The sequence below is a fragment of the Diadema antillarum genome, unplaced genomic scaffold, assembly GCF_040938485.1.
Source record: "Diadema antillarum isolate AM-2024a unplaced genomic scaffold, OU_Dant_1.0 seq00000980_RagTag, whole genome shotgun sequence".
Classification (NCBI taxonomy): domain Eukaryota; kingdom Metazoa; phylum Echinodermata; class Echinoidea; order Diadematoida; family Diadematidae; genus Diadema; species Diadema antillarum.
The window spans coordinates 238,625-382,803 of NW_027271820.1; the positions used below are offsets into that span (position 1 = coordinate 238,625).

A 144,179-nucleotide genomic window follows, 5' to 3' on the forward strand; every position below is an offset into this window, starting at 1 on the left:
CCGGACTACACCGTCTACAGTTATGGTTTAATGAGAGAAATACTTATATCTCCTTAAATCTTAAGCTTTATTGCAAAAAAAAAAAAAAAAATTATATGGTAGGATGTTTTGTGACACAACAGACCTACACATATGCATCAAATGTGATATCTTGAACATTTTTAAATCACTGCTCCCCAAAGTTAACCGGACCTTTAAGTCAGTCAGTTCATTTGTTTCATTGTCAAGATTAGCTCCCAATCGACGTGCTTTCTTTTCTTGTTGTCAATCTGTTAAAAGCACATTGTAAGCGTAAATTTCAATTATGTTATAGAAATGCCTATTTTGTAATAGAAATTCAATGCAACTACACTGAAATAAAGTAATTCGTTTACACATGTTTAAGTATGATTTGCAGATATTCTTTGAAAAAGAACATTGATATTCATCTTTATCACACATGCATTTGATTATTTCAAAAGTAAATTTCAAATAGGGTATATACAATATAATATGAATATTTCACAATATACAGATACACATAAAATGACTATACATGAGAATACATGCACGGAATATGGTCACTTTCTGGAAAAAGAAAAATCTAATACTTTAAAATGATATAAAACTCGAGATTGGACGATCTTAACACATCAAAATGAATGATACACAAACATAGTAGGAACGGTACCAGTGCAAAATGGGACTCTGATGTTAAGGTTATTCAAGTGCGTTGAGTCCTTCTGAGTTTATGATAGTGGAACAAACAAGGGGGTGAGAGGCTTTTTTTCTGCACTCTCGTACCGGATTACAGGTATAATCATTGTATTGTTGATTATATTTCTCTTATAGAACATTGAATTACATTGTGGATGAACGGAAATGTTAATTACTCAAACACTGATGCAAAGCTTTTCTGCTCGCTCGGTTATTAAGAGCAAAGTTTCACTTGACAATCGCATTATAAGTGTTAGATTGCTTTTATATTGCACGCATTTGATAGCTGACTACAATATCATTCATTCCCCTAGCGATCATCGTTATCAGCGAATTATTGATCGCAATTTTAAAATTAGATTTTACTTTTTGTCTTGATCAATATGTCTATGTATATGTTTCGATAAAATGATGATAAAATGTTCTATGCCTTTTGTGTTTGCAACATTATCATTGTGTAGTTTTGATAATGTTTACGTTCAGTGGACAAAGACTCTTATCTTTATATCTTATGATTAAAATGTTATCACTCTGACGCCAAACTAGGGGAAGAGATAAAGAAGTCAATTTTACAAAGCACAAGTCATGTTATTACCAAGTTGTTGTGTGTTTTTTTTTTGAAATGTTAGAATTTTTCATGGGCAATAGCACATGAACATTTATCAGGAAATCGTATTTGATACTACTCATTACTACCTTTTAAAATTGCGTTAAATCGTGAGGCACCTTAAGTCTTATTATACTCTTTCCTCCTGACAGAGCAAATGAACCGAAATGAAAACAAGCTGTATTTAAGAATTACAATGCATCACGTCAACTATCAAGAAAAGACAACAATTGTGCATTTTCTAATTACGTCATAAACCGCGTTCAAAAGTATCTACTATTCTTAGTATTAAAAACAAGGGTTCATTATATTCAATTTCATTGATGTGAATTACAAAATGTTGAAGTGTATAAATTACAAACATTTCATACTCTTCAGGTGTTGATAATGAAATGAACAATATACAGTGTATGGACAATATACCTATATCATTTAGAAGAGAACATGTTTCCTCAAACTTCTGTCACATTGCACTCTGGCAAAAAAGTAAGTACCCGAAAGGTGAGGAAGTAATGATATTATACAAAGAAGATATTATTTCATACATCTGACATTGAATTCTCATTCTACTTCCTCTTTTTTTTTAAGTTCAATGACTGACAAGTTAAAATAACTTACAAAAAGAGGCAAGGTTAGAGCATGATCAGCATGACAAACAATTGTACTCTTTTTCAATGCCAAAGAAAAAGTAATATTCCTTTTGTAAACCGCTTGTATGTCAGCATCTTAAAGCAATAACCAACAATATGCATCCAATGATAATGAATAATGCATCCATGTGATAAATACATTCGACGTATACAGTGCAAATAAAACATTGCTAAATGAACCCTACGAACTAAATTTTACCTCCAAATTTCCTAAATTACACTTTTGGGGAGGAGTCTGGTTATATTTTGCGAAGTCTGGTTATCTTTGCAGACAGCAAGACAGCTTCAGTCACAATAACAAGAGCATAGTTCAAAATAGTGCATATCTACAATATAAAATCTAAGTAACATGTCTACTGTTTGTTTCGTGCAGATAAAGCCCAATGGAGTCAAAATAATAACTGGAATCAATAAATCACAATGAAGAATACTTCATAAATCATCTACAGGTATAAGTATTTAAGTATTAGAAAAATTGGTCGAATTACATTCTGATATTTTGTATTTAAGTATTTTTGTACGAACAAGTTCACAATAATTCCTAGCATCCTTTGACCGAGACTGAAGACATTAAACAAACGAGTTGTAATTCGAATGATATTTCTTACTTTGTTTGAAAGAAATGGAAAATTTATTGACATCTTATATGATAGACAATCAATTCGACATTAGCTGACCCAGACCTAAAATGAACAAAAAAGAGAGAAGATTTTATAAAAAAGTGTCTTTACATCTCATGGTCGAATTGCTTTTACATACCTCAGACGAAGAAATTGTATATCTTTTCTTCATCTAAGACCCTTAGATCACTGTGAGGATTTGTAATCACAAGACTTATGCAGTCCAGGTTCTGTTTGTGACAAAAGTTTGATTACAGTGCGTACAGATCGTATTGATTTAAAGGTCTAATTGGAATCTGTGACTGTGTTTAAACCAAGCTGCATCGCAAAAATATATACATTTTGCATTGTAAATCATTTTGATTAGACCTTCATTGAGAGCGCAAAGGTAATACAGCACTATAATTGAAGAGTTTGTTTGCAAAAACCGATAAGTCCATATTTGCCAAATGGAGATATTTGCGATTAAAGGTCAAGAAAAATAAAGAGAATAATACGAAAATTTTTGCTTCTTTTGACCATAACTTCAAAAATGTAGCTTTATGAGTGACCAATATATCATTTAAAAGGTATTATTTTGTACTTTATGGCAGAGACCGTACTTCAAAATCTTCAAAAATGGACTTATCGGTTTTTGCGAACAAACTCTTCAATTACTGTCTTTATCCCTGAGCTCTGATCATCCCATCTATCTGTGCAGAATCATGCCCTGTCGTGTCTAATCCAGGTTCTGAGGATGGGTTGGTGGTTCCTTTTTCACACCATGCCCCAGCTTGGATTTGGAAGAGAATGTCAAAGACCAAAGAACAGGATTAATAATCATGCATCGCGTGATAAGGGCTCCCACATATTAATCTAACCTCACAACCAAACCAGGTATTTACTCATGGCAATATTCATTAGACCCATTTGGAAAGGAGGATGGTGTCATTACATATTTCGTTGTATAAACCCGTCGACTGTGTTTCATTTTACACCGTATGAAGGGAAATTATCACAATAATTCTGCAATTACAATCCACATATAAACTGAACCTGAATTTCGAGGAACCAAAACAATGTAAGACACAGAAATATAAAGAGGTGTTATTTCATATCTTCACGTTCATTTAGCAAGATGCCTTTCATATGATAGGAAATACGGTAGACTGTGGAATCATTAACTGGCATTCGCCAGCTGCTCACATTCATTGTGAGATAAATTTTACTTATTTATTGATGTGTTAAGAATCAGGGGAATATAATAATGGGGCAGCGTGAAGTGGGGATTCTTAGCCCAGCTCACAAGGTGGGGAGGGGATGTACTAATTATCCCCACAGGTCAAAACACGTGTCTACGCCACTGTTCAGAATGAAAGAATGCGGGCGATAGATAAACACAAAAAATAATCATGATAGCAACAACAACATGGCGATGAAGGAACATTAAGGGTTATTCAAATGCAACATAGACGTGATAGAAGAAGTCGACATGAGAGTTAAATTTATGTAGAGATCTGATGCCTTATTGGAATAGTCAAGGCGCTAATTCCTGTAAGGGGCTTAATTAAGGAGTTCGTTCAACCCACCCCGCAGAAAAGGTTTGACCAGACAGGGTGGTAGATGGGACCTCCATCAACATCCCCAGGTAGTATGTGGTTCTAAATTGTGGTATCAGTAGAATTTTACAGGCCACTTTTCATCATTATTTGTTGGAACAAACGTAGAAGAGTCTGCGCACTCGAAGACTACTACACGCACCACTAGCACTGCTAGACGCCAGTGCCAGTGGTGCGTGTAGTAGTCTTAGCGCACGCAGACTTTTTCTTCGACAAACACAGGTTTTTGCCTGCAAACTAACTTTTCACGCGAAGCTGGGGTCGGTGTAGTGTAGTTTCTAGCCGTTTTTATTTCGTCTTTATTTCCATGAGTTGAAGCAAGCCGAGTGAGAGCGCATACCCAGTGATTGCGACGCCCGAACCGTTTTTTGTCGCAATCACTGGGTATGTGCCCTCACGCGGCTTAGCGCAATACAGCGGGCTTCCTCACAATACACAAACTGCAACTCAGAGAAATAAAGACGAAATAAAAACGGCTAGAAATTAGACTAGGGTCGGTGACGCTTGTCGCTAATGGGGCACTGAAAATGGCAAAATTATCACAGTTTTTGCATTTATTTCATGAAGAATTCATCAAAACTCCATAAAACTATATATGTACATGTTGCTAGAGATGTCAGCAATACAGTAGGATATATTGTAAGGTATAATATTGTGTATGGTTACCATGGTATGCCTACAGGTGATTGGTAACCCCCAAAATGCCTCCTACTGCTGCAAACTTTGATTTTTTTTTTATAGGTGCAATAAAAAGATTATTGATTATCGTAAAAAAAAAAGTTTTCTCCTGTTGGCATGGCAACCAGTATTATCCAATCAGGATTCAGCTCTCAATAACTTATAAACTAAAGCCCATAATTTCAAAAAGCTCAATAAGCATGTCCTTCCTTCTGCATAAGTGTACCACATACGTGAAGAATATATTGAACCATTCTCAAGTTACAGGAAAATTTGTAAACAATGGCATAATAAACGGCCATTGAAAGAAAGGTATCAGTTTCGAATAGTGAAATGCATGAAAAAGTTGCATCCGTCGTACTTTCAACACAAATTTGACTTCAAAGTATAGGCAAATGTAGTTTTTAGTAATGTATGGACACAAAGTAATTTCCCTTTAAAATATAGGTGAATACAGAGAGCAAAGCCAATTATATTCTAATGTTAGCCCTTTTGAGTATTTACAGAGCGATGGTTATTCGAAACAATCCTGGAAAAGAGCAGAGGAAAGCAATTGATTGTTCATGTTCTTAAAAGAAGTTTATTCAAGAATGCAGATAAATTCCTTTCTAAAGAAGGAATATACACGTATTATCCATCAAAGAATTAAGCGTACTTTTGTGTTCGTTAGCTATTGTAAAAAAAAAAAGATAATAGAATAAAATGAAAAATCATGATATGTAAATTTGTATCAAAACGTGCAGTAATGAATTAATGCTAAGGAGAGAATGAGGGAAAAATCTTGGGCGTTCTTTCCCTTTTATCCAGGCTAATTTTATAGTGTTGGGGTAGGTACTTTAAGATCCCATCTACAATGGATGGTGTGCACGAAAGGCAAAAGAAACAAACCTGTCTAGATTCCAGATATTTTTGGGGGGTTACCAATCACCTGTAGGCATCCGGTTACCATGGTAACCATGCACAATATTATACCTTACAATGTATCCATTGTATTGTCGACATCTCTAGCAACATGTATATAGTTTTATGGCGTTTTGATGAATTCTTCATGAAATAAATGCAAAAACTGTGATAATTTTGCCATTTTCAGTGCCCCAATAGCGACAAGCGTCACCGACCCTAGTCTAATTTCTCGCCGTTTTTATTTCGTCTTTATTTCTCTGAGTTGCAGCTTGTGCATTGTGCAGAAGCCCGCTGTATTGCGCTAAGCCCAGTGAGGGCCCATACCCAGTGATTGCGACAGAAAACGGTTCGGGCGTCGAAATCACTGGGTATGCGCTCTCACTCGGCTTGCTGCAACTCGGAGAAATAAAGACGAAATAAAAACGGCTAGAAACTACACTACACCGTCCCCAACTTGGCATGAAAAGTTAGTTTGCAGGCAAAAACCCTTGTTTGTCGAAGAAAAAGTCTGCGTGCGCTAAGACTACTACACGCACCACTGGCACTTGCGCCTGTCTCAGCGCTAGTGGTGCGTGTATTATTCTTAGCGCGCGCAGACTCTTTTTCGAAGAATGTCACAACTAAAGTGGCCTGTAAAATTTTATTGATACCACAATTTGGAATCACATACTACCTAAGGGGTGTTCCAGAGGATCCAACCGACCACCCCATGCAGTCAAACCTTTTCTGCGGGGTGGGTTGAACGAAGTCATTTTTTCTGGGTCCCTGCGCGTTGACTAGAAGATTTCATACACAATTTTATTTGTTATATCCTCGCAGGTGACATGACACTATGCTCCGCCGATAATTACTCCAAAAAATGCGACAAAATACAACTCCGTAGACAATATTACTCCTCCAAAATTTGTTCTGATGACTTTTGCTCAGATAATACACCATTTACTCCGCCAACATTTTCTTCGAAGATACGATATTTTCTCCGCGCTGACAAGTGCTCTCCCGATTCTGCTGACGATTGAATTCTCAAGTACATTTAAGATAATGTTCGCTTACGAAAGAAAGTGTTCGATATGAAAGTGATTGTCTGACGATATTCATTTATATTACAGAAATTATTTTACTCAATAGTTGTTCCTTACTTTAGTCGATGCTTTGAGAAATATAAAATTTGAAGTTGTATTCATCTTCACGACTCACCGGAGAATTGTTCCGCACGAGTGCCAGAGTTTGCTACGAACGCAGCACACAAATCACCAAAAACAGCACTCCAGTAATTACGAGACACACACACGTATAATGCCCCTACAGATCACTGATTATAGCACGTTCCTGGATTTCTGGTTCCGTTGGACGTCCTGCAGAGACCTTTCACAGCGGAACGAAATCCAGTGTTCATCCACGGTTCATCCACTGTTCGCCCCAGCGTCCTTTTCTGCGTACTTTTCATACCAACAATGGTCTAGGGTGAACAGTGGACGACTTCCGCAATATGAAAGGGATATTAGTAACAGCGTAAAAGCAAAACTTCCTCATGGATACTTCAACAAAACGGGAGAAGTGCTGATACAGGAACACAAATAAACACAATGCATCACTCAAAAGGACACCTTTATTTCAGAATGTAAAGGGAAAGGAAGAAGGATCAAATGAGGGAAATTGCACAAAAAAGATATACCCGGTATAAAAATGGATATACAAGCAGGGGGTAACATTGGCGTCAAACCGAGCCAACCAAACAATACTGTGGTCTTCCTTGTTCTTATGGACATTTTGTTCTTGTTAGTTACCGCCACCCTCGGAAAATCGGCCAATCCTAGATAAAGCTCTTAAAAATGTGTGTGTGTGTGTGGGGGGGGGGGGGGTTTAAACATGCTACCCAACCAGAGGTAGCTCGATCTCCCAGCTCAATTTACATGCAATAAAGAAATGATGATAATAATCATAATAATAATGATGATAGTAATAACAAAAACAATAACAATGATAATCACTATCTATAATACTACAGAACAATCGAAATCATTTTGGGACAAAACGGATTGCTTGGACCCCGCCATTTTTTTTTTGTTTTTTGTTTTTTGTTTTTTGTAACTCGGGATTGATTTTAACAGTGATGTGGTGATCGTGCCTTTGGCTTGATGATTGCTATCATTACAGCATTTTCGGATTCTACAACTAAAACAAATGAAGTGATGGTTTATCTTCGACTGTGTTCCAATTTCATCTCTTTCACAACCTTAAAGAAACAATAATTATGCAAATATTATCTGAATAACATTTTGACGTAGCAAGATTAATATAGTTTCACACAAATTCATGGGTAAAGGCGAACATCATTATATCACTTAAAAGCGCTTGAAATTCAATTCAGAATTTAATATTCGGCAGAATCAACGAACCACATGCCAATGGAGCAAATGTCGTATCTTCGAAGAAATGTTGGCTGAGTAACATCGGCGGATGAATTGTCAAATTGCAGTTTATAGCAAATTTTGTTGGAGCAGTAATTGTCACGGAAGCAATTTTCGGCGGAGTAAATCTCGTACCCCGGAGAAAATATCGGCGGAACTGATTGTCGGTGGAGCATGTCGGCGGGATAATTATCGGCGGAGCATTTGTCAGCGGGATAATTATCGGCGGAGCATTTGTAAGCGGAGCATTAGTCTGGTTTCCAGACACTATGCCAACTGGACTCCCCTACGACGATGAACCGAAAGAAAAATTGCATAATATTTGATCTATACTCATATGCTTGAAAACTTTTGAAAATCTGGACTTTTAAGGAGGTGATAAAAGTGTAACAAAATATAACACAGAATAAATTCAAACATGGCACTAATCCAAACCAATAAATAAATCATGGCACAGCAGACCTACTCAGAAAAGCGTGAGAGCGTTGTCTTTCTAAAGTGTGTGTTTGCTTTTAAATGTTTGAATAACTACTATACAATCTGACTTTTGTCATAAATGTGTTCATGTATTTAAAAACATCAGTGAGGATATATACCTGAAGTATATGAAGCGGAGAAGACAGCTGCAGACTCGCATACTACTCGAATCAGTTTGTCGCAAGAAACTCTCTGTAGTCTGTGATCATGGCCATTTTTCATTGATGGTAACTTCTTGAATGATAAACATTGATTTCCTGCATGAGTTTCTGGAAAAGAATTTTCGGAAAAGAAAAGCAAACAGTGAACTCATTATGACAGCAAGTGTAACCAGCAGTATTATAGAAAGTAGGAGAATCAGAAATAATCATCTTACCTGTGAGTAATGAATTCATACTTGTGGCATGAAAAAAAGACAGCCACGCGGACGTGTCCCACACCAGCCACAATGGCCGCACTAACTATAGCCCCTGTCAGAAGACAGTAAACTCTTTCTTTTGTAGATAACTATACCCTTGTCCAAAGCAAAAAGGGAGGAGAGTGGGTCCATACAGGCATTTATCACATGGGCAGTTCCATAAAGTATAGGACGTACAATTTGGACACTTTGAATGCCTGGATTTTTATTGTCAATGGGGGCATCTGTGTTTTTAAGTGTGCAAGATGTGTAAAGGTGCTAGTACTATAAACCCACTTATTATTACAGTGGCACCTTGTTTCGTTATGGAGTAATGTGTTAAAAACACTATGAGTGTCGGACGCACGGGCACAATATGATTTTTTCAACCTCGAAGATTCATGTTTCAAACTTTGTGATGTGTGAGGGTTTGTAGTAAAACTGATACTAGTTTTGATTGTATGAAGGATTGAGCTTTATAACATATACCAACATTATTTATAAATCTTTTCTGAAAGTTGTGTAAATCATCAAAGTTTGTCGGTGGCGGACTTACATTTTACGGTGTCGGAAGTACCCGTTTGAAATTTTCAGTGAGTACGTCCGACACCACTCCGGCACACTGTATTTTCTGAAGGACAAAGAATATTCAAGTAATGATTCATATTACAGGTACATGAGGTAATAATCTATATGCAGACATATATGTTTAATATTCACAGGAATCTACTATCTCAAATTGGAAATTTAACCAATGCACAAAACTGAGAAAATCAGAGGAGTACGTCCCACACCAAAATGTAATTTTTTATTTGTGAAAAAATTTAACGAGAAGCCTACTACAGCTTGGAATGTATATTACAGCTTGCAATATATAACGAGTAATTAAAAAGGAAAAATACAAAAAAAAAATAAACCTATTTTCACCATTCTTGCATGATAAAAAAGAACATTTGACTTGTCTTTTCCAGAAGGCAGGGGAATAATATCACTCTGAAAGAGGTGGCATAGTTTTGGTTGAGATGGGGTTTCAGGTTTTTATTTTTATTTTTTATTTTTTGGTGAGATGATGAGAAACCCTTTGAAATGCTACACAGCATACAAGTCTAAGAGGAATTAAAAGTTTATTTGATGAAAATTGGTTTTGAAATAAAAGGTGGGACCCAACTTTTATTAGGACCACTTTGTTTTGCTTCATTTTTTATATAAAATCTCAGCCATTTAAAAACTGACTTTAATCATATAATTTTCGAATTAATCTTTGATATGTATGCTCTTATTTCATAAGTGGTTTCTAATTACCTATCTGTCAAAAAGTTGAAATCTGACCTCACCATAACCACAACTATTATCCCTTTAACATGTGATCAGCGGCAAGTCATGGGAATGTGTACTGTTTATCCAAAATAAAAAAGAGAGAGAGATTTTGTGACATTCTCTGTGTACCTTCCTTGTTCAATGCATGTGACATTATAACCTGAAGTAGTCTTCTCATCCAGCTGTGACTGTGCAGAAACTTCAAAAATCATAACTTTTGATGGATTGTCTGATTTTCCTCACACTGTGCTGAACTAATCTCGCTGCTTTCACTCTATCTACATGTAAATGAAAGTAAACTTGTCCTTTAACCCTATAAAGCCCAAGGGGGCACATTGTGCCCCCTCCTACCAGATTTTCATTTCCCACTCCTTCGCCCTTAATCCGATTTCAACCAAATTTGGTGACTTTTCCTAAAATCTTATTGCGAACGTTTTGATATATAATTCAGCTATATTTAATGTTGCTTGTTGCCATGGCAGCTATAAACTGACAACCATGTCAGTCAGATTTTGCATCTTTTTTTCTATTCCCATTTCATTTAACAGCATTACAGTATATGAATTAATGGTTGTTTGTTGGCTGAAATTAGTTGAAGGAGCAAAATTTGAAGTAATTATGGTCCTGGAAAGTTTTTCTTATTATTTCCTTTGTTTTTATATGACAAAGGCATAAAACAATAGATATAATAGAGATAATTGAAAACAATATTTTCTAAAGATTGCCCTTCTATGTTGAGGTATTTTGATTCCTTCATCCAAGTTATGCCTCTTATATCATAAGTTTATCATATTATCAATTTGCTATCTCAAAATTCCACTATTATGCAAATATGAAATGTCATAACTATACATGTACCCATCCCAAACATTTCATCTCAGGTCTCATAATGTACCACTATGTTGATATGAATAGCGCCCCCATGTGGTGACCTTGAGAAATTTCAACCATAACAAACAATAAGATTCTACTTGCTTATCATTTGTGGCAAATATAAAAATGATTGGTCAATAATAAGACATATATAATGGGGATAAAGAAATTATACAGAAAAATCATGGTTTTAGCATATTTCCTATGTATTTCTTTATATTTTGGTGAATAGCACCATCCATGGGTAATCTTGAGAAAATTCAAATGTACGGTCATGTAGAGTACGAGTTACTCTACCTATGTGCCAAATATGACGATGATACATCAAATAATAAAAAAAATTATATTGGGGGGCACAATGTGCCGCCCTTGGGCCTGCGAGGGGTCAAAATAGCTTGAGCTTAATATAGGGTTAAAGAACTGGGCACTGCAATCAATAATTTTCAAATCTCCATCAAACATAGGAAAGAATGATAAACTAGATTTAATGGTAACAGTAACAATATTCGTGTATCATTTATCCACAAAATAATTTTCTTCAGCAATTCAAGCTTCTCTGCAAATAAGGTGTTGTATTCTGCTTCCTGTTGAATTTTGGTGCCCTTAATAAAGGTATTACAATTAAAAAAAATCGAAGTAACCTAGTTCAGCTTGATCTGTTTCTAGCAGCACAGACCCTTGTCGCCATGCATGCTGTAATGTATAGAATTGCATGCTCCAGTATGTTTTATACTTTGATTGTTCTTAAAATCACTAGTGATCATTTGATTTGATTTCATAATGAATTTATTGGTAGAATACTCCATAATTTAAAAGAGTTAAAACTTACCTGTGACAATATGTCTGATTAATTAAAATTGTTGTAGTTACTGGAGAGACATAGATTATGGTGTCGGACGTACTGTATCGGACGTGCATTCAAAGTGTACGTCCAACACCATAATATCTAAGTTTTTATAAACCACATAAGTGACCTTTAATGATGGTAACATTGCCTATGACAACTGCACTTTGCATCATAAGTGGTATGTTTTATCTCGCTTTAGATTAATGAATATTAAAAAAATGTAGGTACATTGTACATCAACAATATGGTCGAACCTGGCAGGGAAAACTGTCATTAAGAATAAAAAGCCTGCATCGGAGTTCTCTTTGATTGATAATTGAAAAGCATACCTGTCAAGCTTCTTGGAAAGATATAAAAGTTGTGTAGTTTTGAATTCTTTAGGAGATAAATCAAAAGTATATTTTGGCAAATTTGTAACTTAAACTGAGAGGAAAATAGCCTCTGCATGATCCTCAATATTCATAATTCTCAGAATACGCAGAACAAATTGAAACCAACAAAATTCCATGAAAATAATTTTATAATCTTTAACGATTGCTATGGTATGTTACTTGTTCAGTGATTTGACGATTTTGAAATTTTGATGTTGAGGTTTACTATTTTATGGAATTGCCCACATATACATAAGATGATCATTTCTGATCGTCCTAATCTACCCTATGATAAACTCTTACCTGCGGGCTGTGGCTATTAAAGTGCAAACTAGCGACCCTACCGCGAGACGTCCCGCCTATCGGCATAACTTCCGCCCTTTCCGCAAACGCTCCTGAAAAAAAAAAAGGTGTGGGCAGCTTTGCTAATGAAAGCAGAAAATACCCGAAACGTTTTAGAACAGCTTGGTGCCGATGCGGATCTCAAAATGCAAGTGCGCAAAACCGCTGCGGACAATCGTGGTCAAGACACGAAAGAGTCAAAAGGTTAAAACGAGCGAAAGGGTTTTGAATGTCAAAAATTAATGCAGCATTGTGATTACGAAGCACAAAAAGACAACGAAGGTAAATAGGGAGGAGGTGCCTATCCTAGCCCCGCAGCCAAGCTTCTCCTCCTCTGACGAGGAACAAGTAATGGTCATCACGCGAAACAGAAGGCAGTGAATACTTTGTCAACAGTAACTTGGAAGAAGAGGAAGCAGTCCCCTCAGCTCCTTTTTTTTCTGTTGCCGCTCGTTTCATTGATTTGAGGGATCTTTATGGTTGTCAGTACATAGTACAGCCTTTTGTTCGTTGCAAACGTGACTTCCAAGCTCAAAACCCACACAAGCAGAACTAGGTCAAAATAGATTTTGCATTTTCATGCTTAACTGGTTATTTCAAAGTAATAAAAAAAAGAGAGAAAGGCGACTTAGAATATTTTGATCACTTAGGCATACTTTGAGAAGCACCAATAGAAATATGTTGTATTTCACGATTAAAGAAGCGCACGTCCAAAAACAATATGGTTTAGAAATTCTGCGAATGTTTCAATTTCGTTGTTTTTTTTTTTCATTGTAACAGGATGTAGAGAAAATGCATTACTCTCCCGGGTAAGACAAATAAAAAAAAATAGTCTTCACCAGAAATTACACGTTTTGGTTCATTGATGAGGGCCAGTGCCAGTGCTACTCCTGGTGTGATCCTAGATGTGCTGTTTTGGCTCCAGTGGACAGAAATTATAAAACATTTCCATCGATACCTGCCGCTAACGCAAACTTTATGCTAACCAATGTTAAGTTGAGCAGAATCAAAGAAATCCCATTTCCACCATAATGGTAGAGCACTTTTTGGCTCATATATTTTCAGAAGGAAGGGTGAATGGCATTACCCTGATCATACCTTATGTTAGTAACAAGTGGAAGGACTGTGAACTTTTAATCAAAAGGTAAGAACTATATGTTGAATCCTTTTATACATTGTCCTCATAATTATGGTTGGCTTGATGACAATTTGAATTGCTGTACAACACTGAAGTATTCGTGTTTGAAGGGATGGTGGTACCGAAATGATAAAATTGATTACTCTTGAACGAATTTCCTAAAATTTTGCTGATGTATTTAAGTATTATTTCAGCATTCACTTAATCCACATCGGTCACGTTTACCGCTTATTAAAAAATTTCCCGTGCATTTTTTGGCTTGCTTCTTGCACCACTTCTCTTTTTTTTTTTTATTTCATTGATTTTCCAAAGGAAACGAAAACAATGAGAGGAGGGGGGGGGGGGGTAGGGGGCGCCCGGTTCACCCAATCCCCTGTTATTGATGCCTGCACACAATTTTTACGCATGACACTAACCATGTTTTTTTTTTTTCAAAGTATTGGTTAAACGAGACGCCTTGATCACTCCAAGTAGTACAGATTTAATACAGAGGCTTTGCCTTGCTTTATACCTTCGTGTATTTGCCCTGGAGGTACAGTGCATGTCCATCCTTGTGCTTGACATTGGAGACTGTTGGTCCCTTCAAAATGACAGCCGAGCCAGTACTCACTTCCAGCATTGATGTCCAGAGTTGTTCGGAACGTAAGGGTTTCGACGTAAACCTTGCTGAAAGGCAAGGGCAGCATTTGTCCGATCCCACAGAACGACCGTGCTCTTTCAAAGTTCATTGTGATCTCCCCCGAAGACATTCTGGTGGTCTCTGCAGCAATTGATACACACACACAAACACACACAGAAAGAAGTGAGCCGAGGAATGAGTTTTTCAGTAAACAGAAAATCATTTTTAAAGCTTACATCAATGAAAAAAAGAAAGAAATATCTTTTCAACTTCTCAATCTTGAAGAATTGTGGTCGCCGTCTCTTACTTGTCTCAAATCTTAAAAGGAAAGTTTATTTTCAGCCAGAAAGGTTTAATCCAGGGAAGCAACTGACGCATGAACGACACCCCCCCCCCCCCCAATCCACAGACAATCCAACAAATTGAGATAACGTATGATTTACTGCCTGTTTTCTAGGCGAAAACGGCATTCGTTACCATTTCCTTTTACAAGATTCATAACTTGACCATTGCAACTTTGTGAATTACTTTCTGAATTACTCTATGACTTACTACAGCTACGGAAGTAAGGATATTAATATCACAAGTCTCCCACTCAACTGCACACAGATTTTTATACATATTCACCTCAACTTATATTATTGTGCAGTAGTTCACTTTTGCATCGAAGACTTTCAATGTTGGGGAGGTACCGAGGTTTCAGAATTAACATTGATAGCTGGGAACACGATTTTTTTTTTTGGGGGGGGGGCGATGGTTGGTGGGGGAGGGGATATTCATTATTGAAAGTTCTGAGGCCTTAACATTATCCACTCATTTAATAAATGGTAACCACCGTTTTTTGTTTTGGTTTTTGTTAAGACAGTTTCAGAAAACATGTTTAATCTTTATCAGGATATTTCTTGATTTTATAAAATTTGCGCTGGTCTTTAACTTTCAGTTTGATCTGTCAAACCGAATTTAGCTAGATTTTTTGTGCTTCTCGTGATTCCGCCACTGTGATTTTGATACCATGTATTCTTGTTTGTTTTCTATTGGAAACGTTGTAAACCCAATGATGAAAGTGGAAATGAATGAAATGGAATGAAATAAAACAAAATGAAGTCAGTATAGATATGGAATGGGTTTTCACATTCCGCTTGCCGTTTATGCACAAAGAATACTGTATATAGAAAATGTTTCGTTACTGCATGTTGCCATGACCGTGAAAAAGAAGGTAATAATGAACTTCACACAAAAAAAAAAATGATGGCTCACATTAGGCTGACACAACAAGTTAAAATTCTTTATTTCAACTAGAACTAGTACAGTCATTATAAGGCAAGTGTGCATAATTTCGTTGCTGGATGTTTGGTAGCTATACCAGACACAGGTACGGTGTGCGTAGGGGAAACGGTATCCCTAGTGTCGGGTGCCGTGGGGGGATCTGAATCTACAGTTTGGTCGACATTGATGGAGGTGGTATCACTTTTGCCGGAATCGAGGGTAGTCGGGTGATTGTGACCGGAAGGAGGCGTGGTCCCTTCTGTTTCGGCGAGATCACTCTGGGTAGTTTCTGTTCTATGCACTGTTTTCTCGCCATCAGATTCTTTGTTACGAGTCGTCAGTGGGGAAGAAACAGTTTGAGCAGCGATGGGTGTGGCTGGGATGAGCCCTGTCGGTACGATCAATCCGGTCGTTGTTGGTTGGATGCTAGCGTCAGTGCTAGTCTCTGTTGGTTGGATACTGGCGTTAGAGCTGGTCTCTGTTGGTTGGATGCTAGAGTCAGTGCTGGTCTCTATTGGTTGCATGCTAGCGGCAGAGCTAGTCTCTGCTGGTTGGATGCTAGCGTCAGAGCTGGTCTCTGCTCGTTGGATGTTAGCGTCAGTGCTGGTCTCTGCTGGTTGGATGCTAGCGTCAGTGCTGGTCTCCGCTGGTTGGATACTAGCATCAGTGCTGGTGTCTGTTGGTTGGATGCTAGCGTCAGAGCTGGTCTCTGCTGGTTGGATGCTAGCGTCAGTGCTGGTCTCTGCTGGTTGCATGCTAGAGTCAGTGCTGGTATGGTGCTGCAAGTCTGTGATATGTCGAAGAAACCACATAGTGTATAGTATGGAAATTATTCAAAATAAGGGTTTACGTCAATTTACTTAAAGAAATCAAAACCCAAAGAGGGAGCAATGTGTATTAAGTGAAAGCAGCAACATCATTAGAACACATCATTAGAAGTTTGATATATATCGGACAATCATTGCAAAAGTTATGATTTTTTTTTTTAAAGTTTTGGTGTTGTAATGATCGACTGGATAAGGAGACTACTTCAGTTTATGACATCTATTGTGTGGACAACAATATGAAGAAAATATAAAGAAATTTCATTATACTTTCACTTTTCTAGCTTTAATGAAAGAGCAGGGGGAACGATACAACAGGTTGATGGAATGTGTAATTTTCATGAAAATAAGATTTTTTTTTATTCTTCTTTTATTTTGTTTCTATTGTTGTCCACACATGATGTCATAAAATCTAGTCATGTCCTTATCCATTCATTACAACACAGAAACTTTATGAATTCATAACTTTTGCATCAATTTTTGTCCAATTTTCTTCGAGGCTTTCCTGATGTATTCCACTAATGTTGTTGCTTTCACTAAATCCACATTGTTCTTTGGGTTTTGGTTTCCTTTAAAGCGACCGGGTTGTTACTCAGTTTGCTAACCAAATACTATACGTCGTTACTATGATACAAACTGTCAATATATACTTATATTTGTTATAGCCCAGTAGTTCAAACTGATGAAATGCTTGCTTCGAGTTGTTTAAATACGTCGATGTAGGGCAATTTTTCATTCAGTTACAATAGCTCTACACTTATTTTATTTGTGATAAATGTTCGATTTATAATTTCATGGCTGAAACTGTATAATGTTCTCCTAAGAAGCAGTGACAGCGACACTTCTTTGTATTTTTCTTACCATTACGTTTTTAAACAAATTTATTCCACAACTTCTAACATTTTTATGAAGGCAATGAAACATCTGTTTTTGTTTCCTGTTTTGTAACATGAGCATAACATTTATAAAACAAGGTGAATATCGCGTAGAGTCTGTCCATGAAAAAAATACAAATTTTCAATCGGTACTAAGATTACAGCACTTCACACAAAGACAGATCGGGGAAGTCCCCACGACACCGTGTATAATCCTGTTTAATTTTTTTTTGTTTGTTTTTTATTGTTCCATATTCCACATTTCAACAAATACATAAAACATAAACATCACAATACAAAAGCCTGGATGAATTGTCACGTACAGCTTGTAAGACAATAAAACATGTGAAATATGAGGAATCTACATAGAAGCATTGCTTGTAGGGTGTAGATTCCCAGATGCGGATGTGAGATTATTTCTTACTTGGGTATGTAATTAAAGGAATGACAATTTCTGAATTGGAGAAATATAAACGCCAAAAAGTAAAAAGAAAAAGAGAAAAGAAAACAATGAAAACAATGTCCGCGGCACAGACTTCTTGAGTGTTGCGTGATCACCCGAGCGAGGTACAAGTCAGATGCAGTGTACAATAGCAGAGATACCAAATGTGTACAAAGGAAGTTCAGGAGATAATACAGAAATCACGAGCGAGGCACATGTTACATAATCGATAATGTCAGTAATGTGAAGTATGAACAGAGAATATCGAGGAGGATTGAAGAATAGCTATAGATATGAATTCAGAAAAACTAATTTCAGTTTATGTTTAAATGAATAAAGAGACTGAGATTGGATTATTTCTCTATCCAACTCATTCCAAAATTTAGGTCCTGTAGTGGTTATTGTTTTTAAAGCAGATACGGTTCGTACAGGAGAAAGATGAAAAGAATCTTTTTGTCTAGTAGGGTAAGAATGAACTTCAGTATTTTTGACAAACATCGAAGAAAACACATCAGGGAGACCACCTGAGTTTAATTGATACATAAATGACCCTATATTAAAATGATATAAATCCTGGATCTTAAGTGTTCTACTGGAAAAGAATAAGACATTAGTGTGTTCGAAAAATGTGGCGAAGTTAATTATCCGTATAGCTCTTTTCTGTATCAATGATAAAGAATTAAGTCTAGTTGTACAGCAGTTTCCCCATGCCAGGATTCCATAACCTATATAAGGCAAAAATAGAGTAGAATACAATGAATGCAGAACATGTTTAGGAAAAAACTGTTTTAACTTATACATAACACCTACATTTTTTGATAATAATTTACGCAAAGAATCAACATGAACTTTCCATGTCAACTTACAATCAATATAAAGACCAAGGAATTTTATATATTCCACCTGGTTCAATTCTACGTCGTTTACAACCAACTTACCCGGTAAAATATTGATTATATTGCTAAAAACCATAAATTTTGTCTTGGTCAAATTCAATGACAATTTGTTAGCCTGAATCCACTTAGATACTGATTTTAATTCAGTATTTACGGTATTCCGTAAAACATGAGGGTTTCGATTTGAATAAAAAATACTGGTGTCATCGGCAAAAAGTAGAAAATAGAGCAGAGAGGACGAACTGCGAAAGTCATTCATATAAAGAATAAACAATAAAGGACCTAAAAGGGATCCTTGCGGTACCCCACAAGTTATAGGCTGTGAACTGGACACATGGCCATTCAAACTAACAAATTGAGTTCTTCCAGTAAGGTAACCTCTAAACCACTCCAAGGCCCTCCCACGAATCCCATAGTGTTGTAATTTGTATAATAATATTTCATGGTTGATTGTGTCAAAGGCCTTGGAGTAGTCAAGAAAGATACCTACTGTATGACACTTGACATCGATCGCTTTGATAATTTTCTCTATCATGAGTAAAATAGCATGAATTGTGGAATGCTTTTTACGAAATCCAAATTGATTTTCATCTATTACATTACAGTCCTTTAAGAATCGGAATACACGTGTGTACACAATCTTTTCAAGTAATTTAGAAAAAGAGGTTAATAACGATATTGGTCGATAATTTCCCAGTTCGTCCTCTCGGCCCTTTTTATATATCGGGATAACTTTAGTGATTTTCATCCTAGTAGGCACTATGCCGTTCAGCAATGACAAATTAAATATATGGGCGAGAGGTACAACAATCTCATGTATAACATATTTCAGAAGATAATTAGAAATTCCATCATAGCCAGTACTTTTTTTGGCTTTAAGATTATTTACAATGTCAACAATTTCGGATTCTAATACGGGCATAAAAAACAAAGATTGATTATTGCGATGACTTAAATACGTAGAAAAAGGTATATCCGTTTCCGGAATAACATCAGCTAAATTAGATCCAACCTTCACAAAATATGAATTAAACGCTTCAGAGATTTCATTATCATCTCTTAACTCGATGTCATTTACACAAATCTTATGGATATCCGATTTATTTCGTTTCTTCTGAAGAACATTATTAATAACTTTCCACGTGGATTTAATGTCCTTCTCATGGAGAAGAAACAGTGAAGAAAAATATTTCTTTTTTGCCTCACGCAACACAGAAGTAAGAACATTACGATAACTAGTATATTTGCTTTTTGCAGCATCAGTTTTTTGAGACTTGAATATATAAAAGAGCTTATTTTTCCTATTGATAGACCTCAACAAAGATTTCGATATCCAGGGGGATCGTGGTATCTTTTTATAATTTGATCTAAATTGTGATCTTATCGGAAAATGAAAAGAGAAAAGAGGAGCGATCAGATCAACAAACTTATCATATGCATCATTAGGCTCATTCGCATTGAGAACCACTGACCAATCAATATTTAACAAGCTTTCCTTAAATCTTATAATATTTTGTTCAGACATAACACGAGCTGTAGAATTCATTTCCCAAGTTGCAGGCTTAAAGCGATTTAGTATAAATGGACTGGAAGCAAACACTGGGAAATGATCAGACATATCCGAAACTATTATACCTTGATCAGTTGGATAATGAATATTAGTGAATATATTATCAATAATTGTATACGCTGAATCAAATATTCTGGTAGGTTTAGTTATATAGTTCTGGTAGGTTTAGTTATACACGGCGTGTATGACATGTGCTCCTGAGAGAATTGCTCCCATGAAATATCTGCACGTTATTAACAAAACATAAAATTCACCCACATATATAACCCTTAGTCCCTTACCCTAATCCTAATTCTCACATCAACCATAACCTGAAGAGTTCTTGGAGAAAATAAGAGCGGAGCAATTGTCACAAGGGCAAATGTCGTGTCAACGGATGTGCATCTGGTGCCGTAGATCTTGGGTTTGAATCCCGCCTCTTGGTGTATAAGAATTTTTAGGACCTCGTGGACGAAAGCATTAACGCTGGGGAAAGTACCCTTGGTGGAAGACGAAATTACGATTATGATAACCATGATTTCCTTTTTGTTGACTTGATCGTCATTAACATTAATCTAATATTATCGAAAACATGTACATCATTATCATTGCTGTTTCTATAGGTTGAGAAGAGAGATGCGCGGTGAGGTTACGACCACGAGTCATTGCCGAGTCTGGCCGATTTGTAACCCGATCAATCGCCGCTGGAATTTTCTATAAGTCGAGCGCACTATAAATCCCCCCGCGATGCTCGAACGATGCCTTGTCGATTACCGGTCGGTTTTAAGTGAAAACTTATAGAAATTGGGGGCTCTTTTCCGCGCGGAGTTCCAGCAGTAAGCGAATGATCGATCTCTTACGGACCATTTTAAGAAATCGCGCAGCAGCCGGTCGGTAATCGGTTGGATATCTGCCAGTGTCACGTAGGCTTACAGACGGTAGCCCGCCAGTCTGTCCCTGATTTTGGGAGTGGTGACCTTAGCCTAAAGTAGACCACATGCGCACTGCGTTTACATCGCTAAGACATACCTGCAATCCAAATGTTTGTTAACCTCTATCGATGCCCTTTGGTCTATACGTAACCAAATCATTAATACTTTATGAAAATATGCATCTTATATTTTCAAAAAGTTTTTTTTTTTCGTCTTACACTCTGCACCCTGTTAAGCCCCAGCCCATCCACCGCCCTAAAAAATAGTATACAAATACACATATTCTGGAGGAGTTTTTTTTTCTTTTTGGTTCATAGTTGAGATTTAAAGACATGACCAAAGGGAATCAATAGAGGTCAACATAACAATCGGATTGCAACGTGCCTGTGAGATCTCCAGTTCTATGTTTTTTTTTGTGTGTGTGTTTTTTTTTTTGCCACTGGAAAAATAAATCTCTGAACGAGACCCATTGTCAGCAACAGATCAGTGCATCAAAGTTTGGAGATTGCTACATGTATACGAAGATAAATGTGAATGTGACTAGACTTGCATAACTCACGACATGTGTGCGCTGTAAAGTAACAGCCTGACTGGGATGCATGTTTGATTCTTCAGAAGGGATATAAGGTCCAGAATCGTTGCTATGATGATTATAGTTCATCTTGTGACCTTGCTACTTATATATAGGAGAAAGACAACTCACGAACTTCGCAGCGGTGTCCGGTGAACTCCGGGGGACAGTGACAGATGGAGCCCCTAATAGTCTCTTCACAGCGTCCATGTATACAAGGATACTTCAGGCAGTCTACATGGTGTCAAACAAAACCAGACAATTCAAATTCATGAAATTCTTCCGTCGAGATGTTTTTATTGCAACTGATTGATAAATTGCCCTACATCGACGTAAATAAGCACTGAATTGATCAGTGGTTTAGTAGTAGGCATGATAAAAATTATGGGCGTACAAACTTGAGCAGGATTCGAACCTACGACCTCCTGATCAACGGACAGGCGTCATCCCACTAGACCACCGAGCTTTTGCCCGACAGCAAGTGTTAGTTCTAATCCTTATAGCATGCAGCGGGTACTGCGTAATTATTCAAAACAGACAGGATGATCGTAATTGTGTCACAAAAAAAAAGATTGATATCATATGTCCCTCTCTGTACCAATCTACTGATGTATGTTTCAACGCATCACCTCTATTTAACATAACAATGTCGAATTTGAGAACCTGGGTGTATATTCCAAGTTCACCGTGTCACTGCAAGCAATAACATTGAACAAGCGATAGCATTGTCGTAGTGTCGCTGCCCTAATAGCAGTAGATGGCAGGTTCGATTCCCATTTCCATAGCAGATAATTGAATTGATAAGAATCTTTCTTAACACATTCTTTTTCGTTGTTGTTGTTGGGTGTTTTGTTTTGTTTTGTTTTGTTTTGTTTTGTTTTGTTTGTGTTTTTTTTTTTTTGGGGGGGGGGGGCAGTTATCTCAAACCTTTCTAACCCATAACTTGTAGACTTTTCATCATAATAATTACCATAATCATCCTCATCACAATAATGATTGCTATCAATATTACCATGATTGAACCAAGAATTGGATCTCCTGGAAACAACTACATGAAAACGTGACGAGCAGGTTCATGTAAATCTATGAACTAAGATTGATGCAATAATAGTCGTGATTTCAAAAAGGCTGTTGCTGGCAGTATTGCAACAGTCTAGCTACCGAATAGTAATGGACAATCATTGCATTTTTCATCATTACTATTGTTTTTACTACTGTTATTATCTGCAACATTACTGACTTTTTTTCGACAGCTGTCATCAGTAAAAAGAGATGTTAATAAGTTTTCACAGTAGTGACGTTGCACTTGGCAACTGTATTACCAGGAAGGCGGCAGATGCGATGGGAGGATCTCTGTCGACCTGCTGCACTGATGCTAATCCTGGTGATCACTTTCGGAAGGAGCTGCACCTCCGAGCCCTTATACTCCTCCACTGGGCATCGCTTGATCAACGACGGCAAGGTGTAGCTCAGATTATGACCAACACCACATCGACCTTGGTCTGGGTTTGAGAAGGACACAGCATGCAAGAGCGATGGAGACGCCCACCAAGCACGTATAAACACAATCATGTATACATATATATATATATATATATATATATATATATATATATACCTATATGATATATATTCAGGTGTGAGTTTCTTCAGTTTGTCTCCCTCTACAAATTAAATTCGTTAAGATCGCTACTGCTGATCTGTAAATTAGAGTCCCACTGGTTCCTTTTCCGACATGTTTGTTAAATTTACAGATCAGCAGTTGCGATCTTCACAAATTTAATTTTTAGATGGAGACAAACTGAAAAAACTCACACCTGAATCTTCACCCCTCTGAATAACATTCTTCTTATTATTCTTCTGAATTCTTCTGAATATTATTCTTCTGAATAATATTCTTCTCTGATATATGTTATAATAGGCCTACATCATATCTCGTTTATCTATGTGAAATGTGTTTATACATATTATAGTCATACAGAATTTATAAAATGTGAAGAGCCAATTGGTCTACCTTTTATTGTCAAGCAGAAAGTTTAAGGCACTATAGCAACCACAATAAATGCACAAAATTTGCACACCTAATACTTCGTTGTATTCATGACTAATCTTAAATTCAAGTTCAGTAGCATCGTCCTTCCAAAAGTTAGAGCCGAAACTGAACATTGTGTAACGGGTTTTGATAAATGAAAAGGGGCCTTTAAACCATGTCAAAGACCCGGGTTTGATTCACGGCGGAGACCGATTTTTCAACTTGTGCATTTTTCAGAAAAAAAAAAGGAGAAAATAAGAGAAATAGTAATTCCTTTGTCATATCTCATGTATACAAAATCATTATACACATGCAATATCATGACTGGAAGCCTCCTTTGGGGGCCTCATCGACGTCATGTAATATTCAAATCTGGTCTTAAATCACGATGGCAACACTGTTTCGTAATTATCCAGATATTGTGCAGAAATACGTAAAAATTAAAAACGGGTAAATAGGTTTATTACTGGAAATATATACTCTTGTTGTTGTTGTTCAACATTTTTATTATTTTAAAATAACAATGTGACATAAAGAGCCTAGGTTGGCTCCTGGATTAAACAGGAGACACAAGGCAAAGACAAAGGGCAATACCGATACCATGTAAATACATCCTACATAATAAAAGACACGCTCAGCAATTACAGTTACACAATTACTAACAAACTGACCAAAAAAAAAAAAATTTATACACAAACGAATAAAAATATGTAATATTTGATTCTAAAACATACATTTCTATCCTAATGATACGATTTTGTCTCATTCTTCTGATTTTTTTCTCTGTCCCTCTTACAAAGTCATTCTCTTTTTCCTCTCTCTCCCTCTCTCCCTCTCTCTTTCTCTGCCTTCCCCTCCTTATTCTTAAACACATCTCCTTCCTTTCTTATTACCTCTCCTTACTCCCAAACCCTTTAATTCATTTAACACCGATTAATTTCTTTACCGAAAACTCCGCTTGAACTTTCTCACTAAAAAATAACAACAATCCATTAACAATACCGAATCATATAACATCGGATATTATTTGATACCATTAACACCATTATATTCAAACACACACACACTTACATAATGAATATATAAATATATAAATATATATATATATATATGTATATATATATTATATAAATAATGTATATATGTATATAATACATATAATATATAAATTATATATAATGTATATCTGTATATAATATATATAAGTATACATACATATTTATATATATATACTATCATATGTATATATATATATAGCCTTATGTATACACGGACATGAAATGTCTCTTGATGATATAAGATACTTTTAAACTTCAATTCGCTGGAAATTTTCCTTCTGCCTCCTTTGAACCCACTCTGAATCATAATGTTTTTCTGTATTGTATATGAATGAATTTTATTAATCTGAAAATTCATATCATGATTTCACTCACATGCACGCCTCCTTCGTGCCTGAACGGAACCTGACGTCATTCCAAAAAAAGAAAGAAAGAAAGAAAGAGTAAAACAATGAAACAGGTCAGAAAAAATTGACAATAATAGTGAGGAGAATTTGGGCCAAGAATCCACAAAGATATTCAGATCAAATCTAGTAGATTATGCAAATTTTGACTGGAAAAATGCATCACCAGTATCAGCTCACAATAATGAGTGCCTGCTGTCCACTGTCTAAAGAAGAAAAATTTGGGTCGAGGAATTATTGTACTTCGGCGTCACTTCATGGGCGGTTCACATCGTGTCATACAAACATTAGTTTGTCTTCACTTGTTTAGAATATTTTGTAACTGTTGTTCATAATTATGTCTACTTAATGATATCTTAATCATCATAAGGTGTTCTCCCCTAGTCCACTTGATGAAAATATGAAACGATGAACATAAACATGAAAACACGAAATGAAAAATCGCTTTATAAACATGATAAAACATGTTTGAAAAAACTTGTACAGAGAAGAATGCTGTGAAAATGAAGAAAGCAAACACGAAAGTGAAAAAAAAAAGAATCCAAGAGTGTTTTGTGCCCCTTTCAATGAAACAAAGATTTTTTGCCCCCCCCCCCCTTCAATTTCAATTCAATTCAATTCAATTCAATTCAATCATAGTTTATTTCCAATCATCGAAAATCAAAAAACATAGTACAAAGTATGCATGTGATGAAATGATATTGTTCAAACGTTTGCAAAAGATTCATGTAATTTTAGATTATAGAACAACATATAACATGTACAATATTTAGGAAAAACACTGTATAAATACTTCGTGGGCGAGCGGAAAATAAATTCGATTATGGAAAATAGTGATCCACTAAAAAGCAAAGCTTGTCGGACGTGGATCGCTAGATAAATAATGAGTAAATGATATACTATTCTATAACAATATACATGTAATCATTTTGAGATACACCGGTTGGGAAAAAATATAGAATACCAATCCTAGTGCCCGGACACTGCTCACTGAACCACGTGTACCGGGAAAATATGACAAGGACAACACGTTCGTACACACATTCGATTACCCACACGTATATACACTGTAAGACGCGAGACAGTACCGAGAGGAGAGAAGACGGTAACAATACAAGTCTACGAAGAACAAAAGACAGGAAAGGAATAGGAGGGAAGAAAGAAGAGAAGTCTGCACACAGAACACTTCCTCGAAAGGGATATCATCGTCTAAGTTTGGTGAACATTCGTCATTAATGCTAGGGTTTGGAAGGAGAAGTTTTAAAAATGCATAAAAGTGCACATACGATGATACCATACGCCTATTTCTATAGTCCACTTTGCGCAAAAAGCGAGATAAGATCATTTCCAATAACAGGCATGATGGTTTGGAAATTCGTTTATACAAACATCTGTGAACAAATGATATTAGTGTAATCCTGGTTTTTTTATAGGGCTTGCCAGCACATCCACTTGCCAGCAACAAAGTGCAAATGAATTCATTAAGTTCAAAAGGTGTCTTCCAAAATTGATTTTTCTATCAAATACTTTTAATTGCTCCCTCTGAAATGAAGTCGCTCGGTTTTTGTTTTTGTTTTTTTTTTGTTGTTTTTTTTTTCGTTGTTTGTTGTTGTTCTTTTTTTTTTCATTCAAGTTTGAACGAGCAATAGACACGACAGGACTGGTATCGTTTAAATTGCATAAACATTTTACAAACTAGATGAGCAAAATTTTGTAACTGACAGAGAAACCCTTGTGTGTGGACGATGATTAAGTCAAAAACGTGTTTCTGCACGACAAGAGAATACATTGTTCATGCATGACTTGAAAACGATATTGCCAAGTAATACAAGGTTGCTAGTGGCAATAGATGTAATGACAGTCAGAGCGTAAAATATTCATACTGATGCGATACCACTGAGATCCTGGTAGCTAATTTGATTGCTTACCTACTATAAAAGTTGAGGCATCGTCAACTTTCCCCTCCTCATGAAATTTCGAGCGTTTGTCATGATAATGTATACTGAATATTTCTGCATCTGATGGGGATTAAAAGTACTTGAAGAAATCACTTTGATCTTTTTGGACGGTTGGCGCCGCAATATTCACGACCTTTAGCTGTCAATCAGCAAAATTAGTACTCTGCCACTTATGACCATTGTGTCTTTACATCTATTACAATCGTGGTCGTTTTCATTTTGGACTTGTATTTCTGTATTGTTGACTTCGTGTTTTACTTTTCATACCATCACATCTGCCATTGTGACTACTTAAAGATATTCCGTTCCAGCAATATCATTAACTTTTAGTCATACAACAAGAACAAGCACATGTTATCATTCTACTGTGTTGAAAAAAAAAATCATCGTGGATACATAGAACTGATGTCAGCCATACAGTGCTTTGGTTCTATTCGAACCAACGGTTTGACAAGGCTTGAGTGATAATAATAAAAAAAAAAGAAGTAGGTCTATTTAAAGCTCTTCACTGTGTGTGCCAATGTAACGATCGCTAAAGTTGTTAAACATTAAATTTGTATTTCTTTTTTTAGTCTACACTAGAGGACATATTCAGTATTGGCCTTTAAAGTACGCCATATTAGTAAAATGACACCACTATAAGGTGCGCATTCATAGATATTACGTCACCCGTTTCCATGCTTACCTGTCAGCACGCAGGCAAAGATTGTCACAACGAGAGTCATGTGATACACCTTTCTGGTCTCACCCTGGAGAGGAGAGGGAACAATGGACGCTTTATGAGGTCATGGGCAGGAGGGAGCTTGAAGAAAAGGTCATTATGCCGACTGGCAGATAAGCCATTGACACTTTTCCCAAAATATAAAAATGTAGCTTAAAATTCGTGATAAATACTCACTCACTTCGAAAAATATATCCTCTCTCCTGTTTTTCGATGTCTTAGCGAGATTGGCGTGCTCGTAGTACACCCACAATCAGCAAACATAATCACCTAATCACATCGTCAGTGTTCAAGGGCTTATCCAACTATTCACGTGAGGTATTATATAGAAATAGAACTCATCCTAAAAGCGCTATTTGCACTGGTCTTGATTTGTGGTAATAATATTGTTAAAAGGTTTGCACAGCTTGGGTTGAGTTGGGCTTCAGCTTCAGGTTTCATCGTTTGTTGTTGATGATTTTCTTTCTTTTTTTCGGGGGGGGGGGGCGAGTTGATGAGAAATCTTTTTCAATGATTTTTTGATAAATATTCAAGTTTCAAGTTTTATTTTCCACGTCTTATTGAAAGAAAGGAAACGAAAACAGCATGATTTCATGTATTAAAAACTGTACATACAGAAAAACGAAAAACGATCATTAACATGATAATGCACATTAAAATCAAAGTTTGTGACTCAGAATGAGTGGCGAGTGTGAAGGGGAAGAGCAATAGGCCATTGACCTTTCGAGACAAAGTGAAAATAGCGAGTCAATTAAAATAATATCACGGTAATAACCAGTTATTTATCAAAATGATAAAGAATAATTAACAACAAGCACAAAGAATAATAACAACGACTAAATGCACTTATAAGGGACAAAACAACACAATTACAAAGCGAAATAATCCTCAAAACGGGACATTATGTAGCACACAGTCGTCTAGGACTACATATTTACATACAATATTTTGAAATAAGCTAAATGTTATATATTCCATGTATTTCATATACAAATATAAGGAGACTTACACAAAAATTTATTTTCATGAAAATTACACATCCCATCCACTTAATGCTGACATAATTATGTTAAGGGTAGCAATAATTCCCTTGCTTTCTAAAAGCGAATAGTCAAGTGCTCTTTCTTTACGCAAGTTCTTTCTATTGTTGTCCTCACGTTACATCGTGAATTCTAGTAGTCTTCCGATCCAGAGGTTGCAGCACCAAAACTTTAAAAAATTCCTAACTTTAGCATCGATTGTCCAATTTTCCTGAAAATTTTCACTAATATGTCTTACTAATGCTTCTGCTATCACTCAATCCACATTGCTCTTGGGTTTTGGTTTCCTTTAAAGGCACTGTATACAATTAGGAGCAGTGGTTTATAAATGTCCAAGATATCTTGATGCATATGTGTAGGTCAGGTCTATCACAAAACATTCTACCATACAAAAATTTTGCATAAAAGCTTAAAATATAAGAAAATATCACTATTTTTCTCTCAATAAACCTTAACTGTAGACGGTTTAGTCGAGAATTTGTTTTTATTATAACTCTTGTTCAAATTTCATATACTTAACAACACTAAACAATGATTATACAGATTCAGATTTCTGCATTTGTTGTTTCTGTCCCTAATTGACATTTTAGATCCATTTTGAAACATCAAAGCTGAGTTTTTGTTTCATCTGCAAATGGTTAATAATGCCTTTAAATTGAAGTCATCTTTGTATGTTTTCGTATTTCTGATTGTTTGGTAGTCATCAAAGTCTATTTTTCATCAGCACACTTTGTTTGTTTGTTTGCTGTTTGAATTACATTTTCTTGGAGTGGGTATCGTTCAGTTTCTCATCATTTCAAACATTATCTCCTATCTTTGAAAACGACATGAGGAGCCATACTTTGTACACAATCAATTATAGTCATTAAGTTTTAACATTTCATGTGGAAAAGAGAATTCAAACCAAAGATCTAAATATTTGCAATAAAAATTGTCAATTTGTTACATCAGCCAAATATATTTTGAATACTGTTAAAGATTATCATAAATAATACTTCTTGTGACCATCCACAAGCAGAGCTTGAAAATTTCTGAACCAGATTATCTTGAATGAATTTGATTAGAACAAAAATTATGGTTTTTGATAATACAATATTTGTTTATAACAAAATATATATAAATTGTTTATAAACGAAGTGGAATTGAATCACGTTGAATAATATTATATAACATTCCTTGATCTTTGTATTGATTGTAAGTTAACATGGAAAGTTCACGTTGAATTTCTGCGTGAATAATTATCAAAAAATAAAGGTGTTGTGTATAAGCTAAAGCAGTATTTCATTCATTGTATTCTACTCTGTTATAGCCCTATATAGGTTATGGAATTCTGTCATAGGGAAACTGCTGTACAATAAGACTTAATCCTGTTTACTAATACAGAAAAGAGACATACGGATTATAGCAACATTAATTTTCTAGAACACACGAATGCCTTTTTTTTTTTTTGCAGTAGAACACTCAAGATCCAGGATTTATATTACATTAATATTGGATCACTAATGTATCAGTTAAACTCAGGTGGTGTCCACGACGTGTTTTCTTTGATGTTTGTTAAAAATATCGAAGTCCATTCTTTACCCTACGAAGCAAAAAGGTTATTTTCGTCTTTCTCCTTCACCGTATCTGCTCTAAAAACAATAACTACTACAGGACGTAAATTTTGGAATCACTTTGATAGAGAAATTGGAATTAATCCAATCTCAGTCTCTTAATTCATTTAACCATAAACTTATCATTTTTTTCTGAATTCATACTTCTAGCTATTTTTCAATCCTCCTCGATATTCTCTGTTCATGCTTCGCATTTCTGGCATTGTATCTAGCATCTCATATCAGCATCTGGGAATCTACACCCTAAATGCAATGCTTTCATGTAGATTCCTCATATTTCACATGTTTGATTGTTGTAAATTCTGTTTTTGACATTTCACCTATGCATGTTTCTTTGTTGGATGTTTATGGTTTATTTGTAGAAACGTGCGATATTGGACAATAAAAACAAGCAAACAAAACAAACGAAGGCCATCCTATTTATAGCTCATAAGAAATACAAGCTGAAAGAGATGAAAGCGTAGAAACTTTTCTAAACAAGTTGAAGGAGCATCATCTTCCTCCAAGAGGAAAAAGCAGAAAGAGAGCTTATTATCAACCAGACAAATAAAATATAATCCCATTTGATTATATCCCTTTATGAGATCATCAACGCGCATCAAGCACGCCGGTTAGTAATCATTTTGCAACATGAAACTCAAGCAAAAGATATTATGGCAAATGCACAATTTGTTCAGCAAAGCTTTCGAGAAATACATTGAGAGCTTAATGCAGTATTGCTGCCACAGATAGATAGCTCAAATCTATCTGGTTGACCTGACAATACCACTTGATTTGGCTTATCCAAAAAGTTGTGTGACTTTCATTTCAAAGTCATGCAATTGCAGCAAAATTCATTGCATCACGCGCCTGCATCACGCGCAGCATAGCCAAGCTGAACAGATGTACAAATGACCATGTACATGTCTAAAAGAGATAATACAATATACTACAGATGGTAGATTTTGTAATATTATTTACATCATGTCACCCATTATGAATGGATATGTGGCAAGTAAGTTGTGGTAGTTTACATCGCCGAACTCCATATAAATCTTATATCTTATGCAACATAATGTAAAAAGGCATATGACGAGCAAAGTTTAAAGGTCTTTGTTTTAAGTATAGTTAGAAGGATAGTATCGTTAATTGGCAACATTAACTTTCATGAAAACGTCATAAGGCATTATTTACTGCAACTCACCATTTTGCTCCTGACGAGATGCCTCAGGATTTGACTGTCACAAATTCAGCTTGTCGGATGTCCTTCTGCTAAATTCTTCACTGTAGCTCAGACCGAGGGAAACGAATGACTTACTTCTTCCTTTTTGGACGTGTGATCGGCATTCAGTGACTTGTCAAACAGGGGCCTTCCTAACAACTCAGATAAGCTGCCAAGTGGCAAATGTTTGTCTGAGCTCATCACAGACTTGATGTGTTGTCCAAGATGAGCATGTCCTAAGCATGCAGAAAAGAGGGAGAAAGCCTTCCCGCCACTACTGGCTGTCTCCAAAGAGGTATTGGCGCTTCGGATGTGATCCTGGGCAGCGTTTCATGAAACTTGTCGGTCACATGGCAAGTGTTCTTAGCTACTGCAATCCGTGAATCCAATTGGCTGAGCTGAGCTACGTCATTGGCAACGCGGCATCAGTTGCGCAGGAGCCGAAGTTGGTCATTCCAAAAGGCAAATGCAACTGAACTTTCTCCTGAGTAACCCAATCTTTACCTCTAATGCAACTTTCTCTCGTTTTTGTTTTTCTTTTTCATTTTCTGTTTTTGTCATCACGACTCCAGAATTTGAAAGACCATCAACAATAAGGGCACTGAATACCTACATTATTTGCACGCAGGCTATTTTTTATTCTGTTTTGGGGAGCGGGGTTGAGGGGAGCGGCATCGATGTAAGGGAAATTATTTGATGTTGACTATCATATAAGCCATTACATCGTCATGACAACAGTAGCACAGTGCCGTCATTGGTCAAAATTAAGGCAAAAATACAACGGGTTTTTTTTTTTTACAACGAGCACTCTGCACGCTTCATTGAAGTCCTCGAAAATTCAATTCGCCTGTGGATCATATTTCATTCATGATCTCTGATTTGACAGCTACTGCTTTTAGGTAGATTACCCTGTTCGTGCATGGATGATCACTCGGAAATGAACGGTCTGAGTTTGTCGATTTATGTATTCCATAATACATTATTCACCAATGAGTGATCATCATATAAAATGGAAATGAATAAGAACTTTTTAAAATCTTTTTAAGGGTGCTGGAAATGTCACATCAAAGGTGACTCATTGTATTATTGAACATCAATGCCTGCTCTGATATTATTAGCCCTATATTCAATTGTTACATTGCTTCAGGAGCTTAGAGAATACTTTCATAACTGTCACTCATACCAAGGCACGAAGTAGCCCCACGACTTGTCATCGATCACTAAGTCTACCAGGAAAAAAAATACCTTGGAAGTCCTTGCCCTCAAATAGGCGTTTGCCCAGTTGAACACTGCATTGTTTACGTAAAACCACAAGACGGGGGGGGGGGGGATGGTTGCTGGACGTATAGTCTCGTCGCTGGTATTTGAGAAACAATATTGAGGCCCCTGAGACCTTTAAATTATCATTGGTAGTGCGTGTGGGGTGCACGTCACGAGACCAACACTCACGAATCATACAGCTCACCAGTCATACAGCCCATTTGTTCGACACTATATAAGCTAACACGGCACATGAGACCGACATGTTAAACCATGTGTTGTATCTGTCGAACTCGTAGGCTGTTTTTACCTAGTGTGAAACTCATGGGCATTATTTACTTAGTGTCAAACTCATGGGCTGATTGGGCTGTGTGACTCGTGAGCTGTATGACTCATAGACCTGTTAGTTTCCAATGTGGAACTCGTGGCCTGTATGACTCGTGCGTGTCGGTCTAGTGGGATGACCCCGTGTGTGTGTATGTGTATTGTTGTTATTGTTGCATTTTTGTCCGTATTTTGGAATAATGATGTGATATGTTTTTAAAATAAGCACGAAACGGACAATTAAGACGATGAAGAATAATGAGACGATCGGATTACAACTGTAATTTTATCTGTTGACAGCATTTTACGAGAGACTGTAGCCTGACGACTACAACGCATTTTTTTTACTCCTTCCACGATTGTATCTTTTTGCCCTTGTCTTCATATTTTCATGTATTTTTCCTTCCGTCTATTTACAACTTTATCTCGTCTGTTTGCTTACTCGTTCATCTGCCGTTGCCATGAGGTATTTGCATATATTCTATGCATAATGTTCCTTTAAAAAAAATGACAAATTGAGCCAGCCTTTCAGAGAAATATGAATAAATTGTTCCTTCCCGATCGCAAGCGGACGGAACTTTATTTATTCATGTTACACACTATTTGCAGACCTCCAATCAGAGTCATTGGCAAAGTCGAAAGTGCTGAATGTGATCGCAGCAGATGCAGTTGTAGTAATAGTAGGACCTAGTAGCAGCAGTTATAATCTGTGCACTTGGAAGAAGTGGCAGGGCCCTATAGGCTCTGATTTAATACCGTCAACTCTGAAGAGGCTATATATTCTATCTACTGACGACCATCTCATTCGTAATGAAGTAATGATGGTGATGATGATGATGATAATAATAATAATAATAATACTGATGATGATAATATAACAATGATAAAGATGATAAGAAGAAAAGATGTAGACGGTAGTCGTAGTGCAGTAGTAGTAGTAGTGGTAGTAATAGTAGTAAAAGTTGCAAATTGTGAAGAAGGCCAATATTGTATCAAAGCTGGCCGCATAAAGATCAAATTAAGTGATATGCGGGTGCTTACTCTACCTCCCCCCCCCCCCATCCCTCATGTTTTTTTCTAATTGCTTCTTTCGTGTTCTAAAGTTTGGAGGTGGAAGTGAGAAGTAATGATTTTGCTTGCAGTGGTAGTAGTATCAGGAAAAGTAGCATACTAACTAGCTTTATTTCAAGTTGCGGTGGTTGCAGTTTTGTCAGTTTATTACACAAATCATCACACTCCTCGTGAATGGGTGAATCACTATAGATATTTATGTTTTGAATATCTAGTAGTCTGGATTTGTTAACATGAGGTTGCCTATGTATGAATTAAAGACCCTGATGAAATAGAAAGATTCATGAACCCGTTAACACAAGAACTTGATCACCTATCTGAATATTGCTATCCTCTTTATGTCCATATAAAATCATTGAATGCACAGACTTTTATTACGCCGGCCACTGGAAACATTATTTATAACCAGCACTGACAGTGCTCACTCTCCGTTCCCAGCGGAGCATTCCAGTCAGTCGCAGCCATTTTACAGACGCGCACTTGCTGATCAACCAACACAAACTTTCTCATCCTACTGGTTAGACATTTATACTCCTAGGTGGAGAGCAGCAATGTGGACAACGGGTTCCATGACATTTGCTCCTGCGACAATTGCTCCCATGAAATATCTGCACGCTAAGCCCAACATGAAACCTACTCAAACACGTAACCCTCACCCTAATCATAAGTCCCTAATCAAAATAAACCTGAAACCCTATCACAACCCTAACCCTAACCCTAAGTCCCTGGAGAAAATAAGACCGGAGCAATTGTCGCAGGAGCAAATGTCATTCAGAGACGAGCGCTCTTATCCACTCAGCTACGACACCTCCATAGCTATTGTAGAGCTGAACTAATGGTCCATGCAGCTAGAAAGTATTGTTCAACTCGAAAGGGATCGACTTTTTAAACTGATTGGACTGATGAATTTTATGATAAACAGCTTCAGTGCATTTTCAATAATACATTATTGTACACTCCGCACGCTGTCGAGCATTATTCTATTATATTCCATATTCATTATTCCATATTCTGGGCTGGCACCCAACGTGGACTTGCTAGCTCATTCATCATTGTGCATGGTACGTGGCGTTAATGATGACATGACATCCTAGCATAGTAAAAAATAGTGCTACGATAGAGTGCACATACATTACATGTGCACTTCTTACATCAATATGAGCTTCGTTACAGAGAATAAATATAAATCATTATTTCATTTTTTGTTTTATTCTATTTTCATAGAATCAAACCAACAAAATACCATGTAGTCTTATCAAAACGGGATAAAAGTAAGAAAGTTATAGGAGACCCTATAACACACGGTACGTTCACAAGAACAGTGATAGTAGCAGAACCAACCATTTTATTCAAGTTAGCTGAAAATTGAATGTCATCGCAATTTCAAATTTCCTCACAATCTGCTCTAAGACATCAATTAAATGACACACAAAAATTTGTATTTGTTCTCATCAGATTTTGCTGTTGCTACGTTTTAGTTGCCATTCAGCAATGACTTACAGTAGGATTTTTTTTTTCAGTCGCCTGAAACATGATTGCACAGCATTACTTTCAGTCCATCAATCTTGTCAACGTGTGCAAGCGCTGTGTATTGCTGACGTCATGACATGAGGCTGAGCTATTACATTCTACTGCTTGCTTGGTGACAACTTGAAAAACCTTGCGAAACTTTGCGAAATTTTTAACACTTCCTGCGTTATGATTCTTATACCATTTTTGTCAGCGATTACAATCTAAAACATAGTTAGAAACCCCTCTTTAAGGTTAATACTACCAGTAACTCTGCTGTGAGTTAGATGAATGTCGGGATATCGAGGTATGCAGTTTTATAGAATTCTACCTCCAGGTGTGTGAATCGAGCTCCGGAGGCATGGATTACAGTCGTGACAGGAATAAAGGAGAATGAGATGAAACTACCATAGTCACGTTGGCAAAAGCAAAATAATGAATGTACTATAACTCTATGGCAAACATATCAAATTAATTTACTGGGAGTTTATTTTAAGAAAAGAATTGCAATCATTGCAATTTGTTGGAGGAGATGTTTACAACAAATCATTGTGTCACATTGGTAGAGCGTTAAATGCAAGGTGCCCTTTACATCAAGAGTATTCCAAAAACTGTATTTCTAGTTGTTAAAGAAAATAATTTTAACTAATAAACGTGACGTCTGTACCCCTGTAGTCTAAAGGAGGTAAGTCTATTGCTTCTTCATTACATGCTTGGAAATGAAAACATATAAATCAATTTTTTTTTTTTCAGATTTCTTCATATCCTTCATTCTGGACATAAAGAATGTTGAAGCCTTGGCGGCGTTATCCAGTGATAGTGCCATGATTGAATCAAAATTTTTAAAATTCATAAATTTTTAACTGGTTGTCTGGTTGTTACTGACATATGTTTAAAGGGCAATATTATTCCCCTTCTTTCTGAAAGAGAGAAGTCGAGTGTTCTTCTGTTATGCGCGAAAATTGATAATGTGTTGAATTTTCTTGATTTTTTCTTTATATCGTTGTACACATGTGACGTCACAAGCTGTAGTAGTCTTCTCATCCAGACTTGACCGAGTTTACCAAAAATTCATAACAAATTCTCACTGTTATGTTCTACTGATATTACTGCATTCACAAAAGTCACATGTCTATGAAGGTGAACTTGTCCTGAGATGGTGGTATTTATTTGTATGTTGAGATGATACGCGTGACAGGTTGTTGTGCCACCAATATTGTCCTCCCTTCCGTAATTACCCAATAAAGTGTTATGCAAAGGTTAACTCAAATGGCGCAACATTGACATGAATGCTATACTGAAAAGGCAGACATTAAATAAGTCCGTATGATTTTTATGCTTACTGCTTTGCCTTTAAAAATGCGATTTTCGTCATGATCCTTATAGTGCTCAAGCGTGTAGTCTGCAGCAAGCCTTTTACCTTCAACCGTAGTATATAAGTAATACCAAAGCCCGTACGTAACGCCATATGGTAGCACCTAACTGTTTGTAGTGCTCGCCCAAATGTCATGACCGACCGCAAAATTAATAGCATGCGAAGTTGATCTTACTCGGTCGAGCACAAAAATATCCACTTTAACTGTAATTAGTCTCAGGTCTCAACCCGTTCCGTGCCATTGACTTCGGAAAGTGTGTACAACGTGATAGGGTCTTCTGTGCCGTTCGTGGCACTTACAGCGCACAACGGGTTAAAATTAGTGAAACATGTTTTGTACAGTTCTTGTTAGCGCTGTTATAATCGCCGCGTAGTGAAAATAGGAAACGGGCTTTTAAAAGAGGTCATTTTGCCAGGGAGGTGGACTCCTGATGTTACTAGCCGTGGTATATCTAGTGCAATGACAAGTTTGGTACAGGTACTTTACAAACACCCGTAAAGAGGCAGCTGACTTGAACATTAACGCCAAGCGTTCAGACACGTATCCTGCTTCCGCTCCGTTTCCTCTAACTGTCAACGTTGTCCTGGGATATTCTTCCAGTCGTCAAATGGACCAAGAGGTTTGATTGTGATTTGTGAATCGCATTTTATAACTGATATAACTATGCAGCTGTGGGAATTATCTTGAAGTTTATACACTGTATTCATACAGTTCTTTTACGCTTAGTCGAAGGATATTCATCACTGGCTGTAGCAGTCACTGGCAATAGGGACAGCCAGAAATCCAAGTAATATGTGCCTTGAGACTGTTTACACATGCTGTTGACATTTTCTGTTCAATGGAGGTGGAAGGCATTGCCTCACTTCTATAACGTGTGTTATCGTTTCTTGTCTATGGACTAGATCATTACACCTTTTTTGTGAAAAATCCTATAGTCACTTTCCTCAAAAGTACAGGCCGATATACATACGACTGTATCATATAGGCCGATATAAGACTTAGATATATCTCCTATGATTTGTATGAGATATCTCATCGTATATCTCATATGCTTATCATGATATATGAGATATATAATCATATTTCATTGTTGTTGGCTTATTACATTATTCACGTTTTCTCTGGCCGTAAAGCATTTTCAAACTTCAATATTCATATGGGAAAGGAAAGCTCAAAAATTAGAACTTGAACGTGTTGAACTTGGCGTTAAAGTGTCTCCTGTCTACTTTTCGTCTTTAGTTTATAAATATTGAGTTTTAATGCGTTGATTACAGGATATCATATCAAGATACCTGTCCAACTTTAACCTGGCAGTTAATTCACGATCATGGATGGGATGTCGACCGCCGACAAGAGAACGTATCGGTGCCACTGCCACGGGCTTGCCATCAAGGTTATCACCATAGCCACTTTCCTAGCATTGGGTTGCTTTTTCACAGTCTTTTACACCAACGCTCCAGTACGATCTTTTCCTTCTTTGTCAATCCCCGTGCCTTCACTAAGTCAACGCAGGTAATATATTAACAGGTTTGTCGGTGTGCTTGTATGAGTGTTTAAGTGTGTGTTGTATCATAGTTCGTACACGAATGTGTTAATTTGTCTTTGCTTTTTACTGTTATTAGTTGCTGTTTTTTAATTTCCTTCCAAAAAGGATAAAAATGAGAAAAAAAAAGGAGTGAGGAAACGCCAATTCCTCTGTAGAACAGGTTGAAAACTTAATAGTTCAAGGTCACTGGTATAGTTTTAAAAAATCTAGTTCTGAAAGCCCCCAAAGTTGTCACTGCATAGCGCTTATTTACAGTCATTTTGATGGTGTGCTTGATGTATTTCAGCACTCATTCTGACAACAGCAGAAAGAATTGAAATTTTGCAGTCTTTGAAACTGAATATCATATAAATAGTACATGAATTTGAACATACTGAACAACTTTGGGCCAAATGCTTATACGATATTTGTATTCTATTAACCCAAGAGCAGTTCTATTTCGTTTGGGTCGAGTGTCAAGGTGTAACGGATTTGCGCGAGGGCTATTTGTGGATTTGGAACTATATTGGCTAGAATAGTGCATGAAAGAGTAGGTATCATCTGCTATATAGTAAATCAAGAGTATTACGTTGATTTAATTGTGTAGGCTATTATGGCGTCTCCCTGTAGCGCCAAAAGAAAAGGTATGATTCACCACCGTGAACTATTGCGAAATCATTGACACGTGGTACCGATTCGACAAATCACAAATCTTTTTATATTTAATTTAATGGTTTATGAGATACCTAACAATACAACTTGAAGACATAATATACTCTTGAAAGAGGAAGTATGTAGACTTGGGTTATCGATGACACATGTACAGTTTCCACTAAATGAAAAAGACAGCGAACCTGGCGATATGTATTTGCATTCTTAAAAAAATGTATATTCGCTGATTTTTTTTTTCGCGTTTACATGGAGGGCATTGTATTGTGAAACTGATACGTGATATAATTTTGTGCATATACAACAGAAGATTCAGAACTTAGACGAATTCAACTCATATGAACAGTTCAATAGTCACCAACTCTATCTATAGTAATCTTGAACTTGAAATTTCATCGCATTATAACTAGTCTTTATGAGTCACAATGCTCATAATGGGGAGAATAAACAAAAATACATCAGCGCTGTTAGCTCAGCGCAAACTCATTCTTTCATGAGACTTATTTACATTCTTTTCTCGCAGGATCATCGAAGATCGATTACTTGGTTCGACGAGAAGTGAATTCAGACATTTTGACAGACTAAAGGATTGGTTACCGAACGCGACAAACAGTTTACCAAACTACTTTACTACCGCAGCCAAGTCGCCGGCGGAACAAGTCAAGTACAGAGACGGGGTCATCGTTTTTAATCATGTTAATAAGGCCGCGGGAACTTCGACAAAGTCATGTTTACACCAGCTCGTCTCGGAGTCGGGCCGAAGTCTGGGCCCCGTGTTGACGCAAAGAGGTAGGAAGCGTTTGGAAATCAAACTGGATAATGGGCGCCTTTTGCACGACACTCTGATGGGTGGCTACGCTTTTGGAATCTGTGATTCGTGTGCCCATCTGAGTTGTACATGCTCCTACTTCACATTCTTGCGAGATCCATACGAAAGGGTTATATCGTCTTTCACGTACTGCCAGAAGAGGTGGCGGGATCAAACGTGCTCCTCGCTTGGGCCACCAAAAGACACTTCCCTCAGAGAATGGGCCATCTTCCAGGGCAGTTATTTCTTCCGGCAGCTCCTCTTGAAACCCTGGTTTTGCCGAAAACAAGACGGGACAAATACAATTAATGTCAGGAACTTCAGCGAGCTGAGTGGTATTCCCGAATCAAGCAACCAGTCATTTGCCAACGCGTCCTGCTGGCTGAAGGAGAAATTCATCCTTAGGAGTTCGTTGACCTCAACGGACATGGATGACCTCTTGCAGTACTGCGTCGATCACTTGGAAGACTGGTTTGCTGTTATCGGACTCACGCAGGAGTACGACCTATCCCTTGCCATGCTGGAGCGCGTTTACGGCCTGCCGTTCGTAGATCGGTGCAAGGGAAGGACATCGAATCGCAGTCAAAAGCTCGACCTCTCGATTGACGGGCACACATGGACGAATGAAACATCCATGACCTCACACTGCAAGGCACAGTTGCAAAAGGACAAGGAAGTCCAAGAAGCTCTTAGAGCAGACCAAATGTTATACGAAAGGGCGCTAGATATATTCAAGAGACAAAAAGAAGTCTTTCTGCAGTATACGAGCGCCGAACATTGACTGAACATGTAATCCCCCGCCTCATCATCTTACTTTCTTATTTTTTTCTTATTGTATCCGTCTGTCCGTCCGTCTGTCTGTCTGTCTGTCTGTCTGTCTCTCTCTCCCTGTGTTTCTGGCATACCCATAATCTGTTAATATCCAGCTTTTCTTGCCGCTTTTTTTTTTTTGTTCAACGTGAGAACCTTGTGTGAACTTTCTTCGAATTTAGGTAATTATTATTCTTGTCGACGATGTTATCTCCCTGTTTACGTTGACTTCCGTGACGAGTTAAAAGTCAGTCCAAACAATGTATCATGCTTGTATGCATTCATGATGATGAAAGAAATTAAACATTTGAAATGAATTTGAATGAAATTATATTAAGTTAAATGAAATGACGTTAAATCAAATATATCCCATATTCGACTCCTTGAGACTATTCGAATGAAATCTAATCAATAACATTCTTCGGCATATGCATACATGTATATGTTCATACACTTACCTTGTTTGGATCTGGCGGTGGTATTGCATATTGTATAAGACTAAAGATTTGGCCGAAATGTATTTTGTAGGAGCTACATAATACCATCACACCATAGCTATTGGTAAAGACAAATAATATATATCTGTAAAGAATGTTCTGGTTGTTTGAAGCGGCACTGCATGAACATGATGAAAAAGCACTTCTTTGGAATAATCTTGTTCTGCTTGATTATGTTCTCATCTTCCTGTTCTGTGTGTGGAGTGTCTATCACAACATGGTTCTTAAATTGGACTCCAGATCTTTTCGTATAACTATACGCCTCGTTGAGATTATCAATTTCATTCTTTCCTCTTTTTTTCACCGTTTTCTACCATGAATACTGAGAAAAAGTCATACCGGTGCTGCCGCCGCAATGTCAACATATTGGCATAGTCGTGTTTTCTATGCAGTACATCATGTTTACCTCCATCAATTCAAACCGATACACACTATTGAGGTGTCAAAATTAATTCCCCCTATAACAGGTAGCACATGGTGTAAACTCTATAATTTCAGTTTGTTGTACTCACTGTGTCCACACATTAAAGGGACATTCCAGACGATTTTCATAATTCACATCATGTAGCATATAAATCGACAACTCCATATATAGATTTGTGGAATTTATTGTGGTTCTTGAGCAGAGAAACAATACTTTGAAAAACCTTAAACAAATTACACTGAACAAGGATGATGACATAGGAGGTTCACATATTTCAGAAACGTAGCAGTGTAATTTCATTACAATACCGCTTGCTTGCGAGTTTACCTGTGTCTAATCTATGCATTCCTTCTTCCTTTGTTTTGCTTCCATGAGCCCCAACTCATGCATTCTTATGGTGACTATGCCATGTCATCATCCTTGTTCATTGCAGTTTGTTCTAAATTTTGAAAATATAATCATTCTTCATCCCAATTATAACAAATTCTGAAACTCTGTCCTCAGTATAACTAATTTACAGTTATTCAAATGTAAAAATGTGAAAGTCATCCGGAGGTCTCCTTTAATAGATACACAATCTATTCCTCACACAAAAGCATACAGATTGCCATACACACACACACACGCACACGCACATAAGGAAACCTACATATTATGAAGAGTTCTATCGCAAAACAAGCTAACTCCATACTTTTTAAGTTGAGGTATTTCTTATTTAAGGTGTAAAAAAAAAAGTACAGAAATTTATAAGAAAATACGGGTTATTTTTAATCATAGCTTCTAGAATGTTCCGTGGTATGTTTTAATGAGGTATTACTGGAAAGGTTTATTTTACACTATCTGATGATGGACTTACTTTGAAATGTTTAAAAATGGCGCTTAGCCCATTTTACAATAAAACTGTTCACATATGCAAGAATACACCCAACATTCTTTTTTTCAGCCATTCGCACACATATAAATATATGTACGTAAAAACTGTACGTAAAAACTGCTTCATCACACTCTCTTTGAGATACACGCGCTCGCGCGCGCGCGCGCGCGCGCACACACACACACACACACATACACACATACCACACACGAACAAATCATTTTTCGTTCATTCTCTCTCTTCCCTGTTGTACTTTATCCGCCAATGTTTATAGTTGGTAGTTGTATGCAACAGGAGACTTCAAAATACTGTACATATTGTGTATATAACATGATATATTTCATATACGCACGGCTTTAGTTCTGTCATCAACGTGCGAAATAAAAACTGTTTGAAAGCAAAACGACTAGACAAGAATCAGGCAAGAAAGGGAACAAGATTAACGATCCAACACGCTTTAATCGAATGGAAGATTCGCTGGCTTTAGAGTGATATCAATAAATATCATTTCAGAAGACGGGTTCTCATTGGATTCGTTACAAATACATGTAATTTCAAACATCATCAATTAATGTTATCTAGGAAATCGATACGAGAGTGAAACAAACAAACAAACAATGATTTGTAGTTATTTACGCGAATCACTCATAGGCTTACATATAAACACGCCCTCATCAGACTCATCAAATGCAGATGGTTACAGTCAACTTCATTACGTCAATTCACTTGAGTTCGGATCCAATAATAACCGATCACTAGATATTTACATTTTTATTCTAGAACTATTCATATACATTATTGCTGTCCTGTCCTACTCATACTGAACATACATTCTAAAAACGAATTGATTTATTAATATTCCTGAGCTAGAATATCTATGCCTACAAGTGTCTACCACTAGATCAGATATTCTATTTGAAATATTAACAGTTTAATTTTATGAGAAAGAAATGTAATAAGTCACTAAATTTGAGTAGACATTATCTTATGGTGAACGTCTAAACTATGGTGTCCTTATATATCTGTATGGAAGTATGTATGAATGCATCCTCTGACTCGAACGGATAATTGATTTAAAATCGGCAAACTTCAACTATAGAAAACATTTCAGGACATCTACTTATTAAAAATGACATTTTCTTCAATGTGTGTAACTACGTGAAGCTGACATACAAAACAGATGTATATTATCTTGAACTTGATTGAACAGTAAGAGATAGCTGCAATATTCCACACCGTTACCGTAAAGCCGCATTACTTTAATTGAACAGTTGTCCCTAGACTTTGTGTGTACCAGTATAAACTCAAACATACTACGAAATAGTATAACATATATTGCTACATGTGAACAACATGTCAATTGTTTTCCATAATGTCTATTATATAATCCATGTATGCGCCTGTTCTCATGAAGATATTCGGTCTGTACGGACCTCCGCAGGACTCGCCGGCCGAAACCGACCCGATGGAGAACCACGAACCGTTGATCTGTGCGACAAGAGGCCCGCCACTGTCGCCCTGGGAAGACATGATCACATAATACTACGTATCAAAAAAAGTTGACCGATATATGTCATATTTTTATGATACATTTTTACGAAACATATTATGCACATGATAGATACTTCACAATGAATGTGATTACGAATTCATTAAAATACACCACCATATTTTTTAAGTTCTGATGTACACCACATGTAAGAGTAAGAAATGATTTCCATTTGCAGTATTTACCTTCTTTTCTTTTCTTTTCTTTTCTCTGATGACGCGTTTGGCACTGTAAAAGTTTTAAATTCGAAACTTTGGTGGCTCGGAAAAGATGCGTGGTGGCCCGAAATGTAATCAAACAATGTAACGATCCATTATGAATATTAGTAGCCCGTTTAAGCCACCAAAAATAGTCTTTTGTCATCTGTTGGTGTCTTTTGTCATCTGTTGGTGAATTTTGGTGACCCAAAATCGATTTTTAGCAACCTTGGGCCACCGGGCCACCGGGCTATCGATCTTCCGATAAATACATATATCACTAGATGTGATATAGTGTGTTCTGACATGTATTCTGTGATAAGACAGTATGGAAACACAGTAGATGGACAAGTATTTACATTTACACTTACATTTACAGATAGACTTATGATATGAACAGAAGGGGGAGGTGAGGGGGAATGATTTGGGCATCTCTGTCAAACCAGTGAGGCAATACTTACAAAGCACGTGCTGACGTAACCATTGGAGTAACCCGCACACACTACCGTGTCCAAGAGGTCCATGGAGTAGTGACTGTTGCAATATTCGTAGGGCACTTTGGGTAGCCGTGCCATCTGCAGATCTCGCGGACTGACACCTGCGTGGCATATCGATACCAGCACACACAGTGAATTTCAATTTTGTGACAAGTGAAGAATACATCTAACGTGTCTAAAAAATGTTGAAATAGGAGACGCCACAAGGTTACTGCAATCATCAACACCATCACCCTTGCTTATAAAAGGTACTCGTAACTTGAAATACTCGTTTCGGGGAGGGGGACAGAACGGAGAAATCTAGAGAGAAGAATGATTATTGCTTTATAACAAATCCATGATAAAGTAGAGGCAAGTTTAAGGCCATTAATGAAAGAGGTTGATGGAAATATTTTACAAAAGTCCAAAATTCTACAGAACTTACTGCTTTCCACGACGGACCCCCAACCGGTCGTGGTGAGGTAAGTGCCATCCTCGGGATCGAACCCTCGCGGCGGCAGACACGCCGGCTGCACGTAGTTGTCGAACTCGGCGGCAGTCTTGAGTTTCAGCAGGCCGAGGTCGTTCTGGTACGTCGGGTCGCCCGTGTAGTTGGGATGGTAGTGCACCTGCTCGACGGGAATGTTCTGGCCGCCTTCCGTGCCCGTCAACCAGTTCGTAATGCCCAGGTAGACTCGACCACCAGTCAGACCCACTCTGTCACGTTGAGTGAAAATGTTACAGCGATCAATGTTATCATTGGAGTGCTATCTCTCCATTTTCTATCATCATATATCCATGTCATAAACACACACGTGTATCATAGATGTTTGTACACCCTTCCACCAGGGTTTAACGTATTAGGGCTGCACGAGATCTGAAGTCATTAGGTGCCTACTTCAAAGTGGATGCAATGACTAGGAAAACACACGTCGCCTGCTCAATTATGATTCTTTTATCCAGCTGAAAGAAGGGGCGTGGCTATTTAAATGGCTGTCATCAGGATAACCAACGTTTACCTTTTGCAATAAGCAAAGAGAGGCATTGAGAAATTGCATTATTGACAACTTATCACCGGTAGTATAAATGTAGATCTCATCAAGCTTTAGACCTGTTCACCTGCTACTCGTCAAATACCAACATCATATCATTTTATTATTTGTTATCCATGTCATACGGTCTCCGAGGACAGAGAAAATCAGCAATTTCACCAGTTCCGACTGTCGATCGTTCTATCACCGATTAAGCAGAAAAACTAGTATATACGCTATCATTAAATTTGGCACGAATTCAGAGGCGTGGCTACTTAAGTGGCTTTCATCAGTCTAACCATCGGTTAACCTTCTTTTCAGGAAGTTTAAGTTATCAATGTGACCTAAAATCCTCACTGAATACATGTTACATGAACGATTATTATTATCAAATAAACAATCAACCAACACGCAATGTGCTGCAGTCAAGATCCATTTCCTGTTGATGAGGGTGCCGCCGCAATATGGCGTCTTCTTGGGAGGTCGGTAGATGCCCGCCTGCCAGGGCCAATGACCCCGTTTGGCGGCCACGCCCATGACAATGTTGGCATCCAGCATTGGTCTCGACCCGCATGCTGCCGGTAAGAATTAGAAAGTAAATCATTAATATGTGGTATTGGTATTGGCATCGGTTTTGCCTTCGCTATGGCTTTTGGTATTGGTATGATAGTATGTTCTTGCTTTTGCTGTTACTATTGATATTAACACTGGTGTGGGTATTGATTTTGCTATTGCTATTGCTTTTGGTATTGCTGCTGGTATTGTTTTTGCTGTTGCTATGGGTATACTGATGTATTGATGCTGGTATTTAACACTGATGTTACACTGTTATGGGCATCAATGCTACTGACACTGGTAATGACATTTTGATACAAACTGGTGTTTTATAGGTATACCAGCATTGGTACTTTAAATATGGGCAGGCCTTTGGTATATGCGCTGGCATTGACATTGGTATTGGTCAATTGTTGGTACTGGTATTGGTATTGGTATTGGTATTGATATTGATATTGATATTGATATTGATATTGATATTGATATTGATATTGATATTGATATTGATATTGATATTGATATTGATATTGATATTGATATTGATATTGGTATTGGTATTGGTATTGGTATTGATATTGATATTGATATTGATATTGATATTGGTATTGGTATTGGTATTGGTATTGGTATTGGTATTGGTATTGGTAATAATATTGGTACATGTGTTACGTACTATTACTATTGATTTTTATATTCTATATCCGTGTTAGAAAAAAACACAAACAGAGAGTACATAAAAATGAATAATAATATGCCTGATTGGGAAATTATACGGTGGATAACATCACCTAGCAACTCGGATTGAGCATTAATTTGTAATGTCGCGGATGTACAATGTAGCTGCGACAACACGAATCGTGAGAGACGGAGGCAGAGAGACAGGGAAGCCACCCCTTCTGTGAAACAGTGGTTATATACCACTTGATTCTAGTCTCAGAGGTAGGCCTACTTGGGTGATGCAGGCATATTCATTAAATGCCGAAACTGTAGATCATCCGATTCCTCTCTTCTTCTTCTTTTTAAGTGAGCGTTATCAGAAAACTCAGAACTAATCGTAAAGTCTTGATGGTAATGCTCTTCCGATGGAAATAGGGGCATTCATATTAATATCAAGCACGTACATAGGGCAAAATGGTGGAATATAAAATGTTCCGAAAATATCAAAGCTTACGACAATTGTCTTCATCCCAGCCGTCTGGACAGTCTTTCCGCCCGTCGCACACGAAACGGGCTGACGAGTCGACGGTTGCACAGCTATCTGTAATGGTAATAGTAATCATTGGTAATCATCGTCATCTGCTCTAATAAATTTCAAAAAGTATCCTGTGCCATCCTCTTCAAAAGAGTTGCATGGTCCAAAATTAAATAGCGAGGTGTGTTAACGAGTAAGCAGAATGAATGTACGTTACACCCGATGTCTGCGTAAAGTCACACTTGCACGAAGCAACCAAAGGTAGCTGACGGGAAAAAATGACTTCGGGGCAAAATTGCAGGTTATTCACAGAGTTGTGATGTTAAATTTCATGTATAGTGAATGTATAGAATTAAGTAAGTTAAAAATGATATAAGTCACTGCCTTTTACATCCCATGAGACCGACACTCCATACAGCCCATGAGTTCGACCTTTAAAAAAGATCAGGTCCATGAGTCATACAGCACGTAAGTTCGGCACTATAGGTAAATAAAGCTCATGAGTTCGACACTAGGTAGAAAAAACCCTCGAGCTCGACATTACACCACTGGGCCCATTGTGTCGATCTTGTGGGCCTTGTTTGCTAAGAAGTTGAACTCATGGGTTGTATGACTCGTGATCTGTATTAACAAGTCGTGCATGGGCTATATGACGCGTGGGTTGTATGATTCTTGGGTGTTGGTCTCTTGACGTGCATCCCTACGATGGGTTTGTTTTTTTCTTTTTTACCAAAGTCTTCAAAATTTCCGTTAGCTACACTGTATACAGTGACCTATATAGCCCCGAAAGGTGCACCAAGGGATTGACAACGTTTGTTTCTGTTTTGTTTGTTTGTTTTCAGCCATGTCGTCACGTGACATTGGCCCTATACCTGTGAACTTTGAGGGGTCACAGTTTTTCTCGTCCTCCCCCTTTTTGCAGTCCTTGATTCCGTCACACGCCAGCTCTGGCTGGATACAGGTGCCGTCCCTACAGCCGAATCCACCGTCCTTACAGATCACTGGATCGATGGTCAATATTGAACGTTAAACGTGCTAAACAGTGATAAGATTGAATATGGCACGAGAGAGCTACAAGAGGCTTCCAAATGAGTTCCAGATGTGAATTAACAACAATAACCAAAAAAAAAAAAATCCATCTGATACTCTTTAAGGGAGCCCCTTCAAGCTCCCCCATGACTTTGATATAAGTGATATCATCAACAACAACAACAACAACAACAATAACAACAACAACAACAAACAGGGAAGGTTTCATGAAATTTGAATTAACTCCCTTAGACCGGGGGCCCAGAAGATTTATTCAGCTGAAAAGGGTCACACTTTTTATTGGTCTCATCATATAGGGATGTGTCCAAGGGTCAATAAAATGCATTGCTGGCAAGTCACATCCTGTACCGTAAGCCCGGGGACCACAAAAAGGGACCCCGAAAAATGGATTTATTCAGCCGAAGGGGGTCACGGACAAAAGTTGGTGGATATTGTTCCTTTGGGTGTACTTATCATGAAAACAGCAATGCCAGCTATTTTATCCTGTACGGGGCCCCAGACAGTAGCCCCAAAGGGCCCCAGAAATATGGTGTTATTCAGCTGAAAAGGGTCACGGCTAATTTCTTTTGCAATGGAAGTAGTTCCCATCAGAGATATCCAAAACACCAATGCCAGCTATTTTATCCTGTACGGGGCCCTAGACAGTAGCCCCAAAGGGCCCCATCCCCCATAGGCCTACGTACAAACACACACAAACATTGATTTTATTCAGTTGAAAAGAGTCACGGCTAATTTCTTTTGCAATTGAAGTAGTTCCCATCAGAGATATTTAAAACACCAATACCAGCTATTTTATCCTGTACGGGGCCCCAGACAGTAGCCCCAAAGTGCCCCACCCCCCATAGGCCATACGTACAAACACACACAAACATTGATTTCATTCGTGCAGCTGAGAAGAGTCACGGCTAATTTCATTTGCATTGGAAGGAGTACCCATCAGAGATATCAAAAACACCAAAGTCAGCTATGTTATCCAGTACGGGGCCCCGGACAGTAGCCCCAAAGGAGCTCCCCCCCCCCCCCCCCAACACACACACCCACACTAGTTTCATTCAGCTGAAAAGAGTCACGGCTAATTTCTTTTGCAATGGAAGTAGTACCCATCAGAGATATCCAAAATACCAAAGCCAGCTATTTTATCCTGCACGGGGCCCCAGTCAGTAGCCCCAAATTGCTCCCTCCCCCCCCCCCCCACACACACACACATTGATTTTGTTCAGCTGAAAAGGGTCATGGCTACTTACTTTTACAATTGGTAGTAGGCATACTCATCAGAGATATCCAAAACACTAAACATTTACTAAAGCCAGTTATTTTATCCTGTACGGGGTCCCAGACAGTAGCCCCGAAGTGCACCCCCCAACACACACACACACACACACACACACACACACACACACACACACACACACACACACACACACACACACATTAGTTTCATTCAGCCAAAATGGGTCACGGCTAATTTCTTTTGCAATGGAAGTATACCCATCAGAGATATCCAAAGCACCAAAGCCAGTTATTTTATCCTGAACGGGGCCCCAGACAGTAGCCCCAAAGTGCCCCCCTCTACACACACACACACACACACACACACACACACACACACACACACACACACACACACACACACACACACACACACACACACACTAGTTTCATTCAGCTGAAAAGGGTCACGGCTAATTTCTTTTGCAATGGAAGTAGTACCCATCAGAGATATCCAAAATACCAAAGCCAGTTATTTTATCCTGTATGGTACCCCGCACAGTATAGCCCCAAACACGGGTAATTTCTTTTGCACTGGAAGAAGAACCTATCAGAGATATTCAACACACCAAGGCTAGTTATTTCATCCTGCACAGAGCCCTAGACAGTAGCTCCACAGTGTCCCATCCATTATACATGTACTGTGAATCAGCTGAAAATGGTCTTACAAATTCTTTTGTAACGTTAATATCAGGGCCTACTGAACAGAGATATCACAAACACTAAAGCAAGTCATCTTATCAGAGATATCACAAACACTAAAGCAAGTCATCTTATCCTGTATACGGGGTCCCATAGGTTACAGTAGCAAAACACTCAAGAAATTTGCAAGGGAAGCATACTTCTGTATAGCGCACAACCAAGATGACCATATTATACGAAAACCAGTCATTTCATCTTGCACTGGGCCCAGGTTACAGTAGCCATAAAGTGCCCCTCCCCCACACAATTATTATGACATCATTTAGCTGAAAAGAGTCATAGTTGTTTTTCTTTTACAATCGAAGTGGGCCGTAGTTTACATCATAGATACCCAAAACATCAAAGCCAGTTATGTTTTCCCAGCCAATTTTGCACTTTTGTTCGTTCATTAATTTTGATAGAAGGTTCGAATTCGTAAAATGGGTATTCAAATTGGCTGGTACCCTACGTTCATTCAAATTCGCCTTGACTTGCCGAAAAGTGTATTTCAGTCATTAAATTTCGCGAAAGACAGTCAAATTCCAAACGTGTTCATTCAAATTCAAATCATGCTATTTCTTTGTTTCAGACCTTTTTAACATGTGTTTCTATGTGTGTTTTCGTTTCATCTATAAATTACTGTTATAAAGCAGTAAAAGTGTCATATTTCTTATCTAGTATAACTGGATTTGGTTGTTCTGTAACCAGACTGGTAACGCTCCTTCTCTTTCATATACATGTCATTATAGGCATATACGTGTACCAGTAATGCAGCTTAACTTCATTTTTTATATAGTCATGACAGCACAATATATACAGACGTATATCTCTAGAAGACATAGAAAGAATTATTTTAAAAAAAAAAAAACATTTGAGGATCATAACCTTGACTTCTTGTAACTGGCCGACCGCTCGGAATAAAGCGCTCGTAGCGGCCAGATAATTTGTGGCTTCTTTACTTCTTTGGATTCAAAAGGCACGTTAAAAAATGGTGTCAAAGTCTCTTAAACGAATACGAAAACATGAAATGCTATGATGCTTACAAAACAATAACTACGACGAAAGAAAATAAGGAAAGAGGCCAAGCATGAACATATCTGTTTAATTGACTGCAGAACATGTTAAATTAGATGGCCAGAAATCAATTTGAATGAACGAGCGCAGCATGTAATCACGTGACTATATCATTATGAATTTATGAATGAACGGATAGTGGAATGGTACTTGTATTATATGGATTTCAGTTGAAAAAGTGTTATTTAGAATAAGGTTAGAGGTAATGTGAATGTTTCAAAATAAATTTGAATGAAGAGATTAATATGACATTGAACTACCATGTCATCTAGGCGAAGTTTTTGCTAAATTTAATTCAACATTAAAGAATTCGATTAAAAGAGGTGCGATATTGGCCCGGATGCAGGGCCCTTGACAGGTATAGCCCCAAGGTATTCCCACCCCATATGAATTAATTGTTTTTAGGTGAAAACAGTCATGTATGCCTATTTTCCTTGGCAGTGGAATTCACAGCTGAGATACGTAAAACACAAACCCATCCAGTTAAGGGGCCCCCAGCCAGTAGCTGGAAAGTGCTCCCGTATTATCATAATCTAAGTGAAAAGAATCATTGCTATAATTTCTTTTGCAATGGAAGTAGTACTCAAGGAGGTATCAAAAACACCGAAACCAGTAAATATAGCTGTACGGGGCCCCACGGAGTGTTTCTAAAGTGTCCCCACATGTAATTCCACTATCAAGATCTGCATCCCGATCTATTCAATCTGTCAGATCGGGAGAGCGCGGCAAAAGTGTACGGGGACCGGGAGCATCGTAGCAGCAGCGTTTGGGTGATGGGGTTGGGTCTGGCAATTTTACAGATCGGGAAGAAATTTTGAACTGGTTCAAAATTTCTTCCTCATCTCCCCATCAAGATTGACCTATTTTGAATCGTAGCTCAAACGGGGAGAGAGCAGTGACCTTGTAAATACCGCAGGATGAGCGTAACAATTCCAGGTTTTTCTGACCGTAGTAACAGCGGCACAAGAACGGGAAATATAGTCTAAACTAGACACCGACGACATGGTCCCGCTGCTACGCCACTTTCTTGATCAAAGCACGACCTTCCCGCTTTAACGACGCTCTCACTAAGTTCTCTACTCTCGTATAAAATCAAGGCCTGTTCCTACGACGCTTCATTCCTGCTTCGATAACGCTGTTGGCCGCTTTACGCTGTTCCTACGCTTTCCCAGACTCAATTATGCACGTCTTCCGCTCTCGCCGCTCTAAAATCGAACGTAGCCGATACGCTGGAAAATGTTTGCCAGAAAAGCAAAACTGATGTTGATGAGGAGGGCGCGTTGTCGTTGTCGCGAAAATGAAGACGAAGGAGCGCATATTTAAGAAGAAGAGATGCACACAATAAAGAGAATAAAGCAAAACACTTTGGAGCTACTGTCTGGGGCCCCGTGCAGGATAAAATATCTGACTTTGGTATTTTGGATATCCGATGGGTACTACTTCCATTGCAAAAGAAATTAGCCGTGACCCTTTTCGGCTGAATGAAACCAGTATTATGTGTGTGTGTGTGTGTGTGTGTGTGTGTGTGTGTGTGTGTGTAGGGGGCACTTTGGGGCTACTGTCTGGGGCCCCGTACAGGATAACATAACTGGCTTTAGTGCTTTGGATATCTCTGATGAGGACTACTTCCGATTGCAAAGAAAGTAGCCGTGACCCTTTTCAGCTGAATAAAAAATTAATGTGTGTGTGTGTGTGGGGGGGGAGGGGGGGGGGGAGGGGGAGGGGGTAACGGGACAATTTGGGGCTACTGTCTGGGGCTACTGTCTGGGGCCCCATGCAGGATGAAATAACTGGCTTTGGTATTTTGGATTTCTCTGATGGGTACTAACTCCATTGCAAAAGAAATTAGCCGTGACCCTTTTTCAGCTGAATGAAACTATTGTGTGAGTATGTGTGTTGGGGGGGGGGGCACTTTGGGGCTACTGTCTTGGGCCCCGTACAGGACAAAATAACTGGCTTTGGTGTTTTGTATGTCTCTGATGGGTACTACTTCCATTGCAAATGGAATTAGCCGTTACTCTTATCAGCTGAATAAAGTCAATGTGTGTGTACAAGAATCACTGCTATAATTTCTTTTGCAATGGAAGTAGTACTCAAGGAGGTATCAAAAACACCGAAACCAGTTATATAGCTGTACGGGGCCCCACGGAGTGTTTCTAAAGTGTCCCCACATGTAATTCCACTATCAAGATCTGCATCCCGATCTATTCAATCTGTCAGTTCGGGAGAGAGCGGCAAAAGTGTACGGGGACCGGGAGCATCGTAGCAGCAGCGTTTGGGTGATGGGGTTAGATCTGGCAATTTTACAGATCGGTAAGAAATTTTGAACTGGTTCAAAATTTCTTCCTCATCTCCCCATCAAGATTGACCTATTTTGAATCGTAGCTCAAACGGGGAGAGAAGCAGTGACAGTGTAAATACCGCGGGATGAGCGTAACAATTCCAGGTTTTTCTGACCGTAGTAACAGCGGCACAAGAACGGGAAATATAGTCTAAACTAGACACCGACGACATGGTCCCGCTGCTGCGCCGCTTTCTTGATCAAAGCACGACCTTCCCGCTTTAACGACGCTCTCACTAAGTTCTCTACTCTCGTATAAAATCAAGGCCTGTTCCTACGACGCTTCATTCCTGCTTCGATAACGCTGTTGGCCGCTTTAGCTACGCTGTTCCTACGCTTTCCCAGACTCAATTATGCACGTCTTCCGCTCTCGCCGCTCTAAAATCGAACGTAGCCGATACGCTGGAAATGTTTGCCAGAACAGCAAAACTGATGTGATGAGGAGGACGCGTTGTCGTTGTCGCGAAAATGAAGACGAAGGAGCGCATATTTAAGAAGAAGAGATGCAAACAATAAAGAGAATAAAGCAAAACACTTTGGAGCTACTGACGGGACCCTGTGCAGGATAAGATATCTGACTTTGGTATTTTGATATCCGATGGATACTACTTCCATTGCAAAAGAAATTAGCCGTGACCCTTTTCGGCTGAATGAAACCAGTATTATGTGTGTGTGTGTGTGTGTGTGTGTGTGTGTGTGTGTGTGTAGGGGGCACTTTGGGGCTACTGTCTGGGGCCCCGTACAGGATAACATAACTGGCTTTAGTGCTTTGGATATCTCTGATGAGTACTACTTCCGATTGCAAAAGCAAGTAGCCGTGACCCTTTTCAGCTGAATAAAATCAATGTGTGTGTGGGGGGGGGGGGGGAGGGGGAGGGGGTAAGGGGGCAATTTGGGGCTACTGTCTGGGGCTACTGTCCGGGGCCCCATGCAGGATAAAATAACTGGCTTTGGTATTTTTGATTTCTCTGATGGGTACTAATTCCATTGCAAAAGAAATTAGCCGTGACCCTTTTTCAGCTGAACGAAACTATTGTGTGAGTATGTGTGTTGGGGGGGGGGGGCACTTTGGGGCTACTGTCTTGGGCCCCGTACAGGACAAAATAACTGGCTTTGGTGTTTTTTATGTCTCTGATGGGTACTACTTCCATTGCAAAAGAAATTAGCCCTGAATCTTTTTTATTGAATAAACTCAATGTTTGTGTGTGTTTATACGTAGGCCTATGGGGGGTGGGGCACTTTGGGGCTACTGTCTAGGGCCCCGTACAGGATAAAATAGCTGGCATTGGTGTTTTGCATATCTCTGATGGGAACTACTTCCATTGCAAAAGAAATTAGCCGTGACCCTTTTCAGCTGAATAACATCATATTTCTGGGGCCCTTTGGGGCTACTGTCTGGGGCCCCGTACAGGATAAAATAGCTGGCATTGCTGTTTTCATGATAAGTACACCCAAAGGAACAATATCCACCAACTTTTGTCCGTGACCCCCTTCGGCTGAATAAATCCATTTTTCGGGGTCCCTTTTTGTGGTCCCTAGGCTTACGGTACAGGATGTGACTTGCCAGCAATTCATTTTATTGACCCTTGGCCACATCCTTACATGATGAGACCATCAAAAAGTGTGACCCTTTTCAGCTGAATAAATGCTCTGGGCCCCCGGTCTATTATTCGTCACACGGGTGACACCGATGGCCTTTCCCAAGGTACATTTTAAATAGTATTGCTCTGTGTAGAGATTCTAATCTACAGCCCCAGTACCACCCTTTCCTTTTTTGCATTTGAGTTGAGGTGAATTTAGTAACAACATACATATTTACTTTATTTTGTGCCTGACTGCTCAATCACACACTTGTCCAATATCAATATGTCCTTTTCATTTTGATAAAAAGGGGAAAAAATTCGCATGAAATGCAAAATTGGTCCCAAATGTCGTCAATAAGGAATATTTCATTCATTAATAGATATTGCACTTGACCTATGGTATCATTATATTCAGCAAGATGCTGGAAATATATCACATACCACTCATATATATCCAATGTGATACAGGGTGTCTCCCCCCCCCCCCCATACCAAAAAGAAAAAAGACCTCGCATACTCCTTAATGTTCCTACAATGTAAGTGGACAAAATTGTTATACTACTAGTATTGGAAAGAGTAACTTACCCAAAATAATGAAATGCAATTCAGAAGTAGTTTTTGTTTGATACTCGGTAATACTTTTTGCCTGGGCTTGCCAGCAATAAAATTAATTGCCTTTCAGAAGTTCCCATAGGCCACACTGTTGAAAATTCATTCAGCCAGGTCATGGTTAGCCCGTACAAGAATAGAAAATGTAATACATGGATGTTATATACTACATGAAATACCCAATTTAGGGTATATGTTTGCAAATGAAATGTTGCAGAATTTGGCCAGGCACTTTATTATGAACTCTACCTTGAACATTGGAGAGGTGTGGGCAATATATCTGTTCTGATGGACTTCATTATACCAATGCCTCAACCAAGCAACTTCTGCGTAGATTATTTCAAGATTTTAATCGAGATGTATATGCATGTTGCTTTTCCACTTCCATTTCATTTTACAGGAGGCCACAGACCTGGCTTTCTACATTGGACAAATTGACTGGAAGCAGAGACCACAGCCCTTCATCTTGCTGATGGGAGGATCCTGGAAGAAGCCACTGCAAACCTTTGTCATTAGGAAGTTTTCGCTACACAACGCGAGGACCGAGAATACGAGGAAGCGATCACTTGTGACAGTCCCCGTACTCTGACTCCCGTCCCCATATCTATGCAGTTTCGCTTTCCTGTACAGGACGGAGGCGTGGGGACAAGATCGCTGATTGGTTGGCTGACTGGCTGGCTCACTCCTGCCCAGCATCGGGACCGAACGCTATTTTGGCCAAGTACCGTACTCCTTTTCCCCTGGACGGGACGTTCCTCAGATTTGATCATGTGCAGAAGCAAATTTCGCACACGACACGCTTAACTCCCGGCCGCGTTGTGCTTGCAAAAACACCCTACAGTATTGTAGAGAGACAGGGATTCTTGTTTCCAACTTTGACAAAGGCTGTGGACTGTGCATTCAAAGTGCATTATGTCCTAGATGTAGAGTACCAGGCTCAATGTTTTGCTGCCTGGCAGTTCTTGGAGACAGTTGTGTACAAAATGCCTGGTAAAGTGACGTCCAATTCTGTGAGAGAGATCAGGACATACCTGAACTCTTCAAATCAGGAAGATTAGATGCGTAGAATGAGATTTTCATGGTCATCAGAAGTTTAATTGACAAAGTTGACTTTTAGGTCATTCATCAAAGCAAAGGTTTGGTATCTATGTTTTATTTGTTTATAACTCAATAAGTAATGGATACATGTCACATGGAAAGATCAAAGGTCATGAGAAGATTGTTCTACTAGTGGGTAATGTTGGCCCTTGAAAACTTGTGATAAAGATGGGCTAGAAATGAATTAAGGGTATTTTGCATAGTAGTGACTTAATGAAATATTGGGCAAGATCTTCACAGGTTTATACTGAAGCATGACAGTCAATTTTCAGAAATATAGCAATTGTGAAATTAAAACCTCATATCTGTTGAGCATAATGGAGGTGACACTCTGTACTGAATGTGGCCTTCATAAAATTCAAGATGAACTGTTTCGTAGAATGTATATTTCCATTATGAATTTATTTCACTGTATATAGAGTAATCTTCATTACTGCCATCTCTATCACAGGAGTGACAGAGATGATCTTTGCTGGACAGATGTGCTGTACTTGGCACATCCCAGTTATGAAAAAAAAAAACCCTGTATGTGTTGGTAGCAGGTATGACTTCTCAAATTACACCAGTAAACAGGAGTAAATTTCATTATAATTACAATGTACTGTATATGTTATTTGGTCTGTTCAGATATGCTGAATATAGGTATGGAGTAGAATTTTCACAAGAGATAAAACTTATTTCTTAATGTGAATGGTTTCTCCATCTGCAGTATATTTACAGTCATCATTGTACTGTCAAGGAAATATAATCTAATAACCCCTGACTTACTATTGCAGATGTTCCCCAAAAGCATTGCAACTGAAATGATTAAAAATGTTGTTACATCAAATTGAACATTGTTAAAAATGATCTAGTTAATAGAGAAGTTGTGTAGTGCAATACCTTCAGTAATATTTTCTTAGTGGGGCAACAAAGTACAGTATTGGGACAGAAAAGCAAATCCTTAGAGGGCCATTCCCTTATGCTTCGCTTATGAGATTTCCAAGCGCATGTAATGATGACAAACACTTCAAGAACAAAGTCAGTGGTTCTAAGAAAATCAGATAATTATTCCAGGAAATAAGACTCAAGATTTATCTTGTCTTGTCAGGGTATGATCACTATAAAACTGGATAATGTGTCTGTAAGGTGTGCATTGGACTGTAAAAGCATTCTGAAAAATTACATTCTCTGTGTACTGTTCATTCAGTTAGCCCTTTTGGACCCATCTGAGGGCAACTGATGGTCCCCATGCACCCACACAATATGAGAAATGAAGCAACAAAATATTCAATGTGGCACAGGTATAGATAATCTCAAGCTGAACACATCCATGTTATGCATAATAATTGATTCTTTAATTATTGCATGTTTCAAATTCAATTTGCCATTGCAGTTTAGTTGAAATATTGTGAAATGTGATTTTTTTACGGCGTTAAGCACCCCAATTTTATGTAAGTGGAATCAAAATGAACATTTGACAATACACTAAGCTTTAGATGAGTCGAGGTCAATTCAGCTGGGAAATCACTTAACTGAAGCATAACAAAAGCTCGTGATTTTTCCTCTGCAGTCAAACTGCATATTTTTACTAAATCCGCGCAAGTCGACACATTTTTCCCGGTTCTCGAGAACTTCGACTTATCAAAGGTTAACTGTATAAGAAGAATTGTTACTCTGTATATATTCTGAAAATGGATGAGACAATTCTTGATTGGCTCAATTTGTTATTTGTAATACGTTTGCACATCGATGGACATATTGACCGATTGAAGGTTTTCTAATGATACGATGTCAGTGATATAGACAGTGAAAATGTGCTGAAATATATAATTGGCCAAAAAAATAAACATTTGTGTTATTGTGCTTATATACAAGTGAGTTGTACAGTAATATGGGATTAAGAACTGTTTGAATTCTAAACATGAATATTTGATATTTGCTTTAAACAACCCAGTTGTATAAAATTACTTTTAAACAACCCGGTTGTATAAAATGACTTTTTAAACAACAGTTGTTTAGAGTTTTAAACAACTTTTTTTAAACAACTCAGTTGTATAAAATTACATTTAAACAACAGTTGTTTAGACTTTTAAACAACTTTTTTTAAACAACCCAGTTGTATAAAATGACTTTTAAACAACAGTTGTTTAAATTTTTAAACAACTTTTTTAAACAACCCAGTTGTTTAAATTTCTTTTAAACAACAGTTGTTTAGAATTTTTAAACAACAAAGGGTTAAAAGTTTAAACAACTACGTGTTGTTTAATTTTTAAACAACAGTTGAGCGATTCACCGGTTAACTTGTGGTTGTTTAAAATTTTAAACAACCTTGTTGATTTTTTTCTAACAGTGTAGGTGTTTAGAAACTAAACAAATTTTTTACAGTGTACTCCTAATCCTGAATCTAATCCTAATAACCCTATCCCAAACTCTTACTCCAAACATAAACCTAACTTTAATCTTTACTCTAAACTTTTCACTCAGCAGCGTTTTCTGAGCATATGAGTATTTGAGATATTTTGGCAGAATTTGAGGTGCAACACCGTAACGATCCTCCCTCAATTGAGGTCAGATTGTTTCAAATGCTGTTAGAATGCCGTAGGAATATTTAGAATGCAATCAGAGTCCAATTAGAATATCCGTCGAATGCAAATCGATATTTCTCCACTTCGAACGCTCCCTGAATGTTTTAAGCGTTGATAAAACATTCAAGCTGGCCACAAGAATGGGCCCGAATGCTTGGAACGCACTCAGGATGGCGTCAGAATTTTTAGAATGCACCTCGAATATGCAGAAATGCAGGAAGAATTGTCATTCCAATGCATTCCGGCTCATTCCACCTCTGGTGTGAAGGGGTCCGCCCTTGTGACACATTATGACATTTGCAGTAAATTTGGAAATATTGACATTATTGTCGACGTGTTGCGACATTAAATCCAATTTTGACATTTGTCGTCAACGTGTTATGACATCGTGGTCAATCCGATTTTGACATTTGTCGTCGGCGTGTTATAACATTAGTGGCCGATTTTGACATTAGTGAGCTCTACACCCCGCCCCTCCCTCGTTCCGATCCCTTGCTCAAACCTTCCAAGTTTTGCCCCTTTCCCTCCCTTCTGCCCCCCCCCCCCCAATTAGGGTTCGACGTCCCTGCTAAGATGATTAGTGGAATGCATTCAAGAAAATTAATCAATCCGATAGAAATAAGAAAATATATTAAATGCATAGTTTCTTATGGTGAATATTAAAAATATATAATATATATATAATATATATATATATATATATATATTTATATATATATATATAAATATATATATATATATATATATATATATATATATATGCAGGGCCCTGTTTTATCAAGATAAAGTTAGCGTTGATTGTGAAATCAACGCTAACTTTATCCAACTTGAAGTCTGCTATAACTTTAAATCAACTGCAAGTTTCCGTTTTACGAAGAGACTTAATGTCGATTATAGTTATAGCTCATCACCATGACTTAATCAGTGATTTAGTCAAAACTAAAAACACGGGACGAGGCTGGTTTCCGGTACTGTATGCTTGAAAACGAAACAATACATTAAGCAAAACAAACAACAAAAACATGATTGTTTGCCATGGCCACGGATTCGTAGTCTGCTAGTGCGACGCAGTATTATTAGCGCTATACAGCAGCTGAATTAGAAGTATTAAGTTTGCAACAAAACCGCAAAATACGCCGTTTTGCGTTTTCTTGAAAAAAGTAGGTCGATAGATCTGGCACATCCCGAGCTCAACGAAAATCTGCGTTCACGCGTGTACCGTGTAAAGTTTCCGCACATACATTGTACGTGGGATTACTTCAAGTCTTAATTCAATAGGCTGAAGTCCTTTGTGTTTACGTGGTGTAGGATTATGAAAACTTGTGAGAGTGTGGTGATTACAGTAGCTTGTTTTTACCTCTACGGCGCAGATCGGCTTTGTAAAGAATAGATCGCAAATCTACATCATCAACATGTCGAAATTCTAGAATGACTTAGACGCTCTAATCAGCAGTACGCCACTACGTGTTACGGTAAGCACAAACGACTCGCTGAACGTTATCTATAACCAGTTGGGCCTATCGTTAAGCTGGATCTATATAGAATTAAACTCTTTATTTTCTGCATATGCCTACTAAACTCTTAATTAGTATCTATTGCCGAACTAGCTCTACGTAGGCCTGCGCACGTCAGAAATCACTGGTTTCCTCGCATATGGGTTCTTTGGCAAGATATGCATTACACACAGACGCGGTTCCAGTTCCAGTACTGTACTCGGTTACTTGCTTGCTGGCGATAGCTTGACTGGCTGGCGGACGGCGTGCCGAGGCGCCGGGCGCGCAGGCTGGGATTGCGACTGCTGTCTAGGGTGTTTGCGTGGAGCAGTCGCGTAAGCAGTGCGTGCCGATCGTGAATTTCATGCAAGGAAAAGACCATACTTACATGAAAGAAACGCAACTAAATGTTAGAGAAAGTGAGCAGTTAACAGACAAACATTTGTGACAAGACCCCAGCTAGACTAGGAAAGCGTGACAGTCATCTTTCTTCTGTAAATTGCCTTACAATTGAGTCTACCTAGACTGTTTCTACTTAAAGTTGACATTTATTACCTGTTAAGTTAATCATAGATTTGGAGCGGTTGAGAAAACTTATGTGTTGATTTTTTAGGAAGTTGGAGTTGATGTCAACCCTGGGTGTCTTGATAAGACGGACTTCAAGTGGATTTGGAAGTTAATCATAGATTAAGTGGACTTAGAGTTGATTTGAGAGGTTAATCATAGATTATTTTGACTTTACGTTAAATTTATCTTTTGATAAAACAGGGCCCAGATATGTATATGTATTATACATACATATATACAAGTACATTACCATTTTCTTGATTTCACTTCATTTCATTTTTGAAGTGCATATCGCGCGCGTGTGCGTTTCGTGGGCTTGTACTCGGGCTTGTATGTGATGACTTTTGCCGATCCTCCCCCCCCCCCCCCCCTCCTCCATAGGGATTTAATGCGGTGGTGGCGATGGTGGTGGTGGTGTGTGTGTAAATAGAGAGGAGGGTTTTGTTGAGATGACTTGCATCCGCTGTGTCAATTACGATTGCTTTTATTTCTGTAACATATAACAATCATGCGCAATATTGACTTTGTAATACGCGGGGACTACTCTGTCCTACAAGAATCTCAATTTCGTTTTCTTTTATATCTTCATAATAACTAATATTATTAACACAGTCTAATTGACCTGCGTTATTTCATATCTTCCTTTTATGATTACGTTATGATTGAGTGAACTCGGCTGAGACTGGAGTAGAACCAAGATATAAATAATAATTATAAATTGTTTGTTTTTGTACTGGATGCGGAAAGAAAACGGTGCGGGTGATGGTAAGAGACAACGAATGAGCTAGATGTGGAAGAATATTGAGTAATCAATGACCTTAAAGTAGGCCTATACATTCGAAAAAGCAACGCAAACTACTGGAGAGAGCATCCATTTATCTTATTTGACCGCGTAGTTGCATGTGTCCCTTTTTTAATTAAACGTAAAACCATGGAGATAGCAGTCCTGTGAAAATGTAGCATTTACATGAAAAAAAATCATATATTATCTATGAAAACAAGCAATATTTGACAAATGGTATAAGTTCTGATTCATCAAGGTAGTGATCAATAAAAGTACAAAATCAAATCAGTTCATCTGGACTTATTGTTTTAATTACGAGAACAGTATCACGTCCGATCCCGGACGCTTCATCAGCTCGTTTGATTTCACTTACGGCCTAAGGCGTCGTTACCAATCGGCGCAGAGTGACGCACTACCGTCTTTACCGACGTTACTGTTTGAAATCAGTGGTTAAATATTTGACTGACAGAAGTCAGCCATACTTCCCTTACAATCTCCTCGTAGAAAACAATAAAGTATCACGCCGTACGTTCTAGTAATCCCTTTTTTACCTCTTTGATAATGGCGGCAGGTTGATGGATTAACCCCACGTTAATGTGCTCGCGCGTGTATAGTATACAACCTCGTTGGTTACGTATCGCACTGGGAATTCCTATCATGAATGCGCTATGTGGACTTTGTACTTTACCTTTGTACTTCATCCGTATCCTCTGCATAATTGAGTATGCTTGTCGTCGCATCAACACTGTACTTTCACTCTCCGATCAATGCATTGTGACTCGCTATTTTAATTGTGTTAATGCAATGTAATCATTCATTTATAATCACCGGTTCTTGCGGTCATGTAGTGTGCAAAATATGCACGTCCATGGATGAAAATCGCCGTTCCTTGCATCAATTCTGAGACTAGTATTCACAACTGGACTACGTGCCATCTATGTTTCGAAAGTATAACTGGTAAGTAGACAACCATCACTAGAAAAACAAAATGTACTTGATACCTATACTTTTACTTTTGTTCTACAGAAGACATGTGGACTCTTCACCAAGGGGTTATAGGGCTTGGCATGGCTTTATTTCCAGGGTTGTAGGAGAACTGTTAATCAAATGCAATATTATATGTTTTCATTGGTTGCATTGCATATGGGAGGGGAGTGGGCTGATAGACCCTTTTCAAAGACGAAAACTTTTCTCAAAATGGCTACTCTGTGTAACGAAATGGGAATCCCCGTTGTTTGTATGCCTCCACTCAGCATTACGACGCTGAAGTTTTGCATGGCTGCGCACGCATTACGGTAAACGCGACTGCAGCCTGATCTTTTTTGATAGGAATGACCCTGAAGTTTTGTTGTTGTTGTTTTTTCACTCAGGGGCAATCAAGACACTTTTCTTGTCTAAAAATTGTCACTTTCATAACTGATATAACTAGTTTTTTCACTTTATTAACAAGCTCTCTTCCTTTCTCTCTCTCTCTCCCTCATCCTGCTAATTGTTTTTTTAGTTTCATGTTCATAGTGCTGTAATTTTTTCAAAATGTCTATAATTCCCTAAATAATGGTTTGGCAATGCTCTTTAAACCCGACTTTATGGTACATGTTTTTACAAAATGTCCATAGAGTGTTATGCCTCTGGGGTATAACATCCTACCCCGCTCAGTCTCCTTGCTCTCTCGCCAAGGATCTCACAATATTCCCCGGCCAGATTTTGCTCGCCAAAAGCTAAAAGGAATTCTTTAATTCGCTATAAATGCGACTTTTATACTACATTTTCTTTATAGTCACCCCTCCCATACCCTCACTCCATTCGCTCTCTTCGCTCCCTCGCAGAGGATCTCACACTGTCACATAAATGTGCCCCGTCCAAATTTTGCTCCCCAAAAGGTAAAAGAAATGCTCTATATTGGCTAATTTCATACTGTACTAGTATATTAAATTATTGACAAAGAGTCCCTACCGTGGGAAGGAGGTATCCACCCTCCCAAAGCTCGGTAGCTTCACTCTCTCGCCGAGGATCCTACACTAGTACATAATGATGTGGCGCGCTAAATCTGGGATATTAATATCAGGGCTTCACAGTAGTTGAAATTTTGATCGAGACCAACTTTCAAATTTGAATGTCTGACGCCTGTTTGATAAAAATTGAGGATAAGTTGCGATCAATCGCAAGTTGCGTTTCATAAACAACTTTGCAGTTGATCGCAAGTTACGCTTTATCTATTGAAATTTATGCGTGATTTTTCATGTGGGTATGAAGTGTGTCTTTATGAAATATGACTTAGGCGCAATTGTGAACTTACACTGGATTCACCAAGTTACGCTCAATAAATCGAGCATAAGATCAATCGTTCTTCTCTATGGAAAAAATTCCACTGAGAGGATTATTTTCTATCTTAATTGGCAACATAATTTTAAGCAAAATACGTGTTTTTTAATATTAAAGTATCGCCTTTCCAAATTCTGTTAAATTTTGGTCGAAACCCACTCGAGAGATGGGATTGCATTGGGATTATTTTCGTAAAGAAATAATGCAATTCATATTATAGAATGAAAATACATGACGTTTATTCTATGCAGCCATATGAAGGGTTTCCTGGCAAAACGGTCTAATTCCACACCAACCGATTTGTGTAGGTTTTCCAGGTCAAATATCCGCAATATCAGATCAAGCGTCATATTAGCTAATTCGAATGTCAACAGGGAAATCAACTGTCCACTTAGCAAACCAATATCCTGTAAGGTAAGTAAGATGTCCATCATATCAAATATTCACAAAATGTAAATTTTCGCGTCACCTCAGGTCAATAAGAGCATTTCATGTCATTCATAGGTGATTCAGATGGCACGTAAGTAATTTAGATATCAGTTGACTCCAAAACACAGCAAAAAGAATTATCATTCTCAAGAATATGAAATATTGATGAACATTATCAGGCGCAGACAATTGCGTTTTCATTCACAGACAATCTGTCATGACTTTATTAAAACAAAGCGAGTCTCACTCATTTTTTTCCTTTTTCTGAAGAACACTGTTTTACTTTTTAACCAGGGATTTCAAAAGAGTGATGAAGCATATTTTAGAAATTGGAAACTTGAGACGCAATTTTGCATTTGTTTATTTTGCAGTAAAATGACAGGAAAACATTGATGAACTGCAAGAAAATGAACAAAAGAAGTATCACGTTATCATGGGGTGATGCAAAAGAGTGAAGAATCATTATCACGAAGAGTGACCTCCTGTATTTTTTTCTGACCAAAGGAAATTAATAGTCCGACCTTAGAAAGTTCTATTGTCAAAAACTATGTGATATTCGATGGAATTCCTATCATAAGATTCACATATATTTTTTTTTCGGTAATTCTGTGTAGGTGTGCAAAGATTTTCTTGCCACCGTAGTCTGGCATTTGATGTATGATGCTCTGCACGCATAACAATATAGGATTTATTTCTGAATCAAATTCTGTAGCGAAACAAGTATAATATAGTCATTCTAATGCCATTAAGGGAATCAAATGTCCATATAGGTACATAAGCAGTCCACAGTCAAGTCAAATGTCCACACAATAGAAATTCTTTCGTCATCTTAGGTCAATGAAAGTATCGTGTCGGTCATAAAGAATTCATGGTAATTCAAATATCCTTTGACTCGAAAATACGGTAATAAGTGTTGCGTATGGAGACTATGACAACATTATGCAACACGGTTTCAGAAATAACTTCGTTTCTCGTTGATTTTCTATTTCCTATCTGGAAAAAAAATCTAGAAATACAAAAGAAGGTCTTCCGAAGTGAATTGCAAGGTATCATTTATACCACTTTTTAGCCGAAAAAGAAAAGGGGAGGGAGAAATATTGGGAAGAGAAATGAGAGAATGGAGGGAGAAGAAAAGAGTTAGAAAACAAAAGAAAGAAGATAATTTGGATGGTGATAAAGGGTAAATGGTTATAGCCCCGACTGAAACCATCCCACTTTCAAATTCCGTCCGACAAGCCTGAGAGAGAACGCTCTTTAGAAAACTGAAACTAAAACTTGAGAATTTGACATCAAACGACAGGTTAACAGTTCTGGCCGTTCTGTATATACAAATATATAGTCAACTATTCTACTCTATGTATGAGATGATGCAAAATATCACAAAAGAACAGTCTGAACAAAATGACTTCCAGTATGTTTTAGATAATAAAAGTGAATAGTCTAATGCCAGAAATGTTCATTCTTTAAACAATGAATTGCACGTAAGGAAGTCACACCGCTATCATGAGATTCATGTCAGTTTAGCTCTATTGATTTTTTTTGTGTATGCATTAAAAAAAAAGTTTCAATAGAATATGTTTTTATCTTGACACCGTAAGGACCTGCGTTTGTGTATGTAGCAAGTACATGCAAGACTGATTACTGAGGAATGCGTTTCTGCATGTATTTAAAGATTATACGATTTATATGGTTTAAATAAACAGTTTTCAAGACTATAGACATTTGAAATCACAATGTCACATTTGATCTCCCTTATGGGATATTGCTCCAGTCATTTGGATACTTATTTGGCCATGCGATATTTAAACTGCCTAGTCTGATATTTGACATGTGATACACGGACAATTGAACTAGCTATTGCTAACCGCATTGTATTGGGGACATACATTCATCTCTCTTACAATTCACATGAACATTTGAACAATGTGTTTGAGCCAGTGGAAATTTCACTTGTAAAACATGTGCTAAACGATACAATTACCTATGTGAAATAATGATTTTTTTTTTAAATCAAGAAAGCACTGTATAGTAGGGAATGGACATTTGAAAACATTATTTTACATTGGTTTCTAGGAGCATTGTTCTCTGTAATATTTTGCTACGCAACATTTGAACTGCATTGTTTCTTGTCTGAGATTTGATATATGCTATGCGGACATTTCATACCTAAGTGGACATTTGAGTTGCCTAATTTGATACCATATTCAGTCGTGAACATTATTTAGCTGTATGGACATTTGAACTACCTATTTGGCAATGATGGTTTATATTTGTGGACATTTGACCTGGAAAACCTAGAGTACATCATGGTCTATAATTATCCAATCAAGAAGTTCTATTATGTTTAACAGGTAAATACTCTGTGAAGGATAACGCCAGAATTCCCTATACAGGATAAAACGGAAGCGAATCTGGCTCAGACCCAAGCGATTTGCTTTCACGTGTAAAGTCTATGGCAACCGATTAAACCGCTTCGACTTACATGCGTTTAAACACTTACTGTATTTCCGCAAAGTGTGCTCACTATCCTGAAGAGTAAGGACTATTAGTCTTCTCTTTTACAGACCTCTTTGCAGGATAATTTGCGGCGAGCTAAATTCACACGCTCTCTGTCATAGCACGACATGTTCGAAAATGTTGTACCCCCAGTGAAAAAGTGAAATTTTAACATGTTTACTTGACCTTTTGAACTTTGGCCTTTAAAGACATAATTTACCATTTGCAGATGAAACAAAAACCCAGCGTTAGTGCTTTAAAATAGTTCCAAAATGTGAGTTTTGAATAAAAACAACCACAGTAAAAATTTGAATCGGTAAAATCGATGTTAAGTATTGTTAAATATACAAAATGTGAACAATAGTTATAATAAAAATGTTTCCAGACTAAACCGTGTACAGTTACGTTCTATTGAGAAAAATACAGATATGTCCTTATGTTTTAGGCTGTATTGCGAAAATTTTATATGATAGGATGTTTTGTGGTACAACAGACCTACACATATGCATTAAATGTCATATCTGGAAAAAAAAATAAATCATTGTTCCCAAAGGTAAACTGGACCTTTAATCTAATCAGCTAAAAATCTTAATTTGAGACAGTACACGTGTACACTAAGTTCCAATAAAATATCTTCAAGCATTGCACAGATATGACATGGTCTGAAGGATGCTCTGCTGAGCAACAATCATTCAAGTTCTACGGGGAGTTATGCTGAGTAATCCCCACTCAGCGTCTGAAGGATGCATTGCTGAATAACTATCATCACTTTCTGGGGGGAAACTTACTGAGTAACTACCATGTCTGACAGTAACGCACTGAAGTTGAAACGACGAGGTGCTAAGACCAGGTTCACCAAGTTCGGTCAAGAGGTCAAAACGATAATGGACATGGAAAGACCACGTAAAGAATTGGAAGCAGCATTCAACAAATATGAGCAGGCTTATACTGACTAGCAACAAGCTTACAACATAACTGTCGAAGATGATAACGAGTTCGAGAAAGAAGAGCAGTTGATCATCGAATGTAGACAGATTTTCTTGAAGATCAAGCTTTCTGTCAACGATTACACCGTGACCGACTCGACTAGAAGCAGTGCTGACGAGATAGTAGAGTCCGCGCCAAAGGTGTCACCAACCCCTGCCACACCTGGTCCCTCAGCATGCGCCATACAGAAACCCAAGCTACCCAAGTTTTCGGGCAACGTGAGAAACTACAGAGTTTTAAGGCCAGACTTTGCCCACTTAGTCGAGTCAAGATACAGTGAGAGGGATGCCATCGCAATTCTTCGTACAACCCTACAGGGTCAGCCGTTAGACATCATTCGAGGGATTGGATCGGACTACGACGCTGCCTGGGAGCAGTTAGACGCAATCTACGGGGATCCAAGATTCATAACAGATGCTATCATAAATGACATCAATAGATTCAAACCGTTGAAAGAAAGTGAAGATGGCCACTTTTGTGAACTAGTCCATCTACTTAGAAGGAGCTACAACACATTAAAGGAGACTGGACAACAGTACGAAACGAACAATAATCACATATCATCCTTAGTCGAGAGCAAGATGTGGATTGATGACAGGAAAGTCTGGTTCCGGTATCAAGAAAGCCAAAAGGATCCTGCATCACTACAAATGCTACTTAATTGGATGAGTGTGGAAATGAAGACCAGGATCAGATGTACAGCCCCCTTCAAAGTGATCATCGCACGCAGTCAACAGTGGGTCATGTTGCACGCTCCCTAGACAAGAAATAGCCAGACCAAACATCAACTCAGATGAACAGTTGTCCACAGTCTCTCAAATGTTGGAGTTGCGAGATTTCAACTCACTGGGTTGACCAATTCAGGAAATTATCGGAGAAGACGCCACGAAATCGATGGAAGTACATGAAAGGGCAAGTAAAGACTACAATATGTCTACTTGTAAACGCAGAAAACAATGTCTTGAAGTCAAGAATGGGGAGAGATGCAAATTCTACCATCATCCGCTCCTGCACACAGAAGATGAGGCTACAGGTAATCAAGGCAATACCAATGACAACAGAGTTGGAGTAGCATCAGGGAGCCCAACTAGTGCTTTACTTCCGCTTGTGACAATTGAATTGCATGGACCCAGGGAACGATTTTCAGTGGGGTGCCAACTATACAATCACGATAACCAAGATTGGTGAAGAAGAGGAAAGTCTTCAGACACAAAAGTACACTAAATTGTACATAGTGCCCATCAGCATCCGAGAGATGAACAATAACAGTACACCTTTCCTGGTAACTGCAGTCGGAATACCATGCATCAGCGAAAATATTGCTGGAGTTAACATAGAAGATCTGGCCAGGAAGTGTGACATACAACCTGGGGATCTACACAAAGCTAATGGAGCCGTGGATTTACTGGTCGGGATAGATCATGCAAGGCTTCATACCAGAGAAGTACGAGAGGCTGGACGCTGTAGTGCTAGGAAATCTCCAGTTGGATGGGTCATCTTTGGAACACACCAAATGATGCTGTAGACAGTCATGCAGTACTACATGTAAAACTTGCAGGTCCTGTAGATCTGACGGAGTTTTGAACTGTTGAAACCGAGGGTATCCAAATCGAGGCTTGTTACTGCAAGGAAACAGGTATGATTCACAAGGAAGCTGTAGAGGAGCAGATCGTCTGCTCGCAAAGTCGGGAAGCAGTGGGAGATTGCTTACCCATGGAATAAGGACCCCAAACTACTGCCAGACAACAATATCCAAGCAGAGCAAGTTCTCCAGTCTACAGAAAAAAGGCTTGAAAGAAACTCAGAGTATGCAGAAGTTTATGATAAGCAGATAAGAGAGATGGAGCAGATGGGATTCTGTAAGAAACTTTTTGTTCAGAAAATTAAAGAGTATAAAGGACGGTTCACTACATCTCGACCATGGAGTAGTGAGACCAGAAAAGAAGAGCACGCCTATCAGGATAGTGTTTAACTCATCAGCTTCATACCACGGCCACTGTTTGAATAGCTACTGGATGAAAGGCCCAGATCTCCTAAATAGTTTGTTTGGGGTCCTACTGAGGTTCAGAGAAAACTAGGTTGCTGTCTGTGCAGACATCTCCAAAATGTATCATCGGGTGCTCATCCCAGAGAGAGACCAACTCGTACACAGGTTCCTGTGGAGAAACGTGGATTGTAAGAGAGAACCAGATGTCTACAAGATGCAATTATGGTGACATTCGGCGACAAACCTGCACCAGCAATGGCACAGTTTGCTTTGCGAAGTTATCTGCCGAACAAGCACAAGGTACTCATTCTGAGGTAACAGTTACATTGAAGAAAAAATGTGTATATGGATGACATTTGCGATTCTGTGGAGTTCGTGGCACAGGCAGAGATTAAAGCAAACGGCAGATGTAGATCAGGTACTGGCTGATGGAGGCTTCAAAAGAAAGGGCTGGTCATTAAATCGTCAACTTGGAGGAGAAGTCCAAAATGGAAAGGTGAAACTTTTGGAGGAAATAGCAGAGGAGAAAGTGCTTGGAGTGTTCTAGGACAAAAAACCGAGATACGTTTTCATACAAGATGTAGCTGTCGGGAGATGTGACATCAGCCGATAATGACCAAGAAACGCCAAAGTTGACAAAGAGAAAGGTATTTGGTCAAATTGCTCACATATTCGACCCAACTGGATATGCTGCACCAACCATAGTCCGAGCAAAAGTTGGTTTGCAGAAACTCTTGCATAGAGGCTATGATTGGGATGATCTTTTGTCTGGAGAAGACGAAGCGGAGTGGAGAAATCTGTTTGATGAAATGCAGAATCTAAACGAGGTCACTCTAGATCATTCGGTACCTGTGCTTATAGGAGATGGCGAATTAGAAGTGATGACGACTATGAAATGCGGTTTCTAGCATTGAAGTCAAAGGTTGCACCACTAAAACCATTGACGATTCCTCGTCTAGAGCTACAAGCAGCAGTCTAGCAGCCAGGATGTACAAGACTATGAGTAAAGAGTTGAGACTGCAAATGGAGAAGGTGGTTCTTTTCACTGATAGCATGATAGCACTACAGTGGATCAAATCTTTCGCATGGATTACCCGGAAAGGTGCGACGCGGCCTTTACAAACGTCCCGTGAGAAAACGAGTAGTTGCAAGCCCAAAATAGCGTTCGATCCCGATACTGGACAGGATTGAGCCAGCCAGCCAGCCAATCAGCGATCATGTCCGCACGCCTCCGTCCTAACAGGAAAGCGAAGCTGCTTAAGGCCATGTCACACCTTTCCGGGTAAGCTACTCAGGAGGGATTTTTCAGCACGCAGCTGAATTTCCCCAGAAGGACAAGAATGTTAGCGAGTTTCGCATGTTCGTACCTGCGTTGGAGTTGCCTGCGAGGTACTGCAGGAAAGGGTCTCCTCCTGGTGTTCTGCGTGTACCTTTGCGAGTGAACTCCCACGACTCATTCGGATCAAGTTTCGAGTAAGCTCAAGGCCTTGTCATACCGTATCTGGGGAAGTTTTGCGGCTTGATTTTCGGGAAACAAATTTGCTACCCGGAGCTCTCCGCATTTGCTCCGCGCTTGCTCCGCGCCTGACAGTACCTAGCGCGTATCTGACCTGAAGTTGCCCGGAAATGCTCACGCAAGTCCCATTTACCGCAGCCAAGTTTTGAGCATGGCTAAAACATTTTCCAGGTGAGTCGCGGAGTGCCCAGAGAGGTCCACGCAAAACGCCTGTACGATGCCGTTAGCGGCAGGCAACTCCTACGCAGGTAGTTCGCAGTCCCCGTATGCAGCCAAGATAATGACATTCTGTGGGACTTCTGCCATTCCTTCAGAAGACTTCCTTCATTGAGTTGTCAGCATCTATGCGACTGGTACAAAGGTCACACAGTATACTCGCAAGTACAATTTAAGTAGAGCGCGTCCAGCAAGTAAGACACATGCTTGTCTGCCCTCAGAAATTGTCCGGTATGCTGGAAAATCCGCACATAAAACAAGCCCGCGTAGCATGCCCATGTAGCGGTTTCCAATATTTCTGTATTTTTTACTGTCTGGCTGGCTGCCGTCAATTATGCTGTCTGACAGCAGCATTCTGTCAACATCCACGCGAACTTTCTTTGTGCGCCGGCACACGACAGGTGCGCACTACATTCTTCGCCTTTGTTACCGAGCCGAGGTACGCGAATTTCACATTCCAACAGTAGTCGGATTTTCATAAACACACCCCTTGTTTTGCTGTCACGGAAACAACCTACCAATTAGTGGCGAGCTGTACACCTTCACCAGCCAATTACCACTCTCAAAGCTCCTGTCCGTGACACGTTTTCTCCGATCACGCTGTTTCATTATACACGCTGCCTCACTTCACGATTAGCTTTCATCCTGAGAGCACGTTCTAATCGTTGGAGTCACTCACGTCCGTATATCACGTCCGTACATTACATTACCTTCCACGTCTTTCCTCGCGGACGATACCTCGCGCCGTGGACTGTCATTTCTTACGGATTTACATTTCATACGGAATATTGCACTTCCCGAAATAATATGGACTAACTCCGAATGCACTTTGGGTGTCCGAAGACGACAGTGTCCCATATAAATATGTACAAATGATCCAGCGACAGCGTGGAGTAGCCTCCGGGTGCCGCGGCTAGCACAAGCGAGGGTAGAATCCACCGCTGGAGCGCTGGGTCGAAGAACTGCGAGGTCCCTGATAGCGTCTGCACACCACCGACAGCACGCTAGCAGGACCGATGCAGCGATGTAACGACGCGACTCGCGTTGAATGCAGCTACGTAGAAAATATCCCCAGGTTGGAGTGTAGAGCCTGAAGAAAGGGCGAGTCGCGATACGAAAAGGAGCGAATATCGCGTGGTATAAGATCCGAGGAAGTGTAATATTCCGTATGAAATGTAAATCCGTAAGAAATGACAGTCCACGGCGCGAGGTATCGTCCGCGAGGAAAGACGTGGAAGGTAATGTAATGTACGGACGTGATATACGGACGTGAGTGACTCCAACGATTAGAACGTGCTCTCAGGATGAAAGCTAATCGTGAAGTGAGGCAGCGTGTAAAATGAAACAGCGTGATCGGAGAAAACGTGTCACGGACAGGAGCTTTGAGAGTGGTAATTGGCTGGTGAAGGTGTACAGCTCGCCACTAATTGGTAGGTTGTTTCCGTGACAGCAAAACAAGGGGTGTGTTTATGAAAATCCGACTACTGTTGGAATGTGAAATACGCGTACCTCGGCTCGGTAACAAAGGCGAAGAATGTAGTGCGCACCTGTCGTGTGCCGGCGCACAAAGAAAGTTCGCGTGGATGTTGACAGAATGCTGCTGTCAGACAGCATAATTGACGGCAGCCAGCCAGACAGTAAAAAATACAGAAATATTGGAAACCGCTACACCCAGAAAGGTGTGACAGGACCTTAACATGCTTGCGGGTAAAAAGATTTGCGTGCGTACCTCCCAGCGAATACGAGTGACATACGTGCTAAAAACTGTCATTTGCGGGTGATATGCGGGGAACTCCGGGTAGTAAAAAACTGTTCTGCACAAATCGCAGGCAATGCTTGCCCGAAAAAGTGTGACACGGCCTTTAGATATGGGGACGGGAATCCGAGTGCGGGGACAGTCACAGCTGATTGCTTCCGCGCACTCTCGGGTCTTCTCGTCGTGTACCGAAAACTCCCTAATGTACAGTGATACGGCATGTGCTTGTGAGGATTGCAGCTCTCACGTTTGGATGTGTATTGGTCGAAATCATAAAAGATGACTTTACTGTTCTAAATTATCTCAGGATTATATCCAAATTCTTGCTTCTTGACCTCTAGTCTCGTCTCTGGACTGCCATTTAAAGGAGATATTTTGTGTACAAAACAGCTGTTGTTATCTCTACATCACGTGTTTTTTCTTCACTGTCCCACTTACTGGAATGTGAACGGTTTGCATGTCGTATTGTGAACGAATTGAATGTGAACGGTTTGCAAAGTAGATTAGATATTGGAATTTTGGACTTACATTTGCTAGCATAAAACGTTAGAGACAAAAAAAAAAACCAAAAACAAACAGACACACCAGATCTGTCTCAATCTCATATTTGCGATTTTCAGTGTTATAGGATGGCAAAATATTACAATAAACATATAGTCTAGCAGCCAGAAAGGGTCCCCGTGCACCCCCCCCCCCCCCTAAAACAAAATTCTACGATATGTTCGAAGATCGTCAGAACCTGTATTTTCCGAATCCGGTTGTCGCCAGCGGAAAAAAAAGGTTGCGCGCGCGTCTTATTTGCATATTTCTAAGATGGCCGCCGCCCGTTGCTAGGAGACGGATTATTTTTGAATAACTTTAGTTAGGAATAACAAATTACCATAAAAATGGTATCATTTTGAAGAGAATTAAATTTCCTACAAGCTGATACCCCATTTGATGGGATAAATAGATGTTGTCATGAAATATTAAGGAAGGAATTATGTTTTTTAGCATTTTTCTAAAAAGATACGGAATTTGGTTATAATGTTCTTTTCCATACATTTAATATCCATTTACAAATAACATTTGAATTTTCCTATAATTATCCCCCAAACATAGCTATTATCATGTGAAAACGGCTTTCCAATACATCAATTCCTTTAAAAGTTACACGACATTAAAGGGGATATGGTTCAATAGGTTTTACAGCAATATCTAAGGGTTATAATGTCTCCGCGCGCAATTGCGTAGGTTCTGTATGTGGGGTTTGTTGTAGATCACTGCTATCTATTGATCAAATCTCATCGAAATCGGCGAAGAAAGAAAGAAAAATTACACTTTCTATTCCTTATATGAAATAAAAATGTTTTTTTTTTTCTATTCTGTGTTACCAAACTCAATCCATTCAGCTTCCCATATGAACAGTTTCTTGTCTTTTTGGATTCCCTCCAAGAACGTGAAATTAATCACAACTTATCTGATATTAAAAAGTTAAAGAAAAAACATTTACGTGACAGTTTCCTCTTATTGGAAGATTAAAGTTAAAAAAAAAGAAGAATCTTATGCTAAAAGCCCTAAGAAATAAAAAAACTTGTTAAATGGCCTTTCAGAGTTTAAAATGAAACATGGCTATCTTATTTTTTCATAACAAAATGAAGGGAAGTATCTGTGTAGTTCATGTCGGCCCATACTGGGTTACATCATAAATTCTTCAGAAATGGTCCCCGTGCACCCCCCCCCCCAAAAAAAAAAAAAAAAAATCTACGATAGGTCAAAGGTCAAAGATCAAGTGAAATACATGCTCTCCTATTCATCCAATTAAACCTAGGTCAAGGAAGGTGACCATTCAACACATTTGTGACAAACATGCCATTATAATATTTTGCCAGTTTTGTGAAAATGTAATCACACATTGTCCACATGTACTATAGACCTATTAGGAGAATCATGCATTATGGCGGAGGCATACCAGTCGTCATAGCGACATTTCTAGTTTAATATTACAACGAAGATTACGACTATTATTAGCAGTTGGTAATTAAGTGGTGTACGAAGACTAACTCAAACAATACATCATTATATGAGTGGCTATAATGTACAATTGATAAAAACCCAATAAATCTGTTTTTTTTTTTCAGGTTATACAGTGCGTATCAAAAAAAGGTAATCCAACTTTGGCGGGCTACTACTTTACAATTGTCAGCTATGGAGAGCTCAATGTTTTAATTCTAATGATATCACAAACCATCGAAAGCTATGCTGCCGGCTGAAAGCAATAACAAATTTACTTCTTGTATATTATAGAAAGAATGGCCACGCGAAAGTAACAAGATTAATGCTCTGTTACTGGGAATTTGAAAACAATAATGACATTGTTTCCATTCCTGTTGTGTCGTTGGTTGTTGGCGTGTTTCCTTTCAAAGAGTGAAAGTAGTAGTAGGTTAATAGATGTCGGCGTTAAAGCTTGTACAATATAACAATATTGGTCACAGTTTATTATTCCGAAGGTTTATTTTTTTTCCCCAAAGGTTCGTTATTCCGGAGGTTCGTCATGATATAGATAAACGGGCCCAAATTAGTTATTGCTGAAAGCAATAACAAATTTACTTCTTGTATATTATAGAAAGAAAGGCCACGCGAAAGTAACAAGATTAAATGCCCTGTTACTGGGAATTTGAAAACGATAATGACATTGTTTCCATTCCTGTTGTGTCGTTGGTTGTTGGCGTGTTTCCTTTCAAAGAGTGAAAGTAGTAATATAGTAGGTTAATAGATGTCGGCGTTAAAGCTTGTACAATATAACAATATTGGTTACAGTTTATTATTCCGAAGGTTCATTTTTTTTCCCCAAAGGTTCGTTATTCCGGAGGTTCGTCATGATATAGATAAACGGGCCCAAACTTGTTATTGCTGAAAGCAATAACAAATTTACTTCTTGTATATTATAGAAAGAAAGGCCACGCGAAAGCAACAAGATTAAATGCCCTGTTACTGGGAATTTGAAAACGATAATGACATTGTTTCCATTCAAAATTCAAAATGGTCACCTTCCTTGACCTAGGTCTAATTGGATGAATAGGAGAGCATGTATTTGGGGATTTTAGGACTTTAACTTGACTTTGGCCCTTTCATAAGTTTATGCATTAAGTAATTTTCAAGGTATGGAGAAAAAGTGCAATTTTTGTATTGTGTAGAAAATTGTTACCATTTTCATCTGGCCTTTGACCCTAAAATTCATAAGAGAATCACCGTCAGGCAGAACATGCATAAATATGTACTAAGTTTCAAGATGCCATGAGCCACTTCCGAGACATGGAGGAAGAAGCAAGTTCAGTACTTTCTCTTGATCTTTGATCTTTGACCTTTTTGGCAAAAAAAAAAAAGAAATTGCCAAAGAATCTCTATTTTGGGCTATACATGCATACACCAAGTTTTAAAAAAAGTCCTGCTGGCATTGCATAAATATGAGGGAAATAGTAAAATTTTGAAGTGTTGCCCTTGACCTTTGACCCCATGAACCCCAAATTCCCTAGATAATCACTTCCAGCCAGTACATGCATAATATATACTATGTTCCATGAAGATACCTTGAACAATATCCAAGATACAGAGAAAAAAGGTAAAATTTTAACATTTTCACTTGACCTTTTCACATCTTATATTTTGACCTTAACCTTATCACCCCAAACTTTTACCAGTGAATTTTAATTGGGTAATACCTGTATACACTAAGTTTCAAGAAAATATCTTTAAGCATTGCAGAGATATGAGGGAAATAGTGAAATTTTAAGCATTTGACCTCGACCTTTTGACTTTTGACCTTGAGCATGTGCACCCAAAAGTTGATAGGCAGAATTTCACCCCCAATACACATACATGCCAAATTTCAGGTTTTTTTTTTTTTTTTTTTTTTTTTTTTTTTTTTTTGTTACGCTGTCCGCAAAATTCATTACGGACGGAGAGAAGGACGGACGGAAGGACGGACAACCCGAAAACATAATGCCTCCGGCACCACTTCTTGGCGAAGGCATACAAAAGAATCTAGATTACATAGGTGAAGTAATCTTTGAAGATATGTAAATATTGATATGTACGGTATTGAAACTGTCGTGTTGATTATCCTTATGGTACGTTACCACTCTCGTGGAATTCACTAAGCTGGGTCCACTTTCTCGATTCGCCCGAAATCGTGGTCTTACTCGGGGACTAATCGTGCTGATCATCAGATAATCAAATCTTGATGTCAGTCAAAGACATTGTGTTGATCGTAGTAATTTTTCGAACAGTCCAATAATTCTTCTACGATCAACACGATTACCACCATCGACCTCAAGATGTGATAAGCCATGATAAGATCACCACGGTCACTCGTAGACTAAGAATCGATTTGTGGTAGATAGTATACATGTATTAGCATATCGAGACTCGCGACAATGGCAACCTATAGTGAAAGTGTTTAACGTGCAATGTCAATAATCTTTTGGGTATCGATAATGCACATTTATAGTTACTCTATCTAAAAAGGACCGGCGGACGAGTAGGGCATGGATATCTGAAAACATTGGATGGTGTATTTAATTCATGCATGAGTTAAAATGTTATTCCAGCGGAACTTACATGCGCTCTAAAAGTGGATTGCACGTCAGATGCGCCTATAGCAGATACACTTCAAATCATTTTAGCAACTAATTTCTGTGGAAAACATGAAAATATTGTATTCGTTGTGGTTAAACATTTACACTCTGAATATGTCTAATGTTTAACACATTAGTCATACACATACATCCTTGAACACAAACACACACAACACAAAAGTATACAAACCTGCATAAATATAAACGTGATATATATATATATATATATATATATATGTGACCGTGCACCTCAAAACGAACAAAAAGTCGCACACACTGATTTTGCGTGAGGACTGAAAATAAGTGAAATGGGTCAACCTAACTGAGCTTGACTTTTTCATATTTTCTGAAAGAGCAGGTCTTCTTTTACATTATGCTAAAACGTGGTTTCATAAAACGGGCAGGAAAGTGTGTTTTTTAGCAGTTTATCTCGAACATTTTTGGTAGAATATTGTGATTAGGTGCGTCTTTAGAATCCCTTTTTCATTTCTGAAAAACCTTGTCCCCACTCTTCACTTTCAACTCTAATAACTTTTGAAAGGATAGTGCTACTGCTTTGAAAGTTAATATTTATTATGGACAGAATGTGTTAATGAGGCATGCTTAATTTCATTTTAATTTGACAATCCCTTCATTGGTGTTACTCTGGTGGTTTACTTCCTGTTTTTTGTCCCATTCATCGCACAGTCAGCACGGTTTGGTAAAGATTGAGCGCTTGAATAGACACTGTACTTTAGAGCCTCTTTTCTCAGTTCACACCTTTCCTGAGTTTGTGCTTTCTTTCCAATATTTAGATAGGTTACGAGAGTCCATTTCATTTGAGTTATACATCATTTTAAAGCTTAAAGTCTGCTCTTTCAGAATATGGTCTTAACTAAAAATTAATGTCTGGCGACTTTTTGTTTGTTTTGAGGTGCAGTGTCACATATATATATATATTCATATATAGATATAGATATATTATATATACATAGTTATAGTATATACATGCACACATACATACATACACGCATGCATAGTTAATGTTCCCTCAGACATTTCCCTCATGTTTTATAGATCCATGCATTAAGGTCTACTTAACCATAACATTTTTTTTCTCTCTCTCTCATTTTTGTATAATATTGATTATTAGTCACTCCTAACGGATTTAACAACCAAGTTTACGTTGTATTGCATTTAAATCAACCCATGTAATAAAGTTAAGTGCATGAAATCATTTTTTATAAAAAAAACCCCACAGAATTTGAAAGCGACTGGATTTGACTTGCAACTATTCGTTTTTATCAATGCCATTCCTTGGTATTTGTAATCTATCTATTAGTTTCTTGGCAATAATAAACGTATGAGCAATATGTTTAAAAACCATCAGGCGAACCACCAAAGAATGAGAACACGTATGTGCGATCTTATCTTAAAAAAATAAATTGATTTCATGCTAGAGCATGGTGAGAAATATTTCGCTTGTGCGGTATACATGTAACTCTTATTTCGACATCTAAATAAAGCATTCGAGTTTGATGTTCCATGAATGCATTAATGGCGTATTGAATAAATTCACGAAATTCATGACTGAGCTCATTTCCCCTGCATGAATGCCTGTGTGCGATACTGGAGGTGTGAGTACATGTGTGTGAAGATGATCAGAAGAATGAGAGTTGATGAAGAGAAGTTTGATTAATATCGATATGTTGGAAACCCCTATCCAGGTAAGCCCGTTTCGGCCGTCATGAAATTACACCTCTCGTAAGGCCTTCATTCTATTTGATGAAAAAAGACGTAAACTAAAAGTGAAGCTGAGTAGATCAAAGGTGATAGCAAATAAAAATTTAATTTGTTTTCATATTCCACCAGATTTAATGATATTTAATCAATAATTTGGATGTAAGAAGTGATAGGGTCTCATACTTGCAATGATTATTATAGTATTACACGCGTTACGCAAGTGCGGCCGTCGACATTACCCTTAAATTTCTGTATAACCGTATTGAACCTTTTCCCTTTAATGTCGTGTAACTTTTTAAGAAATTGGTGTATTGAATAGCCGCTTTCACAGAATAATACTTATTTATGGGGTTTAACTAAAGGAAAATTCCGATGTTATTTGTAAACAGAAATTAAATGTATGGAAAAAACATTACTGAAATCTGTATTTCTTGGGAAAAATGTATTTAAAAAAATCCTTCCTTCCTTAGTATTTCATAACAACTATTTATTACATAAAACGGGGTATTAACTTGTAGGAAATCTAATTCTCTTTAATATGATACAATTTTTATGGTAATTTGATATTCTTAACTAAAGTTATTCAAAAATAATCCGTATCCTAGCAACGGGCGGCGGCCATCTTAGAAGTATGCAAATTAGACGCACACGCAACCCTTTTTTCCGCTGGCGACAAGCAGATTCGCAAAATACAGGTTCTGACGATCTTCGAACACATCGTAGATTTTTTTTTTTTTTTTGGGGGGGGGGGGTGCACGGGCACCATTTCTGAAGAATAGTAACCCAGTATGGGCCGACATGAACTACACAGATACTTCCCTTCAGTTTGTTATGAAAAAATAAGATAGCCACGTTTCATTTTAAGCTCTGAAAGGCCATTTAACAAGTTCTTTATTTCTTATGGCTTTTAGCATAAGATTCTTCTTTTTTTTCACTTTAATCTTCCAATAAGAGGAAACTGTCACGTCAAATTTTTTTCTTTAACTTTTTAATATCAGATAAGTTGTGATTTTGGAGGGAATCCAAAAAGACAAGAAACTGTTCATATGGGAAGCTGAATGGATTGAGTTTGGTAACACAGAATAGAAAAAAAAATTATTTCATATAAGGAATAGAAAGTGTAATTTTTCTTTCTTTCTTCGCCGATTTCGATGAGATTTGATCAATAGATAGCAGTGATCTACAACAAACCCCACATACAGAACCTACGCAATTGCGCGCGGAGACATTATAACCCTTAAATATTGCTGTAAAACCTATTGAACCTTATCCCCTTTAATGTCGTGTAACTTTTAAAGGAATTGGTGTATTGGAAAGCCGTTTTCACATGATAATAGCTATGTTTGGGGGATAATTTTAGGAAATTTCAAATGTTATTTGTAAATGCATATTAGATGTATGGAAAAGAATATTATAACCAAATTCCGTATCTTTTTAGAAAATGCTAAAAAACATAATTCCTTCCTTAATATTTCATGACAACAACTACTTATCCCATCAAATGGGGTATCAGCTTGTAGGAAATTTAATTCTCTTCAAAATGATACCATTTCTATGGTAATTTGTTATTCCTAAATAAAGCTATTCAAAAATAATCCGTCTCCTAGCAACGGGCGGCGGCCATCTTAGAAATATGCAAATAAGACGCGCGAGCAACCTTTTTTTCCGCTGGCGACAACCGGATTCGGAAAATACAGGTTCTGACGATCTTCGAACATATCGTAGAATTTTGTTTTAGGGGGGGGGGGTGCACGGGGACCCTTTCTGGCTGCTAGACTAATAAGATTGGTGGGTTTCTCAGTATGTGTATTTTGATGGAGAATCATATTTTTAATTTTTCTGAAAGAATTCATGCAACAGTTTCTAAATCAATTCTATGCGTCAAGGTAGATAGTAAAACATTAGGTTTTGAGAGTGCAATGTACGTGCCATGTGAAAGATCAATTCATCATTCTAATGATATTTCTGACAACCTAGTGCAGGATGTTATCGATATTAAAAGCAGATATGATGCGCCCTTTTGTTGGGGGATTTTAATGCCAGGACGGGTTTGCTTGATGACTTTTTATATGTAGAGGATGTGTTGACAGATCAGAATGATTTGATTAGGCATTTGTCATGATGTTTCTGATATGCATGTAACTACTGATGGCTTTGATATTCTAACTTCTCGTTATAATACTGATGTCAATGTAAATAATAATGGAAAGTCTGTTATTGATATAAGCCAAAGCTTTGATCTCAGGATTGTTTACATAGTGGAAGGAGAGGCGAAGATTAGTCTGTCGGAAAATACACATGCTTCAACAAAAATGGTGGGTAAAGCACTTTTGATTATGTTACTATATCTCGCCATTAACTTTCTAGCATAACAAATTTCAGTATAGTGTATTTGATAAATATTTGTCAAAACACTGCAGCAAAAAATGCCGATTTAGATACACAACCTAATGAAAGTCAACGTTATATATGTATATATATACGCTGTATATACATATATATATATACATGCATATGTATATATATATATATACATGCATATGTATATATATATGTATATATATATAATCCCAGTGGAAGAGTGACGACGATGCAATATTTAAACAGAAAATCAAAGACTCGGCTGAGCTAATGTGTGAAAATGTGGAATTTTTTAGATGGGAATGCAAATCAAGATATTATTGATATTTGTTACTCACAATTATGCGATATGTCCGTCCATATTGCAGAAGATGTTGGCATTTGTAAGGTGAGACAATCTCGTAATAATATAAACACAAATGAGACTGTTAATAAAGAAAAAAACATCAAACCTGGTTTGATGCAGAATAAAGAGTTGCCTGGTGGGAGTATTTGAATGATAAAAATCGATTAAAGAGGACGCTAAGATTTCTGGGCAATTCAGAAGCTAGTTGTCTATTGAATTATTATGAATCTACAGGAAAGCCTCATTTAAGACATAAAAGAAGGACATTTCATAGAGATTCAAATGAATCACTCTGTTCGTTGCGGGCATCCAATCCACAAGAATATTGACAATTACTCAACAGTAATAATGAACGCAAGGTGAAGAAAATAGGAACTGTTTCATCAGGAGATTTTGTTGATCATTTTAGTCTCTTAGTTTAAATATCAAAGATGACCAGTCCACGGGCCTGGAAGATATTACTTCAGTTTTTTTTCTTTCTTTTTTTTAGTCAGATGGTTCCTTGGATGCCCCCGTCACTTTGGAAAGGAGCACTAATTAAAAAAAAAAACAAAAACTTAAAAATTCTAAAGCCTGTGGAAAAGATATCATAAGAAATGAATTCCTTAAGCATGGATTGTCCCGTAGAGATGCTGCTTCATGTGTTGGTAAAATTCTTTAATGTGGTACTGGACAGTGGTATTGTTCCAACTGAATGGTACATAGGGATTATCATTCTCTTTTTAAGAATAAGGGTATAGACACAAATTGTGATAATAATAAAAGAATAACTTCTGAGTTGTCGTGAAAAAAATTTTATTTCCATTTTTAATCGTCGAATCTCAGAGTTTTTCGAAGCTGCTAATACGTAGGGTGAAGAACAGGCTAGCTTTCGTTCATATTCTACAATTGGTAATATTTTTGTTTTGAAGATGTTTATTTATGTTTATCTGCAAAATAAAAAAAAAACGCTTATACTGTGCATGAATTGATTACAAGGATGCATTTGATCTAATTGATATATCATCTTTATGGTATAAAAAATAATGTTGAAGATGGTACTTACGGGTAAACTGTTTACTGTCATTAAGAACATTTATGAAAGTTCTAAATCAAGTGTGGCGGTCAGGAGGGGGGATGTCGGGGGGGGGGTAATAGTAACAATGGTGAACGACAGGGCGAAAACTTATCCTCACTTTTATTTGCCATAAACTAAATGATTTTCAAGAGTACATTAGAAAATCATGTGGTGGACTGACATAGTATTGGAAAGTGAGATTTCTGACCACCTGGATTATGATGTCAAGAAAGCTTTAAATCTTTCTTGTTCAATACTTCATGAAGACGATACAATAATTTTAGCAGAAACTCCAAAGGTGTTGCAAAAAGCTCTTGATGCTGTGGATATTTATTGTCAGACATGGCGCTTGACTGTTAATGCTAGCAAGACTAAAATTGTTATTTTCTTCCGTGGGAAGGTTGAAGAATTCGTGAATGTGTTTATGCTGGTGATCCACTTGAGGTTGTAGATGACTTTGTGTACCTTGGAGTAAAATTTGGTTATAATGGTAGTTTTAAAAAGGCACTTTCAAAACAAGTCAAACGAGCTAGAAAATGACTTTGGTAAAGGCTATTAAAGAAGTTACAGCTCCCTGTGGACATACAGTGCCATTTACTTGATCATTTTGTTTTACCTGTTTTACTCTATGGTTGTGGAGTCTGGGGTTATGAGTGCATAGACCAAATTGAAGTTTTCCATAGACAATTCTTAAGAAAAGTTTTGCTTGTGAACAAATGTACTCCTGATTGTATGGTTTGTGGTGAAATTAAACGTGGGGTATTTTTTAAACCATATTATTAAAAGTCGAATGATTGGTTTCCGGTTGAGATTGTAAAGGGAAAAGAAACCAAACACCCATGTACAATTTTGAAATGTCTTCTGCATTTACAAGAAGACATACACTCCGTCAAAATCACAATGGTTATTGTTTACATCACAAATATTTCTGATTTTGCAGGGCTAGGGAATGTGTGGTAAGCACAAGGGGGTGGATTTAGTGATGCATGAATTTCACACACTCCATAAGTTAGACTCTTAGATATGTTTAGTCAACAGTGGAGAGCAGCCACATGGTCAAATAGAATCTGTATCACAAATTACAGAATGTTTAAGGATAATTGGTTTGATGTTTCAGAAGTATTTACAGGTCATGTGTAAGAAAGATTAGTAAATTCAGGTGTCGATCCAATGGATTACCTGCTAATAAGGGCAAGTTTGATGCAAGCCTGACAGATGAATTGCATTGTACTATATATTCTTTTGCTGATATAGGGGACGAATTTCATTATATTTTTGTTTGTTCCTTTTTCCACAAAGAGAGACTATTGTTTTTACCTAGTAGTTTGACGGCCAGTAGACCAGGTGCATTACATATGGCAAAAGTATTCAATTCAACTAATGCCTGCCATTTGAAAACTAGCCAAATTTGTCAGAATGATTATGCTTTAGTTTTCCTCACAACCAAAGAAAGACAGTAGTTTTGCAAAAAAATAAGAATAAAAATAAGTAGACGTGAATGTGTGTACACGTAATGGTAGAGTAGTTAAACGTCCTTTAAGCCTCGTTTTGTAAACATGTTTATTCATATCTCTTATTTTCACATGTACATGTACATTATCACTTACATTTTTGTATTCATATAATTGTAAATTGTAATTGTAAACATGTTTGTACTCTCATACCCTGAGAGGCTGGGGGTCAAGAGAGTCAATAAAATCTTACAAATCTTACAAAACTGGTGTTGTCAGATGAACAATGCATGCACGGCTCTCAAATTTCTGAAGATGCGCCGGTAACCACCGATGAAAAAAAAATCGACGAAATCATCACAGCTATGCCTCTTTCATCGAGATGACAATAACTATAGTAGCCACCCTGTTCTGCGAGGTGGTTCACCTAAATGAAGTCCACCAATAATGATTATGGTCTGAATTCACGAAGGTGGTACAATCTTGTCCATGGTTTAAACCGTAGACAACCGTACCACCTTCGTGAATTCGGGCGTATATATCTGAGTTACGTTGTCATGGTCATGGTCTGCTTTAAATAAGCCGCCATGTTCGTATCCAACCAACACTGCGCGCATACGCGCAACAACATACACGTTATTTCACACATATCATCTTGAATATTTTTCCTTCACGTTTATACCCTATGGATAAACTGTTAAACAATATGAAAGTGTGCGTGAAAGCCAATGAGAAACAGTAGAACCAATCAACAATTAGTAAAGAACGTTACTCATATCTATTATTTTTTTATAGCTATTGTATCAATTTCTTCAAAAATCAAATTTTTATTTGCTTCATTGCTTTGGTTTTTCTTATTCTTGTTACGATATCAAACCTGATGTTGAAAAAAAAAGAGGTTATGATCACTCAAGCACAAATCTGTTGCTATGCACACACCTATACACAAAGAAAAAACACACACCAGACACACAAGAGAAAAAAAAAAACAAAGAGCGTCGTGAATAAAGACAGTTAGCGAATCTCAAAAGAGGACTTATTCATCACCATTATTATTATTTTTTAATCTATGTTATTGGTACTAAAATGCAGATACAAAACAAATGCCTAATCATTTAATAAGAATATCTCCTCTTTGACACTGTGGAGACAGATACCCTGCACAAATATGAATTCAACTAGTCAATGGCAAATTAAACAGAGTTATGTCTTTTGTCTTTCCAGGTCATAGACTAAAAGCTTAGTGCGGTGTGGGAAGTAGTGTCCGGTAAGGTGTGATGATCAGTTCATCCATAAACCGGTCCTAGCCACGCCCTACTTCCGGTCTATTTTGGCTCACCACGTGGGACTGCCCATAACCCTGGACCTCCTCCATCTGTCTCGTCTTCATGCAATCTGGGCATCATTATCTGGGTGACCCATTTTGTCAGCACATAACAAGCAATCATGTCTGAAAAACGTGCGCTGACACCTGAGAGGAAAGAACAGCCGGCCGAGGATGCAAGGCATGTCGAGCCTCAACCCCAGTCTGATGAGAAGAGGTAAGTCATGCAATTGCCAAAGCGGGATATTTCATTCAGATAGGAACGTCTTATGGAAATCGTGACATGCATATGATGATAACTCTCAATGTTAATGCCTCGGGAGTGGATAAAAGTTTAGTGAAGTGTCCTTAAAGAATAACAAATGAGGAATAGCTAAAGTAACATCAAGTTAAGTTGGGTAGTAATAACTTCACTATTTCACTTCACTTAATCAATAAAAGTGGTTTTGAATAGAGTTTCACAATTTTCTTTTCTTTTTTTGGTGGGACTAATTCATTGCACAGCTAGCACGGCTTGGTAAAATAAAGCGCTCGAATAGACCCTTTACTTTGGGACCACTTTTCCAGAGTATGTGTTTTCTTTTATATAAATAGGTTATTAAAGTCCTTTTGAATCAAGTTATGCATCACTTTAAAGGTTAAAGAAGAAATCACCCAAAAATCAATAAAATTCTAAAGAAAAGAAATCCCTACAGAATGATACAGAAATAACACACACACACACACACACACACACACACACAAATGGGTAGGAAATAAGGAAGGTACGACTTTTTTCCCCATTTCCCATTTTTGGGGAAAATATTTCTTGACCAGTCCTTATGAATATTCAAATGAGCGAGCTGACGGTGAAGCACCCTACCAATTTTTTGGTATTTGTTTAATATGAAATTCGGAAAAATTTCTCATTTTTAGCTAATAGAAGCAAAAGCATGTTCTCGTACCAAGATACACATGTATATCAAAGTTAACATTTGTTCTTTTTTCTATTTTGGGTGGCTTGAAGAGAAGTTTTATAGTTATACAGCTGGAACGTGTAAAGGGTCTCTGAGAAATGAAACTGGGACACCAAAGGGTTGTCGGAAATAAAGTGTAATCAATTGCAAATAATTGCAAATTGCAATCGATTCCGTTGCGAGGAAGATGCAATCAACTGCAAATCAATTGCAGCACGCAACTGACTGCAAGCTTGTTCAAATTGCTCTGTCCGAGATAAAAAAGAATCAAAGGAAAAAAATAGGGTTCGCGATTTCGTGTTACTTTTGTGATGCACGGTCACACATTATTTTGTGCAGAGGGGGAAATGATTTATGAGAAGAAACAAGGCAAGTGCTAAATTGTGTCTCGCCCATTCGCGTACAAGAAATTAATATTTTTCTAACTCCAAGAAGTTCATTGACCAGCCTATGACCTTTGACCTTATGGTGACCGTCACGTCCCCAAGGGACATCTACCATCCAAGTTTGGTCACAAAGGGACAAAGGGATCAAAAGTTATGAGCCATAATCAAAACGCGCCACAAAAACTTAACGTTTGGCCCTAAAGGTATGTTGACCCCTGTCTGTGACAGTCTTGCAAGTAAACTTTCACGTATGACCTCAAATGACCTTTGACCTTATCATGTGGCCTCTTACGGCACCATAACATGAAGGTACCCACAGTGCATCCATCACCCAAGTTTGATTGCCATTGTAGCAACATGCGTCGAGTTACGTGTGATAAGAGACTCTTGCAAGTAAACTTTAACGTACGACTTCAAATGACCTTTGACCTTATCCTGAACCTCCAACAGCACCATATCATGAAGGTACCCCCGGTGCATCTGTGAATCAAGTTTGGTTGTAATCCAAGCATCGTATGTGAAGTTATTTGTCAAAAGAGAGTCTTGCAGGTAAACTTTAACATCGGAAAAGAGAGTCTTGCACGTACTTTTAATATATGACCTCAAAATGACCTTTGACATCATCACATGACCTCCGACAACACCATTTAACATAAAGATACCCCTAGTGCTTCTATCACCCAAGTGTGGCTGCCATGGCTTCAACAGTTGCCAAGTTATGCATCATAAGAGAGTCTTGCAGGTAAACTTTAACATTTGTGACGGACGACGGACGGACGACGGACGGATGACGGACGGACGCCATTTGGATCCCTTAGTCTGACTCTCGCCTTCACCTCTGGTGGGCGAGACAAAAAAAAAATCTGTCATAGCGCCGCACACCTTCACCCACCTGCATTAGTAGTATTGCTTTCGTTCGATAATCCTTTTATACCTCTGACCATTTATCCGAATGTCAGAGCCTTGATATTAATTTTGTTCCAAGTTAATCGTCGGCAACCAGGAATAACCTGATGGGAGAGTCGCTGCCGAAAAGTTAGCTGACAAGTTCTAATCCCAATCCCCCCCCCCATGTTTGCTAAAAATGTTGATCAGCAGTTGTGATGGTACAAAATGGATACATTGTCCAGTGTACAGAGAGCTTCAATTGATTAAAAAAAAAACACATAAATGTCATTGCACAATTTATTGCAGGAGGGCTGCGGAACAGTCAAGTGATATCGACTCTTATCTGAGAGCCGTTGCCGGTAATATCACTGACAATGAAGTCATCGAGGATCTTGGGAGAGAACTGCAGTTCTCAAGGGGCGATATTCAGAATTTCATACAAACTAATCACCGTTACCATGAAATAACAAGCTATGGTACTGTCTGCATGCTTCGAAAGTGGAGTGAGAGAGTGAGCCAGGCGTCACTTCGATCGGACCTGGAAGAAGCTTTAAAGAGAGCCGAGGAACGACGGACTGCCAGGGCACATCAGCAATCCGGTAAGTCATCACACTGTTTTACCCATTAAAAGACTAGAAAAGATAAAAGTATACATCTGCAGGATATCGTTAGGAAATGAGATGTCAGGTGATCTTTCTGGAAAGAGCGACTCAGAAGACAGGCATCATATCATCATGACAATAGTCCTCAGTATAGTTGCCTTTCGGATGTTGGAGAAGAAATGCGTCATTCAACCTTGTTAATAATAAGTCAGTTCGTAGTTTTACTTTGCTCATGAGCAGAAAAAGGTCATTGGTACCAAAACGCATGATGGTTTTTAAATTCAAGGAGATAAGCATGTTCTGTGATATAATGATTATTCATACAATCCTGAAACATGATACTTGCCATTACATCAACTGACTGAAAACTTGGTAATTGGCAATACGAATATAAACATGCCTTAATGCATTCAATACAAAACAAAGAGATGGATGCTTCCCCCGAGGGTTGTTTGACGGACCATTCTGGTCACCAGGGGTGTTTCACCAACGCTTGTCAGCGCCGACAACTGTTGGCGCTGACCAATTTCAGCAAAATTCTTGGTTTTGAATGGCTGAGATGCTCTGGTCACTGACTGTTACGATGGTGATTTAAGTTGTCAGCGCCGACAAACGTTGATGAAACACCCCCTGGTCTCGCTATGCATGATCATTTTTCGTTGAACACAAATTCCATAAATTGTTACGCCGGGCAAACTTCCCGGTACGCATTATGTTGCTTTAAATATGAGTATAGTGCCTAACCCAGTAAGAAAGTAGAAAGGTCATTTGTACGAACGTGCACATGAGCTAATTACGAAATGGCTTATTGGTTATGTGGCATCTTATCGTAATTAATTTTAAAAGTGAAACTAAAATCCAGCAGCTGATTGTGCACACTGTCGTAAGCCTTTGTTATTTTCACTTTGCTGACTAATTCGCCTTGTTAAAGAAAAAATAAATAGACTTCCGTTGTTTCACTTTGATTGCTTTAAAATATTAAAATAAAAACCTTCACGGAGATGTGTAATCGTGGATCATCAATATTATTCACATACGCAAATAAGAAGCTGCGATGATAATCCTATTTACAAATCACAAAATTATAGAGCTCAAATTTTATAGGTATGTTTGTCTGGATGATGCAGTTTCTGGTCTGTTACTATCGTAATCATAAGTGGGCAGTTTCACCTTTCTCCCCAATAATCCCCAAAGGAAATATAATGCAAATTTATGCGTTAATTGACAAAATGAGGATCTCCTCAGTGAACCTATAACAAGATAGCCGAGGATTCACCTCAAGTGTCAGTGACATGGTTGAACTTGTTACACACAATATCTCAGAAACATGACGTACGGAAACAGTGTAGATTCCGTCAATCCGCGAGCTTGCCTTGAAGTGAAATTATGTCAATTATCCAACAAACAACAGATGAAGGTTTGGCCAGGGAGCTGTTAGAAGAGGAGAGACAACTCCTGATCTCCTTTGAAGTCATGCGCGGCACCGCCGAGAAGTTATGCGCACAACTACGGGTGGAAATCAGGTGCTTTGACAAAAGAGAGCATCAATAATCGGGACTAACGCTCTCACATCTAGAAATACTTGCCCCTACTGCATTTCGCTTTCTCTCTCTTTCAATGTGATGGCAACAATGAATTTGTGTACCTTGAATTGGAGCAGCGAATCAAAATGCTGTGAAAACTGACAATTTTAATAGCAAATAGTTTAAAAGCACGCTGGTGCACGCTCTAGCGGAGTACTTTCTTTGAAAGATCAAAATATCCCAGATTAAAGTATAGAAAACTAACATGCGAGAATTTGCAGATTATAGAAAAATATTGTTTTCTTAAGATGGCATCATTTTCATTTCATTTCAATTTGCGCATTACGAAGAAACTAGAAATACATGTTTATAGAATTCTTTCCTAAACTACTCTTAATCAATTTTAGCATTTCATTTCAAATTTTACGGGGAAATAAAGCTTGTAATTCAACGAAAAGTGAAATGCGTTCTTCGTCTCCGAACTTCACCTTGCAACTAGAGCGGTGCAGAGCATGACTTCAAAGCGTATAGTGGAATGCTATAACTACATCCCATTGTAACGTTTTGAACCAAAACATATGTTTGCATGAATTACGAAGAGTTACTCTCCTTTTCTAACACCTCCCTGCTCATATCAAGGTTAGTGTTATCTGATGTATATTTCTTGAGCTAACTCAAAAGTGGGAAATGTTTTTTGTAACACTTAGTATAATGTATTAAGGCCTGTTGAGTGAGAAATATAAATGAAATTAAAAAAAAACTGTCGCTACAATACAGATTATTGTCAGTGTAATGTATTGATGATAGGAATTCAAAAGATAAAAAAGGATATTTACATGTGCAATTCATTGCAGATATGAAAGAAAGTTTGCATTGTGTGTGATTTGAATGATGCATTTCACCACCAGCTCCTTTCTCTATTTTTACATGTTACATTTAACATACATGACCATAAAATGTAAAATATTGATGGCACAAAATGTCAGAATTTTGTGTGTATGAGTGTGTGATTAACCATTTTCGATTTAACAGTAGTCATAGATAAAACCGATTGCAGCAGCACTAATGAACTAGAATACTTTCCAGCACGTAAAACAAAATTATGTAATACCTAATATAAAAATGTATCATATTGCGTTTAGCGTAAATCTTCATAGTTCGTGGAATTCAAGAACAGCACATCCATTGGACAAATTATAGAAGATAGTCAAATAACAAAAATAAAAGAAATATCAGCTCTCTACTCAGATATATGACACTCTGCCAGTCTTTAGAGTGTGACTGTATCAACATTCATGTCATTTTCTGTATCGGACTTGAACTTTTAGGCATTTGTCATTAGATATATACTATAACATTTTAATGCGGTAACAGGGTAAATTCACCAATATCCTACCTTCTGCAGCCAAAGTACATTTCTTTCGGCTTTCCTTTCCCTGCAGATCTGTTTCAGTTTCAATAGAGAACTCGCCACTAAAGAGAAGAGATGCAGGAATCATATTCTGTAATACCTAATTTCTTTACACTGTAAGCAGACTAGTCAGAATAAGCTAGTTCGTAGCTACACTTTGCGCATGAGCAGAAAAAGGTTCTTGGCACTAAAGCGCATGATGTTTTTTTTTAAATTCACGGAGATAAGCATCTGTCATATAATGATTATTCATGCAATCCTTGTACATGATACTTGCCATTACATCCACCTGACTGCAAAACTGGTATTTGGCATTACGTGTATTAACATGTTTTAATGCATTCAATACAAAAACAAAGAAATTGACGCTTCCCCCGAGGGTTGTTTGACGGACTATTCTGGTCACCTGGTCTCGCTGTGCAAGATCATTTTTTTTTTTTTTAAAGGGCAATTCCACGATAACACCGTGACACTTATGAGTATAATTTCACTCATCAAATGTAAATAATAATCAAAATGTAAGACTTGAGAAAAATCTTTTATTGTTTATCTATGCATATTGTCATAAGCAATTTTGAAAACAAAAGAAAGGAAGAAAAACTGCTGTGGTAAATGAGTTGTGCACGATTAATTAGCACTGTAACACCGTGACCCAAAATGGACATGGGTTTTTGTGCACTTTGTTTACAGATAAAACTCTGTGAAGTTAATGAACATTTTGATAAGTGGATCTGCTCATTGGATGTACTAGAGACTCAATGATAATAATGAAGCAAAATTTGATTAAAGAATCAATTGACATGAAAAGTATGACATAGATTTTAAATAAGTGCACCGTAACACCGTGACTGTAACACCGTGACCTCTGAAATGTGTGTAGAAAACCTATGGAGAATCCTGTTGTCTTACTTTCAGCTCATAGTGTTTCTCCATTAGGTAGAATGAAATGATGATTCATGATGAATGTTTGGCATCACAGTATAACACTTCCAGATAAAACAGAAAATTATTGAAATCATAACAGATTAACAAAAATAACAAAGTGAAGAAAAACTTTGCACTGTAAAGCCGTGACATGTACGTTTGTACACGTTACAGTCAGGAACACTGCTCTTTCAGTAAAATATACTTTATGTTTTGAGACATAATTCACTCTGTCATCATTGAAAGCGTGTTAAATATTTCTGAGTGAACTTTTAGGGTTTACAACTACTCTTTAAGAGTCCAATTTGTTTATTTAAAGATGACATACAAATTTGAAACTTTGATTTTAATACCTTTGGTCACAAAGCCAGGTGAACCCACTTAGCAATTTCAGTAGCAATAAAAAGAATCATTCAAGCAATTTGTGTGGTACAATATGTACCATAATCATTATTCTTGTTCAAAGATGTACTGGAAAATGAACATTAATTATGTACATAAAACTGATTACAATGCAAATTCTCATTTATACACATAAATCCTAGTGAGTCTGGCTCTCTTTATGGTGAAACTTGTAAGATTGTGCACAGCACCATGCACAGGAAAGAAGTATTCCAGTGAGATTAACTTTTGGTGGACACATCGATCTAGCTTCAGTATGCCCTAAGTAATTCTTTAGGATACCAGGGACGCTGCGGCAAGACTTCAGACTGTTTATCATGTTAGGAACACATTTGAGTCTCCAAAAGAAGAGTCAAACCATGTGATAAAATGGTCAATTATGATAAAGATATTAAACAAAGGGTAACTCAACTGAAACTGTTGCCTTTACCGTAATTAAAAGTTCAAAACCTTCAGAAATGTTTGCTCTGGATAGTTATGAATCTGGTAGGTGGCACACTGGGAGTAGATAACAACTTCTATTTTAACCTACCATGTGCTCTGAGTGTTGATTGTCATATCAAACCCCATTGCATTGTAAACACGTACATTTCTTGATTTTTGGCACAGAAAGGGTTAAAACTGCATTATGCTGGCAACAAGTACAAGTGATGGTCTTTGTGGATATAGCCTGACCCATCTGTTATGAACAATTCTTGAAAAATCTCTATCTTTTGAGTAAATGTGACAGACAAATCAGATGGTCACTTCAACAGTTAATTATCATGTGCAATCTGGTATGTGTCCTGTGTTATTGCAATGCAAGTCAGAGTGTTATAGTCACGGTGTTACAGTTACTGTAACACCGTGACACATTTTAATCAGCTTTAATTAATTAACAAAATGAGATACCATCATTTTAGTACTTGTATATGGTAGCTACATGTGGTCATGATTTGGGCTATCAAAATACACCCTTTTGTGTTTGTACTTTTCAAACAATACTAAAAACATCCGTTTTTACCGTAACACTGTGACATTATTGATGATCGTATTTGCGATGTTCGCTGAAGCTTAACACATAGAAAATCTTTCATTTTGATGATTTGGTAATGATGTTCAACCTTTAAACTCTGAAAACAAAGGCAAAGTTTTTACCTCCTTTTTCATTTTCCCATGCTTCATTCATTAAATACATTATATTTTTCAGATATTTATGTCAAATTTGATTATGCTGATTTTAAGCGCATATTTAGCAAATTTAATGATGTAATTTCTTAACAAGATGGTCAAATATGAAAAAAAAATCAGTCCTTAAGCTTTCATTTGATACCAAAGTGAATGAGATTTGACTATTTTGAAAATGTGATGGTCATGTCCACTTTATCGTGGAATTGCCCGTAACACGAATTCCATAAATTGTTACGCCGGGCAATCTTACCGGTATGCATTATGTTGCTTTGAATATGAGTGAAGTGCCTAACCAACTAAGAAAATTGAAAGGTCATTTGTACAAACGTGCACATGAGCTAACTACGAACTGGCTTATAGCAGAGATATCAGAACTCTGCCGATATAATTGGGACCTTTAATTGTTTTGCGTCTGAGGAGCACAAAATGAATACCATGGACAAATGATTCACACCAAGGCATGTGATTGACCTAGAATTTGGCATGTGTGACCATTATAATAGGCTGAGCAAGACACCTTTTTTATCAGTATCGAATAATACTCAAATTTATGATATTCATCCGTCGAGATGTTTTCATTGCAACTGATTGACAAATTGCCCTACATCGACGTAAATAAGCACTGAATTGATCAGTGTTTTAGGATTGATCAGGAGGTCGTAGGTTCAAATCCTGGTCGAGTATATACGCCCATAATCTTTTATCATATCATAGCTACTACTAAAACACTGATCAATTCAGTGCTTATCTACGTCGATGTAGGGCAATTTGTCAATCAGTTGCAATAGTCGTTTTCACATCAGCCCGATGTTTCCAAATAGCGCGCTATTTTCTGACTTGGGAAATTAACCCGAACACGAAATAGCGCGCTATTTGATAATGTGAACACAAATTAGCGCGCAAATTGTATCGCTCTGATCGAGAAAATTTCTCGAGTCCAACTCGGGAAATTTCTGAAATAGCGGGATAGTAGCGCGCTATTTGATAATGTAGGCTTTGTCACATTAGCCCGATGTTTCGAAATAGCGCGCTATTTTCTGACTTGGGAAATAGGAAAATATCTCGAGCTTGGATTTTTATCGGGCTGATGTGAAAACGACTCGAGAAATTAGCGCGATGCATCCCATCATGCCTAGCGTGTGTGACCCGATCGATCGATCGATCGAACTGCACACAAATCATGAGGAATTTTTGAGAGAGTACACACATTACTGATGCTGTTTGCACATACTCAGCTGTCGAATTAGCTCGAAAAAAATTCGGGCTAATTCTCTTCAGGCTGATGTGAATAAGAAATGAAGTAGCGCTCTAATTGGCAATCGCGCAAAATATCTCGATCTTGGATTTTTATCGGGCTGATGTGAAAACGCCTATACTAGGCGTTCTCACATCAGCCCGATATTTCACATCAGCCCGATAAAAATCCAAGCTCGTGATTACATCAGCCCGATAAAAATCCAAGCTCGAGATATTTTCCTATTTCCCACGTCAGAAAATAGCGCGCTATTTCGAAACATCGGGCTGATGTGAAAACGCCCAGTAAGCGTTTTCACATCAGCCCGATAAAAATCCAAGCTCGAGATATTTTTATTTTCCCAAGTCAGAAAATGGCGCGCTATTTCGAAACATCGGGCTGATGTGAAAACGCCTAGTGAAAACATCTCGACGGAAGAATTTCATGAATTTGAATAATTACGCAGTACCCACTGCTCGCTATAAGGATTAGAATCAACACTTGCTGTCGGGCGAACTAGTTGAGATGACGCCTGTCCGGTGATCAGAGGTTCGTAGGTTCAAATCCTGCTCGAGTATGTACGCCCATGATTCTTTATCATGGCTACTACTAAAGCACTGATCAATTCAGTGCTTATTTACTTAGATGTAGGGCAATTTGTCAATCAGTTGCAATCGAGTAGTACTGTTCTCACAATTTCAAAGCAATTCAATGTTCAATTCCATTGAATAATGTGTGACCATGATAGCAGCATTCTATTATGAAAATCATGCAAAAGTTTTATGGATTTAGCTAACTCTCTCATTTTATAAACATTTGACTTGAGATGGAGCACATTCAGTAATATGACTGTAATTGTGCAAAAGCACATCTTTTGTCAATGTTGAACAACACTTTTTCATGGCAAAAAGCATTTGTGACCGTGCACCACAAAACAAACAAAAAGTCACATCCCTTGATTTTAAGCGAGGACTCAAAAAAAAAAAAGTTAAATGATTCAACCAAGTCAATCTTGAGTTTCTCATATTTTCTGAGAGAGCTATCTTTCTTCTACATTACTCTTCAGTTTAGTATCTTAACATGAATGGGAAACTGTTTTGTTGGCAGTTTCTCTACAACCCTGTTTTGGGGAAGAGTAGAATGATCAGGTGTGACTTAGAAGCCGCTTTTCATGTCTTGAAGTCCTTTGCACACTCTTCACTTTCAAGTCTAATAACTTTTGAAGGGATAATGCTACTGCTTTGAAAGTTAGCATTAATCATGGGCAGAATGTGCTAATAGAATATGCTCAATTTCAACTTAATCTAATAATCCCTTCATTGTTGTTGCTACAGTGGTTTACATCCTGTGTTTTGTCCCTTTCATGGCACAGTTAGCACGGCTTGATAAAGATTAAGCTTTTGAATAGACAGTGTACTTCAGAGCCTCTTTTCTCAGTTCACACTTTTCCAGAGTGTGTGCTTTCTTTCCAGTATTTAGATAGGTTAGGGGAGTCCATTTGAATTGAAATACATCATTTTAAAGCTTAGAGTCTGCTCTTTTATGATCTGCCCCTAATCAAATATCCATGTCTGACGATTTTTTGTTTGTTTTGTGGTGCAGGGTCACATTTTTTTTCAAAAAAAAAGCATACAAACGATTTTTCGATTGACTTAACTCCTCCAGTTTTGAACATTTGACTTGAATTTCGGCACTTGTGACAGCTATAGTATATAGATATGCAAATTTGATCTTTCTTCACTGTCTAATAAAATGTCGCCATGAAACAGTAGTTTTAGTTGATCATCATTAAGGAATATTAGGAATCGGAAGCTTTCTTAATTTTTGAGAATTTGACTTTTTTAAGAAAGATGGCATATGTGACCAAAATGGCCAAAATGAGCAAAACCTTTCCGTCGTCAACGGGAACAATATATATTTCCGTGATGAGAACATTTTTGTCAATTAAAGCATGCAAAAATGATTCCTTTGGATCACGCCAACTCCCTTAGTTTCAAATGGTTATTAATCACATTCAGTGATAGCTTAGCATTGAATATAAGACAATCAAGCCCTTCGTGTGGTTAAAAAGCGATGATATCGATTAGAAAAATGCATTTCCAAGTCAGTTTCCATGGACGCATTTTATATAATTTCGTGTTTGTTTATTTGTTTGTTTGTTTGTTTGTTTGTTTTTGATATTGCATTAGCCAGTGTTTCCGAGGGAAAATCCACATGCCTTACACCTGACGAAGTTCTGCAATTGAAAAAAGAACTGCTAAGGTATTATCAGCGCATGTGTAGCGCCGTGCGCACTTCTCCACTTTATGTCGAATCATCAATGAGTCTAGACGACATTTATACGAATCTGGCGATGTTCTCGAAAGGTATGAAGGGTGAAAAAACAGACATGAAGTACGATGATTTCGTTAAGCACTTGGAGAACATTTGCGCTAATAAAGAGTCGAAAAACTGTACTGTACTATTTGGAGAGGCTGGCGTTGGCAAGACAACTTTTCTTGCTAAACTCACTCTGGGCTGGGCTTCGGGGAAATGCCTGGAGGCAATTGATCTCCTTTTCTTAATTCCTTTGAGGGAAATCGAGGAAAACACATCCTTTGGAGATATCATCATGGGCAAAATATCTGATGAAGTGGAATTTGATGGGCCAAGAGTAGAAGAATACATTCGAAAGAACCAAAGAAAAGTGTTGATTCTCTGTGATGGTCTTGACGAATACAGCAAAGACATGGACGGAAATGCCTTAAAAGATGATATTATTGCTGTGTTAACGGGCAATAAGTACAAATGCTCCCCAGTTGTTGTCACCACTCGACCTTGGAGAGCTAAGGAAATCAAATCCAACACCGAATTGGAAAAGCGATATAAATATGTTGAAATTGAGGGCTTCAAGGAAGAAGATGTGAATTCTTACATTGCTAAATTCTTCCCCGACAACAAGGAAGCTAAAGACGGTCTCATCAGGTTAATGACAGACAAAGACAGTCTTGTGGCAGAGAATATGACGCCTTATCCAATCTTCTGCAGCATGCTTTGTTTCATTTGGCAGAATGAAGGGAGCCGCAGTGTAATTCAAGGACTCGAAACATTCGCTCAACTCTTTGAAGAATTAATTCAGCATCTGAATGATCATTATGCTGGAAAGGAGAAAAGCCAGAAGAAGCAGGCAGAAAAGTTGAAGCAAGGCAGAGACAGTTTACAGCAGTTCGGCAAAGATGCGTTGTATTGCCTCCTTAAGAACAAGCTTGTGTTTGGGGAGGAGGACTTAACGACAAGCCCAAATGAACTAAAAACCGTCTGTGAAATTGGAGTGCTTACAAGAGAGGAGCGGTTTGTTCGCAGAAGAGAAAACAACAGGAGAAGGACGGAGATTGTAGTCGAATATCGAATTCCCCACAAGTTATTCCTGGAGTTTCTGGCAGGGGTGCATCTGGCATGGTTGTATGGAAGCAACATGGAAGAGTTCAATCGAATAAAAAGTAAGGTGATAGGGGACTACGGATCGTTTGAATATCTCCTTTACTTCACCGTTGCACAAAATAAGGAAGTCGGAAGGGATGTCATCGCAGCCTTGTGCCAGACGTATGATGGATATATTACCGAATATGATGGTGAGGAATATAATTTCGATGAGGAATATCATTTCACTATTCAATGCCATTTTCTCGTTAATGTCGCATTTGAATGCCACGAAAAGGATGCTGTGGAGCCTATGATTCCTCTCCTGAAACAAGTGTCGGTGCTACATATTGCCAGGGGACACACAGGTCGTGGATGGATCTTCGTGTGTAAGGCATGTGACTACCTGGTAATTATCCGTCCTCTCCTACAGGGCATTTCATAGATTTTTGTTCTTTTCTATGAGCATTACCGATGCATTACTGATGCGCTAGGTATGCAGTATTTAGGTAGCACTTCTTCATGTTTTGACCACAATTTCTATTATTACACGATATTGCACATTTCCAGAAAGGGGTCGCCTTACGTCGCTGTGTGTCTAGGTGAATTTGGATATCATCAGGAGATCCATAGTTACGGCATTCAAATGGCTATCCTACCTATAGTAATGTTAACAAAAACTGTACAACTTTTAATACCCTGATGCTCTGATATCCTGCTTTACCTCGAAATTTGACCTTTTGGCGTCATATGTTTATGTTTGATAGCTTGATACTGAACACATTATTATACGCAGAAATATCTGGAAGAATTAGAATGCATTTTGCTTCCTTGCTTCCATTAAAAGGCAGCACAGCGTTCAGATAACTCTCGTGTGACAAGCATGGATGGTAGCCTCGAATCTGTCACTCAGGCTCCTGGTCGAGATATGAACTTACTCTCCAACCTCACATCATTGGACTTGGAGGATGCCAGACTGGATGATGACTTCTTTACAACGATGGCTTTATTGGCCCCACGATTAAAGGTAAGGTATTTTGCCATAATAATCTTACTCAATGTATTATCTAATTCGTCTTTTGCCCTTGTCAGTGTCAGTTATTTTGTTTTATGTACATGTATTAGCATTTGAAATACGTTTACCATATGTACTGAAACATTATTATTTTTGTGTGATTGAAGATGTCCGTATCCCCAGACAACACCCACTCATTGCGATGTACTTGAAAGCCTTCTGTAGAAGCGATATAAATCAAATTGATCAAGGGTAAAGGACAGGATGTCGTTTGCTTTTTGTAACCTAGCCATTTTTTTTCTTTTGAAACCCAGGCATTCGGTAATTAATTCAACCACCTCCATGTTTTAAGATAAAATGCTTTCTTGACCACGGAATTCAAGATTGAGTTTATGTTTTCCATCTGAACCACTTTCCTGTTACTATACTTCCTAAGATACATAGATCTAGTATTACTTTCGCGGCATGAAGCTCTCGCGAATTGCCACTAGCATTCAATGCATAATGGAGAATCACGCGCATTTTGCTTTCGCGACTATTGGCTCCTCGCAAAATTTGGGAGAAATATCATGCACGCGAAAATTCCTGAATATGACATTCAGCATTTATACGATGAAAATGTGACGCTGCACCTCCAAACAAACAAAAAGTCGCAAGACATTAATTTTCAGTTAAGACCATATTCTGAAAGAGCAGACTTTAAGATTTAAAATGATGTATAACTCAAATCAAATGGACTCTCCTAACCTATCTAAATATTGGAAAGAAAGCACAAACTCAGGAAAAGTGTGAACTGAGAAAAGAGGCTATGAAGTACAATGTCTATTTAAGCGATTTATCTTTACCAAACCGTGCTGGCTGTGCTAACCACCAGAGTAACAACAATGAAGGGATTATCAGATTAAATTGATATTAAGCATGCCTCATTAACACATTCTGTCCATAATCAATGCTAACTTTCAAAGCAGTAGCACTATCCTTCCAAAAGTTATTAGAGTTGAAATTGAAGAGTGTGGACAAGGTTTTTCAGAAATGAAATAGGGATTCTAAAGACACACCTAATCACACTATTCTACCAAAAATGTGCGAGATAAACTGCTAAAAAGACCCCACTTTTCTGCCCGTTTTATGATGCCAAATTTTAGCATAATGTCAAAGAAGACCCGCTCTTTCAGAAAATATGAAAAAGTCAAGTTCGGCTAGGTTGACCCATTTCACTTATTTTCAGTCCTCACGCAAAATCAATGTGTGCGACTTTAGCCTATGCTCGTTTTGAGGTGCACGGTCACAAATAACAAAGGTCCAAAGTGCTTCTACTCTAATGTCTATGAGTAAGTCCTGAGGAATCATCTCTCCGGATTTGGTACCTTTATCCACCGTATAACGGTTATTTCACAATCACCCTGACTGATTCTACCTCTTGTAAATCTATTACAAAGTTTTGTGTACCCCATGATTCTCTTTTTCTCTTTATATGCAACCAATCAGTAAAGTATTTCGCAAAATTGTGCTGGTTGTCATTGTTATGCGGCTGATACATGTATACAACTTCATCTATCTTATAAACCTACTGTGTCTTCATTGTCATCTGCCATTGCAAAACTTCAACAATGTTTGCAAAACCTGAAAATCTAGCTTACATTCAGTGGCCTTAATCCTATTAAGCCCAAGGGGGAGGGGCACACTGTGCCCCCTTCGTTTGCCACTCTTACACCCTTTACCCGATTTCAACCAAATTTGGTGACTTTTCCTAAAATCTTAGAGCAAATATGTTGAAATATAATTTAGCTATCTTTGATATTGCTGGTTGTCGTGGCAACCGTAAACTGACAACCATGTTCGTCAGATATTGCATGTTTTCTGTTTGATTGATTGAGGCCTATTTAGGCCATTTATTCGGCAAAATAAAACACAATTTAAACATATAATAGTGGCATTCACAATGAGAGCCAGGCAGCCTTGGAAGCATCTTGTGCTTGTGTTAGTTTGCGTACACATGAAAATACTATATACTTTACAATAGCAACATATATTACGACTGATTCTGTGTGATATCAAGTAAATAAACATAAACAAAACACCATCACATTAATACGTACATATCATATACACTCCAACACACACACACACTCATGCAGTAAACATAAGGATAGAAGACAGGAAAGATAAAAGCACATTGTCTGCTCAGTCATGGCTAACTGTTCGAAGAGAGAACGCTCCAGTAAGCACTTAAATCTAGAAAGAGTTGTGCTGCATTTCAAACCAGTACTAATTGAATTCCATTCACTTACACCGGTGAATCTAATAGAATGAGATGGCACAGTCAAACGAGTGAAATGATACCGTAAATTACTTCGAGAACGAGTGGAATAGATGTAAAAATGAGAGTTTGTTTGGAAGATATTATCAAATACAGAAGGGAGCATGCCTCTATGATATTTAAACGGGTCTAGGAACACTACCCCCTGGAAAACCACCCGCCGGAGAACTACCACCCGGATAATTACCCCCCAGGACAATTCCCCCCTAGGGTAACTACCCTCCCCCCCCCCCCGGACAACTACAAGGGCAATTACCCTCCAGGGCAATTAACCCCTAGGACAAGTACCCCCGGACAACTACCCTCCTAGGGCAATCACCCCCAGGGCAATTCCCTCTTAGGACAACTACCCCCTGGATAACTACCCCTCGGAGAACTACCCCCTGGGTAACTACCCCCGGAGAACTACCCTCTGGATAACTACCCCCCCCCCCCCGGAGAACTACCCCCTGGGTAACTACCCCCCGGATAACTACCCCCTGGATAACTACCCCCGGACAATTACCCCGCGGATAACTACGCCCCGGATACCTACCCCCTCCCCCCGGATAACTAACCCCCCGGAAAATTACCACCAGGATAATTATCAACAGGTTAACTACCCTCTCCTAGCTCCGATAACTAGGCCCCGGATAACTACCACCCGATAACTACCCCCTCCAATAACTTCCCATGGATGAGTACCCCGGATAAGTAGGCCTACAACTCCCCCTCCCCTATTGCTATCAAGAGGAAAATTACCTCCAGGACAGTGCACCACGTCCATTACCCCCTGGATAACTACCTCCCGGGTCATTGCACCCCCCCCCCTTAACTCTTACTTTTAATAAAAAGAATATTATTACTACAGGAAACGAAGTTCTTTGTATTATTTGCCAGGAATCACGGAGATGCTATATACTGATACTTCATCTTATGAAAAGTAAATGTCAATGCCTTTAACCAAAACTATTTTCGCTAAATCTGTATTTTCTTTTACTGTTCCGAAATTTCGGATTTCTCTTGATAGCAGTACAAAAGAAGTTTTAAGTTTGAATGCCTTTACAATTGAACTGAAGACATTTTGAAGAAATGTTACACTTCAGAATGAGTTATACTTTTTGCAATATTTTTTTAAACACAATCGTCTATCGTTTATCACAACTCCATGTTACACTTCTCTATTTTGAGGAGTTTATATCTCATGCCTCACGTGCCCTGAATTTGACCCATCATCTTCCTCTTCCCTCTCGCTTTTCTCTGTCCATGTACCGTGAAGGTAGTCTATTCCTGTCATTCATCACTCACCTATCCTCTTTCTTCATGGGCGTCACCGGGGGGGGGGGGTGCGTTGGAAGTGAACGCACCCCCCTTCAGACCTAAAGAAAAAAAAAAACTTCAGTGTGCGAGCGACCTCAACTCCGGACGATAAATGATTATTCTTTTTTTATCTTTTTTTTTAAATTTTGCACCAGGGACAAAACAAAAATCGTGGGCAAAAATAATTCGCACCCCTGGTTCTGGCAGTGCTGATTATGCATATATACTAGTATTCTATACAGTGCCCCCATAAAAATATTGGAGGGGCAGGCATATTATAATTTTGCCCCCCCCCCCCCCATAATTCCCAAAATGAAAAGATTTTCTTGCTTTTGAAATAAAACAAAAATGTTGCCCCCATATTGGAAGGCAAGCGCACCATTTGCCCCACCCCACATAATCATAATTACCGCGATGAAAAGATTTTCTTGCTTTTTTGTCAGAAATTTGTCCAATTATTTCACCCAAAAGCAGTGGCGTAACTACGGAGGAGGGGGGGGGGGCGGGGGGGGGGGGGGGGGGGGGGGGGGGGGGTTGTGCCCCCCCCCCAATCCGCTGGTGAAAAAAAAGACTTCATTCACGGGTTATAGTAAACTGCTTTTGAATGAAAGGATGATCAAGAAATAAGATATTTTTCTATGATTTCTTTTAACCATAATTACATAGGTATATAGTGTGAAACATTGTTCAAAAAGCCCGGAGCCGACAAAAGATTGTGATTCAGCGTGATTCCTGGTTGGCATTCTGCATATAAGCAGGATGTGCGCAATGTACTCGGAAAATCCGAACGGCAAAAAGAGTCGCTACAATGTTGAGTTAGTACACCTCTGTACCTTACGCTTCGTTATATCAAAGCTAGATCATTGAGTTTGCAGTGTTGCTTTACATACTAGTCTATATAAAAATGTTTTGCATTGCCAGTAAAAAGACTTGACCTGTGCTAATTCCTAACTTTTCCATGTATATAATACACACACACAAACAAACATGCACAATTAGGGGATGCCCTAAAGTGCAGATTTTGGAAATCCTTCCCCCGCTTGGTCACTTCGACGCAACCTCGCTGGTCATATCTCCCCCAGTCATGAACATAAACCGACACCCTTGACTACCAATGGCGGATCTAGGAGGAGGGGGCACAGGGCGTCCCCCCCCCCTAATTTCCAAAGCGAAAAAGTGTAGCTACAAACGGCAGTTTTTGGACTGTAAAATGTCAAAACTTTCAAGCTCGCTCGCTCCGCTCGCTGGCATTTAGTCGTAATGCCATTCTCCTGAAGTTGCTGCCAGTACTTGCCGGCAGTTCTGCCCGGTGCGCCCCCCCCCCCCCCCTTCATGCAAAAAAAAAAAAAATAATAATAATGATAATATGGCTACAAACGGCAGTTTTGGGACTGTGAAATGTCACAATTTTCAAGCTCGCTCGCTTTTAAATTCTCCTGATATTGCTGCCAGTAATTGCCAGCAGTTGCGCCCGGTGCACCCCCCCCCCCCTTGATTTCGATAGCAAAAAGGTATAGCTTCAAACGGCAGTTCTTTTTGGTTCTAGGAACAGTACCCCCTGGAAAACCACCCTCCGGATAACTACCACCCGGATAATTACCCCCCAGGACAATTCCCCCCTAGGGCAACTACCCCCCGGACAACTACCCTCCAAGGGCAATTACCCTCCAGGGTAATTACCCCCTAGGACAACTACCCCCCGGACAACTACCCTCCAAGGGCAATCACCCCCCAGGGCAATTCCCCCTTAGGAAAACTACCCCCTGGATAACTACCCCTCGGATAACTACCCCTGGATAACTACCCCCTCGGATAACTACCCCCTGGATAACTACCCCCCGGAGAACTACCCCCTGGATAACTACCACCCGGAGAACTACCCCCTGGGTAACTACCCCCCGGAGAACTACCCCCTGGGTAACTACCCCCAGGATAACTACCCCCCGGATAACTACCCCCCGGATAACTACCCCCCGGATAATTACCCCTCGGATAATTACCCCCCGGATAATTACCCCTCGGATAATTACCCCCCGGATAATTACCCCCCGGATAATCACCCCCCCCCCCCCCCGGATAATTACCCTCCGGATAACTACCCCCCGCCCCCGATAATTACCACCAGGATAATTATCCCCAGGTTAATTACCCCCTCCTCCGATAACTAGACCCCAGATAACTTCCACCCGATAACTACACCCTCCGATAACTTCCCGAGGATGATTACCCCGGATAAGCAAGCCTACAACTCCCCCTCCCCTATAACTATCAAGACGAAAATTACCCAAGGACAGTGCACCACGCCAATTACCCCCTGGGTAACTACCTCCCGGGTCATTGCCCCCCCCCCCCCCCATCTTACCTTTAATAAAAAGAATATCATTACTACAGGAAACGAAGTTCTTTGTATTATTTGCCAGGAATCACGGAGATGCCATACTGCGCTGATACATCATTTTATGAAAACAACATCTTAAAGATTAACGATTTGTATCGTTTGCACTTAGGACAATTTATGTAAAAGCTTAATTTCTCCCTCTGTATTTTGACTCTATGTTCATAAAACGAGCGTTTTGAATTCCTATCATTTTCGGACTAACGAACCGTATAAGAATAAGAATAAGGACCATATTTTATTATCGAATTAACGAACCTTTGGAATAACGCCAAAATGTGCTTAATAACAAACCCTCTTTCATTTCCGAACTAACGGACATTTAGTTGTATCAGAATCTGTGTGTTTTGTATTAAAGGACTTCGGAACAATGAAACAAACCTTATCTGAATTCAAATTATTTCATTACAACAACGCAAGTTCCCCTCGGAAACTGTGCGTGATACACGGAGTGAACATTTAATGATGCATTCGCTCATGCAGAGACGCTTTAATAATGCTTGTTCCGCTACGCATTTTCGAATGCGATCCGCATTTCGTTATAACGGAGCGCATTTCTTTTGTTTTTCTTTGTCAGTGGCGCTCAGAAAAGACTTCGTGATAACGAAAATTTTGTTATAACCGTCTTCGTTATAAGCGAATTTTGTACCATAGACTTTAATGGCGATAATTTTGGGACCAGAAGTTTTGCTTCGTTATAACGAAATTTCGTTATAACCGTGTTCGTTGTAACGGGAGTGCACTGTATCTTTATTTGTGTACTTCGTCTCTGTCTTAATTTGCTTTCTTTGCATTGTTTCATCAATTTTGTAACTATTTTACTGTTATACCGTTAACGCTCATTTCAGAATTGCCCTACTGCATTATTGGGCATATTAACAACTAGTATATCAAGGATGTGGGAAGAGATTGTCATACTCCTTGGTATGATCACTGCAGAACATTACCTCCCTTGACAATTACTCCTTATTAAAATTAGGCTCCAAACAATCACCCCTCTTACAATAACTCTCCCCCAGAAAATTACGTCTCTCATTGTTATTTTCGAACACATTAGCTATTTGAATTGAAAAAAAACCCAACATTTTTTCATATCGTCTGGTTTTGGTCGAGACCTAACTTCAGGTTTGAACATCTTTTGGGTGAGATAATTAGAAACCCCTTACGAAATATTAAAGAGCATGTTATTCCAAGAAGGATTCAATTTTTTGAGAAAAAAAAATACTCTTGAAATGGCCGGGATAAAACAGAGCAGCCCTATAATGTAAAAAGGATTCTGTCAACTACAACTCTCCCTAGATCTATTCAAAAAGAGGGTGCAGGACAAAAGACTTCGTTAACAACTAGGGGTGTTTTGTAAAAAAAAAAATACCGTTAAACTCGTAATATTTTACTCTTTCTAATGAGACTAACTTATATTTGAACTGGATTTCCTCTTAAAGTGTCGAGAACATTTAATTTGAAAACTAGCACAATTCTACTTGTATGTAAAACAAGCTGTAATTTTACTCTCATGACAGATTAGGGCACCTTTTGATAAAAGTTGCCAGTTATGACATCTTGTTAGTATCTAATAATTTCAATAAAACCATGGGTTCTGCTTGATTGATAAGCTCGAGTCACTGACTTGTTACCATGGACCTGCTTTGATCGACCTACAACGATTGGTAATTGTGTGGAACTGACAGCTTGTCAGGACTGATAACTTTCATAAAACCGTGCCCGGATCCTATCAGAAATTATGGCTTTATATCGAAGAGTCCCTCGCTAATGTTAAGGGAATATGAATTGCAGTGAAATCAACTCTCCTTTTCTTATGTTTATCGTCTATCATGTGTTATAACGGTAGAAAATAAATGACAAGCCAAAAGAGTGATGACAGTGTAAGAGAAAGGTGCATCTTCTGATATGGTGTTATGAACTTATGGAAAATATACGACGGGTGGTAACTTTAGGGGGGCGGGGAGGGAGGGTTGTCCAGTAGGTAAGTATCAGGAGGGGGCGGGGGGGGGGGGGGGTTCGGGGTATTGTTAATGGGGGGGGGGGGTAGTAATCCGGGTGGTAGTTATCCTGGGGGTAGTTATCCGGGGAGTAATTATCCGGGTGGTAGTTATCCTGGGGGTAGTTATCCGGGGGGTAGTTATCCGGGGGGTAGTTATCCGGGGGGTAGTTATCCGGGGGGTAGTTCTCCGGGGGGTAGTTACCCAGGGGGTAGTTCTCCGGGGGGTAGTTATCCAGGGGGTAGTTATCCGGGGGGTAGTTATCCAAGGGGTAGTTATCCGGGTGGTAGTTATCTGGGGGGTAGTTATCCGGGGGGTAGTCATCCAGGGGGCAGTTACCCAGGGGGTAGTTATCCGGGGGGTAGATGTCCTAGGGGTAATTGCCCTTGGGGGTAGTTGACCTAGGAGGGTAGATGACCGGGTGGTAGTTTTCCTAGGGGGTAATGGCCCTGGAGGGTGATTGCCCTGGGAGGGTAGTTGTCCGGGAGGTAGTTGCCCTAAGGGGGAATAGACCTGGGGGGTAATTATCCGGGTGGTAGTTATCCGGAGGGTAGTTGCCCAGGGGGTAAGTGCCCGGATACGGTTCTGTTTTACTGTCAAATGTCAACATTTTCAAGCTCGCTCTCTTCGCTCGCTCGCATTTAATCGCTATGCAATTCTCCTGATCTTGGTGCCAGTAATTGATGCCAGCAGTTCTGCCCGGTGCGCCCCCCCCCCCCCCCCCCCTTAATTTCCAAACGAAAAAATATGGCTAAGAAAGGCAGTATTTGGACTGTAAAATGTAAAATTTTCAAGCTCGCTCGCTCCGCTCGCTCGCATGTAATCGTTATGCTCTCCTAATATTGCTGCCAGTAATTGCCAACAGTTGCGCCCGATGCGCCACCTTAAATTCAAAAGCAAAAAAAAAAAAAAAAAAAAAAAATATATATATATATATATATATATATATATAGCTAAAACGGCATTTTTTTTTTTTTACTGTAGAATGTCAAAATTTTCAAGCTCGCTCGCTCCGCTCGCTTGCATTTAATTGTTATTCCTTTCTCCTGATGTTGCTGCCAGTAATATCCGGCAGTTGCGCCCGGTGCGCCCCCTTTATTTCTAAAGCGAACAAATTATGGCTGAGAACGGCAGTTTTTGGACTGTAAATTGTAAAATTATCAAGCTCGCTCGCTCCGCTTGCTCGCGTGTATTCGTTATGCCATTCTCGCGATATTGCTGCCATTTTGTCGGTTCACACCCCGTCCGTCATTTCATAATCCATTTATAGGAGGACAACCCCCTCCCACACCCCCCCCCCCCTTGCTCTTTCCGCTTGCTTGGGGTCGGTCGTGTTCATGACATCAGTGTAAGAATTATTACTTGAAGTTTATTTGAATTATACCACTTATAGGCAAATTGTTCAGTAACAATTTACTTCAAAATGTATAATTATGATACCTTAAACAAGTGGGACTGTTTCAAGTTCATAAAACAAGCAAAAACCTGCATCAAATTGCACCATTTACAACATCAAAATGCAAAAAGTGCTCACCGTGAGAGGGGGACACTCCCTCCCAAGTCCTCCCCCTCGCTCACTCCTCTCGCTCTTGCTTGGCCGCGTTCATGATATTAAGTGTAAATATTAAAACAGGAAGTTTATTTGAATGATACTATTTTATAGGCAAATTGTTCAATGATAATCTACATCAAAATATACTGCTACCTTAAACAAGTGGGACTGTTTCAAGTCAATATAAAAACACGCAAAAAGCCTGCATCAAATTGCACCTTTTACAACATCAAAATGCAAAAAGTTCTCACCGTGGGAGGAGGAGGGAGGGGGAACAACAGGCACTTCCACACCCTCCCCCCCCCCCCCCTTGCTCGCTCCCTCGCATACTAACACCTCCCCCCCCCCCCCCCTCCCCAAGATGAAATCCTAGCTACGCCGGTGCCCTTTCCCCGCTTGGTTTCCCTCAAAAAACAGTAAATATATAGGGATTGAGAGCTTCCTATATTCCAAATTTCTGTCCAAAAAATCTCGTTACATTAGGGTCAAAACGCACCCCCTTGAAAAAAAGCTGGTGACACCCCTGTTCTCTCATTACAAGAGATTTATCTCGCGTGTGTTCATGTACAGTGCACTCCCGTTATAACGAAATGCTCAGGACCGGCATGTTTTTGTTTTGTTTTTTTTTCGTTTTAACGAAATTTCGTTATAACCGAACAAATATAATATGCAATGTGTCACATAGTGACCTAGCACCTTGTCACTCTGTGCTTTTATTTTTTTTTTTAGACCTGCTAGTTCATCTACTAATATAGCAATAATAACTACCGTTATCGCTACACAGCCACACTAAAACTTTAATAGGCCCATGATGTAAACACGATTGAATTCACGTGCACACAAATCAATGTTTGACTGACCGTTTGACACCACTTTGTTTATTTACTCATGTGTAAATTCTACGACAGGGTAATGATGCCTTGTGAAGGAGCTTGGCATTAAGTCTATGCAATCACATAAAAATTATCATTAGTGTGAGCGCTCAACTTAGATACTGTAGTCGACGTCTGCATTGGCTATACCAATACACGCAGCTTCTAAATACCACACGTCCAATACAGCACTGTCTGTGTTCGCAAGATGTCCCCACAAAACGTCCCGACATCGTCCGTCCTTCCCCAGCCGGATCCAGATCGTCGACCTCCACTGCTAAACCCTCAGCACAGCACGACGAGCGTCACGATCATTGTCTTCGATGAGAGCTCACCGACCTCCACTGGTAAACCGTTAGCACAACGAGCGTCACAGTCATTGTCCATGATGAGAGCTGACTTGCCTATCGTGGTCGTCCATGCTTCCTGCTTATCCTCTCCCCTCAGCTAGCTGTATCTAATTCCCCGCACGTCTACCTTACCAATCTCCCGACTATAAAATGCATAACCTCACATACCGAATGTACGACACTGCAGTACGTCCTATACAGACCGCGGCGCACGGAATGTGGTCGCGTGTCAGCTGTTTACCTATGGTCTACTGATTTGCATACGATAAACAAACAACTACGCAAATTTTCAAACCCACCATATATTGGCTATTATACTTCCATTGATCTAAGCTTACACTGTTCTCTGTAATAAAAAAAACAACTATCGTGATCTATCAATACATGCTTGGAAACCTAAAGAAATACATGTTTCATCCTGACACAATGCTTAACGAAAAGAAGGAAACCACGCATAAAGAAAATGTGTTTGTTGAATCCTCATCATACGCTGGAAAGTATGTGAAATGGGAGGGTACCTTTTTAATTTCGTTTAAATATTACATTTTAAAGAGAGCATAAAGTTGTTTGTGTTGTCACACATGTGTAGAAAATGACGGTGTAGGATTTGGTAACAGTTCGCTATTCCAAAGATTCGTTTCTTACTAAAGTTCGTTACTCCGAAGGCTCCTTATTCCGAAGTTTCGCCATTACCGGGATTCCAATGGTTTGTTTATCCGAAGGTTCGCATTTCCAAAGAATCATTATTCCGAAATTTCATGGTTTAGATTAAAATAATATATTGTTCATTTTCCGAAGGTTCGTTGATCTGAAGATGAAATGTGGTTCGCCATTCTGACGGTTTGTAAATCAAAAAATGAGAAGGGTTCACTATTCAGAAAATCTGTTGTTCCGAAGGCTTTTTCATCCGAAAATGAAATAAGGTTCGTTATTCCGAAGAAGGTTTGTTAATGAAAAAAAAATGAGAAAGGTTAGTTATTTCGAAAATTTATTTATCTTAAGACGATTATAAGGATTGCAATTCTTAATTTTTGTTAGTGCACTCACTTTTTTCCACCATGGATTAACGATACTTTTTTGTAATTGTTCCGATTATATAACGAACGTTTTGAGTTCCTATCATTTTCGGACTAACGAACCGTCGTAATAAGAACCATATTTCATCATCGGATTAACAAACCTTTGGAATAATTTATTTATTTTATTTATTTATTCAGTCTTTTTTCAACAGGGTAACCCCATCAGTAGGCAAGTACTGTTCTTACTGGGGGCCCTGCACAAACAAACATTACAGTTGACAAGACAGAGACATATACATCAAATACAACACACTGTATGTGGACAAGTACAATTCTTCCACCGAGTCCCCTACATACAGTCACACAATAACTATACACTGACAATTACACGCTTACTAGTCAAACAAGCAATAATGACATGGTGGGCCTACGTAACTATCATAACCAAACAATAACCATAAATTTCATCAAAAATTAAAACTGTCACTGAGAGTGATAAATACCCCTACCCAAAGCGGGAAGAAATGAACCCAGCCAGCAACCATATTATTCAATTCAATTCAATTTAAAGTTTATTTCATTTTTCGAAAAAACATAGAAGTCACACTTCTTTTGACAACAGAGAATAAGGTAAACAGAACATTATGTATCAAAAAGAATGTACAGCAATTGAGAACCTTATCGGAATTATACATTGTAGTAAAAAAGAAGCAGAAGTGATCGAAATGAAGTACATGTATAACTTTGCTTAAAGTGCGAAAAATGTAGAGACCCACTAAAAAGACAGAGCTTGCAGAATGTGGGCCCCTCTGTAATAATAACAACAATGTGAAGATCAATTGAAGCATCATAAATACAAAAGGAAAAAAAAAAGAAAAAAAGAAGAGGAAGAAGTCTCGAAGCCCACTGAGAATTAGATTCACAAATAAGTACACTTATTATATTCTTACTAATAACAAACTTATGAACATAATAATATGTTACTCAACATAAAATAAGAATACGAATACACAGCCCACTGGCATTTACATATACAGCTGTATATCATATCTCTTGTCTAATGCCCAAAATCTGAGAAAAATAAATATATCAGTAATTTCTGTGTTTGTCAGTGAAAACGCTGTTGCCATGGTACCATGGCAACACATTGTGCAACAGTTAACCAGAAAGCCTATCTCATCCACTGGCAATTTGAATGACCTTCAAAACAGAGAAAGGAAAAAAAAAAGAGAGAAAAGAAGAGAAGAGACAAGACAAGAAAAGAAAAACAAAACAAAACCTGTCACCGCATCACTTATACTCACCGACAACTACCAAAGGTGGGTCTGCATTCCTACAAACTTGTACATACCATAGAAAACACATGTGTGTATATAACTTCAAGTCATTACCACAACAATATTGCTTGTGAAAAAAAAACAACCTTATACCAAATTATCAAATGTAATCATGTATATGATAATCACCAATACAGCATCTTAACATTGCCGACTTTTCACAAACTGAGTACAAAATGTTTGCTTTGTTTGAGCATTTCTCACTTCACTTGGAAAACTATCCCAAAGTATTGCACCATCAAAAGAAAATGCCTTTCTGCCACTTTCAGTTTTTACTCTAGGTACAACTAAACCTCTACTTTGAGCGTTTCTCGTACTGTATCGATGTACACTCATGGCAGCTGAAAACATACTCTGCAGATATACAGGGGCAGAAACATTCAGAATGTCAAACATAAGTTTTCCTTTCTGAAATTTCCATCTCTTCTCCATATCTATCCATTTTAGACGTGTGAACATTTCTTTCGTTGAGGTTCGAGTGTTTGTCTGCAAAACTATTCTTGCTGTTTGTTTGTATTGCTTGACAAGAATATATTAAATTTTTATTCTTTGACTTGAGTTTGTCCACACACTTGAGCAGTAATCATAGTAAGGTAATATCAGAGCGCTTGCTAATAGCTTAGCGCTCTCTACAGTCAAATACTTTCTTACTCTACGAAGCAAAGCTAGCCTGGAAGCAATTTTGGCAGATACCTGGGCAACATGTTCAGTCCACGTCAAGTGTTGATCCAACCAAACACCAAGATATTTGACCGTCTTCACATGTTCTATCGACACACTTTCAATCTGAATATCAATGTTTTCCCTGATACCATTTACTCTCTGTGGGGTGCCGACTAACAAAAACTTTGTTTTTTCAGTGTTGAGTGTTAAACGATTCGAGTTCAACCAAGACTCTACTCGCCTTAGATCGTCATTCAATACAGTTTCTAACTCTTTGGGACTCGAAGCGCTATACATAATAGCAGTGTCATCTGCATACAGAACGATTTTGCTGTGTTTGACAACAGAGGGTAGGTCGTTAACAAAAAGCGTGAAGAGCAGGGGTCCTAAAATAGAACCCTGCGGTACTCCTGATTTGAGTGCCAGTGTATCAGATTTTTTTTTCCCTTGGATCATTGTGCTTTGTTTCCGACCTATCAAATATGATTTGAACCATAATATTGCGTTATCACCTATACCATATGTACGTAGTTTATGTAACAACAGGCCGTGATCCACGGAGTCGAAAGCTTTCCTTATGTCTAGGAATACCAAACCTGTCAGTTTCCCGCTGTCCATATTCCTGAATACATAATCACTGACATACATTAAAACTGTATTTGTTGAGTACCCTTTCCTAAAGCCTGATTGTTGTGGTGTTAACAGGTCGAGGTCAGCCTGATAATCATGCAACTGAGTGTGAACGCGAGTGTGAACAGCTTTCTCCAGCACCTTCATCATTGTTGGAATAATTGAAATAGGAGTTATTTACACTGTCCTTATCCCCTCCTTTGTGAATGGGGGTGACGGTGGCTAGTTTCCATTCTTGGGGAATTACCCCAGATCCAAGGGAGCGATCAAAAAGGTCAGTAAAGCCCCCGTTCCACTATGCCGTTCTCGCTACGATTTGACAATTTTCTCAGGTCGGGAAGGATCGGGTAAAACCTGAGCCGATCTGGACACAGTACGATGTTAGAACGCTGTAAGTACGCTGCAGTTACGACTACCGAGTGCTTGCTACGCTCTTACTACGATGATCGGGAATGAGACATTACGATCTCTGCCGCTGCCGGTACGCTTTAGAACGATGTAGCTACGCTGTCAGTGCGATGTTGCCGATGTTATCCGATCGATGCACGCTGTATCTACGCTCTGAACGATCTATACGATCTTATCACGCTGTTACCCCGTTCAGAGAGCTGAAAAGTGCCCGATGTGCCCCGATGTACCCCGATTCGACTGTCGGTCTGCAGTCAGTCAACTTATTAGCATGCAGAACCGAAGAAAATATATACTGTGGACCTCGAAGAGGCTCCTCAACTCACGGTTCTTTTGCAGCAATGCATTGTATAAACAAAGACGTGCTGATTTTTCCAAGGCTTTTTCTTGATGTCCTTGCTTTTATAGTCCGTCTTCCTCCAGTTGTAGATGATTTCATATTCTTCAAAATTCTGCTGTGTCCTCTTCCTCCTCTTTCAGCATCACGTACAGACTCTCTTTCTTCGTCTTTTGGGTAGCTGCTTCGCTGCTTTCTTCTCTTCTTTTTCTTCATCTCTTCTTCTTCTACGAAAATTACAGCTAAAATTACTTCCCGTTCTTGTGCCGATGTTACTACGCTCAGAAAGACCTTGTTACGCTTACCCCGCTGCGTTTACGCCGTCACTACGCTCCCCCCCCCCCCCCCCCCCGCTGCGTTTACGCTGTCACTACGCTCTCCCCGCTTGCCGTACGATTAAAAATATGTCAATTTTGATCGGGGAGATCGGGAAGAAATTTTGAACCGGTTCAAAAAATTTTGCCGATCTGAAAAAATGCCCGCTCCAACCCCGACCTCCACACGCTGCTGCTACGATGCTTCCGATCCCCGTACGCTTTTGCCGCTCTCTCCCGATCTGCTAGATCGGGACAGATCGGGGTCCAAATCGTGATAGTGGAACGGGGGCTTAATACCCCGTTCCCACTGCCGATCAGATCAACTCGATCAAGCGAGATCAATCCCGATCACCAATTTTTACCAGAGCAATCCCGACCAAATGATCGATCGTCCTTCAACACGATCCCTTCCCGACCGCTATTCGATCTTTTACGATCCCACCCGACCATTCTCGACATCTCCAGAATCTCTCCTCGACAACCACACAGATCTCTACTCGAACATCCCGATCTACACACAATCAATACACGATCACTTCACGGTCAATACTCGATTTCTACTAGACTTCTTAGACCAGGTCGACATGACTCGATCTGTGTAAGATCTTGCATCGAATGGGTCGGCAGGTTCGTACACTGATCGAGTGATAGAAGAATTGGTTACAGTTATTCGTTTGGTTATAAATAAGACAACTCAGTAGTTATGTTTGTATACGGCATGGCCCAAAAGAGTGTTATAAAACTGACTCTTAATTGCAAAAGCAAGAATGAACGAAAGAAAGTATTATCTTTAGTAGTTGATAGACGAACACCTATTTTGAAACCACAATCATCAATTCTCGTGCAGGCATTTCGATTCTACAGTAATTTTTCCTGAAAACTTGTGATTTGCATTTTTGATATTTTTGCGACCCTAGCCATTCTTGACAGAGGGACAACTTTGACAACTTTGCAAGATAAAGTTTCCGACAAAAATTGCTGCGCTGGTCTATAAATTGATGACAAAGACTGATCACTATTGTTTGTGAGCCACTCAAAAAGGTACAAAAATGCATTCAGTTGTGTTCATTCATTTTATCCGTTTTCAGTAGCTATATTGGATGCATTCGTTATCAGTTTTATGTCTTCACTATTGCTCGGTCAAGTAAGATATCAGTGCCCAAAGTTACAGATTTTGCAAATCACAAATTTTCAGGGAGATCAAGGCGAAGGTTGATTATCATTGTGTCAAATAAAATTTGAAGTGTTCTTTCTATTAGATAATGCAACGATTTCATTCAGTCGCTCATATCTTTTTATATAAGAGACAGTTTTGTAGCACTCTGTCTGCCGGGACACCATGTATGATATAATAGGTTCGTTCACATGCATTCAATATTTGCAGTATATATAAGAACACCTCTCGGGTCTCAGGTTCGAATCCCGATGGAATCCCATTTTCTTTGCTCATTTTTCCACTAAAATATATACAGTGTTCCTTCTGGTCAGTTTATTCTGTCTTTATTTGTTACATACTCAAAAAGCTGCATCGCTTCGGTGATCTCTCGCATTTATCCCAAAGTTGAATTATCCTTCGGGTTTATGCCAGGTTTAAGCATGCACGTGTGTGTCACACACAAACACACTGCTATTATGACTTCTGACCATCCGAGCATTGGACATTAAGGGTTTTGTTTTTTTGGACGAACACTGAACTATAGGGCTTTCTATAGATCAGTCGGTAGAGCACTGGGCTAGCAATCCCGATGGAATTCCATTGTCTTTGCTAATTTTTCCACTTATGATTTATATTCTTTCTGGTCAGTTTATTCTGTCTGTATTTGTTACATACTCAAAAAGCTGCATCATTTCGATGATCCCTCGCATTTATCCCCAGGCTGAATTATCCTTCGGGTTTATGCCAGGTTTGAATGTACGCGTGTGTGTCACACACAAACACACTGATAGCTTCTGACCATCCGAGCATTGGGAATTAAGGGTTTCTGGGACGAGCTCTAAACTAGGGCTTTCTATAGCTCAGTCGGTTGAGCCCCGGGCTTGCAATCAGGAGTTCTCGGGTTCGAATCCCGATGGAATCCCATTTTCTTCGCTCATATTTCCACTAAAAATATATACAGTATTTTTTCTGGTCAGCTTATTCTGTATTTATTTGTTACATACTCTAAAAAAGCTGCATCGGATCGCTTCGGTGATCCCTCGCATTTATCCCCAAGTTGAATTATATCCTTCGGGCTTATGCCAGGTTTGAATGTGCTCGTGTGTGTCACACACAAACACACTGCTATAGCTTCTGACCATTCGAGCATTGAGAATTAAGGGTTTCTGGGAAGAACACTGTACTAGGTCTTTATAGCTCAGTCGATAGAGGACGGGCTAGCAATCCGGAGATCTCGGGTTCGAATCCCGATGGAATCCCATTTTCTTTGCCCATTTTCCACTAATATGATATATAAAAAGAATAGCAAATCTACATGTAAGTTTGATGTCTCATTAAAAAAAAAAGTATGTTACACCTCCACGCTTCGTAAGTGTATTAGATAGGTGGACTGAAATTAAATTGGTCTAAAATGAAACATAGGCCTACACTGCAAAAAGTCCGGTGTTAAATAGTGAACACCGAGCTGGTGTTAAATTTTCGGTGCTCATTCATGGTGTTAAATTAACACCTCCGGGTGTCATTTCCAAATATAAAACTGTTTTTTGAAGAGTTTCTTAGTAACTGCACTTCTTGTTGATTTTTAATTTAAACAAGACGATCAAGAATTTTACATTAAAATACTAGATTTTTGAAAAAAATGTGAAAATAAATTTACACCACAGTAACACCAGCTGGTGTGGTTTCTTATTGAAGCTGGACGGGTGTTAAACCATTGATATTAACACCAACAAATATCAAATGAACACCATGTGGTGTCATTTTTGAATCAACACCAGTACAGTGTCTAAATAACACCAGGTACAGTGTCAAATTAACACCACGAAGTGTCAGGTGAACACTTTTCAACACCATCACAGTGCATTTTCTACACCAGTGGGTGTGGTCCTCTATTGAAGTTTGATCGGTGTTAGATTTAACACCCATGGTGTTAAATCTAACACCGATGTTTTTACAGTGTATATGCCCATAGATGCATCATTATAGAGTTGAAAGAAATTGACTGTTCTACAACCCTAATGAGTCGTTTTCTTTGACATTATTGTTCTCATTGTTAAAGAATGAAAAAGTGAATGAAAAAAATGTGTATGTATACATTGATAAAGTATAGGCCCAAAAGTGTGTAAAAGAAAATATATGTATCATATTAATTTCTAAATTCATGAAGTGTGCTGATTATGTGGAAGAGAGTATATTATTATTAAAATAAAGCATACATAACATTTCATATTAGCAAAAAATGAGGAAAATCTTAGTTGTTGTTTTTTGTCAACTCATCCCAGCCAATCGATATGAAGGTGGCCTTCAAGCAATGTCCATACAACTCTCAATAACCAAAACCTTATCAAGCGAAGCAAAAGTGTAACATCTACGTAAATAGAGGTAAAGTAAGTCACTGAGCATTTATGAATCTACGCTACAACTCCTGTTTTAACAGGTCAGCGTAAGAAATAGATTTTATATCAACGTATCCAACTTCAACTTTGAAACACACAAGCAAGCAAAAGAATTCAAGAAACATTTCTCAGTCTATAAATAAAGTAACTAATGTAGAAAATTTCCTTTCACGTTACAGTCATATTGCCAGTATACCGATTTTTTTTATTTATTCATTTTTTTTTTAAGTTTCAGTCGTGTTTCCTTTCTTTCTTCTGGTATTTTTGTCTGGAGAGTCTAATTCTACCATGTCTGCTGTTTGTTGTCTTTTCTCTCTTCGTGGCCCTATTCTTTTCTTCAGTGGGCCAGGAATGGCTGAAAATACTGACGATATTTAACTTTCTAACGTGGCCAAGGACTGCATGTAACTTCTCTTAATACCAGAACAATAAATGAGGGCTAAGAAAGTACGTCTGCACATGCTGCAACCACTGTCAAAAAGTGTTCCGTATTTGATCGAGTGCGTAATCGAGCTTAGTCGAGTATCAATTAATAGCAGTCCTGTATCGGTCGTAGAGCTGTCGAGTTATTCGTGAAACTGATGAATCCTGGATCGAGATGATCTGAAATCAATCGTGTAGCATTCGAGTATAACTCGAGATGATCGGGAACTGAGCTCGGGGGAAAATCCGTCCCGACCACACTAGATTTCTATACGATCGATTCCCGATCAGCTCGATCTCTTCTCGATCACTACCCGAGCTGTTGAAGTTCGGGCTTCCTACTCGAATGTTTTGGACATGTCCAAAATTATCGGGAAGGAAGCAGGAACGATGCCGATCAAGATAGATCGACCCCGAATACCAATGCCGAGCGAGCCCGACCAGGCCAAAAAAGCTTGATTGGGATTGATCGAGTTGATCTGATCGGCAGTGGGAACGCACCATAAGCGGTTTGCTAACAAGAGGTGCAGCCAGTTTGAGAAGGCGGGCAGCGTATTTTTTATTTACATGCAAGCCTATGGCTTTTGGCAACTAAATTCAATGAAACCGCTCCTGATGCGTCTATGCTTACTCCGCTCGCCGTACACGTGCATCAGTGAGTGTGTGCACGCGCTGTGAAAGTTTTGCTTGACGTGGTAGACCCGCATCCAATTACTATAGTAGTACGTGTATAAATACGTATAAAAACGGGTGAGAGAGCGAAAAACAAGACAATACAAAAAAATCTGACAAGAAGGAGAGGGGGAGAGAGAGAATCATAAGAAAAGAGATAAAAAAGCAATGAATTTTCTGTGATATCTCATCAATCATGCACAACAGTGATCAATATTATTGCGGGTTCCATGGAAGACCACAACTTTATTGGTGTATGATGGGGATTAGTAGGCTCCTAATGGGCTACAGTGACCAAAGTTTATGTAGTATATAGGCCCTATATATATATATATATATATATATATATATATATATAGTCTATAAGTCCAAACATGTTGCGAATTCACGTATTGGCTACAATATAATTATGTGGGGGAGGGGGGGGGGGGGACCGAAGGTGAAGCCAATCCTGCCCGACCCTCCCCCCCCCCCCCACCGATATTGAAACCCATATCGACCAATAGGCTTACATGACGAGTAATGTATAATGTAACACTTTTTCGATCTCCGTTGATTGATGATTGAAATATTGACAGGAAAGATTGAAGGGAAAAGGAATGGAGAAGAAGCGCATGTATGGAAAGCTTGAAGGGAGAGTAATTGAAAGTTATGGAATAGGCTATACAATGGTATACGTGTATCAGAAAGTTGTGAAATAACATGATCGCTTAAATCTATATACATTATGTACATGTATTTATTTCTCAGCCTCCAACCCCCTCTGTTATATCTGTTGCTATTAAAGGCCCCTAAATTTATCTTCATAGTTTATACTGATGGTATATTATTTTGTTTCTCCAACCTACCAGTCTTTTCTTCATACTATTTTCAAAGACTCACTCTGCATATTCATTTTCCGACCTCTCTCGACCTCCTCCTTTTTCAAATGCATAATTATGACTCCTGTATTTTTTCCCTTCCTCGATCACTGCTTGAATTCTCATACAATTTATTTGTTTCTCATATATACCGTCTCTCTGTCTCCCCCTTCTCTCTTTCTCATTTTGAAACTTTACAATGTTTGTTTACAAGACCACTTTCTACTCTCTACAGTGATCAGTTTGTCTAGAAACATGTTTAGTCAGTGCAAATATGTATGAAGGAAAATTACACCACTAATGCATGGATTCATTATGCATTTTATTCACTTCTTTATGTTCAAGCACTTTTTTTTCATGAAGGTATACTGAGTATACAGATGTAATCTGATCCTCCAATATCCAAGAAGTATTGTAATACAAACTAGAATTATCACTCAATGTTGTACTAACACAGTTACTGACATTTGCCATATCTCAAGTCAATTGCTCAAAACCTGAGTGAGTAAGTAAATAAATCAACAATTTCTATGATTTTCATTAAAAATACTGTTACCATGGCAACACAATGTTTGACATTAAGAAAAAAATGAAGTTTGCCCAGCTCTATCATAGCCGTCACATGTGCCAAATTTCAAGTCAAATGCTCAAAAACTGAGGGAGTTAAGTTAATCCACAATATTATTGTATGATTTTTATTCAAAATAAAATTATGCTGTCACAATATTGTGTCGAGCCCACTAATGTCAATAATACTCGACCACTAATGTGGCTGTCGTATCTTTAAGCTATATGCTTATTTGACGACAGTCTTCTTCATTTACACTCCCGATCTTGTGCCATCATTCAGTGAGATCATTTATTTCGAATGGTTTCCAATCGACGTGTTCTCTTACTCTTTTCGTTAATCTGTACACGTATCTCACAGTTTTATATTCGAATGTACACACTGTATGTTCCATTCTCTTGTAAACAACAAGAAATGACTACTTAGTATTTCATTTTTTTTAATAAATGACCGATGCAGAAAATTCCTAATGAATTGATTTAAATTTGGATCGTGTAATGTCATAACCACCACTATATGTCATAAGACGTCGACGACAAAAGTCATAACAACCACTAATGTCACGACACGTCGAAGATAAAATGTCATAATGACCACTATAATGTCATAACATGTCGACGATAAATGTCGGACTCGGATTAACCACAAATGTCATAACACGTCGACCAAAAATGTCAACATTTCAATTCTTATTGCAAATGTGATAACACGTCGACGACAAATGTCATAACGACTACTGATGTCATAACATGTCGACGACAAATGTCATAACGACCATTAATGTCTTAACACCTCGACGACAAATGTCATAATGACCACAAATCACATGGGACAAATATCAAAGTCGGATTAACCACAAATATCATAACGCGTCGACCACAAATGTCAGAATTTCCAAATTTACTGCAAATGTCATACTGCGTCACAGGGGAGGATCCAGGAATTCCGTAAAGGGGAGGCACCTTTACAAAATCAAAGGTTGGTGCAACCTCCTCCTTTTTTTTTGATTTTATCAAAAATAGAGACGGGGAGGGGCGCCGCGCCCCCTTTAGATCAGCGACTGCGTCAGCCACAGGTTAATAGCAAAACCCAATGCTTGCATTACAAGGAGGCGACTTTTCAAAACTATACAAGCTGGCGCAACCCCCTATTTTTTTCTTTTTATTTCTGTTGTTTTAACAAAAACAGAAAGGGTCATCAAAGGGGGTGCGCCCCCTCTCACCCCGCGATTTCGTCATCCACAAATGTCAAAACTCATTGCTTGCATTTCATGGGCGGATCCAGGAATTCCGTAAAGGGGAGACACCTTTTCAAATGAAAGGCTGGCGCAACCCCCCCCCCTCGTTATTTTCCTCTTATTTCTTTTGTTTAAACGAAAAAAGAAAGAGAAGAAAGGAGTGGGTGCGGCAGTCTTTACTTTTGCAAAGGCACCTCGCCTTTTCGGAATTCCGTGATCCGCCCCTGTAATGCAGCATTCATGGTTTTGCCATTAACCTTTTTTTGGTCGTGTAACACATCGTGTTATGACATTTGAAGTATATAAAAATGGAAATTTTGACGACGCAGTCGCGGATCTAGAGGGGGCGCGGCGCCCCTCCCCGTCTCTATTATTATTTTGCTAAAACAAAAGAATGAAATTAAAAAAGGGGAGGGGGTTGCGCCATGCCTTTGATTTTGTAAAGGCGTCTCCCCTTTACGGAATTCCTGGATCCTCCCCTGTAACGCGTTATGACATTTGCAGTAAATTTGCAGATTTAGACATATTTTGTAGTCGATGTGTTATGACATTTGTAATTAATTCGATTTTAACATTTGTCGTCGACGTGGTATGGCATTCGCAGTAAAAAACGGAAATTTTGACATTTGTCGTCAACGTGTTATCACATTTGTGGTTAATCGGATTTTGATATTAGTCGTCGACGTGTTATGACATTAGTTGTAGTTATGAAATTTGTCGTCGACGTGTTATGACATTTGCAGTAAAAATGGATATTTTGACATTTGTCGTCGACGTGCTATGACATTTGTGATTAATCCGATGTTGACAATTGTCGTCCATATGTTATGACATTAGTGGTCGCTATGAAATTTGTCGTCGACGTGTCATGTGATGACATTTGCAGTAAAAATTGAAATTTTTGACATTTGTCTTCGACATGTTATGACATTAGTGGTCATTATGACATTTGTCGTCGACGTGTAATGACATTAGCGGTCGTTATGAAATTTGTCGTCTACGTCTTATGACATAAGTGGTTGTTATGACATTATACGATATAAATTCAAATCAATAAAAAATTTTCTGCATCGGTCATGTATTACAAAAATGCACTGTTCCTGCTGAAAGTACAGCTTGGCTTTGTTGAATCGTGGATTCTGTAATACTTGTGATTTGATTTATCATGAAATTGTATTGAATATGGAATCAATAAAAGATTATGGAAAAACAAAAAAAGAAATAGTCATTTCTTGTTGTTTAAAAGAGAATGGAACATACAGTATGTACATTCGAATATAAAACTGAGATATACGTGTACAGATTAAAGAAAAGAGTAAGAGAACACGTCGATTGGAAACCATTCGGAATAAATGATGTCACTGAATGATGGCACAAGATCGGGAGTGTGAATGCAGAAGACTGTTGTCAAATAAGCATATAGCTTAAAGATACGACAGCCACATTAGTGGTCGAATATTGTTGACATTGATGGACTCGACACAATATGGTGACAGCATGATTTTATTTTGAATAAAAATCATACAATGATATTGTGAATTAACTTAAAGGACAAGTCCACCTTCATATAAATGTGGATTGAGTGAATGCAGCAATATCAATAGAACACAACAGTGAAAGTTTGGGGAAAATCTGACAATCCTTTTCAAAAGTTATGAATTTTTAAAGAATCTGCGTAGTCACTGCAGGATGAGAAGACTACTACAGTGTATGATGTCATATGCGTACAACCATATTTATAAAGAAAAATAAAAAGAGCATTTCACAAAACTTTACTTTTTGAATAAAGTGCACATTTCTTCGACTTGTTACTGGACATATATGTTAAGGGTAATATTATTCCCCCTGCCTTCTGAAAGGGAGAAGTCAAGTGTTCTTTTGTTATGCGAGAAAAGTGAAAATATGTCAAATTTTCCTTATTCTTTCTTTATATCGTTGTACTCATGTGACATCACAAGCTATAGTAGTCTTCTCATCCAGCCTTGAGTGAGCAGAAACTTCAAAAATTCATAACTTTTGATTGGATTGTCTGATGTTCCTCAAACTCTCAATGATGTGCTCTGCTAATATTGCTGTGTTCACTCAACCCACATGTCTATGAGGGTGAACTTGTCCTTTAACTCCCTCAGTTTTTGAGCATTTGACTTGAAATTTAGCACATGTGACAGCTACGATATAGAGCTGTGCAAACTTCTTTTTTTTTTTCTTAATGTCAGACATTGTGTTGCCATGGTAACATTATCTTTAATGAAAATCATAGAAACTGTTGATTCATTTACTCACTTAATCAGGTTTTGAGCACTTTACTTGAGATGTGGCAAATGTCAGTAACTGTGTTAAAGTACAACATTGAGTGATAGTTCTAGTTTGTAATACAATACTTCTTAGATATTGGAGGATCAGATTACATCTGTATACTCAGTATACCTTCATGAAAAAAAGTGCTTGAACATAAAGAAGTGAATAAAATGCATAATGAATACCTGCAATAGTGGGGTAATTTTCCGTCGTACATAATTTGCACGTGACTTTTTCTAGACAAACTGATCACTGTAGAGAGTTATAGAAAGTGGTCTTGTAAACAAACATTGTAAAGTTCTAAAATGAGAAAGAGAGAAGGAGAGAGACAGAGAGAGTATGAGAAACAAATCAATTGTATGAGAATTCAAGCAGTGATCGAGGAAGGGAAAAATACACGAGTCTTGCATTTGAAAAAGGAGGAAGTCGAGAGAGGTCGGAAAATGAATATGCAGAGTGAGTCTTTGAAACTAGTATATGAAGAAAAGACGGGCAGGTCAGTGAGAAACAAAATATACCATCAGTCTGAAGATAAACTTAGGGGCCTTTAATAGCAACAGATATAACAGAGGGGGTTGGGGCTGAGAAATAAATAGCATGTACATACAATGTATATAGATTTAAGCGATCATGTTATTTCACAACTCTTATGCATGTACATGTACCATTGTATAGCCTATTCCATAACTTTCAACTACTCTCCCTTCAAGCTTTCCATCCATGCGCTCCTTCTCCACTCCTTTTCTCTTCAATCTTTCCTGTCAATTTGTCAATCACCAATCTATGGAGATCGAAAATTGTTACATTATACATTACTCGTCAGCATGTGTAGGCCTATTGGTCGATATGCGTTTCAATATCGGGGGTGGGGGGTGGGGTGGCGGTAGGCAGGATTGGCTTCATCGATCTTCAGTCCCTCCTCACATAACCAATACGTGAATTCACGACATGTTTGGACCTAGACTATAAGCGTTAACTATAATCTTTGGTCACTGTAGCCCATTAGTGGCCTGCACATCCCCATCATATACCAAAAGTTGTGGTCTTCCATGGAACCCGCAATAATATTGATCACTGTTGTGCATGATTGATGAGATATCACCGAATATTCATTGCTTTTTTATCTCTTTTCTTATGATTCTCTCTCTCCCCCTCTCCTTCTTGTCAGATTTTTTGTTCTGTTTTGTATTGTCTTGTTTTTCGCACTCTCACCCGTTTTTATACGTATTTATACATGTACTTCTGTAGTAATTGCACGGATGAGGGTCCACCACGGCAAGCAAAACTTTCACAGCGCGTGCACACACTCACTGCATGCACGTGTACGAATCGAATCGTTGCGAGCGGAGGGTACAGTACCACAGAAATACTCACAGAACTCATGGCAACACACAACCCGAGCGGAGTAAGCGTAGACGCATCAGGAGAGGTTACATTGAATTTAATTGCCAAAAGCCACAGGCTTGCGTGTAAATAAAAAATACGCAGGCGGGCACTGATACCGTCCAATCCGGTTGACTTGTCAGTCCGAATTGATTGCAACTATTTCATAACAAAACTCTCATCTACATTCACAAAAGCGAAGGTACCTGGAGTGACTGAGTGATAATTATCCCCATGCGCAACTCTGGTTTCTGCAGAAGAGAATTTAGCTACCAGTTCACTACCGATTGACACAAAAAAACGATTAAATGTATCAGCCACTTTCAATGGATCTGTCTCGCAGCAACCATTTCGACTTATACTGGACGGTACACTGTACGTTGAAGTAGGAGAAAGACTCTTTAACACTTTCCATAGTTGGGTATTTATTATTTTTGTTTGACACAATTTGGTATTGGCAATACTCATTTTTTAGTGTGGTCCTCAGATTATTCACATGATCTCGACAACTTCTGAAATGTCTCCATGCTAAAGAGTCATTGTTCGCTCAGCCCTCGCACGAAGATAATCTCTTTCACGTGACAAATTAATGAACTCCGGGGTAACCCATGGTGTCTTTAACCCTCTTACTCTTAACGAAATAAAAGGAGCATGGGTATCACAAATCTCAGTAAAAGTGTTTCTCAATACTTTCCATCCTTCTTCCAAATCCCCCTGTTTAACAACCGTATCCATACGGGCATCTAAGAGTGCCTTGCAAAAAGCGTCTACATTCAAACGCTTGAAAGCCCGTGTATGCACAATCCTGGGAGGTAATTTTAGTCTTTAATGCTTATATACTACATTATGAGCTTGTGGTCACTCAACCCGTGCGTGGCAACACTTTTTTTTCACATACATTTGCAGGTCGGTTAGTTAAAACAAGATCAATAAGTGTAGAAGAGTTCTCAATTACTCTAGTCGCTTGCTCAATCACCTGATGCAAATTATAATGATTACATAACTGTTTAACTATCCGAGATTCTCTCATCGTGAACATATCATAATTGAAATCACCAAGTATATAACACTCTCGAGACCGGTATGCGTGGCCTGGGCTATGCTATCGCAACCATACATTCATGATATCGTGTGTCTGATTTAGGAGGACGATAATATGTACCAATCAGAATGGGATTCATGTTGGTGATTTTCAGTTCTATCGACAAACATTCAATATCAGGGTGCTCAAAATCACATTTCCGTTTGTATGATATCGCATTGGAAACGTAGACTGCCACACCGCCTCCGCGACGGTTCCGGTCCCTTCTTTCAACTGAAAATCCTTCAAATTGTATTTCTGCATCGTTGATAGTGTTATCCAAATGGGTTTCAGAGAAAGACAAAACATCAAAGGGATTATTCACAAATTTTTCCCTGATATGGTCACATTTTGGAAACAAACTGCAAATGTTTACATGTGCTAATTTCAATCCCTACAGTGTATGTTAACAGAGAAAGTAAAATCAGTCAAATGTTAAGTGAGTTCATTGTTGTCGTCATCGCTTTGAAGGTGATTACAAACAGTTTTCTCTTCATTCTGGTCTGAAGAGCGGTGACCCCTGATGGTAGTAGGCATCTCAGAGTGAGTCTTGGTGGCTCGTCGACCACAATGAGTACGTCTTCTGCGTCCGATACCCAGCTCACAGATCCTGTGCCATAAATCATGTGATAGCATCGACTGTTGGCGTTTGATGTTCAGACGATGAAGTGTGGGAACATCATACCTTATGTTCGCCTGACTGTGGGAGGGCAATTCCATGTCGCGGTGGTTCTGAAGATCGTTGTGACGCTCGTCGCTTGATGGGCCTGGATTTAGTTGGACGTCCCCAGACAACTGGATGGCTAGTTGAAAACATGCTGTAGAGTTGCTGTAGTATGGGAATGGCTGTTCATAGAGTTTTACACGGGAGCCTCTGGATGTACTCTCAATGCATGCAGCTCTCCTCCATTCATTGGCATCAATAGGATAGTTGCATTCAAGTCCACGGGTCAAAGATACCGTGACTATAGTCACTAAAAAGCACAAAGACCACAGTTTGATCCCTGCCATTCTTGCAGCGAAAGATGCTAATCCTCTCACAAAAGATTGCAGGCTGTAGTGCTGTAGACATTGGTACTGTACATGGGATGCAAGAGTGCAGGTTATGGTAGTTTCCTTCCAGTATTAGCCAAGTGATTTCCAAATCTTGAAAATACAAGGGAACAACTTGATAACTTCCCTTCAAATTTGCCCATGCAGTTGAAGCACAAAGACACCATGAATCATCACTTGCAAACAGAATACAACAACGCTGCACAAAATCAAACACAATCTCAAACAAATACAGAGCTCAAAAGTTGTGGGGCTACCTAGGAAGGCGCACACCAACATTTTTTTTTTATTAGGTGAATAACGCCAAAATGTACTTAATAACTTAACCCTATTTCATTTCCGAACTAACGGACATTTAGTTGTATTAAAGGACTTCGAAACAATAAAACAAACCTTATCTGAATTCAGATTATTGTATTACAATAACGCAAGATCCTCTCGGAAACTGTGCGTAATACACGGAGTGAACATAGTGATGTGAAGCGTTCGCTCATGCAGAGACGTTATAAAATATGCTTGTTCCGCTATGCATTTTCGAATGCGATCCGCATTTCGTTATAAAGGAGCACATTTCTTTTGTTTTTCTTTTTCAGTGGCGCGCAGAAAAGACTTCGTGATAACGAAAATTTCGTTATAACCGTCTTCGTTATAAGCGAATTTTGTACCATAGACCTTAGTGGCGATAATTTTGGGACCAGAAGTTTTGCTTCGTTATAACGAAATTTCGTTATAACCGTGTTCGTTGTAACGGGAGTGCACTGTATCTTTATTTGTGTACTTCGTTTCTCTCTCGTAATTTGATTTCTTTGCATTGTTTCATCAATTTTGTAACTATTTTACTGTTACACCGTTAACGCTCATTCGGAATTGCCCTGCTGCATCATTTGGCATTAACAACTACTATATCAGGGATGTGGGAAGAGATTGTCACCTCCTTCGTATAATCACCACAGAGCCACTGGCGTAGCCAGGGGGGGGGGGGCGATGGGGGCGGTCGCCCCCCCCCCCCCCCCTAAGATTTGGACCGGGGATTTGGGAGGCGGAAAAAAAAATGCGTGTATATTGTATGCATGCACATGAAGCGGGTCTCCTTTTGAACCTTTCATCAAATAAGATATTTTTTGAATATTTCACTCAAAGTGTGCACCAGATCGTTGAATTTCAATTCAAAATATGCAAAATTTCTCGTGCTTGGGAGGGGGTATCCCCCTCCCAAACCCTCCCCCTCTGTGCCTCTTTCCCTAGCTTAGTACACTTTTTAGATTAAAAAAAAAAATATGAATAATTCTGAGTGCACAAGACTTATCACTTATATTCCGAAAAACTCAAGGTTCCCTCATGTATAAGGGGAATTTCCCCTTTTAATCGACCCTTTCCTCCCTCAGTCCCCCCGCCCCATCAGTTTTTTTTTTTTTTTTTGATTTCCCAAATGTTGGTTCCATCAAATATGCGTATACGAGATATCTCAATTTCAACCTTAAAAAGGCAAAAGCTCCATCGGAAGAGAAGGGTGGAGATAACACTCGCCCACGCCTTCTCCCTGCTCGCCCGCCCCCCCCCCCCCCCCCTTCCGCCATGCATAGAAAAAGACTGTGGCTGTACCCAGATCGCTTTATTTCAATTCTAAAAACGCAAAAACTCCGCGAGCGGGAGGGGGAATCCCCCTTCCCCTAAGCTCTACCTCACTAGACTTTATACATACAGATGGTGTACATTCGGAATAAGAGCTAAATTCCGTGATTTCACTTCGATGAAAAAGTATTGCACCAAAAATTTACACATGATCGCTGAATTTCAGGTCTGAAAACGCAAAATCACCTTCGTGTGGGAGGGGATATGCCCCTATCTACACCCTGTGCTTTTTCTGTTTGATTGCTGAACAGACAGCGTTCATGATATTCAGTGTAAGAATTGTTTAATACAAGAAGATTATTTAAATGATACCATTTTATAGGCTATCTGGCCCTGCAAAATAGCAGGGGTTAGCACCGCAATTGCGGTGCTAGCCCGCAATTGCGGTGCCAAGCAAGTGAGTGTAAACAGAACGAAAAAATAATCCTGGGCTAAGCGACGGAGACGAAGTCCGACCCTCACTGACCAATCAGAAACGAGGCAATCAAGTGCTGCCGGTGCGTGCGTGTACGTGTACAGTACACAGCGTAATTATGAATATTCATGTGGTTTGGAAAGTCCGGGGCTAAGAAATACGAGTGTAAAAAGGTCAGTTTTCTCCTTAGCCCCGGACAAGAGATAGTACGGGACTAATTGGCGGGTGTAAAAAGCTGAAAAATTGGTACGGGACTAACGATAGTCCTGGGTCAGAGAAAGTCCGGGGTTAAGAAACACAAGTGTAAAAAGCCCTGAAGTGTATTTAAATCATACCATATTATAGGCAAATTGTTCAATGATAACCTACATCAAAATATACTGCAACCTTAAACAAGTGGGACTGTTTCAACTCGTTAAAACACGCAAAAACATGCATCAAATTGCACCATTTGCAACATCAAAATGCAAAAAGTTCTAACCGTGGCAGGGAGGACACCCCCCTCCCACACCCTCCCCTCCCCCCTCTCTCGCTCCGCTCACTCGGGTTCAGTCGCGTTCATGATATTCAGTGAAAAGAATTAATACAAGAAGTTTATTTAAATTATACCATTTTATAGGCAAATTGTTCAATAATAATCTACATCAAAATAAACTGCTACCTTAAACGAGTGGGACTTTCACGTCGATAAAACGCGCAAAAAACATGCATCAAATTGCACCATTTACAACATCAAAATGCAAAAAGTTCTTACCGTGGGAGGGGGACACCCCCCTCCCACACCCTCCCCTCCACCCTCGCTCGCTCCGCTCGCTCGGGTTCAGTCGCGTTCATGATATTCAGTGAAGAGAATTAATACAAGATGTTTATTCAAATTATACCATTTTATAGGCAAATTGTTCAATGATAATCTACATCAAAATAAACTGCTACCTTAAACGAGTGGGACTTTCACGTCGATAAAACGCGCAAAAAATGCATCAAATTGCACCATTTGCAACATCAAAATGCAAAAAGTTCTTACCGTGGGAGGGGGGACACCCCCCTCCCACACCCTCCCCTCCCCCTAGCTCGCTCCGCTCGCTCGGGTTCAGTCGCGTTCATGATATTCAGTGAAAAGAACTGATACAAGAAGTGTATTTAAATTATACCATCTTATAAGCAAATTGTTCAATGATAATCTACATCAAAATAAACTGCTACCTTAAACAAGTGGAACTGTTTCACGTCGATAAAACGCGCAAAAACATGCATCAAATTGCACCATTTACAACATCAAAATGCAAAAAGTTCTCACCGTGGGAGGGGGGACACCCCACTCCCACACCCTCCCCCCCCCCCCTCGCTCGCTCCGCTCGCTCGGGCTCGGTCGCTTCGCTCCCTCGCACACTAACCGCCCCCCCCTAAGATGAAATCCTGGCTACGCCGTTGCACAGAGCATTACCTCCCTTGACAATTACTCCTTGTTAAAATTAGGCTCCAAAGAATAACTCCTCTTACAATAACTCTCCCCCAGAAAATAACGTCTCTCATTGTTATTTTCGAACAACGTTCGCTATTTCAATTGAAAAAAAAAAACAACATTTTTAATATCGTCTGATTTTGGTCGAGACCTAACTTCAGGTTTTTAACATCTTTTGGATGAGATAACTAGAAACCCCTAACGAAATATTAAAGAGCACGTTATTCCAAGAAGTATTCAAGTTTTAGTGAAAAAAAAAATAGTCTTGAGATGGCTTGGATAAAACAGGGCAGCCCTAATGTAAAAAGGATTTTGTCAACTACAACTTTCTAGATCTATTCAAAAAGAGGGTGCAGGACAAAAGACTTCGTTAGCAACTAAGGGTGTTTTGTAAAAAAAAAATACCGTTAAACTCGTAATATTTTACTCTTTTTAATCAGACTAACTTATATTTGAACTGGATTTCCCCTTAAAGTATCGAGAACATTTAATTCGAAAACTAGCACAATTCTACTTGAATGTGAAATAAGCTGTAATTATACTCTTATGACAGATTAGGGCACCGTTTGATAAAATTTGCCAGTTATGACATCTTGTTAGTCTCTAATAATTTCAATAAAACCATGGGTTCTGCTTGATTGATAAGCTCTAGTCACTGACTTGTTACCATGGACCTGCTTGGATCAACCTACAACAATTGGTAAATGTGTGGGACTGACAGCTTGTCAGGACTGATATCTTTCATAAAACCGTGCCCGGATCCTATCAGAAATTATGGCTTTATATCGAAGGGTCCCTCGCTAATGTTAAGGGAATATGAATTGCATTGAAATCAACTCTAATTTTTTAATGTTTATCGTCTTATGTGTTATAACGGTAGAAAATGACAAGCCAAAAGAGTAAATGATGACAGTATAAGAGAAAGATGCATTAATGTACATGACCTTAGTCTTCTGATATGGTGTTATGAACTTATGGAAAAATTACAACGGGTGGTAGCTTTTGGGGAGGGAGGGTTGTCTAGTGGGTAAGTACCCGGAGGGGGCGGGGTGGGGGGGGGGGGGGGTTCGGGGTATCTGGGGGTAGTAATCCGGGTGGTAGTTATCCTGGGGGTAGTTATCCGGGGGGTAATTAACCGGGTGGTAGTTATCCTAGGGGTAGTTATCCTGGGGGTAGTTATCCGGGTGGTAGTTATCCTGGGGGTAGTTATCCGGGGGGTAGTTACCCAGGGGGTAGTTATCCAGGGGGTAGTTATCCGGGGGGTAGTTATCTGGGGGGTAGTTATCCGGGGTAGTTATCCAGGGGATAGTTACCCGGGGGTAGTTATCCGGGGGTAGATGTCCTAGGGGTAATTGCCCTTGGGGGTAGTTGCCCTAGGAGGGTAGCTGTCCGGGTGGTAGTTGTCCTAGGGGGTAATTGCCCTGGAGGGTGATTGCCCTAGGAGGGTTTGTAAGATTTTTGTAAGATTTTATTGACTCTATCGACCCCCTCTCGGGGTATGAGAGTACAAACATATTTACAATATATGAATACAAAAATATAAGTGATAATGTATATGTACATGTGAAAATAACAGATATGAATAAATATGTTTACAAAACAAGGCGTAAAGGACGTTTAACTACTCTACCACTACGTGTACAAACATTCACATCTACTTTACTTTCTACAAAAATACTGTCTTTCTTCTTTGGTATTGAAGAGAACTGAAACATAATAATTCTGACAAATTTGGCTAGTTTTTCAAATGGCAAGCATTAGTTGAATTGAATAATTTGGCCATAATTATGTAATGCACTTGGTCTACTGGTCGTCAAGCTACTTGGTAAATACAATAATCTCTCTTTGTTGAAAGAGGGACAAACAAAAATATAATGAAATTCATCCCCCATATCGTCGGATGAACAGATAGTACAATGCAATTCATCTGTCAAGCTTGTATCAAACCTGCCCTTATTAACGGGTAATCCATTAGATCTACATCTGAATTTACTTAACGTAATATAATCTTTCTTACACAAGACCTGTAAATACTTCTCTAACATCAAGCTATCCTTAAACATTCTATAATTTGTACAGATTCTATTTGACCATGTTGCTGCTCTCCACTCTTGAATAAACATATCAAAAAGTCTAACTTTTGAGGTGTGTGAAATCCATGCAGCACTAAATCCACCCCCTTGTGCTAACCACACATTCCCTAGCCCTGCATAATAAAAAATATTTGCGACAAATAATAACCATTGTGATTTTGACGGGGAGTGCATGTCGCCTTGTAAATGCAGCAGAAATTTGAAAATTGTACATGAGTGTTTGGTTTCTTTTCCCTTGACTAATCTCAACCAGAATCCAATCATTCGACATTTAATATGGTTCAAAATTACTCCACGTCCAGTTTCACCATAAACCATACAATCAGGAGTACATTTGTTCACAAGCAAATTTTTTCTTAAGAATTTCCTATGGAAAATTTCAATTTGGTCTATGCACTCATAACCCCAGACTTCACAACCATAGAGTAAAACAGGTAAAACAAGATGATCAAATAGGTGGCACTGTGTGTCTACAGAAAGCTGTAACTTTTTAGCCTTGACCAACATGCTATAAAGTGCTTTTCTAGCTTGTGTGACTTGTTTAGAAATTGCCTTTTTAAAACTACCATTATAATTGAATTTAACTCCAAGGTACACAAAGTCATCTACAACCTCAAGTGGATCACCAGCATAAACGAATTCAGGAATTCTTCTAACCTTCCCACGGGAGAAAATAACAATTTTAGTCTTGCTTGCATTTACAGTCGCGCCATGTCTGACAATAACTATCTACACACATCAAGAGCTTTTTGCAACTCCTCCGGAGTTTCTGCTAAAATTATTGTGTCATCTGCATAAAGTAAACAAGAAAGATTTAAAGCTTTTTTGACATTATCAGAATCCAGGTGGTTAGAAATCTCACTTTCTAAATATTTAAGTCCACCATATGAATTTCCAACGTATTCTTGAAAATCATTCAGATAAATGGCAAATAAAAGCGGGGAAAGGTTTTCACCCTGTGGTACACCAGTGTTACAAGTAAAAAACTCTGACATCTCCCCCCTAACCGCCACACATGATTTAGCACTTTCATAGATATTCTTAATGGCAGTAAACAGTTTACCCCTAAGTCCCATCTTCAACATTTTGTACCATAAAGATGATCTATCAATTAGATCAAATGCTTTCTTGTAATCAATAAATGCACAGTATAAGCGTTTTTTATTTTGCAGATAAACATCAATTATAGTCTTCAAAACAAAAATATTATCAATTGTAGAATAATTAGAACGAAAGCCAGCCTGTTCTTCACCTAACATACTAGCATTTTCGAAAAACTCTGAGATTCGATGATTCAAAATGGAAGTAAAAAGTTTTCCTAGACAACTGAGAAGAGTTATTCCTCTATAATTATCAGGATTTGTGTCTATACCCTTATTCTCAAAAATAGGAATGATAATCCCTATGCACCATTCAGTTGGAACAATACCACTGTCCAGTACCACATTAAAGAACTTTACCAACACATGAAGCATCTCTGCGGGACAATTCTTAAGGAATTCATTTCTTATGAAATCTTTTCCACAAGCTTTTGAATTTTTAAGTTTCCTAATCATTAGTGCCACTTCTTCCAAAGTGACTGGGGCATCCAAGGGACCATCTGCCTCAACAATAACTGAAGTACCGGTACTATCTTCCAGGCCTGTGGGCTGGTCATCTTGGCTATTACCTAAACGACTAAAATGATTAACAAAATCCCCTAATGAAACATTTCCTGTTTTCCCTACTTTGCGTTGATTATTACTGTTGAGCAATTGCCAATATTCTTTCGGATTGGATGTCTGTAATGAACGGAGAGATTCATTCAAATCTCTGTGAAATGTCCTTCTTTTATGTCTTGATAAATTCTTATAAAACTTTCCTGTAGACTCATAATGATTCAACAGACATGTAGCCCCTGACCTGCCCAGAAATTTAAGCTTCCTCTTTAATCGATTTTTAACATTCAAATACTCCTGACGGGCAGCTCTGCATTCTGCATCAAACCCAGGCTGATGGTTGTTTTTATCCTTATTGACAGTCTTATTTGTGTTTACATTATGTCGAGATTGTCTCCACTTACAATTAATGCCAACATCTTGTGCAACACTGACGAACATATAGCATAGTTGTGAGTAACAAAAATCGATACTATCTTGATTTGCATTCCCATCTAAACATTCCACATTTTCACACATTAGCTCAGCCGAGTCCTTGATTTTCTGTTTAAATATTGCAGCGCTGTCACTGTTCCACTGGAATAATAACGTTGACTTTCATTAGGCTGTGAATCTAAGACGGCGTTGTCTACTGCAGCGTTTTGAGAGTTGTTAAAAACAGTGTCGACATTCACAGCAGATTTAGAATTTTGCGATTGCAAGGTCACACTGACAGGACAATGAACATCTGAAAAACATTTATCAAATACATCAATACTGAAATGAGTAATGCTAGAAAATAACTGACGAGATACAATAACATAATCAATAGTGCTACAACCACCATTGTTGTTGAAGCATGTGTATTTTCCAACAGACTGATCTTCCCCTATTCTTCCATTAACAATCCTGAGATCAAAACTTTGGCACACATCAATAACAGACTTTCCATTGTTATTTACATGGACATCAGTATTATAACGAGTAGTTGGAATATCTAGGCCTTCAGTAGTTACATGCATATCAGAGACATCATTACAAAAGCCTAATCCAGTCTGATCTGTCAACACATCCTCTACATCTAAAAAATCATCAAGCAAACCCGTCCTGGCATTGAAATCACCCAGCAAACAAAAGGGTGCATCATGTCTACTTTTAATATCAATAATATCCTGCACCAGGTTGTCAAAAACTTCATTAGAATGGTGAATTGATCCCTCACATGGCAAATACACTGCACCAACAATAAACTCAAAACCTAAAACTTTACTATTTACCTTGACCCATAAAATTGATTCAGAAACTGTTGCATGAATTCTTTCAGAACAATTAAAGATATGATTCTTCATCAGAATACACATACCGTGAAAACCACCAAACTTTTGTTTATTGGAATATTTTGGCATACTATAACACTGAAAACCGCAAATATGAGATTGAGACAGATCTGGTGTGTCTGTTTTTGTCTCGAAAAGACAGATTACATCATATGCTTGCAAATGTAAGTCCAAAATTCCAATATCTAGTTTACTCTGCAAACCATTAACATTCAAACTTATAAATGAGATCTGGGTTAAATCTGTAGATGAAAGAGGGCCGGGTAATTCCTAGGTCGAAATGTCAAGGAAGAGACCCGACTTTTTCAGCTTGTCCTCACTCCATCCAAGGTGCTTGAATAGGTCATCCGGACCGTGATGATGTGCTTCTTGTGCGGGTCGCTCTTCAGAGTGCAATGCACCTTCCCATCGATCGTCCATACCTTCTCGGTGTTCTCGTCTTGCTTCACAGCCTGAAGAAGCTCGGCACGCCCAGGGGACAGATGCTCCATGATCATTATGTCCTTGTGTTGTTCCGAGTCCTTTAACTTACGCTTACTACGGAGGAGCTGAGTGCGGAGGTCACGACGTACGAAACGCGCAACAATAGGTCTCATTTTATTGGGCTGAGGCCTCCCCACGCGGTGGCTGGTGCTGATATCTGCCTCAGACACGGCAACCCCTGCGCAGGCAGCAACATCGATGACTACGGCATTTGTAGACTCGCCATCATTTTCAGGCACCCCTCGCATGATAACATTGTCTCTCCTAGAATACTGTTCTACCTCGTCCAGTCTGTTGTCATGATTTTGAACTGTGGCCTGCACCTTCTGCACGGACACCTGTGGGACACTCAGAAGTTGATGTGCGATGGACTGCACCATTGGCAACAATGCAGCAACCACAGCCTTCACTATGTCCCCCACAAGCTGCTTGTTTCCACCCTCACGGTCAGGGACAAGCTGCATTGCCCCCTCTACCACCTCATTAATCTTGAAAGACAAATCAGTATCTCCTTCATCCTCAAGTGTGGCAAACTTGTTTGAAATGGTTGCCATGGCAAGACGAGGTCACAGTTGACAAGTGATGAAAGAAATATGAGCAGCAAACACAAAATCCAGTAGGTGGGACAGTGAAAACAAAACACGTGGTGGAGAAATAACAACAGCTGTCAAAATATCTCCTTTAAATGGCACTCCAGAGACGAGACTGAAGGTCAAGAAGCAAGTAGTAGGATAAACTCTTGAGATAATTTAGAACAGCGAAGTCATCTTTTACTATATCGACCAATACACATCCAAACATGAGAGCTGGAATCCCCACAAGCACAGGGGGTAAGTGCCCGGATACGTATTTAAACATAAAGATAAGGATATTGAATCTGACAAGTTCATGCAGTGGCAAAATCTATAATTTAGTAAACAAAGATATACTGGGGCTACAAGATGGGGCATTATTTATTAAACGTATTGTTCGTTTTTGAAGAAGAACAAGTTTATTAATATGTGCATTATATGTTTTGCCCCAAATTTTATTACAGTAATTCACATGTGGCAATACTAAAGAGTTATAAATGATAATATTTTTTCTTGGTAAAAAGAAAAAAAATGTTTGAGTTCTGATAAAATCCCAACTGTCCATGAGATCTTTGGAGAAACATTGGATATTATGAAGTTTCCAACTAAGGGATTCATTGAAAAGTATACCTAGAAAAGAAATTGAATCAGTTCTTTCAATAATATTGCTATCTATCATTAAAGTATCACTATTCAACAATACTCTTTTATTTATAGAATGGAAAATAACATATTTCTTTTTTTGATAATTCAAAAATAATTTGTTACTCTTAAACTATTCATTTAATAACTGAAGTTGCGTATTCACTGTCCTTATCAATAAAGCAATATCCTTGTGTGAAAACATAACCACTGTGTCATCAGCAAAGAGTAAAAACTTAAAAACACAAGAACAATTTACTATATCATTAACATAAATAACAAAAAGCAAAGGACCCAAAACAGAACCTTGTGGTACACCAATATTTACAGAGAGATAAGAGGATCTGACACCATCGACCATCACATACTGTTTTCTATTGGACAAATAATCTTCAAACCATTGTAATTGTACACCTCTCACTCCATATAAATACAATTTCTTTATTAGAATCTTGTGGTCGATGGTGTCAAAAGCTTTTGACAAATCCATAAATACTCCACAACAATAATTACCATCATCAATTTTCTGCAAAATATAATTTGTGAAGGATATTACACTAGAACATGTAGAGAAATATTTTCGAAATCCGAATTGTTCAGGTATCTATACATTATTTTTGGTTACAAACTTAAAGAGACGATTGTATATAAGTCTTTCCAAAACTTTAGCAAAAATATAGAAAGAATCGCAAGCGGTATATAATTTTCAATACATTCTGGATTATCCTTCTTGAATAACGGAACAATTTTGGCTATTTTGAGATTATCAGTTACAACACCAAACTGCACAGATAAATTATGAATATAACAAAGGGGTTCAACAAAACAATGAATGCATTCTTTTACAATTCTTGGCGAGATATCATCAGGACCGCTTGCCTTTGAACTTTGAATAGATGCAGATATATCTACTATTTCATGAGTAGATACTGATGTACAGAAGAAAGAGTTACTATTTTGATACGAAAAATAATCAGTGAAATCACGTGAAGAGTTCGGTACTGATGATGAGAGTTTTGCCCCAACAATAACAAAATAAGAATTCAACTGTTGTACAATATCTTGTCTCGATGAAAACTTCACATTATCATTATACTACATTTAGGTAGTGAGATATCTTTCTTCCTTCCAAGTATATCATTTATACATTGCCATGTTTTCTTCATATCACATTTTAAGGAAGAAAATTTATCAGTATAATATCTATATTTTGAATATCGTATAGTATTTGTAAGTCTACTTCTATAATTCGTATGATTCTCATGATAGGTAACTCTTGAATTCTTCGAACTCAGTTTGTACAGCTTATTTCTGTGATGTATAGATTTCAATATACCTTCGTAATCCAAGGCTTTCTACAACGTAAACTATTTGAATTAAAAGGAGTAGATCGCAGTGGAAAACAACTGCTATATATGGAGGAAAACATTTCAAAGAAAAAATCATAACTTTCATTTACACCATTCTGATTGCAAACATTTGTACGATCAGTTAACCTCAAGTTTTGTTTGAATAATGATATATTTTCATTTTTTATTCATCTTTTCCCGATATATTTCTTTCCTTTGTCTACCACAACCATGAATTTTCTTTTAAGTGTACAAAAAACTGGAAAATGATCAGAAAGATCCTTATAGATGATACCAGTCTGGAACTGATCATTCAATAAAACATTCGTACAAATATTATCAATCAAAGAAGCATGTTTGGTAGATACACGAGTTGGTTTTGTAATCAAAGGGTATAAATTGAATGAATACATCATATCCCAAAAAAATATTGTGTTTTATTATGTACGCCACATTTCAATAAATCGATATTGAAATCTCCTGTGAAGTAAATATCTTTCTTTTCAAATTCCAATTTTTCCATTACATTGTGCATTTTATCAGGAAAAGGTATATCAGTATTTGATGGTCTGTAAATGCATGCTACAATTAGACTTTTTTCTCTATGACTATTTCAATGAAAAGCATTTCATATCCTGTTGTAATACATGATAAATCTTTGCGTACTATATGATGATATTCATTCCGGATGTACATATCAACTCCAGCGCCAGCCTTCTGAGTTCTAAACATATAAGACAAAGAACAATTTTCAATATTATAGAATTTGAAATTTGTATTTTCATTAAACCAAATCTCAGAGAGAGATATAACACTAAAACAATAATCAAGTGATAAAGTTTTTAGGGAGACTTGTCACGTTTAAGTGAAAAACAGAGAAATCTGATTGTTCATGAGAAAATCAGGAACGGAAATCATCATCAAACATATATTGACATGTAGGCCTTGTTATCACTTGATTGTCATCTTTAATATCTGTATCATTCAATGTTTCATTATCAAAATTCACTGAATTTATTTCAAAAGGGTTTATCACAAGTGAATACAATTTTGATATATCTATGTTTTTGACAAATGAAAATACTGATATAGGGTAAATTTGAATTCGTTGTCATCACATATGTGATTAAATGGTAGAATTTCTGAAACACAGCCATGACTGAGTAGAAGAAGTACTGCAATGAACACACACACACACACACACACATTCACTGAGCGAAGTTATAAACCAATACTAGAAAAGAATAAAAACAATACAATCTGTAAAAGAAATTGAGGCTTAAATCATGGAAGTAGCCCAGAATACGTACAAACAATAAGCTCTCTGAGGAAGTATAACAAGAGTATTGGCAGATTAAATCTATAGAATGAGGTCATCTTCACTTCGTATCATCTTTTTCAGTTTTTCCACCACTGGCAGGCAGAAGGGCGATGACCTTGCCATCTACTGACCTTGCTGCCAGAACCTTTCTGTTCTCTCGAGTTTTTGCCAGGAGTGCTTGGTTTTTAACTGTCAGATCCTCCACAATGGAAATTCCAGATCCCTTCCGCGTCCTCCTGTTCACAAGTATTTCATGTCCCTTTTTGTAGGCCGATAGCTCCATGATGATTGAGCGATGGTGTCTTGTTTGTTCTCGGGCGTTTGGTGTTATCGTTGACTTTGGTGATTTTCCAGTGCGGTGGCAGCGATCTACATCTCCTGGCGTCAAGGTGATACCTAGCCGGTCACGGATGATGTCTGCTGCGGTGGCCTCAGTGTCTTCGCCAGGCCTCTCCTCCACACCGAAGATTCGAATGCAAGAACGTCGAGAGTACTGCTCGACGTCATTGACACTATTGCTGACTTTTTGCAGTTCACTATTGAGTGTTGACACAGTTTTATTCAATGCATCGATCTCTTTCTCTTTCGTGTGAAGTTTTTGCGGCAGGTCCAGCACCTCACCCTGAACAACCTGGATTGTTTTCATCAGTTCTCCCATCTTTTCTTCCATGGCCTCGCGTACAATGGATTTCAGGAGTGAGCTGAACTCGTCATTCTTCACAAGCTCTTTCACTACCTGGCATGTCACAGCTGCAGATTGTCTTGTGCTGGGTCCTCCAGCGGTAGTGGCCATTGTGTCTCGACAATAGGCAACAGGATTAGTGTGAATTGTTCTCTCCTTCAAGGATGACCCAGGCAATGAAGATTGAGAGGACTGGCAGATACAGGCATGTGCGTAAATCCCGGGGGGGGGGGATGGGGGAGA

General features: G+C 38.6%; 3 protein-coding genes and 1 long non-coding RNA gene across 5 annotated transcripts; 2 read left to right on the forward strand and 2 right to left on the reverse strand.

Moving 5' to 3' along the window:
- The first annotated feature begins 37,717 nt into the window (after positions 1-37,717).
- Positions 37,718-41,425, forward strand: LOC139742112 (uncharacterized). Of its 2 annotated transcripts, none has more exons than XM_071652683.1 (3): positions 37,718-38,085; positions 38,741-38,978; positions 40,184-41,425. In XM_071652683.1, the coding sequence occupies exons 2-3, from the start codon at positions 38,794-38,796 to the stop codon at positions 41,247-41,249; spliced, it is 1,251 nt and encodes a 416-aa protein (XP_071508784.1). In that variant the 5' UTR covers positions 37,718-38,085; positions 38,741-38,793; the 3' UTR covers positions 41,250-41,425. The 2 variants fall into 2 exon arrangements, with proteins under 2 accessions (XP_071508784.1, XP_071508785.1); XM_071652684.1 differs by having other exon boundaries at positions 38,781-38,978.
- A 3,004-nt stretch (positions 41,426-44,429) lies between these two features.
- Positions 44,430-50,389, reverse strand: LOC139742104 (chymotrypsinogen A-like). Its single transcript, XM_071652675.1, has 7 exons — positions 50,368-50,389; positions 48,946-49,074; positions 48,053-48,139; positions 46,736-46,901; positions 45,741-46,012; positions 45,281-45,417; positions 44,430-44,591 (listed from the first exon to the last, which is right to left on the reverse strand). The coding sequence occupies exons 1-7, from the start codon at positions 50,387-50,389 to the stop codon at positions 44,430-44,432; spliced, it is 975 nt and encodes a 324-aa protein (XP_071508776.1).
- Positions 50,390-63,410: 13,021 nt separating this feature from the next.
- Positions 63,411-90,422, forward strand: LOC139742113 (uncharacterized). The gene is made up of 3 exons (XR_011711662.1): positions 63,411-64,146; positions 87,676-87,992; positions 90,312-90,422. It is a non-coding gene; the product is annotated as an uncharacterized lncRNA (long non-coding RNA).
- A 48,770-nt stretch (positions 90,423-139,192) lies between these two features.
- LOC139742105 (uncharacterized) lies at positions 139,193-139,924 on the reverse strand. The gene has a single exon (XM_071652676.1). The coding sequence runs from the start codon at positions 139,922-139,924 to the stop codon at positions 139,193-139,195; it is 732 nt and encodes a 243-aa protein (XP_071508777.1).
- Positions 139,925-144,179: the final 4,255 nt, after the last annotated feature.

What these genes read in the sequence shown, in the direction of transcription:
- LOC139742112 (XM_071652683.1), top strand. Translation starts at nt 38,794, where the DNA reads ATGGATGGGATGTCGACCGCCGACAAGAGAACGTATCGGTGCCACTGC. An exon ending in CCTTCACTAAGTCAACGCAG is followed by an intron (nt 38,979 to 40,183) that starts GTAATATATTAA and finishes CTTTTCTCGCAG; the next exon opens with GATCATCGAAGATCGATTAC.
- LOC139742104 (XM_071652675.1), bottom strand. Translation starts at nt 50,389, where the DNA reads ATGCCTACTACCAATTGTAAAA. An exon ending in TGACCCCTCAAAGTTCACAG is followed by an intron (nt 48,140 to 48,945) that starts GTATAGGGCCAA and finishes TTACCATTACAG; the next exon opens with ATAGCTGTGCAACCGTCGAC. An exon ending in GTTACGTCAGCACGTGCTTT is followed by an intron (nt 44,592 to 45,280) that starts GTAAGTATTGCC and finishes ATGTCTTCCCAG; the next exon opens with GGCGACAGTGGCGGGCCTCT.
- LOC139742105 (XM_071652676.1), bottom strand. Translation starts at nt 139,924, where the DNA reads ATGGCAACCATTTCAAACAAGTTTGCCACACTTGAGGATGAAGGAGAT.